The following is a 144,179-nucleotide window of genomic DNA, read 5'->3' as shown; positions in this document are numbered from 1 at the left end:
ATGCTGCTGTTTCCTGGGATCATCTCCCAAATAAACTACATGCCCTTGAGTCCTTATCTCAGGATGGGCTTCTTGGGGAACCCAATAAAGAGAGTTCACCATACCCTCCTCTGCTGTTTATTGTAGAGCTCCAGGCTCCTGCAAAATTCACTCCCTGTCAGAATCTCTGGGGATGCTCAGGAGGGAGTCACACATGCTCAAAAACAAGTCTAGTCAGCTACAGTGTTTATGGATTTTTCCTCCTTTTCTCCTGTTCTGGACACCCTCCCATCAACCAAGCATGCTGCTATTTCTGCTGATTATAACTATCTCAGTTGACTTCCATTTTATCCAAGAGTCATATCCACCTTGTATTACTGGGTACCAACTTTCCTGCCAGGCACTGCTGCCTCCTATCAGGCACCAAATAGGTGCCAGGTGCCAAAGCAGTTTGATGTTCAACAGTGATGTTCGGTAGAAGGGAATTCCTCCCAACCACACCGTGTTCCATCACGTGGATGAGATGCCAGAACAACATTGTTTGGGGGCCAAAAAGGTTTTCATTAAACAACCTCCTTGGGCTTCCCTGGTGGGGCAGTGGTGGAGAGTCCGCCTGCCAATGCAGGGGACACGGGTTCGTGCCCCGGTCCGGGAAGATCCCACATGCCGTGGAGTGGCTGGGCCCGTGAGCCAGGGCCGCTGAGCCTGTGCGTCCGGAGCCTGTGCTGTGCAACGGGAGAGGCCACTAACAGTGAGAGGCCTGTGTACTGCAAAACAAACAAACAACCTCCTTAGTTTTTACTTATAGCCATAGCCACATAAAACTCAGACATGGTAAGTCCATAAGGACTGGTCGTGAGAACTAATCTGAGTGACAGGTACACCACTCTTCTCAAAAATCACCCATCCAAACTCTAGCCAAATATAAGCCTTGTTTTGAGACTAACTTGTTTGATCGTTTCTTTCCTTTTTTTTTTTTTTTTTTTTGCGGTACGCGGGCCTCTCACCGTTGTGGCCTCTCCCATTGCGGAGCACAGGCTCCGGACGCACAGGCTCAGTGGCCATGGCTCACGGGCCCAGCCGCTCCACAGCATGTGGGATCTTCCCAGACCGGGGCACGAACCCATGTCCCCTGCATCGGCAGGCGGACTCTCAACCACTGCGCCACCAGGGAAGCCCCGTTTCTTTCCTTTTGATGCGTTATCTCCTGGGAGGTCCTTGGGCCCCTGGTGCAAAGATGATACATGCAACATGTACAAGGTGTCTTGGTATATGGGATTATTAACTAAAATACTATTGAATATTAGAGGACATCTACCCAGAACAATCAGTTCTTAGGTCTTCTTTCTGGCAATTGTAGAACAGGTTAGCCGTCCACTGAAAATACTACAAGATCATTTGTGTGAAAAAATGCATCTGGTTACTCTTGTGCTCCAAAACCATCAATGGCTCCCCATTACCCTTAAAATAAAATTTAGACTTCTTAACATGACCTACTGGCTGCTGTTGGCTCCTGCTTGCCAATCCCATCTCCTATCCCTTTTCCTTTTGCTCACCACATCCTAGTCTTATGACTTCCTTTCTGTTCTTCAGACACATCAAACTCTCCCCCAACTCAAGGCCTTTGCGTCTGTTGTGTCTTCTGCCTGGACTGCTCTTCCCATGGCTCTTCCTATGGCTGACTCCTTTTTCTTCAAATGTCAACTCAAATGTCATCTTCTCGGAGAGACTGCCCAGTTACCTGACCTAAATTAGAGACACACACACACACACACACTCCCCACCATTTGATAAAGTTGCTCTTTACCAAATCATTATATTAATTTTTTTCATAGAACTTGTCAGAATCTATGATTATCTTATTCATCGGTTTTCTGTCTCCTTTCACTGGAATGTAGGCTCCATGAGGACAGGCGCCTTGTTTGGTTTTTCACTCCTAAACACTCAGCAGCAACCACAGTGTACACAATATCCACCCAAAATGTTGATGAGTGAACGTACATAAACAAGGGCTTATTTTTCGTTTCTCAACAGCAGAAAGGCGCATACGTTTGATTCATCCAAAACTGATGGTATATCATGAAAGTATGAGTTGAAAAGCAGGGAGGCCAGCAAACATCCCTTATTTTCCCTCATTCAAAATATTTTAATGATTGTATCATAAGACATTTCCTAGTGATTCTGACTCTGTATGAGCATCAGTAACTGGCAGGAGAGGAGGAAAGCTTCATCAAACTCCCATAATTTAACCCATAACCAATTTCTGGTCCAGGCTAAAGTCTAAGGAAAGGTCAACAAAATTGGCAAACATTATTTCTAACCAACTTTTTCACATGATGGCAAAAATAAATATATAAAAGTTCATGGTAAGTACTCGGAAATTTTTTGGAATTAGTATTTAGCTTGAGTTAGATCTTTTGACTAATGCACCACTGTCCAATAGAAACGTAATGTGAGTCACATGTATAATTTTAAATTTTCTTGCAGCCACAATGAAAAAAATAAAAAGAAACAGTTGAAATTAATTTTAGTAATACATTTTATTAAACTTAATATTTCCAAAATAGTATCATTTCAATAGGTAATCAATATTTTTTAAAAAGATAAAGGAGATCTTTTACATTCCTTTTTTTCATACTAAGTCTTTGAAATCTGGTGTAAGTATAATTTTATACTTACAGCATATGTCAATTGGGATGATAAATTTGAATTGGAAATTACTGCTCTGTATTTAGATTTCAAAAATTTAGGCTTGAAAAAGCAGATTCATATACCCAAGGAATTCCAAACATACTTAAAAGTTTTTGCAATAATGGAGTCAAGTATCAGTTTTAAAATTTAACATGGGGATTTCCCTGGTGGCACTGTGGTTAAGAATCCTCCTGCCAATGCCCGGGACACAGGTTTGAGCCCTGGTCCAGGAAGATCCCACATGCTGTGGAGCAACTAAGCCCGTGCATCACAACTACTGAGCCTGTGCTCTATAGCCCATGCACCACAACTACTGAAGCCTGTGCACCTAGAGCCCGTGCTCCGCAACAAGACAAGCCACCGCAGTGAGAAGCCCACGCATCACAACAAAGAGTAGCGCCCGCTCACCACAACTAGAGAAAGCCTGCGCTCAGCAACGAAGACCCACAGCAGCCAGATAAATAAATAAATTTAGTTTTTAAAAAAACATAACATGGATATTAATGACTTTATGCTAAGTAAAAAAAAAAAGGCAAAAAAGGTCACATATTGTATGATTCTATTTATATGAAATGTCCAGAATAGGTAAATCCATAGAGACGGAACATAGCTTGGTGGTTGCCAGGGGCTGGGGGGAGGGGAGAGGGAGGAATAATTGCTTAATGGGGGTACAGGGTCTTCTTTTGGAGTGATAAAAATGTTTTGGAACTGGATAGAGGTGGTGGTTGCACAACACTGTGAATGTACCAAATGCCATGGAATTGTTCATTTTAAAATGTTTAATTTTTTTTTTTTTTTTTTTTTTTTCGGTACGCGGGCCTCTCACTGTTGTGGCCTCTCCCGTTGCAGAGCACAGGCTCTGGACGCGCAGGCTCAGCGGCCATGGCTCACGGGCCCAGCCGCTCTGCGGCATGTGGGATCCTCCCGGACCGGGGCACGAACCCGTGTCCCCTGCATCGGCAGGCGGACTCTCAACCACTTCGCCACCAGGGAAGCCCTAAATGTTTAATTTTATATTATGTGAATTTCATCTTGATTTTAAAAAATTGAAATTAATAAAATTTAATTAAAGTTACAACTTCAGTTCCTCCATCACACTAGCCTCAATCCAAGTGCTCAACAGCACTAGACTATGACGTTGTACAGCACGGGACCAAACTACTCTTATGCTGAGGCCAGGGCTTTTTAAATCATTTATTTCTGTGTTTACAGGACACAGCTTCCCAGCAGTTACCGAAAGCTTTCAAGGTGAGGTGTCCCAGTTTATTTAAGCACCACCTGGCAGCCACTGAAGTGTCACGTTTCTATTTCCCAAGAGCTAGCCATGAATCTGATTGCTACTGTTCCACGTGATTAGCACGTTTGGGGTGACAGATCGTTAGGTCCATCACATTTTTGGGCAAGATGTGATTCTTTAATAGTTTTTCTGAAGGGCGCCAGTCATCCAGAAGCTTGTGGTCTGTGATAATGGTTTCCAGCAGCCTTCCCCTCCAGGTAGCCAGAGGGGAGCAGGGGAGGAGTTGAGTCCAGGCACTGTGCTGGTCGTGACACACATGAAAAGAGCAGTTTAAATGATTAAGGGTGTAAAACCTTAAGAAACCCCGAGGATGATTCATAAGACTCTGGACGATCTGGTGAGCTCACCTGGCCCATCCCAAACGAATACGAACAACTTGCTCTTTTCTTTCAGCTCCCCAGAGAGAAAGATCCACAACCATTCCTGTTTTCTCACACACTGAATCATACCTCTCCGGTATCAAGAAGTGTTTCTCTAAGTCTTTCTTATCAAAACCTCTCCTCTTCGTTTATCTTTTAAACCTCCCAGCTAAGCCTGATTATCATTCAGTGATGGCTGTTCCCTGAATATCAGGACACTTTACCTGGAAATATCTCCTTAGCGTTTTCTCATTTCTGATGCTTCTACACCTTAATATGATTATTCAGTTTGTAGACTGCCTGGACTTTTTCTTCTCTGTCTTTCTAGCTGCCCATTGCTTTTTTTCTTCCCCCCCTCCCTCTTTTATCAGATTGGAGAGAAAAGTAAATCAGATTTTCACTGGTCAGTATTTTCTTGGCCAGTCCAGTAGTGGAAATGTATTCAAATTCTACCTTTCTAATACTGAAGTGAAAACTATCACCATGTATCTATACCTCTTATTTATTCATAACACAGACCGTGGGTATTTGCTGACAAAAGTAATATCTTTCATGGATCCCTCAGAAGAAATGACAAATATTCCCCAATGAGCTGCTGTCCTTTATACCTCTTTCAAGGTTAAACTTGGCTGTTTAAGACTGCAATGTCTTGCTCACAAAATTTTGACTGCAATTAATGGAAGTGTCCTATGGTTAGCATAAACCAAAAAAGAAAAACAGGGTGAGAGAGAAGGGAAAGCTACTGAAAGGATGCTGGGGGTATTTTGTGGCATCAAAAGAAGAGCTGAACAACTACAGTTGAGAAAAGGAAGAAACCAAGGGTGATTTCTGAGAATTCAGTAGCAGCTCATGAACTTTTTCTCCGGAGTACGGCCATCAGCATCACTTTGTTCCAGGTCTCCTCTTACCTCATTCCTTTTTATTTCCAATTTCAGATTCCTGGGAGAGAGCCCAGGGTGGGTCAGGAGAACTTTAGTAGACTTGATGCAAGAGAAAGATGAAACTAATGTTTAAGAGGAGTGACATTTGATTTGCTCAAATGAGATAAAATATGTAAGGCGAATTGTGTTTTCCGAAGATGGCCACAACTATATTTCCCATCACGCACACTCTTCTGCAATGTGACCTTGTCACTCCCTCATCAAGAGTTGTTCTAATCCCTCTCCTTGAATCTGGGTTGCCTTAATGGCTCACTTGAAATCAATGCAAAAAGACAATGGCAGTGACAAAAGTGACAATTCTCTTTGTGTCCCATTATTAGGGTTGACAGACAACATACAGGACACATGGTTAGCTTTGAATTGCAGATAGATGACAAATAATTTTCAGATAAACAATGAATATGTCCAAATGGGACATACTTGTACCAAACATTGTTGTTAATCTGAAATTCAAAGTTAACTGGGATTATTATGTTCTAATTCTGGCAGTCTTATCCAGTATCTATTCTCCCTTTCTCCCTTTTAGTAATAGTACCCACCCCCCACCCCGGGAGTTTTAGTCCAGATAGAGACCCTTTCCATGCCTCCCTTGCACTAGCAATGGTCATGGGACCAGTTCTTGTCAGTGAGTGGAAGTGAAGTGAGCCACTTCAGGAGCTTGCCCACTCAATTTCTCCCTCAGAAGGAAATTTCTAACTTGATTAAGCCCCTGTATTTGGGGGTCTGTTTGATGCAGTAGCTTATTCATGAAATAATAGAGTTGGGATCACAGCACTGGGTCTGAAAGGCCTTAAAGCTCCTGCCTACGATCTAGTCATTTGGAAACCCAACAAGATCCAGTTTCCATACATTCAGGGAGCCTGACTTGGAAGCTTTTATCTGGATTCCCATGAGGCCTGGCAGCCTTTTGTGATCTCTGCCTTCCTTATTTCCATTCATATGCTTATAGTAATAAGAGACCATCTGTTTCCTGACACCAAATCTACTAAAAAAATGTCTCCCCTTTGATTCTGCAGTTCTCATTTATATGTGTCCTTTCTGTCTTCTCTGCTAAATGTGGGCTCCATAAGGACCAGGATTATTATCTCTCCACTGCTGTTTCATCAGCACCTAATGTGGTACCTGACACGTAGGAGGTGCTCAATAGAAGATGGGTGGTTGGATGGAGAGATGGATGGATGGATGAAAAACTAGACTGTAGCTTATAGGAAGGAAGGCTTTATGGAATTTCTCTCTCAAGCTCTGAATTCCCTCTGTCTTGACATTCTCTGTGTCACTGTGACATTTACGTAGGTCACATTCCCTTTTTTATCTCTAGTTGTAGAGGCTTGCTTCAACAAAAGTGCTAAGTCAGGGAAATATGCCTTTAGGACCTTTCTTTTTAGTGTTTTCTATGATCTTACAACTTTCTTCCTAAGCACCCAGAGGCCTGATATTATGAACCTTCTCTTTAACATAATCAAAGATTCTTTTCCTCGGTTCCTCGAGAAAACAGAGACTGAGACAGGATTAAAGTGCTCACACCTTATTTAGGAGGTAAAACCCTACAGAGGTGAGGATGTGAAAAAAAAAAGAGAGAGAAAGGAGGTGAGGAAAGATGCAAAACAATGTGATGCACGTCCATGGTGGCCACTTATCCCAGTCATCCACGGCAGGATGCTGAGGTTTGTTTGCTTGGCAGACAGTCTTTTCCAGAGGGGTCAGAGGAAAAACCACAGCTAAGAGCGGGTCTGCAAAGGGTAGGAAGGGGACGGGTTGTATCTGCTCTGCTCTCTCCCATCTCCTACTTCCCAGGGGTCAAGACTCATCACTTGGGAAACTAACTTCCCTACACTTCCTGGTTGTGTAACCTGGCACCTTGAAGCCACCCAGGCTGGAAATTTTCCATGATATGGCACTGCATCAAAGCCAGAGGTAGAAAGACAACTCAATGTGGGTAGGAAGCTGATCAGGAGAGAAGAAAGAAGATGGTAGTTGAGGGAACCAGGAAAGGTTTATAAGGTGCAGTTCCCCTGCATGGCTCAGGTCTACTCATGCCCTTCCATAGGATAACATTAGGCCACCATTGTATCTGTAAGAGACACATTGTCCTTACCCTTTCCCAAAGAGGAGCGAAACAAAGTCAGTCAGATATAGAGCCTGTCTCAGGGAGGTGACAGTCACCAACTCCAGGAAGGCTGAGACTAGAAGATCAGTGACACAAGTTACAGTCTATGGTAGAAAGAATAATGCCCCACACCCCAAAAGATATCCACGTCCTAATCCCTGGAACCTGTCGATATGTTATGTTATATGGTAAAAGGGGTTTTGCATGTGATAAAGTTGAGGACTTGGAGAAGGAAAGCATAGCCTGGATTATCCAGGTGGGCCCAAACTAATCACATGAATCCCTAAAATCAGAGAACCTTTTCCTGCTGTGGTTAAAAAGAAACTTGACAACAGAAGAAGGGTCAGAGTGCTGCTATACTGCTGGCTTTGCAGTGGAGAAAGGGGCCACTAGCCAAGGAATATGGGCAGCCTCTCAGAGTTGGAAAAGGCAAGGAAACAGATTTTCTCCTAGAGCCTCAGAAAGGAAGACAGCCCTGATGACACTTGATTTTAGCTCAGTGAGACTCATGTTAGACTTCTGACCTAAACAACTGTAAGAAAATAAATTTGTGCTGTTCCACAAGCCACAAAGTTTGTGGTAATTTGTTACAGCAGCAGTAGGAAACTAATACACAGTCTCTACTGCTGTAGCTAGTTCTAGGGCCATAATTCATTTATCATCTCAACCCTCTACTACCCATCTGGATTTGCCTCATCTTCAGCTAGTATTTTTGTTGGTCAGGGTGATTTGACTGGTGGGGTGTCCAGACATTCATCCCCAAAGGGTGTGAGTGATTGTGTCCTTGCCAGGTCACAGTACTGTAACTGTCCACTAACAGTCACCCAAAGCATAGAAGTATCTAGTGATAACAGTAGTGAATCCTCTGGGTTCCAGACATTCTCTATCCTGCCCCTGTCAAGTACAGTTGAACCCTGAACCACAAGGGGGTTAATCCACATACAATTTATAGTTGGTTGTCTGTATCCGTGGTTCCTATGGACTGGATCAAGTAGTACTGTAGGATTTACTATTGAAAAATATCCGAGTATGAGAGGATCCTTGCAGTTCAAACTCATGTTGTTCAAGGGCCAACTGTAGCAGCAACCCTAGTAATTCCCCCTGGCAATCAGAACTGATTAACCCAGGTCATGTAGTAACTCCCTTCTCTGTCTGTTGGTTCAATGACATAGGAGCCCAAAGTGACTAAGTGCTGTCACAACGTGCAATTCAGTGGAACGCTCCCTCTGTCCCCCGGCTTAAGTGCTCCTCCAAAAATTAGAAACTCTTGCCCTAGAGAGCCCAGGGTTACAGGGATGAGAAGCACAGAATCAGCAAGTGGATCATTGGGTGTAATTTGAGAAAGGCATGGTCTCCATCCCTGTTACCATGGTCACTTTGTTCATGGGCCCATGTGCAAGCTATGAGCATTGGCCAATAAGACCCACTGAAGACAGAATTTCTTATTCTTTTTTTTTGTATAACCAGCATAACAATGCCTTACACATAGTAGTTAATCAATATTGTTGAATTTGAATTATTTATTCAACAAACATTTAGTGAGGACCTACAACGTGGTAGACAATGAGATAGGTTAAGACTGTCAGTTAAGGGGCTTCCCTGGTGGCGCAGCGGTTGGGAGTCTGCCGGCCAATGCAGGGGACATGGGTTCGGGCCCTGGTCTGGGAGGATCCCACATGCTGCGGAGCGACTGGGCCCGTGAGCCACAACCACTGAGCCTGCGCGTCTGGAGCCTGTGCTCCGCAACAAGAAAGGCTGTGATAGTGAGAGGCCCGCGCACTGCGATGAAGAGTGAGTCCCCACTCGCCACAACTAGAGAAAGCCCTCGCACAGAAACGAAGACCCAACACAGCCAAAAATAAATAAATAAATTAATTAATTAATTAAAAAAAAGAAAACAGTTTAAAAAAAAAAAAAAGACTGTCAGTTAAAAGTACCTGTCCTGTGTTGAAGCTCTTAGGACAAAACAACTATCCCTTTATATGCCCTCATCCTTTTAGCCCCGATGCAGGCTGCCCTGGGAAGGGCATGATCTCGGGAGAGGCTGACCCTGAAGGAGCTGACAGCTGGAGGCCATCTGCTGACCGCACTCCTCACAGCTGGGCGGCAAGTCCCTCCTTGAAGAGGGATCTGAATGGGACATCTCTGTGTCTACCAGAGTCCACCTCTTGCTCTGCTTGCAGCCCGTCTCCATGTACTCTCCTCCATGGCCCCGTGGGTCTCTCTTCTTTCTTTCTTCCTTTTTCTTTCTTCCTTCCTTTCTTTCTTTCTTCCTTTCTTTCTTTCTTTCTTTTTGGTTGCGTTGGGTCTTTGTTGCTGCGTGCAGGTTTTCTCTAGTTGCGGTGAGTGGGGGCTACTCTTTGTTGCGGTGCACGGGCTTCTCATTGCGGTGGCTTCTCTTGTTGTGGAGCACGGGCTCTAGGTGCGCGGGCTTCAATAGTTGTGGCTCGCGGGCTCTAGAGCGCAGGCTCAGTAGTTGTGGCGCATGGGCTTAGTTGCTCCATGGCATGTGGGATCTTCCTGGACCAGGGAACGAACCTGTGTCCCCTGCACTGGCAGGCGGATTCTTAACCACTGCACCACCAGGGAAGCCCGGTCTCTCTTCTTGAGGGAGAACTTGGAAGCAGGAATTAGTGGGCTGAGCCGCGGCCCCTGCTGCTGCAGTTGGTCCCCATTCTCTTCCTCCTCCACTACCGGGTCTGGATTCACCTCCATCTCAGCTACCACCACTGCTGGCTTTGATGTCTTAGCTGGTGATGTGACTCAGACCCTTATCACTGAGCTTAGCAGGCAGGAAGTTTATTAGAGAAGGTTCTCAGCATGACACCTGCGGGGCAAGTGAAGGAAGCAAGATGGGACAGAGAGAGAAGTTGTGACAATGTCACATCGAGATTCCAGCTGACCCCTCAGGGAGCTCTGAAGCTGGGCTTACCCTTCAGAGCTGTCTCCATCTGGGGCCAAGAGCACTGGGCCTTTTCTGCCTCTGCCTTGACCTCTCATTGGATGTGAGCTGCCCTGGGGAAGTGGCTGTGACACTGGGTAGGATGGCTTTCTTCTGCCGAGGGCGATTCCCACACAAGGCTGACAGCTGAGGGCTGGTAACAGGGGTGTGTCAGCTGTGACAAGTGCCCTTCAGTCCCGAAGGGGGACGGCTGGTGCCAACCACAATAGCCCCATCTGTATCCAGGACCCAACACTTGTCTCTCCCTGTCGTGGTCTCAAACTTGGCATCAGTCAGTGTTTCTCACTGACCCCTCTTTCCAGGATTTGTTACTGTAGTAAAATACACATAACAGAAAACTTAGCATCTTAACCATTTTTAAGCGTGCAGTTCAGTATCGTTAATTATATTCACAACATTGTGCAACCAATCCCCGGAATTTTTCATCTTGCAAGGCAAGCTCAATAGCCAGCCATTAAATAATTCCTCATTCCTCCTTCTCCCCAGAGCCTGGCAGCCACCATCTGGCTTTCTGTCTTTAGAAATGTGACCATTCTAGGTACCTTATATGTGTCTTTTTGAGACTGTCCTATTTCTCTTAGCATAATGTCCTCAAGATTCAACCATGTTGAAGCACATATCAAAATTTAGTTCCTTGGTAAGGCTGAATAATACTCCAGTGTGTGTATATACCACATTTGGTTTATCCATTCATCCGTCAATAGATACTTGTGTTGCTTCCACCTTTGGCTATTGTGAATAATACTGCTATGGATATGGATATACAGATATTTCTTCAAGATCTTGCTTTAAATTCTTTTGGATACAAAGCCAGATCTAAGATGTTTTTATCCAAGATGTTTTTAATCTTTCATTGGCTTAACTCCTTCCAAATCCGGACAGAGGTGAGGATGACCCACCCACTGTCTTCTTAGGGAGACAAAATCAGAGCACCTCCCAGGTTAGTTAATCACAAACAGGACTTTGAGAAACAGTCTCTATGATGAAAGAAAATAAGGTTAAGAGGTAGGCAGGGGGCCAGCTCATTACCGTGCTCAAGCTGATGAGGGTGTCTTTGTGATGATGAGGGGAAAGCAGGGGCTGACAAGGGAGAGGTAGATCCTAGGAGGGGAGGTTGGGTAGAGTTTTAAAAAATTTTGCCAAGAAATTAATAGTACATCATTTTGTTGGCCTGGTTGTTTTAGGCTAAGCAATACCTGAGATTTCAAACAGCAAGAATGAAAAGTACATTTTCTATGAATTTTAAAAACACCTTGGGCTTCTTGTCTAAGACCTATAAATTTGGACGAACACATACACTCAAAGTTTATTTCCTCTGTTTTCATTAAAGTTAAATTCAATATGCATGACTCAAGCCAAAAGTTAAAAGCAGCATCGGATGTCTTTTGAGGTTTCTTTACCCCAGGTAGCCAGCTGAAATAAGAAAGTGATAAAAGTAAACTTAAAATTCAGAACTCATTTTCTTAAGGAAATTCTCAACACTGCAATTCACCCACACAGAGCTGTGTGCAAGTGGATAATTGATACTGAATACATTAATGGCAAATCGTATGCATGTTTCCTAAAATAAACAGAACTGTACCATGGTGGTTAGGAAGGAGGCTTAAAAAATAAATAACAGTAAGAACTCCCTACCGCAAAAGATTCATTTTTTAAAAGCATTTTTAAAAAATTAATTTTATTTATTTATTTATTTTTGGCTGCATTGGGTCTTTGTTGTTTCGTGCGGGCTTTCTCTAGTTGTGGCGAGTGGGGGTTACTCTTCGTTGTGGTGCGTGGGTTTCTCATTGCAGTGGCTTCCCTTGTTGCAGAGCACGGGCTCTAGGCGTGTGGGCTTTGGTAGTTATGGCACAGACTGAATAGTTGTGGCTCGCAGGCTCTCGAGCGCAGGTTCAGTAGTTGTGGCGCATGGGCTTAGTTGCTCCACGGCAGGTGGGATCTTCCCCGACCAGGGCTCAAACCCATGTCCCCTGCATGGGCAGGCGGATTCTTAACTACTGTGCCACGAGGGAAGCCCAAAAAATTCATTTTTAATCATCATTTGAAATAATGCCAGTTGACTATGCTAGATACTCCCAAGAATGTGCTCTGAAAAGACCAATCAACCCTAAAAGTTATGTTGTTACAGTGCAATATTTAGTGAGCTGTAGGATAACTTAAAGTTGTTAGCTGTATCCTCTTGGGACATCCCCATCTTTATGAGAGCAGTTGTATGTGATACTGTACATGTTCTCGGTTTTGTACAATGATTCTATACCTTAAATGACTTCCCTGGTCATTTCAAGGAGAAAAAGAAATTGACAAAACAAAACAAAAATCCAACACATCTCTGATTTTCTCCATAGCTCTTCCTTTACTTGGCTGAAACACGGACAAATCTAAAACCCCTTTTCTCTTATTCCCTTTAGCAAAATGAGATTATCTGTAGTTTTCAAAAGAAGCTCACAAGCAAGATGAGATTATCTATAGTTTTCAAAAGAAGCTTCACTAGTAAACATAGAAAGTACCAAAAGCAAGAAAAGAAAAAAGCCGAGTTGAAAAATATAGGTTTCTGATTTTCTGATCCTTTAAAACTTGCTAGCTTACTGAGACAGCTGGCTCTGATCTGACCCCCTGATGAAACAATTTCCTTGCTTAATTTTTCCACTGTTTCTCCTCTGGCCTCTTCCTCTCTCCTATATTTGCACCCACCCAAAAGAAGGTCCCACTTACTCAAAACTTCAAAGAAAAAGTGAATAGAGGGTAATTGAGGTTAGTGGCCCGAACCTGTGTGAACAATGGACTTTCCACTCTCCTCTAGGTGGCTTTGACATAGAAAGACGTCCTATCCCTAAGAAATGGTCATAAATTCATTTCCTAGAGTAACAGTTTGTGATAATTCCTCATTTGGAATATCTATTACACAAGAATCTAATGAGCATCCTTAACCCAACTTTAATCCTGGAGACTTAATCTTAGCTTTAAAGTCAAATTCCATTTGTGTGGGAAAAAAAAGTAATTTTTATCATGGAAGTCACAGCTGTCATTGATATAAAATTGTATCCTTCACTTCTCACTGTCAAAACTTTCCACAGCTGAAACAAACTATCCTGACCTATCTGCAGACATCTCAAAGAAGGCCAGTTACCCTAATAACCTAAGTGTTAAATTAAGGGCAAGAACTTTCTGGAAGTGTTTCACTACATGTTGACATATATGACCATTATAGTGGGTGAGCTTAGGTCAACACACACTAACTTCTGTTTCTATGGTTAATTATAATAGAGATAAGGCAGAAGAGACTAATGAAAAGCTCTTTTGTGTATCATTTATTCATATTTGGATGCTCACCATGGCCACATCCAAGCCATCCTAGCCCACCTCCCCAGTATTTTAAAGATATCCAGGGAGCCTGTAAACTCAGTACATGATCCCAGAGTCAGGCAACCGACATTTTCTGAAAGTTTTCTTTGATGTTTAATTAAAACCCTCAGTGCAGTTAGCGAACAATTGATCACCACTGTGATGGTTAATTTTATGAGTCAACTTGACTGGGCTAAGAGATGCCCAGATAGCTGGTGAAACATTTCTGGGTGCGTCTATGAGGGTGTTTCTGGAAGAGATTAGCATTTGAATCAGTAGACTGATAAAGATGTTTGTCCTCACCAATGCAAGTAGGCATCACGCAATCCACTGAGGGCCTGAACAGAATAAAAAGGCAGAGCAAGTCTCTATTTGCTTTTTTCCACTTGAGCAGAGCAGCTAGGACATTGACCTTCTCCTTTTTTTTTTTTTCTTTTTTCCTTGGCCACACCGCGCAGCACCCCGACCAGGGATCAAACCCATGCCCCCTGCAGTGGAAGTGTGGAGTCTTAACCACAGGACCGCCAGGCAAGTCCTCATTCTCAGGCTTTTAGACCTGAGACTTAACGCCGGCAGCCCTCCCAAACCTCGGGCCTTTGGACTTGGACTGAATTACACCACCAGCTTTCCTGGTTTGCCAGCTTGCAGACAGCAGATCGTGGGAATTCTCAAGTCTCCATACTCATGTGAGCCAATTCCTATAATAAATCTTCATATCTCTGGTTAAATAATTCTATTCATTCACATTTTCCAAGATCTATTTACAAATTGTTTGACCACATTTTGTGATTTTCTGAACCATCTGCTAGTTTTGGCATCGTATACTGACTTATAATTAGAAAGCAGCAAAGTGAAAGGTGGCTAGTCCATCTCTTTGCTTCAGGTCCCCTGGACCAAGCCTAGTTTGCTTCAAAAGAAACAATGTCTGTCCTAGGCTCAGACCAGCTCCCTTTCATTTTACTCTTCCGCACCTGCCCCGGAACTACCTTATACGTACTATTCAGCAGCTCACCCACACCTGGAAACCCCTAATTTAGCCCAAGAATTTCCCTAGTCTCACCCAAAGTCCTGCAAATCTCATATAACCCCTTGAATTCACACAAGAGCAAAAGTTATCTTTCTGTAATGGCCCAGAATTCTTTCAAGGGACAGTAGAGAAAACAACAGACCTCAGAGGTGCCACCAAATTGGCCTCATATGACCCATATGGCCAATCTCAGTCAATTAAATTCTACAATTTGAGAGCGTTCCCTTGGATGTTGGCAATAAATTTTCAGGAAGGTTAAAACATACACATGTGTAATCCATTGTCATCATCAGTCATGACTTCAGTGGCATCAATCAATTTCTCGTATTGGTTACAGTGATGACCCAGCCAGTCCTTAGGAACTTTCAACCTGGGTTATGAGAAGGCCAGAGCTTGGGGTACTGCCTGTGGGGTGCTCACTTTGTCTTGCCAGAGCACAAAATCCTGGGGGTGTGGGGTGCCTGGAAGCAGAGGGAGGGGCACCAAAGGAAGAGGTAAGAATAGACAATCCAGATGAATCCCTCACAACTTTGCTTGTGCTTTGAGAATATGAGTTATGCAGATTCCAACAGAAAAGAAGCAAATGTGCTCTGTGGGGTCAGACTTTGTCTATAAAGAATGTTCATAAGGTAATAATGCCTTGGAGAATTTCCCATTGATAACAAGATTCAACAATTATATAGTGTTTATTTTGTGCGAGGCACTATTCTCATCTCTTTACATGAATTTATTTATTTAGTCATTACAACAGCTCCATAAGGTAAGCACTGTTGTTTTTTAAATCTTATTTCTGGTAAGCACTGTTTTTAAACTCCATTTTCAGATAAGAAAACTGAGGTTCAGAGAGGTCATGGCCTGGCCCTGGTCTATGGTCTCAAAGACTTAGAAATCTGATTTGGCAGCTCAGCAGGAGCAGGTCCGTATTTCAGAATAGGACTCCCATTCATTAAGATTACTACATCCAGTGTTCAAAGCCAGGGCGCCAAATTATTAATTCGTGATGAGAAAGGTAAACTCTCAAAGACCACGTTGCTGCGGTTTGCATAACAGCATTTTCCCTTTGTAGGCAGAGAAACCAAATTGCAATCAGAACACAGTTTAAGGAGCATATAATTAGAATGAAGAGAATTAGATAAATGAGCTAAAAGTTTAGTTTTTTTAGACACACTCTGCCCTTCTTGTCAGTGATTCTGTGATACTAGAAGTCCATGGCTGAGCCATATGAATAGGACTCAATATTTACCTCTGTGATGCTCCTTTTCCTATGCTTTCAAATAGACCAACTTCTCTTCTGATAGACAAAATTTTTTGAAATTGTGTTGAACCCCTGAATTCAAGCCTTGCTTTGTCTTAGGAGTGACTGTATTTCTCTATTCTGATACACTGTATATTTATTTCACAGATCTCTTTTGTGCCACCAAATAAGTCTTATCTATAAACATTATAAAGCCTAGCATAGTCATTGTACAAGGCAATTCCTCAGTAATGTTTGTTGAAAGAAAGAGAGTGAAGGAATGAATGTACATCTCAGTGAAAGTACATCTCAATGGCAGATGACTTTAAAATAGCTCTCCCATCACTGTGGAAAACAGTATGGCAGTTCCTCCAAAAATTAAAAATAGGATTACCATATGATCTGGCAATTCCACTTCTGGGTATATACTCAAAAGAATTCAAAGCAGGGACTCAGAGAGATATTTGTACACTCATGTTCATAGCAGCATTATTCACAATAGTCAAAAGGTGGAAGCCACACAAGCGTCTATAAAATGATGAACGGATAAACAAAATGTGGTGTATACATGCAATGGAATATTATTTGGTCTTAAAAAGGAAGGAGATTCTGACACATGCTACAACATAGATGAACCTTGAGGACATTATGCTAAGTGAAAGGAGCCAGTCACAAAAGGACATATACTGTATGATTCCACTTATATGAGTTACGTAGAATAGTCAAATTCATAGAGACAGAAGGGACAACAGTGGTTGTCAGGGGCTGAGGAGAGAAGGGAATGGGGAGTTAGTTTTTAATTGGTACAGAGTTTCAGTTTTGCAAGATGAAAAGGGTTCTATGGTTGGATGGTGGTGACGGTTGCACAACAATATGATGTACTTAATGCCTCTGAACTGTACACTTAAAAATGGTTAAAATGGGGCTTCCCTGGTGGCACAGTGGTTAAGAGTCCGCCTGCAGATGCAGGGGATGTGGGTTCATGCCCTGGTCCGGGAAGATCCCACATGCCGCGGAGCCGCTGAGCCTGCGCGTCCGGAGCCTGTGCTCTGCAACGGGAGAGGCCGCAACAGTGAGAGCCCCGCGTACCGAAAAAAAAAAAAAAGGTTAAAATGGTAAATTTTATGTTATACGAGTTTTACCACAACTGAAAAAAGTAGCTCTTCCATGCTAACTCATGACTTATGTTTTTAAACCTGATTTCTGTCTCCACAAAACCAATATATCTCAGCTCCTATATTTGTCCCCTTGCAGTGCAATGTTTTATCCTGTTAAATTTCATTCTGGTTGAGACTCCCTATTATACGATATCAGTGTATCAGTTATACCATAGAGCTGTCCAACACAAAACACATTTCAAAGTAAAACCACAAACAATATTGTCACTACTTGCCAATTAAAAGGACAGACTTCAATCAAGAAAATAAATATATTATTCGTGGTTGATAAACAAAGCAATTTGATATTGGGTGAACATCAACTTCAACAATCTTAACATACTTGTTTTTTAAGATCTGCAAGAAAGAAATGTACCAGCTGAGCACAGTTGAACAAAATCATTGTAGGATTAACAGTTTTCTGACCCACTTACTGAAAAAAGCTGAATCACTCAATTGAGACCCCAGGGAAATGCAGATTTATACCTTTGATGTATTGCTTGGTTTTTCTTCAATTAAATTCTGTAACCAGTTTTTGAGTCCTTACCATATTCTTTTCTTTTAATTGGGCGATTCCATATGCCTTCTTGAATATAAGCCTTTGCAAACTCTTGATTTTTGTAAATGCAAAGGTATAATAAAACATGCATACAGCTTTCTTCTATGCAATTATTTTCTAAACCCATCAGGGGGGACTGCTTCTCTCCCTAATCCTTTCCTTTATTAGATGGGGGGGTGAGTGAGTGGAGTGGGCTGTCAGGAAGAGAAGTCCAGTGCTCTTTGCTTGCAGATGGGAATTGGGGAAGATGGGGGAAATAGCCACTCCACCTGTAGTCACCCTGGCCCAGTAAAAGGGAATGCTTCCATTCCCGAAGGCATGGAGCCATGGTTAGCTGTTTTCTATCCCCAGGCCTTGACTTACGTTTTTCCAACCACAAAGAACAACCTTTCTCCTCCTGTCAAGTATTCTAGCCCTTCTCTTCCATTCAGTAGCTTCCTTTAAGAAGGTTTCTTCCAGATGAGGAAACTCTTTTCATTTTCAAGCCCAATGATACAGTTCCTGACCAATATCTCATCAACAACTCACTCTTAGAATTGTTATTTTTATACTGATTACATGCTTGTCTTATTTCTCTGTATAGGCCAGATGTCCTCAACCATAGACAAATCAAAGGGCCTATTTATGTGATTCTCTCTCTTTTTCTGGCTTTCTTGTTTCTGGCAATATCACCATCATTCTGTTGTCCAGGTTAGTAACCTCAGAGGCATGTCTGCATCCTCTTCTTTTTTCTCACTCCCACTCACTAATCTCTAATCAGTCTCCAAGACCTAGCAATTCTTTCTTTTCTTTTTGGCTGTGTTGGGTCTTCGTTACTGCACGCAGGCTTTCTCTAGTTGTGGCGAGCCGGGGTTACTCTTCGTTGTGGTGTGTGGGCTTCTCATTGCGGTGGCTTCTCTTGTTGCAGAGCATGGGCTCTAGGGTATGTGGGCTTCAGTAGTTGTGGCTCACAGGCTCTAGAGCACAGGCTCAGTAGTTATGGCACATGGGCTTAGTTGCTACGCGGCGTGTGGGATCATCCCGGACCAGGGCTCGAACCCGTATCCCCCTGCATTGGTAGGCGGATTCTTAACCACTGCGCAACCAGGAATGTCCCCTAGCAATTCTTTCTTTTCAGCCTCTCTGACATCTTTTCTCCATTTCCATCATCCCTTTCATCTAGACTCTTCCAGCAGCCTCATAACTGGCCTCCCTGATTCCCAGCTCCCACGGTGAGCTCATCCTCAACACCAGTGCCAGATGAACCTTCCTGAACTACAGCTTTATTCAGATGACTTCACGATTTTAAAATCTCCAGTGGCTCCACATTGTCTTTGGCTTAGCATTCAAGGCTACATAGGCGGGAAGACAAGAGGTTTTATAAGCAAACTGATCTCTGTTCAAATACCAGCTCTGACCTGTACTAGTTGCAGGACTTGGGGCAAGACCCTGACCCTCTCAGAACCGGTTTCCACATCTATAAAATATGGGTAATAATACTCATCTGGAAAGATTATTTTAAGTTTTAAGCAAGATAGTGTAAGCCAATCCTTTGGCCATCCATTGTAGGCACTCAATAAATGGCATTTTTCCTTCTTCTGCAAGCCAGTGCCAACCTATCTTTATCTTTACACCTTTATTCTCCCTCCTTGGCTGTTCTCCAAACACAATGTCCTGCCCCTGTGTCTTTGGAGAAGCTGTTCTCTCTACTTGCCTTGCCTTCCATCTTTGCCCATAAAATGCCCTATGTCCTTTAAGGGCCACAGTCATGAAGTGTTCCTTGATCAATTTTGTCAAATATTGTCAGAGACATGCCAAGGGGGGAGGTGAGAGTATGTTGCCACTGACATTGTTTAGAACTGCCAGCTTATAGTGATAATAAAAAGCACACAGACTTTTTTTTTTTTTTTTTTTTTTTTTTTTTTTTGCTGTACGCGGGCCTCTCACTGTTGTGGCCTCTCCCGTTGCGGAGCACAGGCTCCGGACGCACAGGCTCAGCGGCCATGGCTCACGGGCCCAGCCGCTCCGCGGCATATGGGATCCTCCCAGACCGGGGCACGAACCCGTATCCCCTGCATCGGCAGGCGGACTCTCAACCACTGCGCCACCAGGGAGGCCCAGCACACAGACTTTTAATTTTGTGCCACTCTATCTAATAATATCTCCCTTCTCAGAATTACAAAAAACACATAGCATAATTTATAAGGTATTTAATATACTGTTTAATATAATTCAATACTGGTTATAACTATAGTTTTTCTGTTCATGTTTTTTATTATTTATTAAATTGTAAACTTTTTGAGGGCAAGTATCATAACATATACATTTTTGTTTCCCCTACATAATATCCAGCACCACGGTTTCTATACAATTAATGTTCTAGATAAATGAAGAGGTTAATACCAACCATACAGACCAAGTTAATATGTAACCCATCTGGCATTCTGAGGTCAAGGTATTTTTTTTTAAACCTCTTGAGTGAGCATTGACTATGTGCTAGGCAATGTACTAAGTGCTTTACATACATCATTCATTATTAAAATGTATCAAGGTCCTACTCTATCCTAGGCACTGTGCTAGGCCTTAAGAACACATTAGTGAAAAAGATTATTTGCTTACATAATGCATGGTAGTCAGAGAGATTAACTAATTTACCCAGGGTTATTCAGCTAGTAACTGGGGGAGCCTCAACTTGAAACTGTGTTGCCCTAGAAACTGTGTTCTTATCCACTATATTTCCTCTGTTGTGAGCTATAGACAAGCCATAGGAGACTGGTGATTGCCCAGTTTGACCACACTCTCTTACACAGGCAATGGTGGAATTCTTTTTGAGGATAGGGATTTGTGTTTTCATAAATCCTAAATGGCTCACATAATGTTAATTCTAAACCCATACCAAATTCTGATGGTTACTTAATAAATACTTACTGGACAACTGCCTTGATAACTATACAATCCATTGGACTTCTTTATAACTTGGGAATTTAAAAAAATTAATTCACCCATAAAAATTTAACCATCAATAAGATCTTATTTCTCCCAGCCACTGTCAAGTATAAATTAAATTACCAATATTAACTGGTGCATTACTCCAACTATCTTCCCAAAACATTTAACATGCCCACATATACACCCCAGACACACACATAACTACAGTCTGCAGAGCATGCAATTGAACCTAGTCCTCTTATCACAGAAAGGCACCAAGAAGCCCACATAGGCTTTTATCAAGAGCAAGAAGGGTAGTTGTAACAATGATAACACAAACTATGAAAAATAGATTAAAGGCATTTTGCCTATCCACCAGCAAAATTTTCAGGTGTTCTGGCACTGGATGATACACTACTTCTACAATCAGTTTACTCTGAAATGGACAGAGAAATATAAAGGAAAAAAATGGGGGTGGGGGGAATTCACTTAAGAAACAGTGTTACTACGAGCAGTATCAGTAGGTATAAATCACTTGCCTGCCAACAGATTAAATCAGAGTGTGATGCAGGAAGAACAAGACAACAAATGTTTGGCAAATTCTTGAAATGAAATAAAACTAGACAATGTCTAAAAATAGCGTCAGATGACTGATATATGTACAAAACACATCAGTAGTGTGTTTAGAGCCAAGATCATTGAAAAGCAGGAAAATGTGAACACAAAATTAAATCACAAATCTTTCTAGATTTGGGCATTGGAAGAACCAAAAATAACCAACTCTTGAAGATAGAACAGTTGTTTTCTGATGAGTTTGAGCAGTGGAGACCACCAAATCACTAGAAGAGGGAGGGGGAAGTACGGAGAAATTTAATCAATGTTGGGAGCCATTCAGCCCAAAACATAAGGGTTTTGTTGCTTATTTGTTTGCCTGAGTGGTATAGCTCTATTATGGGCTGGTTTCCAGATGGGAATTCCTAAGAGCAACCAAAGGCACACTTGGGCTCACGTCACAGCCTCTCTTGTGTATAACCCACTTAAGTATTTCTCGGGCAACAAATCCCATGGTCAAATTGTAGAAGCCTATTGTTTGATTGATTGATTGATTGATTGATTGATTTTCTTGGTCACGCCTTGCAGCATGTGGGATCTTAGTTCCCAAACCAGGGATCAAACCCCTGCCCCCAGCAGTGGAAGCGCAGAGTCTTAACCACTGGACTGCCAGGGAAGTCCCAGAAGCCTATTGTTTTATTTTTTTTAATAAATTTAGTTATTTTTAAAATTTATTTATTTTTGGCGGTATTGGGTCTTCATTGCTGGGCACGGGCTTTCTCTAGTTGCAGCGAGCGGGGGCTACTCTTCCTTGTGGTGTGAAGGCTTCTCACTGCGGTGGCTTCTCTTGTTGCGGAGCACAGGCTCTAGGCCCACAGACTTCTGTAGTTGCGGCACATGGGCTCAGTAGTTGTGGCGCACAGGCTTAGTTGTTCCTCGTCATGTAGGATCTTCCCCGACCAGGGATCGAACCTGTGTCCCCTGCATTGGCAGAGGGATTCTTAACCACTGCACCACCAGGGAAGTCCAAGCCTATTGTTTTAGATCAGGGTTTCCCGACCTTGGCACTACTGGCATTTAGGGACAGATAATTCTTGTTGTGGGAGGCTGTGCTATGCATTGTAGAGTGTTTAGCAGCATCTCTGGCTTCTACCCATTAGATGCCAGTAGTAACCCCCATTCCCAGTTGTGAAAATCAAAAATGTCTCTAGATATTGCCCAATGTCCCCAGGGTGCAAAATCACCCCAACTTGAGAACCAATGGTTTAAGGGATGAAGAGATGATCATGCAGCCCAAACTTGCACCATACAGATGAGGAAACCAAAGCCCAAACACACTGAACGCCTTGCTCAAATATACACAGCTGGTTAATGGTGGATCTAATCCAGGAACCCCAGGTCATCACTGTCAGTAACTCCACTATAGGCCAACTTCAGTCATTTGCATACTACCGTCATGATTTTGCTATATCCAATGCCATTTATATTATTATTTACTATTTTTATTTGGGTTGATTTTTTAACTTAATCTATTTTAAAAGGAAACAGACAGGGACTTCCCTGGCAGTCCAGTGGTTAAGATTCCGTGCTTCCACTGCAGAGGGCATGGGTTCAATCCCTGGGGGAAACAGGCATATATAGGAAAAAAGTCAGACATAAAAGGTATGAAGGATCATGGTGTCAGAGGGAGAAATTTGTGCTCAGTTATTTTATGTATTTCTTACTTATTTATCAAGCACCCACACTGTGCCTACCATGTGCCAGGCACCATTTTAAGTGCTATACATACATGAAATCTTTTTTCTTTTTTTTTTTTTTTCTTTTCTGGCCGTGCCGTGGGGCATGTGGGATCTTAGTTACCCGACCAGGGATCAAACCTGTGCCCCCGGCATTGGGACCATGGAGTCTTAACCACTGGACCACCAGGGAAGTCCCCATACATGAAATCTTTTTATCTTAATAACAACCTAAGGGAAAAAGGGAAAAGGGAGTGTGGGGTGGGGTTAAGGCCCAGGAGAGGACCCTGGAGGGTGAAGGGAAAGGTGTGAGGGGCTGCCAAGGTGAGAACCTAGAGATGGGAGGGACTGGGAAGGAGTCCCAGGAGGGCGAGCTGGGGCCCTGTGATGAGTAGCAGAGAAATCACACTCTGACACCAGGCAGGGCAGGGCATCTGCTAAAGACTGATGCTACTGAGCATCAGCCACTGAAGTTAATGTTTTTCCCTTAAAAACCAGGTTGAGAATCACTGGAGGTACACACACCACATTCTGCAAACGTTAAGTCAGTTCATCTACAAATAAACATAAAAAGCTATTGGGTAATATTTTAGGAATTTTTGAGACTTTTTATGTTCCCAGGACTAGTTCATAAATAAATATAAAACTTTAAAAAACGCACACACACTTGTAATTGCTGAATGAAAATACCAAGTGTAAAACTGCTTTGTCACGTGTTTTGCCAGCTCCTCATATTTCTTCAACGCTTGACTTTTCAAAAACAAGTTTTCTGGAAAACATTTTGTCTTTTACACTTTCCAGTTTTCACAGATCAAGATGCTAATAGAAATAAACAACTTGAGGAAATTTAATGAGTGTTATCATGTTTGGAAATACCAAGATTTCTAAGAAAGAAAATTTCATGCTTTGTCCTTAGTGATGTGACAGCATTTATGTGGAAATCCATCCATGGTCTGTTAAGATGGGTCATACCTAAGATCACCAAAGTATCCAAGTACCCAAAGGAATACTGATGCAAATGTATTGTAAAGGAATACAAAAATGATAAAAATATGAAGCTTAGTAACTAAGAGCAAGCACTTTAGAGTTAGCATCAGAGTATCATGTCCTAGTATATACTGGTGTTATATACTAGCATTATAGGGTTATTGTGGGGATTAAATGAGATGTCATATAAAGGATTTAAGGAATGAAATGCTAAATATATTTTAGCCACTATTATTCTAGTATGAAGCAGAATAAAATAAATAATAAGTTTTTTAGATGTCTGAGGGTTTTCACATCTTTGCTTTGATGAGTTTTGAATCCTGGAACTAATTTCCATGTGGGGAGGTATTTGTTCATTCTTCTTAGCTTAAGCTTGACCTGTCTTGAATGGCTCTAAGTCAGCAGTTCTCAAAGTGTGGTTCATCAGCTCCTGAGGTCCCAAGACCCTTCCAGAGGGTCAGCAAAGTACTGGTAGATGTGTTATTCTTCACTACTACGTGCTCACAAGAAGAAAAAAAGCTACTTTGATTTGAGAATGTGCCTGACAAAGCAGTACTCTTAATAAATTCTGATCCTTGAGTACGTATCTTTTTAATACTCCATGTGATGAAACAGGAAGTATCCATAAAGCGCTTCTGCTGCATACCTAAGTACATTGCTGTATTGAGAGAAAACCCTTGCACCACCGTTTGAGTTAGGAGTTGAACTAGCCACATTTTTCATGGAACACCATTTTTGCTTGAATGAATGACAGACTATGGTATTCAGGTTTGGGTATTTGGCGATATTTTCTCAAAAATGTATGTAGCAAGACTGTCACTTTGGGGCTTCCCTGGGGGCGCAGTGGTTAAGAATCCGCCTGCCAATGCAGGGGACACGGGTTCGAGCCCAAGAATCAATCACACATGGGTAAAAGAGCCCTTCAAGTGGAAGAAAGATCAATGGATTTCCTTGATTTTTTTTTTTTTTTTTTTTGTGGTACGCGGGCCTCTCACCGCTGTGGCCTCTCCCGTTGCGGAGCACAGACTCCAGACGCGCAGGCTCAGCGGCCATGGCTCACGGGCCCAGCCGCTCTGCGGCATGTGGGATCCTCCCGGACTGGGGCACGAACCTGTGTCCCCTGCATCGGCAGGCGGACTCTCAACAACTGCGCCACCAGGGAAGCCCCCTTGATATGGTTTTTGATTCCACATTGTGACTAACCTTTCAAAAGCTATCACTTATTGAGTTTTGGTATGTCATTAAGGAAAAATACCCTCAACAATCAGAAAAGGCCATTAAAATATGCCTCCTCTTCCCAACCAAATCTTTGTGAGACCAGATTTTCTTCATATATTTCAACCAAAATGAAACATCACTACATTGAATGGAGAGGCAGATATAAAAATCCATTTTCTGCAATTAAGCCAACATTAAAGAGATTTGCAAAAATAAAAAATAATGTCACTCCTCTTGCTCATTTTTTTTTTGATTTGGGAATATATAGTTATTTTTCATTAGATACATTATGTTAACATGTAATGGGTTTATTATAAGTTTTTTAAATAAATAATTTTTTCAGTTTTAATTTTTAATGCAGTGTATATCTAAACCCCTATAAACTAAAGGTTTTTGAGATCTTTGATTTTTAAGAGTGAGAGATTCTGTGACCAAAAGTGTAAGAATCACTGTTATTAATAGTTCTCCAAACTTGGGCTGGTCTTCTTTGACTATTCACAGGAAGATAGTACTTAGGGCCACACCTGTAGTAGAAAATGATCACTTCTTAGTCAGGTTAGGCCCGGGAACACTGTGAGGATAGATCTTCAGAAATTAGAGCTCGCATTGTAATAGTTCATTCTTACAGTAACAGGCAAGTCTAATGGAGTAGGACCATTGAGTTTAAGGAAGGCAAGACAAAGACCTTTGGGGAAAGATAGGCTGCAAGTCTGCGTCAAGGAAGAATAAATAGCTGAAACAAACTTTTTTTATTTTTAGAGCCCCCAGGGTGAGGCAGGCAGTGTAAACATGGCAGACCTGTGTCTTTTACCACAAGAAGATCACATAAATCATGATCTTCCCGTGAGATTTTTTAAAATTTTATTTAATTATTTATTTTTGGCTGTGTTGGGTCTTCGTTGCTGCGCGTGGGCTTCCTCTAGTCGCGGTGAGCGGGGGCTACTCTTCGTTGCTCGGGCTTCTCATTGCGGTAGCTTCTCGTGGCGGAGCACAGGCTCTGGGCACGTGGGCTTCAGTAGTTGTGGCACATGGGCTCAGTAGTTGTGGCTCATGGACTCTAGAGTGCCGGCCCAGTAGTTGTGGTGCATGGGCTTAGTTGTTCCACAGCATGTGGGATCTTCCCGGACCAGGGCTTGAATCTGTGTCCCCTGCATTGGCAGGCGGATTCTTAACCACTGCGCCACGAGGGAAGTCCCTGTGAGCAGTTTTTTCCCTTTATTTGTCAACATAAACCCTTCCTTTCGGGGCTGCTGATCTCCAAGGCAGCTGGTCCCTTATATCCCTGAGTCGTCAGCATTAAGATGCTGGGTTTCTGAAGTCATCTCTTCTCCTATGGCTCTCTAGGGCTCCATCTCCTGACTGCTTAGCTCTCGCGGGGGCTCAGACCCAAAATCCGTGGCTGGAGGAATGTCCTCAGTCCCCTTGGAGACCACCGAAGACTGAGACCCATCGAACACAGAGAAACACCCCAGCCCAGAAGCTGGAGCGAGGCCAGGGGCCAGGCGGTGCCTGAGGTGAGAGCGAGGCTGGGGGCGGGGCCTTGTCCAAGGTGCGGGCGAGGCCACACCCCGAGGTGAGCGTGCTGGGGGCGGGGCCACACCCGAGGTGGACCTGAGGCCCGGGGCGTGGCTGCGCCGGGGAGCCGCCCGGACCGTTAGGGATGAGCCCAGTGTCTCCACAGGTGGCGCGCGCAGCGCAGGGCTTGAGGCCGCCGGCGCCTCCTGGGCGTCGCTGAGGAGACCCACGAACCGCTGAATCGCTCGCGGGCACAGCGAACAGGTGCCCCCGCGCGTCAGGAGCCGGCAAGGGGCGGGGAGAGGGGTCGCGGCAGGAAGCTCGAGGCGGGGTGTGGCCGGCCCGGTGAACTGAAGGAGCAGAGGCTGGCAGGAAGGTGCTGGCCGGGCCGTGCGGCGCGAGATGTGGAGCCGCCGTTGCCGCCGCCTCCGCTGCTGCTGCTGGGGCTGCCGCCAAGTCGAGAGACATGGAGCGCGGCTGCAGAGAGCGGCCGGCGGCAGCAGGAGCAGCAGCGAGCGTCGCAGCAACAGCGGAGCGCAGCCCGCCTCGTGAGCGCTGCCCGGCCGGCGGCAGCAGCCCCAGCAGCACCAACAGGGCGGATGAAAACCCGGCGGTCCCTCCTTGCAACATCCCTCCCGCTTCGTGTCCCCTCAGTCTTCCCTTCCTCAGCCTTTCCTTTGCCACCCATTCCTCCTCCCCAGCGCGCTATGAGCAGCTGAGCCCGGGGGCGGGGGAGGGGACACACGCGGCCGGCGCGCGGGAGGGGCGGGGCGAGGCGGCGGGGCCCCTGCCCACTGTGGCCTGGCGCGCGCGGGCCTCGTCCGCCTTGTGCCTGGGCCTGGCCGGCTGCGCTTCAGCACCCGCAGAGCCGAACAGCGCCTGCTGCACCTAGCTGCCCGCCGCGGTCGCCCTCATCTCCTTCCCCGGGGCCCCGCGGAGCTGGAACTGGCGTTAGAGGAGTGGCGCTGCTGGCGGCCGGGGAATGGCCGTCTGACCCCGGGGAGCATCCTCAGGACAGGCCCGGGCCTCTAGCCGAGGTGGCCGGACTGTAGCCGTCGCCGCCGCCCGCCCAGGATCCCGAGCTGCTGTCGGTGATCCGGCAGAAGGACCTGGTGTTGGCGGCCCTGGTGGGCAAGGCACTGCTCGAGAGGAACCAGGACATGAGCCGGCAGTACGAGCAGATGCACAAGGAGCTGACAGATAAGCTGGAGATGAGGACGTCCCTCCTGGGATGGGTGGAGGGCGGGGAAGGGACAGGCACCCGCCTGCCAGCCCATGGTAGCTTCGGGAGCCACTCAGCTACCTCACCCCACCTCATCCCTTCGTTGCTCATCCTGCGAAAACCGCCTGGAAAGGGGGTGGAATGGGGATTATGGATTATCAGACGAGGGCATTCATGGAACCCACCTAGCTTTCCCACCCTGCTCAGCAAACGGGCCCATGCAGGGCTCCAACCGCCGTGGGCCGTTCTATATAGGTACTATACACAGCATCTAAAGTAGAGCTTTCAGTATGGCTAATTTATACAGCACTGAGGTGATGCCTGCACACAGTAATTAGAAAGCCGGGAATATGCTCCAGGCTTAACACATGCTCCAGGTTTTCAGAGAAGTAGTTAATGGCTAATCAGGGTGTTAGCCTAAAGCTTTCCAGCTTTGGAGTTAAGGCCCCTTGTTTTAACTTCGCAGCAGCTAGGAAGGAAACAAGTGCCCCCAAAGGAGCTTTAGATAGCCTTCAAATAGTCAAGGATTAGGAGGTTTGGTTCCATTACAGAAATCAGGCCACCCTGGGCTCATCATGTGACCAATGGCTATGGATTTAATTTGGACCGCAGTTTTTATATGTATTTAAACAGTACTTTTCTGTTTCTGTTCTGGGTCTCACACATGCAATTGGATGGCCAAATGCAACCTATGAGAACCGTATAACTTTAACTGTTGTCCTTTTCTGCCTGTACATTTACTGTTGTTACTCAGTTTGGTTGCAACCAGTTCTTCTTATTCTTAGTTACAAGAGAATAATACAGTCCTGAATAAGGTCTGAAATTGACCCTAGTCTGGTCCCATATCACTGCTACTTGTCGAACGGTCAGAATGTAGGTTCAGAAACTTTTCTATAATAAGAAATGTGTCTGTAGTCCAATGACATATCAAATCAGGGAGAAAAAAGGAAACCAATGAGTGCCCTGGAGTTCACTTGAGTGCCTAGTTGTAGTTAACTAGGTTTGCCAGTTGATAAACTCCTGAGATACCTCTCTGAAAAGTGGTTTGTAAAACCTATAGGTAGACTGCCAAAAAACAACTCAATGAACTGAATTGTTGAATTTTCACTTGAGGTAGAGGCCTAGAAATAAAAGGGTGTCTTCTTTAAAAAAAAAAAAAAGATTTAATTACAGTCTCTATTAGAAGTACTACTGCATAGATGTATGCTTGTGATTTCAAATTCCTTCAGTTAAGGACTTGATTAAAGAGACAGCTTACTTGAAAGGAACATCATATCAGTCAGTTTGATTGGTGATAGATTTCAGGGTAATCCCCAGTGTTCAGTCACACACATCCTGGGTTCCATTTGGAAGCTTTATACATGTCCTCAACAAAGGAAAATGATCTTCAAATTCTATAACAAGAAAGGTTCTGTTGTAAAATAATAAGTTACATTTGACCTTTTGCTGTTGATTTGATAGACAATAATAAAATAGTTTAAAACTCTTATTCAACTTTTAGGGCTTCCCTGGTGGCACAGTGGTTAAGAATCCGCCTGCCAATGCAGGGGACAGGGGTTCAAGCCCCGGTCCGGGAAGATCCCACATGCCACGGAGCAGCTAAGCCCGTGAGCCACAACTGCTGAAGCCCGCGTGCCTAGAGCCCGTGCTCCGCAACAAAGAGAAGCCACTGCAATGAGGAGCCCGCGCACCGCACCGCAACGAAGGGTAGCTCCCTCTCGCCGCAACTAGAGAAAGCCCGCATGCAGCAACAAAGACCCAATGCAGCCATAAATAAATAAATTTAAAAAATACTATTAAAAAAAAATCTTCACTCTTCTCAGGTCAGCATATGAGCTCTAGTGTTAAAAGTTTATTTTTCATTTCTGGAGGTTGGTTGCACAACACTGTGAATGTACTGAACCAATAGTACACTTAAAAATGGTTAAAATGGTAAATTTTAGGTTATGTATACTTTACCACAATTTAAAAAGTAATGTTTTAAAAAGTTTATTTTTAAAAAGTGAATATTGATCATTAATCAATATTAATGATTGATGAGATGGTTCAGTTATACTATTTCTGCTAGGTATGTCTGAAAGTTATTAAAATTTTTTAGTTTTTTTAAAAAGTAAACTTAAAAATATCTTATAAAGGTATTGTCATTAGCTCCTTGTTAATTCTTTTAGTATTAATGAGAGTGACAAATCTGATTAACAGGGGACTATTTCATTTGATTCCTGCAAGTGAATTTTCCCTTGCAAATTATGCCTGCAAGTATGTTTTGTTTGTTTGTTTGTTTGTTTGTTTTGCGCGGTACGCAGGCCTCTCACTGCTGTGGCCTCTCCCGTTGCGGAGCACAGGCTCCGGATGCGCAGGCTCAGCGGCCATGGCTCGCGGGCCCAGCCGCTCTGCGGCATGCGGGATCTTCCTGGGCTGGGGCATGAACCCGCGTCCCCTGCATCGGCAGGTGGACTCTCGACCACTGCGCCACCAGGGAAGCCCTGCAAGTATGTTTTTCAAGCAGCCTTGATTTTAGAATGTCTGCTTGGACAAATTCTTTCTAAAATTTAATGCAGCCACTCTGCTAGATTTTCAGTTAAATTCAACATTTAGAAGTAGAGATCCAGCCCTTACTTTAGAAAGCATTTGTAATTTTCTACAAACTATTAGACAGTGGAGTCAAACACATTTTCTCATAGGTTAGTTTGAAAGATAAATACATGAGTGGACTTCGAGAGAATGTTGGTTTGACTGTTACATAATGAGATTGGTTTTAGTCCCATCTGCTTCGTTATGACTTCAAAATTGGCACCTTTCTAAGTTCAGGACCAACAAGTCATTTTCAAGATCTTTTCTACTTATTCATTGGCTAATATTGAATACCGCTCCAGTTCTGTACGCCAAACCTAAGCTTTTGTTTTGTCATTTAAAACATAAGGTACTTGATCTTACACTGCTCTCTCATTAAAGGCATACTCTTTAAAGTCTTTATTGGTTTAAAGATTAACATAGAAGTTCTTTAGTTATGTGTCTTCTAGGGTTAAAATGAAGATTCAATTAATTTGAGGGGCCGTAAGGTTTTGGTCATTTTTTCCACCCTTAAATTGACTATACTGTATTTTATTCATTCCCTGAATCAAATGTTCACATGCTTAAAGATCTAAACGCATTTTTAAAAATTTATTTCTTCTGCATACACAATTAGCCCTTTTGCTTTTAAAACATATCCAGCCAGGTCCTTAGTTTTTTTCCCCCAGAATATGAACGAAAACAGTAACTTGCATTTATACACTTTTTTCTTCAGAGATTATATATTTAGTTTTTAAAAATATGTTTTTAATATTCAGCATCCCCCTTTTTCCCATTCCAGCTGATAGTGAATTATCTCTTACTGCAAAGGTAGTCTTTTCCCTTAATTACATTTTCTTCTCCCTTCCCTAGGCCAATTCTCATGATTCTAGCACTATTTTTTTTTAAAGAGGCAAAACAAGTAAGGTGAAAATGATTACATAATGAGGTAGTAGATTTAGGTAAGCAAAGGCAGGGGTCCTTATTTGCACTTGGTGCTTGGTCCACTTAAAAAGTAGTATTTTTTCTTTGTATGTTTCAAGAACCATATACTAGACTTATGAGAATAGTATTGCTTTTTTGGTTCTTTGTAGAAATGTTTCTGTAACAACCAATTTTAGGTAGGCTAATGATACTAACTTTTGTTTTTATCAGAGTTTGAAATAAACTTTTTTTTTAGAATGGTTTTAGATTTACAGAAAAATTGGAAAAATGGTACAGAGTTTCCATATGCCCTGCCCCCAGTTTCTCTATCATTAACATCTTACATTAGCATGGTATACTTGCCATAATTAGTGAACCAATACTGATATGTTATTATTAACTAATGTCCTTAGTTTATTCAGATTTCTTAAACTTCGCCTAATGTCTTTTTCTGTTCCAGGATGCCACCTTACATTTAGTTTCTGGATCTTCTTAGTCTCTTATTTGCTGTAACAGTTTCTTAGATTTTCATTGTTTTTGATGACCTTGACAGTTTTGGTATTTTTTTCTTTTTTTATTGAGGTATAACTGACATACATTATTTTATTAGTTTCAGGTATAGATATTAACTTTAAAATACCATATAACCCTGAGAAACAAAGAATAGCATGGGCAGAGCCTGACCTCCACACTTGTTGATTTTCTGCCTAGAGTTTACTGGTTAATTTAGCACTTAATTGAAAATATAACTCTAGGAGGAAATTTTCTTTTCTCAAAATAGACAAAAGGCTAAATTCTGTATGTTCATTAAGTTTTGATTTTTTTTTCAAAGTATGGGGAAACCTGAATTGGGAAGTTTGTCACGTGCCCAAAGAAATGTAAGGACAGAATAGACTGATCAGCACCACCTGCCCTCAACCCTCCCCTCCCTCCCCTCCCTCCCCCCGCCCCAAGTGGATTAGACTGTTTTAGTTACTTTGGGCTATTCACCAACAGCTGTTTGCTGAATATTTTTAAGTCTCTCTGTTCTTTTAGAAGAGAAGCCTGATTTATCTGGCCTTTCAGTAACACTGATTACTGAGTTCTTGCTGTAGCCTTCTGCTTGATCTTTTCCATTTTGGAAAAACTCAATAAAAGCAAATGTCACAGTTTTAGGATTGCAATTAGCATTTGCTTCTGCATTTCATCTTTCTGAAGTTTGTACAGTGACTAAAACATTCTCATTTTTGGAAGTTCAGCAAAATGAGGGAAGCATAGATCAGAAAATTCTCATGCTGAGGAGTACAGGTCCCTCTCTTGTCATTCCTTTTTCCATGTGTTCCAAACTGAGGCCGTATAAAGTATAACTATAATGTGACTTTTTCAACAAATAGAGTGGCTGTATCCAAATTAGTTATTCCCTTGAAGTGGTCAACTTTGGAGGGCATACATTTATTTCAGTGAAAACTGTCTTTGCTAATGTGCTCAGAATTTTAATTTTGGATCACTGTTTTTCTTTTGGCACATTAGTCTGACTGCTGTGTCACAGTAAATTTTCATCTGGGGGGGTAAATTAAACTTTAAGAAGCATTCACAAGTCACTCAGATCAAATTAGGGGAATAAAATGTCAGGATGAAATAGAGTAATCTCTTTTTAAACACATCTCAGATGTGAAGTAATGGGACTGTTTTTCTTGTATAACTATATACTGCCCCCTAAGGCTTTCCAAAAGAGGCATTCCAAAAACATTTGAAGGGTGAGAACTTGGGTAGAATAAGAGCATGGTTTTCCAGGGTGAAAAGATGTCTGAGTACTCTGAAAGAGAAGATTAAAATGCTCGTCTTAGGTTGTTGAAACAATCTCAGTACTTGATATCAACCTTCAGTGCATCCGAATTTCCTGTAGAACCTAGATAGGTAAGTAGATAGATAGATAGATAGATGGATAGATAGAGAGATAGAGAGATAGGTAGATAGATGCATCCCTAGGCCTCATACCATTCTTAACTGTATCACAATCTTTGGAACTGGTGTTCAGGTAGATATATTTTAAAAAATTATACCAGAGATTTTCTGACAGCACCAAAAATTGAGGACCATTGCTTTACATTTCATATATATTTCATATACTCCCTGAGGTACAGTTGACTTTTTTGTACATACTATCCTTTGTAAGTAGGGGAACGTACTTGCTTCTGTAAAGAGGCATTTGTGTTCTCTCACAGAAGCAAAAAGATGTTCTCATTTCCTTCAATCCAAAAGAGTTCTTTTCTATTGAGCTGCTGCTTCAAACCATCTGTACTTTTCCTACATACCATTTGTCACACTGTACAACTTACTACTTCTATCAGTCCCACTCGAATGGAAACTCCATAAAGGCAAGGACCATGTCTGTTTTGCTATCACTATGACCCAGCACAGTGGCTAGCCCATAACAGGCACTCAATAAGAAAAGAAAAGATCAGAAATAAATATGCAAGGCTAGTAGGCCATGATTTAACAAAAATAGGCCTGAACCTGAACTTGCCTTAATGATTTTGAAATACAATGCTATATATAGCAACAAATATTTATTAAGTTGTTCTTTAGAGCACTGAACAGAGTCAAGTGACTGAGACACCAATCCCAGTTCTCCCATTTGGTAGTATAGACCTTGAGATTGTTACTAAAACTCTTCTGTTGCTTCATTTGTATTGAATAAGAAAAGGTGGTTAATCTGAAGGATCTCTGTAATTCTTTTTATCTCTGAAAATTCTGTGATTCTAAGTGGCTGGTATTATGCCAGGCATAATAGCTGACAGCAAAAGAAGCTTTCTTAAGGACTCATTGTAAGTTGTTTAAATGTATATTTCACCAACTAATAGATGACTTACTAAATTTCAAGTGAGTTCCTAAGTCTAGAACCCCTATGCCCAAGGACAAGAATAAACAGAATAACATTAAGTGTTTTCTGTAGGAATGGCATTCTCTGTGAAACCAGCCTTCCCTTCTCTGGAAGAAGGGAATATTTTTGCAGCTGTGAAGTGTGCAACTTTTCGTACGTGACGGTGTTTTGTTGTGCTGACGGACTAGGAAAAAGAAAAGTTTAGGAGAGTGTGAAAAGAGAAAAAAATGAAAGGCTCTGGAATTTTTAACAGTTTTTAAATCCTCTTCACTTATCACCCAGCAATTGGAACAAGAGAAACGTGAACTAAGACGATTTGAGAACCAAGAAGGGGAGTGGGAAGGACGTGAGGCAGAGCTGGAGAATGATGTGAAAGAGCTTCAGGATGAGTTGGAGGGGCAGCAAGTTCATCTACGGGAAGTAGATGGAGAACAAACACAGGCTGTCCAGGAATTAGCAGAACAGAACCAAAGGTTATTGGCTCAATTCAGCAGGGTGAGTTACAAGTTAAGAGTTTATGGAATAAAATAATAAAAGTTGAAACAGCTTTTGTGTAATGTCAACCATTTGTATGGTAAGAGTAGTTCTGATTTTTGTTGCCTTGGGTATTGATATCAACAAATGAAGTATTTTTCACCTGTAAGAATTTCAGCTGTGGTGATATAGGCGTCAGGAGAAAAGACCCTTTCCTGTCATTAGCCAGCTGTGAGACTTTGGCAATCACTTAACTTGGGAGTTTCCTCATTTTTAACATGTAAGAGTTTGCTTAATGATTTAATGTTCCTTATAGCGCTAAAAGTCTATGATTCTTTTACCTAGAGAAAATCTATTTCTGGTAAAGCTATGTTAATGCATTTAGTTCAAATGTTAAACGGTGCCATCTTTAAACTGAAAAGCTTGGGGGAATTTTCTAGAGCAAATTATTTTCATTGACATTACATTTGTGAATGTACATTTCATATTATTTAAATATGAAAGGAGGCATGTGTATCTGTGTTTAAAATTTGTTCTATTTCCATATTAAGTAAAAGTTCCTTTTTGTACCTTTATAAGGTGGTGTCATGGAAGTAATAATTAACCAAAATCAAGACTGTAAAATCATTGCAAAGAAGGTGTTTGAGGGGTGGATAGGTGGAGATCTAATTTAAATACAGAACATACCTTTTAACAAATGCAGGAATTTTGTTAATAATGCCCTGGTCTCTAAACCCACCTACTTTTGAAAATTAAGAGCTGGATTTATTATTGTACCTCAGTCTTTCTCATGTGCTGAAAATGAGTTCAGTTACCAGAGGAAAAAAAAGAACTTCTACTCTGATCTCATCCCTAAGCACTAACGTTCTCATGAGAGCACTGCCCTTGTCTACATGGTTAGTGTTTGGTGCTTAGGTCTCTGGGAAAGGCTTAGCTAGAGCAGCATATGAAGTTATTTCACTAGTTTGTGTCATAGTTTCTTCCCATGGGCACCCTGAGACTGGTCAAAACCTTCATACCTCACAAGGAAGTGCAAAGTAAATGCTACCACTAGAGAAAGGGAGAGGAAGAAGGAGAGGGACAGAGGAGAGGATGAACAAGGGGTCCTGGGGGAGATGGGGGAGGAGAGGGGGGAACCTAATAATTTGGAAAACAGCTAGTTGCAGGAACTATCAGAATGTATGCGAAGGTGAGACTTCAGGTGGTAGGTGGAGCTAAAGATCTTACCTGCAGGTTTCTCAGCTAGGGAATCAAATCACCATTTGATTGGCTAGAAAGGAGGAGCTGGACAGTTCTTCAAGAAGTCATTACAGGGCCAACTCAGTAGCCTTTCTGACTCAGTTCTAAAACCTTTCATGGACTTCCCTGGAGGTCCAGTGGTTAAGGCTCTGCGCTTCCACTGCAGGGGGCACGGGTTCGCTCCCTGGTCGGGGAACTAAGGTCCTGCATGCTGCGTGGCTTGGCCAAAAGAGTAAAGACAAAGACCTTTTTCAGCAACTGGGAAGGGAATCTCTATTCTCATAAGATTTTATAGGTTTTTGAATCTTCATTTATCATTCATGAAATATTAACCAAATAGGCCTGACCAGATTGATTTATTTGTTCAAAAACATTTATTTAATACTTACTCTGAACAAGTGTTTCTTATGGAGACATGAAAGCAATACAACAAACCAGAACAATTTAAGAGGAAATTATTCCTGGGAGCTAAGTTCATGTTACAAAATAATGTGAGCAGGGCTGCCCTGGTGGCGCAGTGGTTGGGAGTCCGCCTGCCGATGCAGGGGACACGGGTTCGTGCCCCGGTCCGGGAGGATCCCACGTGCCGCGGAGCGGCTGGGCCCGTGAGCCATGGCTGCTGAGCCTGCGTGTCCGGAACCTGTGCTCCGCAACTGGAGAGGCCACAGCAGTGAGAGGCCCGCATACCACAAAAATAATAATAATAATAATAATGTGAGCAGAAGCCAACTCAACTCTGCTTTCTGATCTGGTGAAACATAGGTGGCTGAGAGAGAGAAAAGGTGAAAGCAAATATTAGTGTGACATAGAGAGAGCACTCTGATCTCTTTACCACTCTGTGATGGAAGTAGTGGTATTTATCCTTTATTTGACAGTTGAGGAAACTGAGCATCAGAGGGGTTTTTTTTATAGTTTTTAAAAAATATTTTTATTGCAGTATAGTTGACTTACAATGTTATATTAGTTTCAGGTTTACAGAAAAGTGAATCAGTTATACATATATATATATACACACACACACTTATCCATTCTTTTCCAGATTCTTCTCCCATATAGGTTATTACAGAAAATTGAGTAGAGTTCCCTGTGCTATACAGTAGGTCCTTATTAGTCATCTATTTTATATATAGTAATGTATATATGTTACTCCCAACCCAATCTCCTAACTTATCACTTCCCCCCACGTTTCCTCTTTGGTAATCATAAGTTTGATTTCGAGATCTGTGAGTCTGATGCTGTTTTGTAAATAAGTTCATTTGCATCATTTTTCTAATCAGATTCCACATATAAGTGATATTTGTCTTTCTCTGTCTGACTTACTTAGTATCATAATCTCTAGGTCCATCTATGTAAGCATCAGAAGTTTAGTGACATTGCCCAAGGCTTTGCACTGGTTACAGGTTAACCACTGGTTTCAGGAGTGGTTTTTGTATATTTTCAAGGACAGGTAGTCAGAAACAAAAACCTCACATGTATTTCCATCTCACTGGCTTTTTAGTTGATATTTGCTGGAAGTTATTGTTTTGGTTGCCCCTTAACTTCAGAGTCACTGAGTAAAATGAATCCAAAGGTTTGGGGTCTACTTTTAGCAGTTTGCTATATCAAGGGTGTGCTGCAAAGTTGAGAAGGATTTGATGAGGGGCTCACTTCAGCTAGAAGAGAAAAGGGGCTTTTGCACATAGGAGCTCTCCTCTGTGAAGACAGCATTTCCAGCTTTTTCCAGTTGGGTACTCTGGCTAATTAGTAGGTTAAACACATTAGGGTGGTAATTGCTTGTTCATTCAGCATATGGGTGTTTTTATTGGTAGATTCATGTCTTGATTATTTGAGCCTGTTCTTAATTATTTATGCATAGAGAGCCATGCCTGATTCAGGAGCCTTCAGGTTGGTTCTGTTAGTTACAAGTGTATCATGTTCCGATTATCTTTTGCAAAAGAGGAGAGCCTGAGGTTCTAGCATATTAGGTCTAACTTTGTTGGGGGCGGGGCGGTTTGCAAGGCCCAAGATTCAGATGAATCACTGTGGGAGTAGATCTTCTTAATGCTGCTAGATTTGACTTAATACAATGGCAGTGGGCTTTTTTTTTTTTTTAATTGACATCTGGATTCCATTGGTCCCTGTAGGCAGCTTAACATATTGCATTGGAGTGATGAAAACAGAGTTAAATGAGCTGCCCCCGCGTGGTGTGAGGTGAGGCCTCTAAGTTTTGTACCTGCCAGATGGATTGCAGGTGGTAATAAGGTTAGAGTTTACTGGCACAGAAAAGAAAATTAGCTGCAAATTCTATACTCTTTTGTTACCTAAGCTTGCTGACCTATAGTTCTGGCCCCTGAATATTGTTACCTTGAAAAATAAAGTATCTGTATTCAGTGAGTAAACGTAGTCAGCAGAAAAGCCTGTAATGTTTTGACTCTGACAGCGTCTTCTTCATTGCTCTTCATTGGCGTCCAGGACAATGATCCAATGCTATCATACAATTTGTAGAACTGAAAAAGAACTTCTAGTCTAGCTGGACTAGACTAGAAAATGTTGATAAAATGTTTGCTTTTCACAGATAATGCAAATTTGATTGTGTTTTAAAAGCATTTGTCACACTTTGAAGAACCATTACCAAAAAACGTATCACGTGCTCTCATGAGATGAATGCCGTATTAAACGGATGAAAGACCATTGGTGCCTCAGGTTGTGCTGCCAGCTTATGTTGCTTTCTCCTTAACTAAGTAATATGATGCTGTTGTAACATGAGCTGCGTAAAAACTGGTAGCATTTGTAACTACTTCACCGGGTGAATTAAAAAATTTGTGTTCAGTACTTTAAAGTCAAAGCTAAATCCACAAATACATCAATACTGAGTAAAGCTACTGCTGTCATTGTCCTCCAATTTCAAATTGTTTTTAGAAGGCCTAATTATTTTTAATGAGTTTATCAATCTTAATACAGTTAAACTTATAAAGTATGCAATATTAATAAAAGATAACCTGTATCTGTTTACTGAGGCTTCTTATAAGGTTATATATGGAAAAGTATATGGGGTGGGAAAAACCCCACCTGACATAACTTGGAAAGCCGTAGTTTAGACCAGTGGTTCTCAAACTATGGTCTGAGGAGCCGTAGGTCTTCAAGAGGTGCCTCAGAGTAGTTACAAGGTAGTACAATTCAGTTATTTTCAGCAGATTCATAGAATTGTGCCACCATCACTGTGAACCAGTTTTAGAACATTTCCCTAGCCTGATCCCCCCCACCCCACCCCCGCCAACGGTTCCCTGATGACCTTTGCAGTCAGTTTTTACTCCCACCCCTACCCCCACCTTCAGCCCCAGGGCAACACTGATCTGCTTTTGATGTGTATTGATTTACCTTTCCTGGATATTTTGTATAAATAGAATCAGACAACAGGTGGTTTTTTGTGTGTCTGGCTTCTTTAGCATAATGTTTGTGAGATTCACGTACATCGTAGCACATATGAATAGTTCATTTTTATTGCTGAATAGTATTCCCTTGTGTGGATATAGTGTATTGTGTTTATCTGTTCACCGGTTGATGGACATTTGGATTATTTCCAGTTTTCGACTATTATGAATAGTGCTGCTACGCACATGAACTTGATTCATGTACAAGTCTTTGTGTGGACATTTGTTTCGTTTCTCTTGAGTGGAATTGCTGTCTGGTATGTCTCTGTGTAACTTTTTAAGAAACTGCCAAGCTGCTTTTCAAAGAACACTGTATCATTTTACATTTCCTCCAGCAATGTCTGAGAGTTCCAATTTCAACAAAAAGAGGACCCTTTTTTAATATTAAAAAAATACTATATACTCTCACATGATAATAAATGTCATTTTAGTATCTTCAGGTTAATAAAAAGAATAAAAATGACAGGGAATTAGTCATACTCCTAGAAGGGTTTATATTCTGTAATCACAACAGCATTTAATGACTTGATGTATTTAGTCTACACGCAGTGCTTTCTGTGCACTTTTATAGCAATTCCTTGTCCCCCAAGGATCATGGTTGGTAGCTACTGGTCCAGATGACTTGTTTAGAAATAAATGTAAGCTATCTTTTTATCCATCTTCTGTAAAATAGAGACCTACCTCATAAAATTGTTTAGAGGCTAAAGCATTTGGCCCATAATAGGTGCTCAATCAGTGACAGCTATTACTACTAGGGATCAGTGTGACTTAATATTGAGTATAGGCTTTGGAGCCATACAGGTGAAAATTCTAACTTTCCTGAACCAGGCTAAATTAATAACAGTCTCTTCTTAACTCTGCCTTGGAACAGAGACTGTATGGATTCTTGGAAACACCTCTTTCTATACTTATTCCTTGCTGACTTCAAAATGCTGTTTGTATCTATCCATTTCATTTGGTTTCATCTTTTTGGGTTTGGAAGCTTCTCCTCCCCACCCTCAAATTATCAAAGCTGCTTAGCAAAAGTTGTTCCTGTATTCTAAAGCTGTAGTTCTCATCCCTGATTGCAATAAGAATCACCTGGGTAGCTTTTGCACTGAATACTGATTCCTGGGTCCCATCCCCAGAGGTTCTCATTTAATTGCTCTGGGATGTGATCTGCATATCAGGATATTTCTTTAAAAAAGCAGGTGATTATAATATGTGGCCAAGGATGAGAATTACTATTCTAATATGAAACCAGGATTTGTGACAGCTGTTCTTGCCTACTTGAGTATCAGCAGCCAGTGTTATAAATATCTTAATTCCTTCATCAGTAAAGGCGTTAAGCAAAATAGAGTCTCTGGGATAGCCTGTCAGAATGACACCAAGCCACTGGAGGAACCTGTCAGGTAAGCCTTTCTTCCACCAGAGTGGCACAGTCAGTGTCTGAAAGGAGGTTCTGTGGAATGAAAGTGAAAACTTTAAGCCATGTTGAAGTCAGGGCATGTTTCATCCATCATCCCTCCTTGTAGGAGGCAATGTGGCATAGTGAGATGGATTCAGGTTTTGGCCTTAGATGAATCTGGGTTTATTTTGGTTCTGTTGATTACTAGTTGTGTTGCTTGAGATTCAGAGTTTGCAACTGCACATTTTTCTCATGTGGAAAAAAATAGGGATTATTAAAAACACAACCAGAATCATACTATACACCTTACAGGGTTGTTAGCATTGTGGACTATATAGTTCTTAGCATACTTCCTGGCTTAGTAAATAGCAGTTGTATTGGATATACTACTCCTACTCATGCTAAAGACTGTCATTGTCTCCAGTGCCAGTCACGATGCCCTAATGCTCAGAAGTTATAAAATTTGATGATATAGAAAACAGAAAATTTGATTTCTTTTTTTAAATCAGTTACTCATAAGTAAATAATTAACAGAGCTGTGGCATTATAAAATTAGTGCTCAGCAAGTAAGTGTTGCTACACACTATTTTAATGGCAATATCCCTTCATTTTTGTTTAATGAGATTCATGGTCAAAGTCATGCAGTGTCATACACCCCAGGGACAAAAATAGTAGCACCTCAGTATTTAGCAAGACATGCTTTAGTAGCTATAGCAAGTGTGATAAAAACAAAAGAATGGGCACGAGGGGACAGCTGTAAAGAATAGTCAGGCAAGAAGTCAACATCAGAAAAATCAAGAGTCAAAAATGTTAGGATACATAGACAAGCCAGAATCAGAACATATAAGACAAGTGCAGTTCATCATGTATTTTTTTCCTAGCTTTGTCTGCAGAGGTCCTAGAAGCAATGAAATACTAATAGTAATAAGTACCCCTAATGCACAGATTTTACTTCCTAAATAACACTCCCAACTAAAAGGAACCAGGACTCCTAGGAGAAATGACTAATTCTAAGTCTAGAGTAGGAACTTAACAGGCTGAGCCTGAGACATCATCTTGTGCTAGAAGCTAGAAACTCAAATAAAACCACAAAAAACCCTGAGTTACCAAAGCAATCTTGAGAAAAAAGAACAAAACTGGAGGTACCACCCTCCAAGACTTCAGACTATACTACAAAGCTACAGTAATCAAAACAGCATGATATTGGAACAAAAACAGATGCATAGATCAATGGAACAGAATAGAGAGCCTAGGAATAAACCCAGGCACCAATGGTCAATTAATCTACAACAAAGGAGGCAAGAATATACAATGGGAGAAAGTTTCTTCAATAAGTGGTGCTGGGGACTTCCCTGGTGGCACAGTGGTTAAGAATCCGCCTGCCAATGCAGGGGACACGGGTTCAATCCCTGTTCCGGGAAGATCCCACATGCCGCAGAGCAACTAAGCCTGTGCGCCAGAACTACTGACCCTGTGCTCTAGAGCCTGCAAGCCACAACAACTGAGCCCTTGTGCCACAACTACTGAAGCCCAAGAGCTTAGAGCCTGAGCTCTGCAACAAGAGAAGCCACCGCAATGAGAAGCATGCCCACCACAACGAAGAGTAGCCCCCGCTCGCCACAACTAGAGAAAGCCCATGTGCAGCAACAAAGACCCAATGCAGCCAAAAATAAATTAATAAATAAATTTAAAAATAAATAAGTGCTGCTGGGAAAACTGGACAGCTACATGTAAAACAGAGAGCTTAGAACATTTTCTCACAACATATACAAAAATAAACCCCAAATAGATAAAGACCTAAATGTAAGACCTAGAGCCATAAAATTCCTAGAAGAGAGCGTAGGCAAAACATTCTTTGACATAAATTGTGACAGTATATTTCAGGATCTGTCTCACAAGGCAAAAGAAACAAAAGCAAAAATAAACAAAGGGATCTAATTAAACTTAAAAGCTTCTGCACAGCAAAGGAAACCACTGACAAAATGAAAAGACAATCTACTGAACAGGAGAAAATATTTGCAAATGATATTGGGAACTTGTGCTTCCAGCCAAGCTAGAGTAACAGAGGCCAGATTACCTTCCTACTTAAAAAAACAGAAAGACTATATGAAACAATAGTTTTCAAGACACCAGGCATCAAGCAATGAAGGACAGTGGTCCCTGAAGGATGGCAAACAAAAGAGGTGAGCCCTGCAATTGACCCATTTTGCCTTGAGTTTCCAGGCTCTGGCATCAGGAGTAGGAAGTGAAGCAGAGCACAGTAGACTCCCTGAGTTGACACGGAGCTGTGAGTCTAGAGAGAACAGTGCAACTGCAGTTCATGGGACAGAGTATCAGAAAGAAGAGATACATGGAGAGAACTGCAGAGATCTACAGAAGTTCTCCCTTGAAAACTCAGCAGAGACTGACCAGCACAAGCATGTGAACAAACTAGTCAAGACTGGGAATTTGAAGAAATTAGAAGCAATGATGTCCAGTGCTCACACAGTGATAGGAACAGGCACTGTTACTACCAGTCAGACAGGAAAATTTCGTACTTCATTAGGCACTGGGTGGATTACTCAGGAAGGTCTTGGTTTCATAGTAGGAAATAATTAGCTTTAGATTGAGCACTGCTCTGGACCTGCCTGACAAATCTTAGAAGCAAGATTCAAAAGGATCAAACCATGTCCAAGTAACTTAACTGTTTCCCAGAACAAAGCTCAAAAAGAGTTACAGGGGGGGAAAAGCAGTTTTAGGAATTCAAATATATCCAACACCTTATTAGGTAAAATTTACAATGTCTGGCATCCAATCAAAGATTATCAGGATACAAAGAGACAAGAAAACATGATCCACAAGCAGAAAAATCAATCCATTGAAACTGACCCAAAGTTGACACACACTAGAATTAGCAGAGAAGAACATTAAGGGAGTGATTATAACTTGTATTCTGTATGTTCAGAAGTTACATAGAACTTGGAATATATAAAATAGATCCAAATAGAGCTTCTAGAAATGAAAACTACAATGTCTGAGATGAAAAATACACTGGCAGGATTAATTGCTGATTAGACATCGCAGGGGAAAAGATTAGGGAATTTGAAAACAGTAGTAGAAATTATCCACATTGAAACACAAAAAGAGCATCAGTTAGCTGTAGGACAACTTCCAGTGGCCTAATACATGTGCAATTGGATTCCCAAAAGAGAGGGGAGTATGGAAAAAAATATTTGAAGAAGTAATGGCTGAAAATTATCCAAACTTGCTGGAAAGTATAAACCCACAGATCTGAGAATCTTAAGTCTTTCTTCTTTATTTTTTTATCCAGCAGGTTCTTATTAGTCATCAGTTTTATACACATCAGTCTATACATGTCAATCCCAATTACCCAATTCATCACACCACCACCCGCAGCCTCCCACAGCTTTCCCCCCTTGGTGTCCATACGTTTGTTCTCTACATCTGTGTCTCAATTTCTGCCCTGCAAACCGGTTCATCTGTACCATTTTTCTAGGTTCCACATATATGCTTTAATACACGATATTTATTTTTCTCTTTCTGACGTACTTCACTCTGTATGACAGTCTCTAGATCCATCCACATCTCAACAAATGACCCAATTTCGTTCCTTTTTATGGCTGAGTAATATTCCATTGTATATATGTACCACATCTTCTTTATCCATTCATCTGTCGATGGGCATTTAGGTTGCTTCCGTGACCTGGCTATTGTAAATAGTGCTGCAATGAATATTGGGGTGCATGTATATTTTTGAATTGTGGTTTTCTCAGGGTATATGCCCAGTAGTGGGATTGCTGGATCATATGGTAATTCTATTTTTAGTTTTTTAAGGAACCTCCAACTGTTCTCCATAATGGCTGTATCAGTTTACATTGCCACCAACAGTGCAAGAGGGTTCCCTTTTCTCCACACCCTCTCCAGCATTTCTTGTTTGTAGATTTTCTGATGAAGCCCATTCTAACTGGTGTGAGGTGATACCTCACTGTAGTTTTGATTTGCATTTCTCTAATAATTAGCCATGTTGAGCAGCTTTTCATGTGCTTCTTGGCCATCTGTATGTCTTCTTTGGAGAAATGTCTATTTAGGTCTTCTGCCCATTTTTGGATTGGGTTGTTTGTTTTTTTAATATCGAGCTGCATGAGCTGTTTATATATTTTGGAGATTAATCCTTTGTCCGTTGAGTCATTTGCAAATATTTTCTCCTATTCTGAGGGTTGTCTTTTTGTCTTGTTTATGGTTTCCTTTGCTGTGTAAAAGCTTTGAAGTTTCATTAGGTCCCATTTGTTTATTTTTGGTTTTATTTCCATTACTCTAGGAGGTGGATCAAAAAAGATCTTGCTGTGATTTATGTCAAAAACTGTTCTTCTTATGTTTTCTTCTAAGAGTTTTGTAGTGTCCAGTCTTACATTTAGGTGTTGAATCCATTTTGAGTTTATTTTTGTGTATGGTGTTAGGGAGTGTTCTAATTTCATTCTTTCACATGTAGCTGTCCAGTTTTCCCAGCACCATTTATTGAAGAAACCGTCTTTTCTCCATTGTATGTCCTTGCCTCCTTTGTCATAGATTAGTTGACCATAGGTGCGTGGGTTTACCTCTGGGCTTTCTATCTTGTTCCATTGATCTGTGTTTCTGTTTTTGTGCCAGTACCATATTGTCTTGATTACTGTAGCTTTGTAGTATAGTCTGAAGTCAGGGAGTCTGATTCCTCCAGCTCCATTTTTTTCCCTCAAGACTGCTTTACTATTCGGGGTCTTTTGTGTTTCCATACAAATTTTTAAGATTTTTTTGTTCTAGTTCTGTAAAAAATGCCATTGGTAATTTGATAGGGATTTCATTGAATCTGTAGATTGCTTTGAGTAGTATGGACATTTAAACAGTATAATTCTTCCAATCCACAATTATGAAATATCTTTCTGTTTGTGTCTTCTTCAGTTTCTTTCATTAATGTCTTATAGTTTTCAATGTACAGGTTTCCACCTCCTTGGTTAAATTTACTCCTAGCTATTTTAGTCTTTTTTATGTAATTGTAAATGGGATTGTTTGTTAAATTTCTCTTTCTGATAATTCATTATTAGTGTATAGAAATGCAACAAATTTTTGTTTATTGATTTTATATCCTTCAATTTTACAGAACTAGTTTATTCTAATAGTTTTTTGGTGGAGTCTTTAGGGTTTTCTGTATATAATATCATGTCATCTGCAAATAGTGACAGTACAACTGCCTTCTTCCAGAGGAACCACTATCCAGACTTTTATGGTAATCATTCCTTTCTTTTGCTTTCTAGTGAGTTTTACTTGCTAAGTATGTATCTGTAAATAATACTGTTTTTTGGCCTGTTTTGGAATTTTGCATCAATGGAATCATACAGTGTGAATTATTTTGTCTCACTTCTTTTGCTTAATATTTTGTTTTTATAGTTCATCCATGTTGATATTTGTAGCTTAGGTAATTCATTTGCTTTGGTGTATTGTATTCCATTGTGTGAATATATAACTTACCTATTTTTCTGGTAATGGTTGTTTATAGGTTTTAGCTATTAACAAATCATGCTGTTATAAACAATCTTGGACATCTATTCTGATAGACCTGAACACACATTTCTGTAGGATATACACATAGGGAATTGCTAGGTACATAAAGCTTTGACAGCTTCTCTGATGATTATTCCTAAAGATAGATTCCTAGCAGTAAAATTAATGGATCAGAAGGTCTAAGCATGGAAGATGATTCAGGACTTCTATGAATTTACTCCATAATCAGCAGCATAGCCTTTATTCTAGTTTAATTTTTCTACAGTGTAAACTAGCTACACGTTGTTCAGTGTGGGAACAAACGATAGAATCAGTAAGCAATTTCCTTGTTTTTTTCTAAAGTTCATCTGGAAATGTATTTCTTTCATGCTGCCTAATACCTATTCATGTGGGTTTATAGAGTGATTATGGCTGATTGGCTGGAAAGCTTAGAAATGTTGAATCTCCTTGTATAGAAATATCAATTAAACATGATCAAATTAATAAATAAAGACATTGATTCAGTATGCTTTATTTAAAGATTCACTTTCCAGAACTTAAATTCTGTCAACTGAATGTTTTAAAATATGTGCTTCTATGTTGTTGTTTTCACTTTAGCAAATGTGAAATCTGTTTGTTCATTTACCTGTTTCATGTCCTTCCTTGAATGCAGGGCTGCATCCTAATCAATGCCTAAGATCTTGCCTTGCCTGTGGTGGATGTTCAGTAACTGTGTGTTGAAACAGTACTGGATTAGCACATTATTTGGAATTGTTGCCTTTTTGCCTTTTTGCTCTTCCTTAGTATGTTAGGTGTATTAATGAATGATCATTTTGACTTACACAGCACCTTCTTTTCCACCTAGGAGCTCTGAGGTGACAGGTTATTTGGATTCTTTTTGATTTGGAATAATTATTCTAACATTTAAATTAGGCTCTGTCTGGATGTGCCCGAATTTTCATTTCTATCTTTTTAAGCTTCCCTGCTCCCGAGAACTTTCAGGCTTATAAGACTGCAGTTAATTAATAACCTCCATCATTGCATCCCAGATAGACATGGGGGTTGACAGAAAGGAAGCAGAAACAAGTTTAAATAGAATAGCGCTTAGCAGTGAGATAACACTGTATACCTGAAATCCTTGGCAGACATTAATCAATTTTCCAACACACTGGAGAAGCAGGAAATGGGTTTTTATTATGTATTTAATGGCTGAGAAGGTGAGATATGTTTTTAATCTCTTAACTCTTCCTGAGAAGTGGACATTCACTTGGAAACAACTTACTTTGTTTAAAATCATGAAGACATTTTTCGCTGCCAGGCTTACATAATAAATTTCTATTTTTTTAATCTGAATTTTTTAAGAGACTCATCCCTTGACCTTTCATTTTTCTCAGAAGGAGGCAACTGAGTCAGCTTCAAAATTTATGGGTTTTATTTTCACGAAGCCAACACACTAGACAGTTTCCAGAAGCAGTAAGTGCCTCTTGCTCCCTCACCATCCTTGGAGAAACAAGAAAATAGAACAGACACCAACTCAGAACACAAAGTAACATCTAATTGCCCCTGAAGGGTGGTCTGGCCGTGGGTAGAGTTAGTTTGTCCCATGTGTTTGAAGCTTGAGGAGACAGAGGCCAGATTGCTTACACAAATTGCTTATGTTCACCCAGTTAGGAATGGAGTCCGGTGACAGGTTATCCCTGTCCCAATATTTTTTGGTAGTTAATCTTTTTTTTCATCGAGATACATGTTTAGTTTGCCCAGAGGGCTAGCTCTAACTATAATACAATACCTTTTCTCTTCTCGTCAAGAAAATATAGGGAGTGAACGTTTTGAGTTTGTTACATTGAAATTGTTTGAAGAAGTGAAATATTTATTAATACTTCATTACTTTATTAGTAATAACATGACTGCCAGCATATCTCACAACTGATCATGACCAAACAGTATGTTCATAGTTAAAGCTTTACATAAGATTTAATTAATTTTTTCCAAAATAGTAAATGGCCACTCTTATGTCTTTCAGTACATTTGATTTCTTAAACAAAAACAAAACGAACAAACAAAAAACCCAGCAGGCTCTGCCTCCCTGTCTGCTTATATCAAGTATAGTTCTTTTTATTTTTTATTTTTTTATTTTTTTTTTGCAGTACGTGGGCCTCTCACTGCTGTGGCCTCTCCCATTGCGGAGCACAGGCTCCGGACGCGCAGGCTCAGCGGCCATGGCTCACGGGCCCAGCCGCTCCGTGGCACGTGGGATCCCCCCGGACCGGGGCACGAACCCGTGTCCCCCGCATCAGCAGGCGGACTCCCAACCACTGCACCACCAGGGAAGCCCAGTTCTTTTTATTTTTTTCACTGTTGGTTTTCTTTAAGTCATGTTTTTGTCAACTGATTGCCTGTTGTGAGCCAAGCCCTTTCTGAATCCTGGAGAAGTGGCAGAAGGCGAGCCACCCTTTCCTCGAGGAGCCTACAGTCAAACACCTGTGATTGCTTTGAGGAAACATTTAACTTATTGTACTGGGAGAGTAACTTAACCTCTCCAACGTTCAGTTTCCTCATCTAAATAGTGGGTTCGTAATACCTGCCTAACAGGTATCATTATGAGGACTTCAGGGAATAATTCACGTGACAGCACTTAGCACTGGTGCCTGGTGCAGGGTAGGCACTCAAGGACTGTTCATTCAGTTTGCATCCATGCAAGACACTATCATTAGATAATTAAATTATGATATGAAGGCCATTTTAAAAATATGAATTGAGAGACAGAAGCAGGAACTGAGAGCTAGGGTTTATTAGGAAAGGCTCTGTGGAGGATGTAGGGTTTAAAGAGGCTCAGAACTTAGATGATGAAGCTGTAGGTATTATCAGGGTAAAGAATGGATCGCCTCTGATTTGGAGGAAGAGTTTGGGATCCACTACTTAAGTCTCACCAGCTTTTTCTCCCCACATAGAATCTGTATTGCTTCCCCAGTGACTTCACAGAAAATAATTCTGTACCCAGTGGTAAAACCCTATGGGGCTAATCCTTGTTAGCATTACTGCTATTTCCATGGCAACTATCAGATGATATATAATCTTAGTGAGGCAAGATGTGAGAAGTATTTTCATCAACAAGTGCCCAAATTTACTGGTAGAATGCCCCATGGGAGGTTACCTGATCACTTAGCTGCTGTCTCCAAAATCGAAACCCTGCTCTTCCACGTCTCTGTGTTTGAACATTTAGTGGGAGACATTTTTTGAGAAAAAAAGTCTTGGAGATAACCAATAAGGTAAATTTGAGAGGGGAAAAAGTCTTTATATCTCATTTATAGATATTTTTGTGACTATGGATAGAGTTTTGTGACTACTGATAAGTAATTAGGTACAAAGGTAAAATTGGCTTGACTCATCTTTTGTCAGTTTTACTCAAATGAAAGATTTAAAAATAAAATTCTTAATATTTAAAAATAAAAATTTTCCTGCTGAAAACTGAACTCATTCTGTAATACGGGGGATTTTATAGAATTTGTTTCATTCTCTGTGACATTTTAGGAATATGTTACAGACAACCGTAAGTTGAAAATGAGTGAATATATACATGTTTCCCCTGTATTCAACAAAGTTGTCTACTGTGTGCCTGGCATAGTTCTGAGTACTGGGCTTATAGTGACAAACGAAACAAAGGCCCTGCCCTTTTAGAACTGACATCAGGGGCAGAGAGAGAAGCAATAACTCAATTAACAAAGAGCTAAGTGTCAAGTGTGATAAGTGCTCTAGATTAAAATTAAACAGGGAGGTACTAGAGATTGACACATGTAGGGGTCGGGTGAACAAAGGAGGCCTCTCTGATGAGATGACATTTGGGAAGAGACCTGAGTGAGTGAGGGAACAGGCCTTGTGAATATCTAAGGGAAGAGTGTTCCAGGCAGCGGGATAGCAAATGCGTGGATGGTGATGAAGAGTGTGCTCGACAGGGCTGAGGACAGCAGGAAGGCCAGGATGAGTGGAACAGAGGGAACACAGTGGATAAAAGAGCAGATCAGAGGTGAGGGCAGGTGGGGGCAGGAATCTTGTACATTAGCTATCAAGGCTATAAGCCGTGATAAGGACTTTGTTATATTTTATTCTGAGTAAGGTGGAAAACTTCTGGATGGTTTAGAGCAGTGACACGGTATGTCTTGGGTTTTTAAAGGATTGCTCTGCTGCTTGGAGAGTAGGCTCTAGGAGGACAAGGCTGGAAGCAGGGAGACCACTTAGGTGGTGACTTACTGCAGTCAGTAGTCTAGGTGATCGATGATGCTGGCCGGACCTAGGGTGGGAGAGTGGGGACAGAGAGTAGCAGTAGGATGCTGGATGTTTCTTTTGCTCAATAAATACTCATAGTGCTTATTATATATGCCAGACACTGTTCTAACAACTTTATAAACATCAACTCATTCCTGCTCATAACAACCCTCTGAGGTAAACTTCAAAGGTACAGCCCACGGGATTTGTAGATGGATTGGATGTGGGTAGAAGAGGGAAAAGAAGGAGTCTGTGATAATTCCTTTGTGTGGGCCTAAAATTCCTAAGAATGGACTTGCCATCTCCTGAAAAAGGAAAGATGCAGGAGAAGCATGTTTGGGTGGAGGCCCAGAATCAGAAGTTTGGTTTTCATACGCGTTGAGTTTGAGATGCACAGCAGCTATCCAACTGGATGTGTTGAGTAGGCAGTTAGATAGAGGAGCCTGAAGTCAGGGAAGAGGTCAGGGCTGGAGATAAATTACAAAAGCGGTCTGAAAGCATTCAGGAAGAAGTGCCCACTGGAGGTCTGGTTGTTGCTGGTAAACCTTACCAGAGGTAGGTGGGAGGAGTCTTTTCCCGTGGGTGTGGTTGTAGAGTGGCATTTTCACTGGATTTGGATCAGATCTGCATTTGAATACTAGCTGCATCATTTACTAATTAAGTGACCTCAACCATGTGATTTAATCTCATTTAGCTTCACTTTCTTCATCTATAAAACGGGTTAACAGGACATATCCCATAGCATTGTTAAGATAAAATGAAATAACGTATGTTACCTACAGCAGTGCTTGGACATGGAAAGTGCTTAATAAATATTCATTATCTTCCTTTTCCTCAGATTTGGTTTGTTGCATTTGACCCATACTAACAAAACATGAGCTTCTCTTCCACGATAAAATAAATCTGAATTTAAAGCCTACTCCCACATATACTTTTGGGGGTGCCTACTTAATGACAAGCTCCAGAAAGGATTTCATTCAAATCTATTTCCTGTCAAACAGTAATGACCTTATAAAAGAAGGGACTTTTGTGAGGTTTATAGAAGGCACAGGGGAAGAAGTTGTGGGTTCTGAGTATTAAAATATTCCACACGCCAAAGCAGAGTGAAGGTATAGGTAGAAGCACCAAGCAGCAAATCCGAAGATCAGTCATGGGTAATTTACATGAAAGCATAAGTAAATCCACCTGAGTCACGGTGATGACCTATAGGAGAAAACAGTGCCCTTTCCTAGTGATGGGCTGTTTAAATCAAAGGGAATTATCTTATTAATTACCTGATGATCCTGCTGGAAATTTGCTAAAGGGACACTCCTGGAGTTAAACTTAATCCCTCTTCTATTTTCTACAATCTTAGCTTGAGAATCAGTACTCACTTAAGGTGCTCAGATTTTATCTCATACAAATGTTTACATTTATGCACCTACTATGTGCTGTGTACATTTTTAGGCAAATGATTCCTGTCCTTAGGACCTTCACAGTGTACAAGAGAAAACAGACATGTAAACAAACAGAACAGACTATGTGGTAAACAAACAAAATAGAGTATATGATACTCAAAATAGAGTATTACTACAGGACTGCAAATAATGTAGTCATTTTACCCTAGGAGATTGTAAAAACAGTATAGTGGTCACCTCTGAACTGGGCTGTTAAGGTTAAGAATTTATCAGGTAAAAATTTTCAGGGAAAGATATTCCAAAAAAGGAGCACACCATAAGCAAAATCATAGAGTCATGTTCAGGGAAAAAAGAAAAAGGCATAATAGTTTGTTTTTAAGGTGGTGGGAAGAAGAAAGTGACCACCAGTTTGGAAAGCAATTTTTCCTTAACCCTTCTTCAGCTCCAAACAGGAACATCTGAACTTTCTAACCTTCTTTTAAGGTCTAGATGAGTCCCCTGGTGAACTATATGACCAAGAGAAATTAAAAGCATTAAAAATACTATAATTTTCTTTCTTTGTTAGGATTAGACATGACAATTATTTTCTGAGGGAATCCTGAGTGTGTCCCTAGGACACCATTTGTCTTCCTGTGAAGGACTCCTAAGTGTTTACTTACCCCAGCCCATTCCCATCACTGACCTAAATTAAAATTTGTTAAGTAGAATGTCATTTCCCCCTTAGCCTTCCTCTTTGTTATGAAAAGGTTCTCAGTTTTCTTTTCCAAGTATCTCCGTGTAATCTTTTGAAAGCACAAACATTTTCTGGGAAGTCTGCAGTGTTCATGGTATTTTCAACCCTGAGGGAACAGGGAAGCCTGTTCCAAGACAGACATGTTCTTGCAGACAATGCAGTTCCTCAGCTTAGCTGGATAGTAATTCTTTTAGCTTGGCTCTAATTCCATGTCCACTCCCCTTTTTACCCCTTAGACCTTCCAAGGTTTCTCTATGATCACCACACCACATCCACGGATAAAAGAGAGTGCCTAGATTCTCTGCACCTCGGCCTCAGTGAGGGCTGTCATTCTCTCCAGTCAATCTCTATGCCAAATTTTCTGAGGCTCTTTAAGATCTGCCCTCTTTTACATTTAATCTCTAGACTTTCCATGCCAATGACTTGAACATCCGATCTTCAATCCAGTTGATCTTTGAGGCTATTAGAGCATTAATAGTGACAGAGACAACAATAGCAACAGACAGCTCACACATACAGTACTTACCAGATGCTCTTCTCAGCACTTTACATAGATTAATTTATTTCATCCTCACAACGGCCTTTTGGGGGTAGCTACCACTTTATCCTCATTTTACAAGTGAGGAAACTAAGGCACAAAGAGTCTCGCAGTTTTGCCTGAGGTTACACAGTGCTGTAACTGGTAGAGAAGAAAGACTGCTCTTTTCAGAGCTTGAGATTGGAAGACAGTTCTCCCACAAGAGTTTTATTTACCTCTGTATCCTCAATTAAAAGCATACAAAGCAAGTGTTCCATCCATGTTGGAGTTAGTGCAAAGTGCCAGGCCATCAAGTGTACACAGAGGATCGTGTCATTTGGGTTTAAAAAAAAAAGGAAAAAAAAAAAGACTAAGTGAATCAAAAGCTCTGACTGTGAATACAGTATATTGGCAATATCTGGGGCCTATTTTATTATATGAGTCCTCATAGGACATTTAAAAATAAAAGTTTAAAAATCTATTCTCTCTGACTTCTTCGGAAATATTTTTTTATTTAACTATTAGTAGGGATCTGGCACCGAATAATGGCCCTCCTCCAGAAACAAAAACGGATTAACATTTGTCCTTTTTTCTTTTTGAATTAAAAGCCTGTGCTGCCAGAGTTGCTGGTCTTTGATGCTGAGGGATTATGTTTGGGACAATCATTTAAAAGATGATAATAAAACTGTTATTGTGCTCTGACTTTAAAGTTAGTTCAAATGAAACAAAATTAGACATGGCCCCTAAGAGCAGCTTTTCACATATCCCACATAAGCAGGCATTCCCCGGGGCTTCCCTGGCGGCGCAGTGGTTAAGAACCTGCCTGCCAATGTAGTGGACATGGGTTCGAGCCCTGGTCCGGGAAGATCCCACATGCCACGGAGCAACTAAGCCCGTGCACCACTACTACTGAGCCTGCGCTCTAGAGCCGGCGAGCCACAACTACTGAGCACACGTGCCACAACTAATGAAGCCCATATGCCTAGAGCCTGTGCTCCGCAACAACAGAAGCCACCACAATGAGAAGCCCGTACACTGCAATCAAGAGTAGCCCCCACTCGCAGCAACCAGAGAAAACCCGCGCACAGCAATGAAGACCCGACACAGCCAAAAATAAATAAATAAATTTATTTTAAAAAAAAAGAAAAGGCAGGCATTCCCTTCCATGAGTAATAAACATTGTTAGTGACATCAGACTTTCCTCATTCCAGGGCATGAGTTTTTAGCATCCCTGAAAATCATCTAATATGTGGCTATTTGATTTTGTCTAAAAGAAGAAAAATAGTATTAAAATGGAAATAAACTGAAAATGGGAATCAAGTGCTAACCAGCCGTGTGATCTTAGGCAGGACCCTTACGTTCACTCAAGTCATATCACAGGCTTGTGTGGCAACGTGCTTGGGTCCCCACTTGTGTGCACAGTTGTGTGTATCCGTTTAGCACACGTGTTGGTTCACAGGTTCATTTATTCTGGTTTGTTCATCTGTGGTGCTCACCATACCCCACCAGCAGCTTTCTCACCCCTGGTCCCCTAGTTTTGGGGGCCCCTCTTCTCCATGCCCATCCTACTGACTCTGCTTAAGGAAATCTTACCTACCAAGATTCAGCCCAAATCCCATCTTCTGGGGAAGTCTTCTATAATCACACCAGCTTCCTTTAGCTGCTTTCACACAATTTTCAGTTCAAGGTCAACCAAACACTGCAGCCCAAGATTAACTGCATGTGCTGAAATCCTAATATATTTGTGGCTCCACGTGGCTCAGTCTGCCCAAGGCATTAAGCACAATTTAACTCTCAGCCTAGATTTCTCCCTGACAATCTGTGTTGGCTCGCTCTTCCACGTTTCTTTCAATCTGTTTTCTTGTTCTTATGTAAGTCTTTGTTCTGATTTTTTATTGTTGTTGTTTAATCTCTTTTTCTCTAGATCCAACTTTCTTATTCTCCATTGCCCCTTGTCTGTGGACTCAGTGCCAGGAATGGAACTGACAAAAGCAAAGTATCCTTAGAGGGAAGAAGAATGAAGCTGGGAGAGGAACTAAGCAAGCAAAATGTAATGTCTTTTCAGGATGCAGAGGTAAGAGATGTGAACACTTCGACATGAATAAACGTTGTCCTCCCACTGTGCTGAGATCATTGGGAGAAGCACCGAATTGGGTAAGAAATAGTTATTCACTTCCTCTAAGAAGTTATACAAAGTCTTAGCCTTGAAATATTCCAAAACATTTCATTGGTAGGGCCCAACAGTGTGTCTTCAGGTCGAAAAAAATCTAGTTCCACCTGCTCTCTAAAAACAGTGGTGACTGAGGTGTCCTTTAGGGTCCCCGAACCGTGAGATTTTAAATATTTGGTTGTTTAGTCCCAGTGCTGGGACACTGACACTATCAAATGGAAGGTGTTTTTTGGTTTGTTTTTTGCAAACAGTGTGTGGGGGTGGGGTGGGGGGGTAGTTCAAAGCAACATTTAAACGGAAAGACATTCTTTCTCAGAAGCAGGAGGAAAAAATGCGGTCCAGCAAGGGCTGCCCTCCTTATTTGCACATGCAAAGAAACTCGTGACAGGCTCACCACGCCCCACCTGCAGCCTGGCCCCCTAAGGCAGTGAGTAGGTACCCCCGAGATTCCCCGGCTTTGGAAACACGCTCACATACTTTCTTCATGGCAGGACATGCTCTCCTTGGCTAGCTGGGGCTTCTTTTTCTTCTTCCTCCTTTTCCAGGTGAGGCAGCCAGCACCTCTCAGGAAGCCCCTCAGAGATGGTAAAAATCCATGCTTCCGAGTGGAAAGAGCTCTACAGTCTCATAGTTTAGGTTTGAATTCACTGACTAGCTGTGTGATCTTAGGCAAGTCATGAAAGCTCTTTGAACCTCCGTCTCCTCACCTCTTAAAATGGCTAGAAAAAGTATCTGCCAGTTGTTTTAAGGGTTCAAAATAATACATGTGCAGTTCTTGGCACCTGGTAGGTACTAAATATCTAGGAGCTATTACTCCATCCAGGTGACGAAGTGAGGGGAGCCTAGCCATTCTTCTCGCCCTCACTTCTCCAGATGGGGTCCCCAAACCAGCAGCTTTAACGGTGAGCGCGTCAGGAAGGCAGACCTGCTGAGTCACGCTTGGCAGTGTAACCAGATCCCCGGGTTCGTTCCTCTGCACGTCAGCCTGTGAGAGGCTGTAGCCTCAGCTGTGCCAGGCCCTGGTGGGGCCCCCGCAGGACTGTATCCCAACTGGAACACAGCCTCCTCTTTAGCCCCCTCCGGACTCCAGCCACGTGAAACACTGGCATGTACTGCAGGCTTCATATTTAATCTTCGTGGGTCAGCTCATTTAATCTTCAAACAATCCTCGGAGGCAATGCTGTTCTCTCCATTTTCCAAATGAGAAAACTAACCCTACATGATGAAAAATCGCTTCCCTGTCGTCACCCAGCTCGTCTGTCACAGAGGCAGGTTGAAACCCAGGGTCATTTGAACCCAGAAGTGTAGCTGACAAAGAGCCTCTCCTTGACTAGACTCTTACTGGGCTTCTCTAAGCTCTCTTCCTGACTGGGCCTCAACCTCAGCCTATAAAAACTGCAGACTCTCAGCACGAATGATTTAGGGTCTCTGGGGGAGGCTAGGAGCCTAACTTCCTTAAGCGCCTTAAGTTAGCAAACCCAGATAAGTTTCATGTGGACCGAGCCCTCCACCTTCCTGCTTTTTGTACATTTAGCAGGAATTTCCATGTGTAAACCCCACCATTGCCCCTCCCTGCTCTCTCATTCTCCCTTTAAAATGCCCTCTGTACAAATGGAAGTTGAGGTCAGTTCATGCTGGGCCCTCTTTCCTACTGCAATAGCATATTACTGATTAATACTTGTCCTTAACACTTTAGTGTCTGTCTGTGTTTATCTGTGACACCTCTTTACCACTAGGTTATCTATCTAATGCTGATAAGATGGAGAATTCCCTGAAATCATTTCTCCATTCAGTCAACTTGATTAAAAGAACTCTGCTCCCAGAGTACTTGTCCAATAGGTGATCACAGGTTTGGACCCCGGGTCCAAACCTCTGTCTTTCCTCCGTCCTTCTGCTCTGACGCTTACACACATTAGTGAGGTCGATGGAGGGGAGAGGGCTGTTGCTGCAGGGCACCATGGAGGGCAGTATAAATACTGATCCAGATGTCCCAGAGATGCTCAACCAGTGCTTCAGCCCTGGACTTGTGCCCAGTTCCCCTGTGACTGCAAAGAGGTGAGCTGCAGCACAGCCCTGGCATCCCCAAGGCATCCCTGGGGAACTCTAAAGTCCCGGGTGGTGACAGACAGGAGCCATCTCTTAGATGACCACTGGGGACTCTAGGAGGGGATTGCTGGTGGAGAACGCTGGAGCCTGTTCTTTCAACATCACCCCCAATGATGTCCTGAAGGCGCCCCACCCAGGCGAATTACCTGGAATCCAGTCTCTTACTTACAGCCTCTCTAGGATTATTCTGGAATGACCTAACAATATCTGAAATCAGGGCTTGGAGGAGCACAGGCAGCTGTGGATGATAAGACCACAAGTTGCTACAGGGAGCATGAGGTGGGGGAGAATGGGAAGGGAGGGCTGGAGCCCTGAGGCCTGGGGACTGTCACAGGACCGCTGGGGAGGGCTCAGCCCTACGGGAATCTAGCCCCTGATGTCAAGAGACGAGCAGAGGAATGTGTGTTCAATTGCTTTGGGATAGCAAATTACTGTGAGAAAAAACAATCACTAGTATGTTATGAGGACATTTTGTTCCCATTCCCAAGGCAGGCTGAAGGAAGGTAGGCCCAGCCACATGGGGCTGGTGGCAAGACGTTAAGTGTGCCACAGATAAAACTGGTCAGGCATACTCATCACCATGCCAAGCCTGTCCATGCCCAGCGTGCACTTATAACCACACGCTGACCCCACTCCAGAGGAGCACAGTGCTAGGCGTCACCACACTAGTTACCGCGCCGGCCCACCAGAAATGCCAACTGTCTGCTGAAGGTGGGGAAAAAGCCAGATAAGGACCAGGTTAGACTTCCTTTTATCCTTTGGATTTTTTGCTCATATCTTGTTAAGGCCCTGCCCCTCATCCCCTGCCTTTTCTTCTCTTTTTTTTCTTTAATTTTAATTTTGCGGGTGGTTCTTTTGGAGCCCTCTGCAGCATTAGGGAACTTTGAACCCGCTCTAGTCTTCCTTTATTCCTTCTTCATCCTGGTGAACTCTGGAGAGCAGAAGGAGCTTTCAGAAACTCAAAGCATGTCGCGCTGCTACCTAAACTCACCGTTTTGTCACATTTAGAATCAACACCAAACTCCTCACCAAGGCCCCTGAGGCCTAATATGACCCACCACCTACTACTCTCTCTGCTCTGCACCCAGACACACTGGGCTGCCCCCCAGGGCCTCTGCATCTGCTGCTCCTTCTTCTGAAGCACCCTTGCCCATTCTCGTTGTGCACGTCTGGCTCAAATGCCTCTTCTGGAACAAGTCCTCCCTCCTGAGCCCCCAGCTCCGCACCCCCAGCAGTGCCTATCACATCACCCACCACAGCACTCACCACAGCACCCTCGTCACTCATCAATCACCCAGCACAGCACCCTCGTCACTCATCAATCACCCAGCACAGCACCCACGTCACTCATCAGTCACCCAGCACAGTACCCTCGTCCCTCATCAGTCACCCAGCACAGCACCCTCGTCACTCATCAATCACCCAGCACAGTACCCTCATCCCTCATCAGTCACCCAGCACAGCACCCTCGTCACTCATCAGTCACCCAGCACAGCACCCACGTCACTCATCAATCACCCAGCACAGTACCCTCATCCCTCATCAATCACCCAGCACAGCACCCTCGTCCCTCATCAGTCACCCATCACAGCACCCACGTCACTCATCAGTCACCCAGCACAGCACCCACGTCACTCATCAGTCACCCAGCACAGCACCCACGTCACTCACCATGGTCTCAGACACTCACCACCATCCCCCACTTGAGATGTGGGCCCCTTGATAATGGCAACTTGACCTGTTTTTTTGCACATTCCCCAAGGCCGAGACCAGTGCCTGGCCCAGAATTCGGGTGCAGTTGACAGTGGGGAGTGGAATTATTTCACCGAATGGGAGACCCTGGATGAGGGGCTGCTGGAGGCCACATCTCTGTGACTCGCATCCTTCAGGCAGTGTCCACTCTGCCGCCCCAGGGCCTCCCCACTTTGCAGCACAGTATCTGAGGGAGACGTGAGGTTGCTCCACTGCATGGCTTCTATTTTCATCCCTGCAGCTGCACTACTTAACAAGCAAGGTTAACAAGCTGAGGGCCACGTGATACAGCGGGCCACCAGCCAAGCACTTCCTTTCTCAAACCTCCTCCTTCCTAAGGCTTGAAGCAAGAAGTCAGGATGCTAGAACCCTGCCCGAGTTTGCCAAAGGATGTTTGTCAGTGTGGCTGGTGTGACAGCAATTCACTGGGGGTCTGAGTTTAACTTTACCTTTTCGTGAGCAACAAGCAGTAGAGGGCCTGCCTCCCCAGACCACTGGGGCAAGAATACCTGGGGAGCCCTTTCACAAGCCCCCCATGACTCCCCAGTACCCTGAAGGTGTGTGGCCCTGACTGCAGCAGATGGGCACTCTCTCCGTTAAAGCAGTTCCCTCAAGGGGGTCAAGTCTGCAATGCAGCAGATGCTGGGATGAGGGTCCCTGCCCATCTGGTCTGACCTGAAATGGGCAGCTGATGGCCACATCATCCCAGATCATGAGATTAGCAGTCCAGGTCCTAACAGCCAGTGGCTTATCTCTGACTGCCACCTGTGCTCATGGGACACCCATTCCTTGAAGAACTCAGACCTCAAGTGAGTGAGTATGTCCACCTTTCTCTGTAGGGAGAGTACTGCCCTCTGCATTGTAATAGCATGTTGCCCACCACCTCCCCTCCCCGCAAACATTCTGACTATAGAGCAGAGGGAGGAGTGGGCCTCACACACCAGAAAGCTGTGGTCCTTTGCTGATCTTTACATGAGCGGCTGTGAGGCGGCTGATTCGGGACCAACTGGGGTCACCGTGTCTGTGCCCCCCACGCATTTGGGTGGGCCGATGCACTGGGCAGGATCTTATGTAAACTCAAGTATGAGGAGGCACCTGACGTACTGAGACAGGGGAGCTGAGGTGTGAGCCTTCATTCTCCATTCTCTTTGTATGATATAGAACATTCGTGATGTCTCTGAGGTATATTTTCTTGTTCTTTCATGTTTCCAAAGTCCCTTTCCAAAATAACACCTCAGTGTTCTGTGTTTTGGACATTCAAAGGAAGAAAATCAGATGGCAGTGGCTTCATGATTGGGGTTTCATTCCATTCTCCCAGGAGCACTCCCGCCCTGGGTCTGTAGGCTGCAGCCATCAGCTGGGAGCGGGGGTGGGGAGGCGCGGAGCAGGAGGCCCCATATTGGGAGCAAGCACAGGCACCCCACCCCAGCAGGACTCCTAACATTCGTGCAGAGTCCCACAGCCTTTACGCGCCACAGCCAGAGAGAAGGGGGCCTGGCTGCCCAGCTGGGCGCCTGGACTGAAGACCAGCTCTCCACCCTCTGTCCTGGAACCCACTCAGCTCTCAGCTAATCCCCTTCGTCCTTGTCTGAAACAGGCAACTCCAGGCTTCTCACAGAAGTGTCTTCTGTGGGCACCCACCGAGGCTGAGTTCACAATAAGGATGGAAGGACAGAGCTGCCGGGCAGGGTGCAAGAATCACACATACCAGGTCTTTCAAAGCACATCATTTAAAGTTTTGGGCACTACAGGCCTGACAGGGACGATCTGGCTCCTGCAGTCCTGCAGGTCTAACTGCAGCGCTTCAGCTCCATCTTGGCCACTGCCGCTCTGTGCACCTCATCAGGGCCGTCGGCAAAGCGCAGGGCTCGAGCCCTGGTGAAGAACTGAGCCAGCGGGTAGTCGCTGCTTAGCCCTGCTGCTCCGAAGGCCTGGCAGACACAGGGCGGGAGGGGAGGAAGCCCTGGGTGAGCCCTCGTCTCTGAGCGCCCCAGGAACAAGTGCCTGCTCCTAAGATCTCAGAACGGCTCATAACAGCTGCCTTCCCAAGCTTGTCCCCTGACACCTGTGTGATAACGATGTTCTGGAAGACTTCAGGTGGGGCCGCACTTGCCATCCCAGGGATGCCAGACTCCCAGGTCTGCTCTGCTAGGTGACTTCTGCCATCAGGAAATCCCTCTGTTGGGGCCAGGGATTGAGATTTGGGAAGGAGGCATCCCTGCACGGTTAGGAGGCTGGGCCTGCTCAAAGAAGAACCTAGGTTCCCCAAATCTGAGCTCAGCTCCTTTCAAGCTGAGTGACCCTGGACAAGTCACTTCACTTTCCTCTGCTTCTGTTTCCACATATTCAAAATGAAGGTAGGAACAGAACCCCTCATAGGGTTGTTCTGAGGAGGAAAAGGAAAGTCACATGTGGTGAGTGCGACAAAGGGCGGCTCTTAGTTTACAGGAGGTTGGGCAGCTGAAGGAGAGGGAGTTTTGAATCTGTTGTAAATGATTCAGACGAATCAGCGACTCACCATCTGCGCTCACCTGAATAGCACGATTAGTCACTCGGCAGGCCATGGACGGGGCCACCATTTTAATCATGGCAATATCCAAAGCTGCGGCCTGCAAGGAAGAGGAGGTATGCTTAGGAGGGCAGACCTGAGGGCTGAACACTTGGAAGAACGATCAGTTTCACAGGGAGGAGTAGAAACAATAGCTCAGAACAGAGAGCTGAGGTCCCGCTGGACCACAGGCCTTGCCTGGTGTGTGGTCCCTGCCCAGCACTGACGGTGGGGGGGGACAGCGGGGTGACTAGGAGGGGACTCGGGATGTTGTGCGCTGTGGGTGGCTGTCTGGTCAAGGAAAGACTCAGGACGTCTTCCCAGCTGATGGGCAGCATCACCAGCACACACACAGGGCAGAGTGGTGAGTGGCTCGTGCCTCATTCAGGGTCACGGCCAGCTCTGTTTCCAAAGGGTAAGTGGAACAAGGCCAGCCAGGACTCTGGGGAGTTGAGCGGCAACCATCTGCCCTCAGTCTGGGATTTTAATTGAAGCCCCCGAGAGCCCTCACACCTGGCACTAGAGTGCCAAGAAACAGGGAACTTGAGCCTGGGTCAACCCACTGCTACCGAGGCCTCTCGGCTAAGGGGTGGAGGCCCCATGGAGAGATGGAGAAGGCAGGGGTCAGCATGGCATCGTACCTGGCTGTTAGAGGCCCTCAAAAAGAGCCATTTAAAGAATAAAGTCACACTTGAAAATAAAGCTTCTCCTCTGGTTAACTCCATGGCTTACTCTTAGTTTGCTGGATGCCCGGAAGTCCGGGTGGGGCCGTAGCTCAGGCTGGGGCCCTGGGGCCCTGTCAGGTCCACTGTCTTGAACCCAGAAGGTCACTGGGTCAGTAAGACAGAAAGTTCAGTCCTCTTTTATTGTACCTTTTCCATTTTTGAAAAGCTGCCCAAGTAGTCCCAAGGAGAGTTGAAGCAAACTTATTTATGTCAAGGAGCCAAGTGCTTTCTCCATGGTTTGCTGAGTGGGGAGGAAAGAGTCAGCATCTAGAGATTCCCGGGCCCGTGTCCCTCACTGCGACCTCAGGACCCGGCCTCTGTGAGGCCCCTCGGCCCCCTACCTTATTTCCCGCCACGTCCATGACATGGGCAGCTTTCAGCACCAGCAGCCGGGCCTGCTCGATCTCCACTCGGGACTGGGCAATGTCTGCCAGGACCGTGCCCTGCTCTACCAGGGGCTTCCCGAAGGACACACGGGACTTCGCCTGTGGACACAGGAGACAGGACGGGAGGCACGGGGCTGTGCCCTGCAGAGGAGGTGGGTGGAAGCACACAGGAGAGGGCTGGAGGGGAAGGGGGGCAGAAGCGGGACCGTGCAGCTCAGGTGCCACTTTGCCAGCTCTCCAGCCACTGGAAACTCCCAGGGAGAAGAGCCGGAAGCAGACAACGTTCGTGGGCACCGTGGAGCTAGTCAACGTGGTGGCTGCACAAATTACCTCCAGGAACCCCTGTACTTCAGCCATTCCGCTCCTTCTGGGCAGGCTCGGCTGCCAGGCAGGGACAGTGCTTGATCTGAGCTGCCTCTGGCCCAGGGCTATTCTGGGAACTAGGCAGTGACTGTGGGCACCTCACACAGGCAGGGGAGGGCGCCCTCTGACAGCAGGGCCTGCTTCACGTCCTGGGGTGCCCTCAGGAGCAAAGTCTGGGTGCCAGACCCCCCTCTTGGGCAACTGTTATTGCAGTGGGGATTCTACAGTCTTTAAAAGTTATAAGCAATCAGAAAAACTTATAAGGGACCTATCCCCCACCCCCCCCTTTTCTTTTTTAACTAAAAACAGTTAATGACAAATAATATTACTCATGGCAGAAAATGTATCCATTTTCAGACAAACAAAAAAAAGAAAAAACATAAACACCTGGTATTCCATCATCTAGTCACACTTAATATTTGGTGGACACTTTTTGGTATGCATAAACATACATATGCAGTTTTTACAAAAATATGGAGTCATACTCTTTATAATGCTTTGTAGCCTGGCTTTTTTTTTTTCATTAAGAGCATCTCTCTATATATCAAGAAATAGATTTCTACAGCATCATTTTGGAATTTCACTGCATGCCCATAACCAGGATTATCTGACCAGGCTCCAGTTGTCAGCCTTATAGGTTGTTTCCAATGTATTATAGTCATGGCTGTGGTGAACCTCCTAGTATTAAATCTAGTTACTCTCTTGAGACCAAGTCCTATGAGTGGAATGGCCACGTCAATACTATGGTACCTTCTAATAAGACTTCTGACACGTACAGTCAAACTGCTCTGCAGGATGGGACTGGAGACTATACCTGAGCTCTTAAGAAAGGAGCATTTTCTTTAAAAAAAAAAAACAAAAAAAACCCAAAACCAAAAAACTACTCAGTCTCAACTAAAAAGGTTGAATCTCAGGTTTGCTCAGTAATCTATGCACACCAGACCATCTCTGTTCTTTGGACAGTATTTTGTGAGATATTTTGGAGGCTCAAGGGTTTGCTTCATCTTTGTGAAATTGATATCACCAATCTGAATTACCATTGCCAGCAAGAGCTTTTGTGTGGGCCTGCAACCTTTGAGGGGGTCAAAGAAGAATCAAGTTTTGGATGTGCTTGGGGAGGAGGATGGCGCAGGGCTGAACGCTGGAACCCTAGGTTCTCCCTGGTATCTGATTTTTAAAGATGACCTGGTAGCAGGAATGGTCATCAGTAGACCATGACCCTGTGGACCTTGGAACCTTGCCCGCTGCTGCTACAGAGCCTGGCCTTTTCCTTCTGGTCACCTCAACAGAGTGAGGCCCATTCTGCTCTGAATTTGAAACTTTAGCAAAGTAGCAGATGCAAAGCAAAGACAGGGACACAGCTTCTTGTAAAGAATATCACCTTGCTTCACCTGCTAGGTCTGCTCTCAGAAAACAGTTAGGATTTGAAGTTTGATAGGAAAACAGATGGGTCGTTCTGGTACAGAAACAGTCGCAAAGGGAAGTACTCACTCGGGCCTTCATGAGCGCCAGCGCCCTCTCGGAGTACCCGATCAGCCGCATGCAGTGATGGATCCTGCCAGGACCCAGTCGGCCCTGGGCAATCTCGAAGCCCCTGCCAGGGCCCAGAACCATGTTCTCCTTGGGCACACACACCTGCTCAAACGGGACTTCGCTGTGGCCACCTGAAAGGCCCGAAGGGTACCCATGAGCCATCTGCCTACTTGTTTTCCTCAGATGTGTTTATCTCATCTGCTGGCAATGAGTTTATCTCATCGCCTGCCCTTTTGTAGCCTTCTAACTGGAACATGGTTGAACATGTTGAACAGGGAGGGAAGGAAGGAGTCTCTTAAAGATGGGAAATAAATCACTGATTTATAATATCAAATGGATAGTTTGGCATTCCTTTTATAAAACATGACTCTAACTTAAGCTGAATCTCCTTGGCGGTATGTGACTCTAATAACGTAGTGATCCTACAGAAACACCCAAGGCAGAACGTGAACACCATCAGCAGAGAGAAGGAGCCCCTGTGAGAGGACTTCCAGGCCTGGAGGTCGGCTGTCCACCCTGGGGTCTAGAAGAGAAGGTCTGGGGGGCACTTCCTGCCTCCTGCTCTGTCCTCTGTGGCCTCCTTACCTCACAGAGTCCGGCTTATCTTCTAAGGATGGAAGAGAAAAAAAATAAAGGGATAAATGCCTGTCTGAAATTTGCCTGCATGGTTGATACTCATGGATGGAGTTGAAATGCAGGAGCACATGGCCTTCCAAATGTCATCAGACCCTTACAGGTGTTACTTCCTGCAGTGGAAGTGCTGCCCAAAGCCTTTTCCCCAGGCCCAGACCCAGACCCACACAGAGAGGCGAGCTGCTCCTGGGGGGCCAACCTGGTGCGTCCTCCAGCCCATATACCGTCAGAGGCCGGATGATTTTTATCCCCGGGGTATCCATGGGAACCAAGAGCATGGACTGCTGCCGGTGGCGTGGGGCATGTGGGTCTGTTTTTCCCATAAACACGCAGAGTTGGCAGCGAGGATCCAGGATGCCTGCCAGGAGAAGAGAGAGACCCCATCATCCGACGCGAGGCCATCAGATCTCCTTACACACGCAGTCCTGGCCCAGGGAAGCCGAAGCCAGTGAAGAGAGGGCCCTTTAAGACTTCACATGATCAGACGAGGACGTGCAGGCCCTTGACCAGCAGTGAGAGCAATTGGTTTCTGTGCCAGTGAGGAAGGAATCCAACATCCTAAGAGCAGTTTTTTTTAAAGCACCAAGTCAAGTTGAAAATGTAGTTTGGAGACAAGAAGCTGAAAACTGCTACTTTATAACTGGCAGCCTGTTCTGCTTTTTTCCCACAGGCAGTGGAAACATGATGGCTTTGGGCACAGGCTTCAGAATCCTGCCAGCTTTGAACTCTGGGTTCCCTACTTGCTAGTTCCCTACTTGCAAGTACCTTAGGCAAGTGACTCTAGTCACTTCTCCATCCTAGTTTCCTTCTCTGTAACATGGGGATAATAACACGGACCTTCTGGGGAGGGGTGGGGACTCAGCACGTATGGAGAGCCCTGCAGAGTTAACGCCTGGTGAACAACAGGAGTATGACCAGCCCTTCTGCTGAGGCACACCTGACCTCACAGCACGGAGAAGCCATCAAGGAAGTGACCTCCTGCCTTTCGAAAGGGAGATGCCCACAGCAGAACCGAGAGAGAGGGGAGTGAAGCAGAGGTTCCTGGGAACTGTTATGTGGGGTCACCTGGTAACCCACGTAGAACCTCTGGTTCTCCCAGGGTTTGCTGCCTTTTCTGAGAACAGACACAGAATCTCCTTTGCATCAAATGGAAATGAAGCTAGTCCCTCCCACAGTTTCTCAGAAAACAGCCAGGCAGAGAAGACATGCTTATCAATGCAGACCCACATAAGTATGATTGAAAAATGAATTTCAGGCCAAATACCTGAGATCCACCACTTGTGACCATTTATGACATAAAAGCCATCCTCCTCTTGGATGGAAGACTCAATGTTGGTGGCATCTGAGGAGGCAACCTGAGCGACAGCACATTCTCATTAGAGCTGGTCCTGCAGTCCCTGATGGCAGAGCGCAGGTGGGGTCGGGCGAGGGTCTGGCCTGATGAGAAGGAGTACCTGTGGGTGACCCAAGCAAGGTACCTGGGGCTCAGTCATAGCAAAACAGGAGCGGGCCTTTCCCTCCAGCAGCGGAATCAGCCAGCGGGCCTTCTGCTCCTCGGTGCCGTATCGCACCAGAAGCTCCGTGTTCCCTGTGTCTGGAGCAGAACAGTTAAAGATCTGGAAAGGAGAAAAAGCAGAAAGGTGACTCCCATATCCATATTCAAAACTTCAAACACCCCAGAAGCATGCACCCGGGCTCCTTCCAAGTCACAGGCCCTCTGACACCCTCGTGAAAGTCCTTCCTCTCCCCAAGGAAATGCAAAGACCCACAACATTCTGAATATAGCAGCTCAGAGCCTCTGAAGCTCAACCACGGAGCTCCTTGGGGGAGAGAAAGGAGACTGGAGCTGGTGGGCTGGGGCCCATGGAAGCCAGCCAGGCTGTGCTCATCTGGGCCCTCGCTTCCCAAGTAGATGCCCACCCCAAGCTGCTTTCTTGCTGTGGCTCCAGCCACCTGCCCACAGTGTCCTCCCCCATAAGAAGTCTGAGTTTGCATCAGTGCTCCTGAGTCCAGTACAGCTGCAGGGAACCCCATCAGCCCAGGAGGGTGGCTGAACTTGTGTGGAGGACAAGGATTTCCTCCCACACTGAGAAAGACATTAAAGAAGGTACCTCGGGAGCGTACAGAGATGTGCCCATGACCTCACAAAAATGTGCGTACTCTACGTTGGTCAGCCCTGCTCCGTATTTTTTCTCGGGATCAGTCTCCACAGGTAGAAAAAGGTTCCAAAGTCCTTCGGCCTTGGCTTTCTCCTGTCACGGGAAAAAGAAGTCAGGGATCCACAGAGTGTGATTTCATTTATTTTGTCCCGCAGAAAATAACGAGGCCAGTCCAAACCACCGGGCTGGATACAAACCCTGCAGATCTGTGGGAGGAGAATATGAGGGTGCCTGGAGACAGCCCAGTCCTAACAGTGACCGTGGCAATCAGTTCACTTCCCCGGCGTCCACATCCCAGGCGCCCTACGTACACCACCTCCATCACTGTTAGCATCACTACTGTCGCCACGACGCAGCTTAGAACTCACTCCATGAGCACAAGAGAGTGATGGGTCCTTTAGTGAGCCTGCGGGGAACCAGCCTAGGGCAGTTGGCGGCAGCCTCAGGTGCTTTGATGAGGTGCCTAAGGACATCCCCTGATCCAGCTTCCTTTATGAGGCACAACTTTGTTCCTGGGAAAGTAACTCTGGGTTTCTGAACGTAGCTCCCAACATGGAAACTAGGAAGTCTAGCCTGGGGGTCAGGAGCCCAGGCCCTGAGTCACACTGCTTGGTTCAGACCCTGCCCCACCACACCTGCTGGGAGACCCTGGGCAAGATACCAGAGAGCTCCACGTGGCAGTTTCCTCATCCGTGAAACGGGATGTCACCACCCACGCTATCAGTCATGGCTACTGAGTGAGCAGTAGGAGTGGATGGTGACTAACTGACGGGAAAAAGGAACCGCGTGGGAAGGTTATCAGGAGCTCAGATTAGAGAAGGAGGCTCAGAAATGGACAGCAGCCCAGGCAGCACAGCTTAGGACAGACACTCTGCACTCCTGCTGTGCAGTGAGTGAGTGCCAGTTGTTTTCTCTCTTGAAAACACTGTTTACTCTCTCAGTTGCAGGAAGGGCCAGCCCGGCTGGCCTAGCTTGGCTCAACATGCCCACTTCCTGGCCGGGGGTGGGGGGGGCTGGGTTGGCACCTGGACTGACAGCTCTGCCAGACTGTGTCCAAAGGTGGGCGGGGAGGCCCCCAAATGAAACTGGGGTGCTGCTACCCAAAGAAAGGGGAAGGGTCTCTAGGCAGCCAACCAGTGCCCACAACACCCACCTCACTGGGTGGCTGGGGAGATGAAATGAGGTAACACACAGAATATAAAGTGCTGGACTGAGAAGCTGGGGGCTGTACTAAATATTAGTGATGATGGATATTCTTCGCACTGGGAGGTGACCAGCTGGCCGACTTTTCCATTACATTGGGCCTGGGCTCTAGGACATGTACTTCTAGAATCAGCACATACACTCGGCTCATTGCTGTGTTAAGCTAATTAGCTCAGAGTGCAGCAACCAAGGAGAAGAAGGACAGATTAACTGGAACAAATGAATCAAGAAGGGAAGGGAAAAGTAGGAAGGGAAGCAAGGGAGTTCTGAGAGGAGGAAGAATAAGGGAATAAATATAATCGTCTCCTTGTGGGAGGGGAAAAACCCCACAGATTTGAGCCCAGAAGATCTGGACTGAGTCCAGGTGCTATTATTTCTAGCTGTGTCCCTGGACAAATTCAATTCCTTATCTTTAAATTGAGGTTCTTAATGCTTACCTCACGGGATTTGTGAGATGCCGTGTAAAAGTCAAATACTTCTCATTTATGGGTAGTAATGACACTTTGGATAAAAGCCACGAGCCATAATTCCACCACACTCCCCAAAAATCTTAGTTGTCATTATGATTCCCATTTAGGTATGACCACAAGTAGAATGTACCCTCATCTAGGTTTTTCCTATGCCTTCATTTTAGAGACTAGAGATGTTTGCAACATGAGTGTGTGCTTTTCTGATGCTTTTGTGCACTCCACGGGTACGTCATATAGGCGAGGACTAAATGTGCAGGCCAGTAGGTGGGGGATAGGGCACAGATCGGAGCACAGATCGGTAAGCACCTTCCTGATGAAAATTTGGCAATATTTGTTGAACCTCAAAATGGCCTCATTCTTAGAGCAGTATTTTTACTTCAAATAAATGATGCTGTAGAAACAGTAAATGGACACAGAAGCATGTAAGAGCATTCAATGTACCTTCCTTGCACAGGATCCAAACCCCCCCCCCTTTTTTTAAGATTTTTTTTGATGTGGACCATTCTTAAAGTCTTTATTGAATTTGTTACAATATTGCTTCAGGTGTTTTTTTTTTATGTTTTGGCTTTTGGTCAGGAGGCATGTTGGATCCTAGCTCCCTGACCAGGGACTGAACTCACACCCCCTGCATTGGAAGGCAAAGTCTTAACCACTGGACTGCCAGGGAAGTCCCCCAACACCTTCTTATTCTGGGGTGCTCTCTCACTGTATAAATTTTGGTGGCATCAAGGCACGAGCATGGGACCTACACCTGACTGGCCAAAAATTCCCACCTCAATCTTGGAGTCCTGAGGAAGCATCCAGCAGAGACCTCCCGGTTGCTGCCCTAGTGACAGCCTTGGCCACGCTCCCTGCAGCCAGCCTTCCCTTGGCTTCTACTGTCTCCTTCAGGTGGCTCTTCAGCCTCCCTGTCCATGTTAGCAGCTAGCTGCTAACTCTCCTGCTTAAGTGACCCAGAGTGACCTAGACTGAGATCCCCACAGTGTCCTTCAGCCAGGGGCAGGGTAGACAAATTATGGTGTACCTGCAATGTGGTCCTCTCGGGGGTCCATCTCCAGGAACTGATGTGGGAAGGTGATACATCATCAAATAACATAAGCAAGTGGGAGATTCAAATGTATAAAACAATTTCATGACAATAGGAATAATAATAATATGTTATAGGAAGACAGAGCTGGGAGGCTAATAAACCAAACTGTTGACATTGATTAGCTCAGAGGGCAGAGAATTTTAGAGAACTCTTTCTATGTCATGAACTCTTTCTACTCTTGCCACGTTTGAGCTCTGGTTACTTTGCGATAGGTTTGTAACTAGGAAAAAAGAGATGACGCTATTTCTTTTTAAAGTAGGTGATGGTTGCATCACAGGCAGAATATGTGCTCCTGAAGACCTCAAATAACTTAAGAACTAACACAAGCCAAGACTAATCCTGAAAAAGAACAGCAGGAATTTCCGTTATCAGCTAAAGTGGTGTCACCGTGTGTCAAGAGCATAAACACAGTTTATACTGGCCCTTCAACTTTGATATTAGGGATTCTTTAAAGAGAGCCTTATTTAATTGATACAATTTATATCAGTTTGTTTCAAATTTACGTGATTCAGATATGCATAAAATGAGCCCACCGGCCTCAGAGTTATAAACCACAGACACGGCATTGCTTTGCCTGGCTGAGTATGAGGCTGAGACACGGTCACACAGAAAGAGCAATGAAGTGAAACTGAGTGATCTAGAGCTGGCTCTTTCTAATGATGGTGGAAAGCGGAAATCATCCAACTCGGCCCTCCCATCTCTTCGCTGACTGGGAGGGAACAGATGTGGCCGGCGTACGAGCTGAGGTTGGGCCTTGCTAATGAGGTCTCCCCACATCTCGAAACGCTGCTTTACCTTGAGATCTTCGACCAGTAGGGGAGGGGTCCACTTCTCGGCTGAGGCCTGGTGATGCTGCAGCTCTGGCTCAGCGGGGTACACATGCCGCTCCATAAACTGCTTCAGCTGCTGATACAGCTCCCTGACTGGTGGGGAAAGGCCTTCTGGAGAGAAGGCCAGAGCTCCCTTTGAGACATGAGCTGGGGAAGAGTCTGTCGAGGTGACATAACTCCTCATGCCTGGGGTCCTTGGCAGGGACTGTGGCCTGGCCCGTGTGTGGTGGGACCTTGTTAACGGTTTGGTGGCTGGCATCTCCTTGAAAACCCGGAACCCTTCTTTGACTGCAAAATCCCATGCCAGGTTAGACATAAATTCAGTCAGCTTTCCAGTTTGTTCCGCAGTAGCCGAGCTTGCATGCCCTAAGCAGAGGCAAAGAAAACCAGTGAATAACCCCCAAATAACCCTTAATAGTGATGCTAACACATGACAGTATTGTTCCATCAACCACTACTACCACTTGCTGAGCACTTGACCTGCACCAGATTCAGCGCTAAGTGCTTGACATGCATTATTATAGCTAATTGAATTCCTGGACCTACATGACTGTTTTAATCCCCACTTTACAGACAAGGATCCAGGTTTTAGGGAGGAGACGTGCCCAAGCTTACATCAGTGGGCTGGGAGCAGAAGTTGGACTCAGTTGGCCTGCTCCCTGCTCTTTATCTCTTCTTTTCCTAAAGAAACTAAATTAAATTGGGAATTCCCCATATCACTTCTGCTTTCACCTTGGGCTATAGGAAGCCCTGCCATGAAATTCATAATAATAGTGTCACAGGGGATTGGATTAATGGCTAGTTCCTGGGCACCATTTTGTCTAGATCAGCACTGTCATCAGCGTCACAGAAGTCACTCTAGTCATGCTCTGTTTTTTTCTTTGCTTAATACACACATCAAGACTTTTTTAAGAAAAGATTTTTGAAAAAAATTAAGATGTAGTGTACATACATCCTCTTTAGAAAGTGTACAGTTCTGTGAGCTTAGTCAGGCAACCACTGCCACCATCAACATCAGTACACATATTCCCATCATCCCCAAACTTCCACGGTGTCCCTCTGTACTCAAACCTTTCCCCTTGCCCCTGGGGAACAACACTGATCTATGTTCCTGTAGTTTGTCTTTTCCAGAATGTCATATGAATACATATGTCATATTCTTTTCAGTGTGGCTTCTTTCACTCAGTATATCTGGGATCCATCCATGTGTCTCCTTATACTGTGAATATTGCCTTTTTATAGTGGGATTTTTCAGTCAGCTCATCTGGATTATTTTTAGCATTTCCATGTTCTAAAGAGACTGTTTTCCTCATTTGCTTTGTATCAATAAATGGATCTTTGCAGAGGCCTATTTTACTTCTGGCTCCTGCCAATGGTCAAGTGCTAGTCCTCAAAAGAACTATTTCATGCAGCTTTGGTTTTAAAGATATTACGCTATTCCTTACAAATTGGGAACCAGATCCATCTGCTACACAGCAGGGAATGCAGCCCACTGGACCTCATCAAGTCTTTGCTTGGCACCTTCTGGGTACTGGGTATGGACCCAGGCCCTGGGGGGCCAGCTGGGAATCAGGTAACCCCCTTCCCTGAGTCACAGACTTACAGCGAGGGCCACTGAGCACGAGTGGGCTAGGCTACATTTTCCCCTCCTAACTCAGACTGTACAGGTCTCATAGAAGGGAAGGATATCCCCCCCTTAACATTCATTGTTATTCATAATGATTTTTTTTCTATTGTTTTCTTTGTTTCTATTTCATTTATTTCTGCTCTCATCTTTATGATTTCTTTCCTTCTACTAACTTTGGGTTTTGTTTGTTCTTCTTTCTCTAGTTCCTTTAGGTGTAAGGTTAGATTATTTGACAGTTTTCTTGTTTCTTGAGGTAGGATTTTATTGCTATAAACTTCCCTTAGAACTGCTTTTGTTGCATCCCATAGGTTTTGGATCGTCGTCTTTTCATCGTCATTTGTCTCTAGGTATTTTATTTCCCCTTTGATTTCTTCAGTGATCTCTTGGTTATTTAGTAATGTATTGTTTAGCCTCCATGTGTTTGTGTTTTTTATGTTCTTTTCCCTGTAATTTATTTCTAATCTCATAGCGTTGTGGTCGGAAAAGATGCGTGATATGATTTCAATTTTCTTAAATTTACCGAGGCTTGATTTGTGACCCAAGATGTGATCTATCCTGGAGAATGTTCCGTGTGCACTTGAGAAGAAAGTGTATTCTGCCACTTTTAGGTGGAATGTTCTATAAATATCAATTAAATATATCTGGTCTATTGTGTCATTTAAAGCTTGTGTTTCCTTATTAATTTTCTGTCTGGATGATCTGTCCATTGGTGTAAGTGAGGTGTTAAACTCCCCCACTATTATTGTGTTACTGTCAATTTCCTCTTTTATAGCTGTTAGCATTTGCCTTATGTATTGAGGTGCTCCTATGTTGGGTGCATATGTATTTATGATTGTTATAACTTCTTGGATTGATCCCTTGATCATTAGGTAGTGTCCTTCCTTGTTTCTTGTAACATTCTTTATTTTAAAGTCTATTTTGTCTGATATGAGTATTGCTACTCCAGCTTTCTTTTGATTTCCATTTGCATGGAATACCTTTTTTCCATCCCCTCACTTTCAGTCTGTATGTGTCCCTAGGTCTGAAGTGGGTCTCTTGTAGACAGCATATATATGGTCTTGTTTTTGTATCTATTCAGTGAGCCTGTGTCCTTTTTTTTTTTTCTTTTCTTTTTGTGGTACGCAGGCCTCTCACTGCTGTGGCTTCTCCTGTTGCGGAGCACAGGCTCCAGACGCACCGGCTCAGCAGCCATGGCTCATGGGCCCAGCCGCTCCGCAGCATGTGGGATCCTCCCGGACCGGGGCCCGAACCCATGTCCCCTGCATCGGCAGGCGGACTCTCAACCACTGCGCCACCAGGGAAGCCCCTGTGTCTTTTGGTTGGCACATTTAATCCATTCACATTTAAGGTAATTATCGAGACGTATGTTCCTATGACCATTCTCTTAATTGTTTTGGGTTTGTTTTTGTAGGTCCTTTTCTTCTCTTATGTTTCCCACTTAGAGAAGTTCCTTTAGCATTTGTTGTAGAGCTGGTTTGGTGGTGCTGAATTCTCTTAGCTTTTGCTTGTCTGTAAAGCTTTTGATTTCTCCATCGAATCTGAATGAGATACTTGCCAGGTAGAGTAACTTGGTTGTACGTTCTTCCCTTTCATCACTTTAAATATATTGTGTCACTCCCTTCTGGCTTGTAGAGTTTCTGCTGAGGAATCAGCGGCTAACCTAATGGGAGTTCCCTTGTGTGTTATTTGCCATTTTTCTCTTGTTGCTTTTAATAATTTTTCTTTGTCTTTAATTTTTGTCAATTTGATTACTATGTGTCCCAGCGTGTTTCTCCTTGGGTTTATCCTGCCTGGGACTCTCTGTGCTTCCTGGACTTGGGTGGCTATTTCCTTTCCCATGTTAGGGAGGTTTTGACTATAATCTCTTCAAATATTTTCTAGGGTCCTTTCTCTCTCTCTTCTCCTTCTGGGACCCCTATAATGTGAATGTTGGTGTTTAATGTTGTCCCAGAGGTCTCTTAGGCTGCCTTCATTTCTTTGCATTCTTTTTTCTTTATTCTGTTCCGTGACAGTGAATTCCACCGTTCCGTCTTCCAGGTCACTTATCTGTTCTTCTGCCTCAGTTTTTCTGCTATTGATCCCTTCTAGTGTATTTTTCATTTCAGTTATTGTATTGTTCATCTCTGTTTGTTTGTTCTTCAATTCTTCTAGGTGTTTGTTTTTTAATTCTTCTGGGTCTTTGTTGAACATTTCTCACATCTTCTCAATCATTGCCTCCATTGTTTTTCCGAGGTCCTGGATCATCTTCACTATCATTATTCTGAATTATTTTTCTGGAAGGTTGCTTATCTCCACTTCATTTAATTGTTTTTCTGGGGTTTTATCTTGTTCCTTCACCTGGTACATAGTCCTCTGCCTTTTCACTTTGTCTATCTTTCTGTGAATGTGGTTTTCATTCCACAGGCTGCAGGATTATAGTTCTTCTTGCTTCTGCTGTCTGCCCTCTCATGGATGAGGCTATCTAAGAGGCTTGTGCCAGCTTCTTGATGGGAGAGAGTAGTGGTGGGTAGAGCTGGGTGTTGCTCTAGTGGGAAGAGCTCAGTAAAACTTTAATCCTCTTGTCTGCTGATGGGTGGGGCTGAGTTCCCTCCCTGTTGGTTGTTTGGCCTGAGGTGACCCAGCACTAGCGCCTACAGGCACTTTGGTGGGGCTAAGGGCAGACTCAGGGAGGGCTCAGGCCAAAGAGTACTTCCCAGAACTTCTGCTGCCAGTGTCCTTGTCCCCGTGGTGAGCCACAGCCGCCCCCCCGCCTCTGCAGGAGACCCTCCAACCCTAGCAGGTAGGTCTGGTTCAGTCTCCTATGGGGTCATTGCTCCTTCCCCCTGGGTCCTGATGTGCACACTACTTTGTGTGTGCCATCCAAGAGTGCAGTCTCTGTTTCCCCCAGTCCTGTCGAAGTCCTGCAATCAAATCCCACTAGGCTTCGAAGTCTGACTCTCTGGGAATTCCTCCTTCCATTGCCAGACCCCCAGGTTGGGAAGCCTGACGTGGGGCTCAGAACCTTCACTCCAGTGGGTGGACTTCTGTGGTATAAGTGTTCTCCAGTTTGTGAGTCACCCACCCAACAGTTATGGGATTTGATTTTTTTGTGATTACGCCCCTCCTACCATCTCACTGCAGCTTCTCCTTTGTCTTTGGATGTGGGGTATCTTTTTTGGTGAGTTCCAATGTCTTCCTGTCGATGACTGTTCAGCAGTTAGTTGTGATTCTGGTGTTCTCACAAGAGGGAGTGAGCGCGTGTCCTTCTACTCCGCCATCTTGAACCAATCCTCGATTTTTTTTTTCTAACAGAGGGTACAAACTGTTTTCTTAATTTTCGTTTCCCTAGTAGGATCTCACTCTCAGAGTACTGCTTTGTCTCTTGGAAGGTCACTTGTTTGAGCTTGGGTTGATTTAAAACTATCACTTCCAATATATTTTCCCAAATGTAATCCCAGCAGAAAAGACCACATCCATGACTGACATCTTCCTAAATTGCAGCCACCAGCACTTTTTCCTTTCTAGAATTTCAGCAGCCATCTACAAGAAACCTAAACTTCAGTAACCACTTCTTAATGAAGGAAAGTGATACTTGGGGTCAGCTGGTACAGACTGTAAATCAGCCCCCAGGCTCTGGTCAATGTTGTCCCTCTGCCAACCTAAGGATGAGCCCAAATCTCCTGTGATGACATCACAGAGAGAATGCCTTTGAAACACACTGTTCTTCTCCAAAACCCCCTTTCCCAGGGTGATACCAAGTATCGCAACTGTTAAAAAAAAAAAAAAAAAAGACTTTAACAGTTAATTAAGAAGACAAATGCGCAGAAATAATACTTGTGTTCAAAGAGTTGAGTTTTTTGTTTCCCTAATCAAATGATTTTATCCTATTCTTTAAAAAAACTGACTTCACTGTTTTTACATAAGAAAACTAAGGCACTTCCTCAGTATGTCTGCTGGCCTTCCAGGTAGGAGGGAAGGGAGAGCACAATCAAGATCAGAGGAACAGAGGCCTGAAAGGACAGCACATCTGTTTTTCCATGTGGTGGCAAACACTGGCGTGTTTTGCCTCTGAGGCCAAGACAAGTTTGAGGCCAAGCCAGCGGCTCACAGGATCTTGGAAACTGTCAAAGGGCTTCCTGACAGGCAACTTGAGGACAATCTGGCGAAGTTTATTGGTGTAGAGATTCTAGAATGAATAATTCTGTTTTAAAAACTGAGATATAATTGACATAATGGGCAAAATCGATCCAGCTATCCCCAGCCACTGGAGCAGAACCCAGCGAGAACTTGGCTGCCCACTAGAAAATACCCACAGGCAATCAGGCCTGCACATCACTGTTTGGACTTAGCAGCCATTCTGTTTAATTAAATGTTTCTGGTTACCTTTCATTGTAAAACCATAACAAAAATTGGGAAATACTGGCTTAGAGCTGAGACTCTCCAAAAGAAGAGAAAATACCATTTCCAGGAATTACTGCTTATTGAGATCACGGAGGGTTAAACTAGAAATTCTCCAGATGCTGAATTTTCTCTGGAAAAATCACAACCTTCTATTGCCACTAACACCTGGCACAGCACCTGGCCTAGGAGAGGCTCTTGTGAGTAAATGGATGATCAATTCCCCTATTGCAACTGCCTTTCTCAGAAGATTCTGGCACCCTGGCTGAGAGCGACATGCTGCCAGAAAGCCTCGGGTATTGATGACCACGAAGCTAAGATATCCCCATAGTACTAGCAAACCCACTGCTGGGCTTCTTTCTACGTGCCTTTTAAGTTTTCATCTCAGAAAATTTCAAAGACAAACAAAACTAGACAGAAGAATATAATGAACCTAAAGGTTTCTACCACTCAGCCTCAACAATTATCAAAGCACGGCCAATCCTGTTTCACCCTCTGCCCTCCCCACCCCCACTGCCCTGGATTTTGCTAAAGTAAATCCCAAACACCACATCACTTTATTTATAAACATTTCATTTATGTCTAAAAACAAAGACTTAAGAACACCCACAACAATACCATTATCACACTTAAACAACAGTTAACTATGACGCCTTAATATCATCAACTCTCCAGTCAGAATTCATTTTTCACTGACTGTCTCAAATTTTTTTTTTCAGAAAAATTTCTTTTTTCAAACAGGGATCTGAATAAGGTCCAAATACTATTTTTGGCTAATGTATCTTTTAAGTCCCGTTCAATCTATAGGTTCCCTTTTCAACATCTTTTCCCCTTTTTTATCTGTTGAAGAAACTGAACTGTTTGCCCTGTGAAGTTTCCCAGAATCTGGATTTTTGTGAATGGCTCTGCCTCAACGGTGCTGTTGAATGTGCTCCGCTGAACCCTCTGTTCCCTGTAAGTTGGTGGTTGGCACTCGAGGCTTGGTCAGATCCAGGTTCGACTTTTGAGGACAGCATCAGGAGGTATGTAATGTCTGGCTGCCTCTCTCGATTTCAGCACCATTAATGCTTATTTTCCAGATGCATTCATGTAGTAGGGGTGGCAAATTGGTGACACGCTAATTCTATCATTGGGTCCAGGATGCTTCTCTAAAGAGAAACTTTCTCTCATCAATCATTTGGTTAGCCTGATATGTAATTTGTATGGGAAAGGCAGGATAAATGCTTGACTCTCTTCCCTTTATTTACCAGTTTTCAGAGTAATGGGTTGCTTTCCTGCCAACCTCCAAAGTCACCAGTGAGACACTGTCTCTTTGTTTTAGTATCACTCTTTACTCATGGATTTAAATATATTTGATGTGTTTCATCCATTTCAGCTATCATCATACTGGTGCTCAAAGTTTCCTGTCATTAGCAAGTGGGAGCCTATTCAAGTTGAATCCTGAGACCTTTAGATACGACCTTCTGAATCTTCAACAACCTCCTTGCTTTCTGGTACGGCAAGATGTTCCAGGTTCATCTTGTGGATATTCTGCCCTAGACCTGAAATCAGCCACTTTCTCCAAGGAGTCCTGGTTCCTTTCGGTGAGAATGGAATTTATAGATTATAATGTGGGTAATTAGGGGTAGTTAATGCTATTGGCTTAGTCACTACTTCTAGGTCTTTTGGTTAGATTCTAACTGCTTGCTTTCTACTTGCTTTCCTTCTACATAGGAAACAAACTTTAATCTGTCTTTCTACTTTCTTAAATAATTTAGGATATAAATTATTTCCATTTCTACCCTATAGAATTTAGAATTAAAACTAATAACATTGTGCCATCCTCGCATATATATATGAACACTCCATAGGTGACATATGTATATATCAAACCATCAGTTCTAAGTAGCCATACTTAACTTTTCTTCTCAAAAGTTCAAACTTAAAAGATACAGTCTAGAAAACACTGGTTAAATAAAGTATTTTACCATATATATATATATATTTTTTGCGGTACACGGGCCTCTCACTGTTGTGGCCTCTCCCATTGCGGAGCACAGGCTCCGGACGCGCAGGCTCAGCGGCCATGGCTCACTGGCCCAGCTGCTCCGCGGCATGTGGGACCTTCCCGGACCGGGGCACGAACCCGTGTCCCCTGCATCAGCAGGCGGACTCTCAACCACTGCACCACCAGGGAAGCCCTTTACCATATATTTAAAAGCACCGTCAAAGAAAATACGGTCATCTTTTCTTCTACAATCCTCTTACTGGGCAATTTGGCAACATCTACAAAATTGTTAAGTACACATTTTTAACCCAGAAATTCTAACCCTGGGAATTTATCCTTCACATATAGTCACATGTGTGTGAGAAAGGATGTCCACCAACCACTATTTGTGATTGCAAAAATCTGCAAACAATCCAAAGATACATCAATAGGGGAACTGGTTAAATACATTACAGTATATCCATACAATGGAATGTACTATAGAAATCAAAAAGAATGATGTAAGTCTGTACATATTCACATGGAAAGGTCTCAATGAAATATTGTTAAGTGGAAAAAAATAAGGAATTTGCCTTACATATAGTAATATCTAGTAACTATATAGTAAGTTATAGTTACATATATATGGTAATTATATATATATACACACACACAAATATTTCATAGAAATTCTTAAGCATACAAAATTTTTAAATCAAGGTACTGAAAACTACCTGTAAGATGATCACATTTTTATAAAACTTGGAGAGAGAGAGAGAGAGAGAGAGAGAGGGAGAGGTGACAGATACACAGAAAAACTGGGGGACCCATAATAGTAGTTTCATCTTTGAGGAATGGTGCTGAGAAGAATGGAAAATAATTTTATATTCTTCTATATGGTTGAATTCTTATCATGTATGTTTTTACTTTAAAAATTTTTGTGCCTTATTTTAATAACTTAAAAATTTTTAAATATTGATATTTAAAAATATATATATATGATATACACTTAATGACAAATGGTTGAATTAACTGAATCTTGTAATTCGGTCATGAGAGGGTTTCAGGGATAGAAGCCCCTTGGCTGTGACTCACACCCCGAGGCCAGCTCTCCCAGGCCCCCATTACCTGTGAGTGAGCGCTTGTAGACTCCCTGCAGGATTGCGGCAATGCGGAAAAAGGAGAAAGCCATGTAGAAGTTCCAGTTCTCAGTGGGATGGATCCCCATGTGAAGACAGTACATCCTGAAATACTCCTCTGCAGTAGGGATTCCCAGCTCAGTCAGATCACTGTCACTCAAACCTGAAGCGACAGACAGACCCAGGACTAGGCAAAAACTCCATGCTCCCCTGTGGCTCCAAGTATTTGAATTCTGAAAATCACTTCGTCCCTTGGAAATCAGCTTCACAACTAGTTCAAAGGGTTATAGCTCATCATTTCAAGATGTCTGGAATCCAGGCATGAAGCTGTTATTCACAATTTGGCTCTTAAAAGTTTCAGACTAAATTGGCAGTAAAGGAAGGAATGAGGGGCCTCCAATTCCATCTGGGCCACAGTTCAGGGTGGATGCATATTATTTTCTACCAGTCATTTGATTAAAAAATGGTATTCAAAGAAGATCTCGCCAAATTTTGAAAAAGATAACTGCAACAAATAAAAAATCTTACCTATTTCCTTCATTTGTAACATTTTGATGGATTAGAAGCATGTAATATGTTCTGTTCCAAGAATTTATCCTAGGAGTATAATTTATATACAGGCAAAGATATTACTACACAGATATTCACTGCCTTTTTTTGTGGAAGCACAGGGAAGGTAATATTTTATAAAAAAAAACAAAAACTGGAAACAAATATCCAAGTAGGAATCAAACCAAATGCCTTATTAAGTTAATTCTATAACAATGAAATCCTATACTGTCGTTAAAAATGATGCTGTAGAAGAAATACTCAATACCTGAATTTCACGCAGCCCCATCACAAACTGTTTCAGCATAGTTTGCCCAAAAGCTTTGAGAAGAGCGCTGGCTCCATCCCTCATTACCCCAGCGGCAGTTCCTACCTGGCTGAATGGGAAAGCTGGATGGCAGGTAGTGAGCCAGGCAGCTGTAGGCCACATCGGCAAGGGGGTCGCCTAAGGTAGAGAGTTCCCAGTCAAGGACGGCAAGCACCTCGGCCGTTTCCGGATGGAACAGCAGGTTGTCCAGCCTGCAGGAGCCACAGAAGGGATGGAGACAGCGCTAAGAAAACTGACTGCTAGGGTGTATTCTGTGCTGGGCGTCTTCTGACCCCTTCAGAAGCACTCCCCACCCCTCCCATGTGCCCGGGAGCCTGCATGGGCTGCATCCACCAGCTCCCTTGCCCTTTGGCTCAGCTGGGAGCAGCCAACGGGACACCAGCAGACAATGGGAAGGGGGCCTGCACATTAATTCCCAACCCCCCTCTCAGCAGATAGCTGAGGGACAGCTGTATTCCTCTCCTGAGGGCCATAGCTTTGGTCAGGTGGCCCTCGCCACATAGAGACCATGTCTGGGTTCTGGTAATTACTCCTTCCCGAGATGGTTTTAAAACAGGTCGCAATTTTTTGACACTCCTACCACAAAAGAAAGAGTCTAATCCTTCACCCCTGGAAGCAGCTCACTTCTAACAATTATAATACAGGTGGAAGTGGTGCTGAGTGACTCCTGAGACAGGGACAGAAAAGGTGATCAGCTCCCCGCTGGCCCTCTCCCCTCAGAACACACAACTTTGCAACCGTGAGCCACTAGGTAAGAAGTCCAGCTGGAAGCTGCCATACTGGGAAGACCAGGTGGGAAACCACTGAGACACAGAGAGAGGCTCAGGGAGCCCAGCTCTCCTCTGCCCTGGTGCAGGTGTGAGCGAGCCTTCAGGCGATTCCAGTCCCCCGCCTAAGACCCACCTCAGTGGCTCAAACAAGCCATCCTGTCCCAGACTGCAGACTCATGAGTAAGATCATTGCTGTCGCTGTTGACAGCCACGCAGCTTTGGAGTTGTCGTTACAACTGAAGCCCGTGCTTGTACCTTCAGACCCGGGGGGTGGTACTAACTCCTGCTGTTGCATAGGCCAGGCCCCCCATCACAGAGAATCATCTGGCCCCAAATGTCAATAGTGCCAAAGCTGAGAAACCCTGCCTTAAAAGCCACGCACAGGGAGAGCCCGTGTAGTGGATAATTGTCAACTGTAAACTGGGGCAAGACCAGCTGCTTAATTTCCCCTTCAAATACCCTTCCCATCAGTTTCCACAACTAAGTATCAGCCCTCCTCATGCCCAGTCGACCTGAAGTCCCCATGCACCACTGTGGTCTGCTGCTGCCTGGGAAGGTGGAGGGGCAGCCACTGGATAAGCCTCTCCATTGGCGGGATGGTGCTGGTTTCCGAGGCTCGATACTGCTTGATCCATGTTTGTACCTGGCGTGCAACATAGTCCCCTGAGGGAAAGAGGATTAGAACATGGTGTGCCAACTCAGCAACCTCCAGAGGTTTCGAAAATCAGCCAGTGCGATGAAACCCTTTGTAACGTCTGAGGCATCTTCTTCCCATGACTAGAGAATTTCCCACATGATGTTCCTGCCCCCTCAACCTGGAAGCCACTGCTGTTTTATCTTGGCTGGATCTGTGTGATCTGGGCATTGTTCCCAGCCACACAGCCTCCGAGCCTGATCCCTGGCCCTCTCAGATCCTATGAGCTTCCTAACAGCCTTTAATAAATCCCTTCTTGGCTAAAGGACAATGACTGGCTAAGAGCACAGGCTCTGGGGTGGATGGATGGTCTGGGTTTGGTTCCCAGCTCTGCCATTGTCTGTGTTATCTCAGGCAGGTTACTTTACCTTTCTATGCCTTTGTTTCCTCATTGATGAGATGGCCCTCACAGAGTTGTTGGGAGGACAACAAATATGTAAAGCCCCTGCAAATGTTCCTGGCATGTAGTAAGTACTACATGAGTATTTGCTATTATTCAGTTGTTTGCTACCAGAGTTACCACAGTTGAGGAACTTGCAAGTTATATCTGGGACCACAAACTGGAGGGAGTTCTGGAGTTGCCTGGCTCACAGTTAAGCTTTTCAACTAATTTAACCTCTCTAAGCCTCCACTGCTTCATCTGTACAATGAGTGTACTGCCACCTATATTCCCTAGGACCACTGTGAAGGCCAAATGAAGTCCATATATAATATGCCAGACACAGAAGGCTGCTCAGTGAATAATGACCATTATTACTGTCACTGTTATTAGTTGTCAATTGACAATTATTGTCATTATTAAAACAATTCATAATTAATAAGACGTCACACCACTAGCTCTAAGTCAAGCCCTCACCCCTCATCTGAGAGCAAAATGTTCCCCAGAAGCTTGAAGACAAGGATAGAGAGATTGGGCTCCTTCTGTGGAGTCTGCTGCACACTCAGCACCCAGACACCTGTCCTTCGGAGGATCCAGCAGGGCTGGATGAGAGGTGAGATCAAAATCCACAGGCATTTAACCCCAAACAATTCAAGCCTTTAGAACTAACTTCCAGTTTTCAGAATTATAGGAAGTAGAAGACAGCAGTAAATGAAATCATAAGGTAACAATCAAAACAAACCTATAATATACATACCTGGTCCCTTAAAAATTCATTAAAAAAAACAAACAGTGAGGGTACTGTTCTAGATTCCTCGATCATATCCCGATTTGGAAAACCAACCAAAAAAACTCACTTATAAAAGATGTAAGGGGGGTAATGAGGAAATCTGAATATGGACTGGGTTTTATATATTCTGGGAAAATGGTAAATTTCCTTGGATGTGATAATGGTGCTGGGAGATGTCCTTACTATTAGGAAATGTAGGAAATGCGTACTGAAGCTCTTAGGAGTCAAGCGCCAGGATCTCTACAACTTTGTCAATTGTGCAGATAGAAACAGAAGGAGCTATATAAAGGAATATGGCAAAAGTTAACCATTGTTAAAATCAGTCGTGGGCATATAGTTATTCATTGTACCATTTCACATTTCTAGAGTTTGAAAATTATCATAATAAATTGAATACAAAGGCCACCAGGAACTGAGTCTTTGCGGAAGGAGCCCCTCAGGAAAATCTCCTATATGGATTTAGGATGTCCCCCTGCCCCCCACGCACACACACCACCCCAGTGCTATACACACTCCCTTCTCGTGGGAAGCAGATGCAGCTGTCCCTGCGGCTCTGGCTCTGTTGGCCACTGGTCCCGAGCAGGCCTGCCAAGGCACTAACGCCCTTCCTCCCCAAAGCAGGCTGCCCTCTGGGATGAGAAAAGAGAATTATAGGTTCCCTGCAGGCCCTTGATGGAAAGGTTCTTTGCGATAACTAGACTGGACCTAAAGGATCTGGTCAAAAGTCCCTTTTGATCAGAAATCATGTTGCTGTGCTTTTTCTTTTCCTTACAAGTTTAAATTTGTTCTCTTCAACAAATCATATGTTCACATGGCTCGAAATTAAAGTGACAAAAAGGAGTGCAATAAAGATTTTCTCCCATCCCCCTGCCCAGCCACTCAGCCGTTATTCCCCAAAGGCAACCCATGTGACCAATTTCTTAGGCATCCTTTTGGAGATATCTTCACGTGTGCAAATAAACATTTAAATTTATTCAAATATACCAATTTTACACAAATGGTGTACTATCTATATATAGCCAATGCCCCACGCAGCAGCTGGGTTCCTGACATAACTTGAGAAGAAAAGGAAGATCTGATGCCCCTGTAAACTGGATCAGTGAATGTGAAATTTGAGGAAGCTGCTTTATGAGATAAGGCTCCAAATACAGCCTGCGGCCTAGGAGGCTGACACTGAGTCATACAGAATCACACCAGATTTCTGCTTTGTCTCTTTGTCAAACTAACACGCCAGTGGAAAGTGCATCAAAACAGTCTACTTTAAAAATAAAAGGCAGAGGATCCACTCAGCACATGGGAGAGGCCTCCTTAAGCTGCTCTCTCTCCACTGCGGCATGGGATGTCACATTGCCCATTGCTTCATGTGACAGAGGCTTTATCTCCATTCAAAACACTAGGACAGGTGCCATCTCCTTTGCTTTTCACATCGGCACTGTGAGGCGGGCAGGGCAGGGTTTTTTAAATTTTTTTTTTTTTTTTTACTGAACCTTTACTGTTGAGAAAACTGTAACAGAGTAATGGGACTTGCCCAAGGTCACCCCACAGATAAGCACCTGACTTCTGGTCTAGGGCTCTTTCCACTTTGAAACAATGGCTCAATATAGGCAACATCTATGGTCTTTGCCTGCTGACCCTTTTACTGGTAACTAGGGCTCCCAGATAAAATAGAGGATGCTCAGTTAAACTGGAATTTTGGATAAACAACAAATAAATTTTTACTGTAAATATTTTCCAATGACACCACCAAGATGGAGGGGAGCCCCACTAAGCTGGTAACTCTGGTCAACAGGTTAGTGCATGATATGGATCAGGCTGCGTATGGAGGGGGTGAAGAACTCCCTCAATTGGGGCTGTGAAGTCAGCAAGCCTGCTCTGTGGTAGCAAAGTTTCTCAAATGGTTAGTTTTGAGAACTCAGATCATGTGCCTATGGAATGACAGAATTTTAGGTAACTTGGTAGAAATGTGTCAGGAAGTTGATGTACTTTAGACACATACTGCAGCCTTTGATATGGTCCTAGAGAAAACAGGCACATTTTGGTTAAAAGCAGAGAAAGAACAAAATACAGCTTATTTGAGAGATTCTTTTTGACCATGGTCAACAATGCACACTGGTTGAGAGTCAGATAATCTTGAATGCTGCAGGGCAGACAAAGTGAAACTCTTTGGCTCATGCTAAAGTTTCTGCATGCAAAAGCATGAAGACAATGGTGATGGTGGCTATAAAAGTGTGTGCATTTGTCAACATTCGTAAAATGCTACATTTCAATACAACTGACTTCTAGAAAAAAGGAAAAGGGAAAACCTGACAATACCAAGTGCTTCCAAGGATGAGGACCAACTGGAACTCTCAGACATTTTTTTAAAAAAAGAAAGAAGAAAACAGAGACAAATTATACAAACAAATACCTTGGCATAATGGCATTTAAAAAATATATCCCTAAATATTTCCTCTAAATATTGTAAAAAATATTTAGAGGAAATGGTGAAAAATGGAGAAGAAAATATGTATCTTAAGTACTTTTGGCCAGTATCGAAAAAAAAAAAGATTTAAATGATACAGTGAGATAAAAGTTTCAGGGAAGAGAGATTCTGTAGTCGATGAAGGGATTTATCTCAGGACAAAACACCTAGGTAAGTGACACTTATACTAAAATGAAAGTGGATTTCCAAGTAGGAAGCTAACAAGCCCACCTCACATTTACCAGTGGTGCCTTAAAACCTGGGTACCATGGAAATCATGAAAGCAGAGGCACCAGTGAGGAAACATCAGCACAGAAGACAAGCGGCCCCGTGCTCACCGTGTTTCCCATAGTCTTCTAGGCCTGCGGCCTTGAGGTCCACACTGTGAATCTTGCACAAGACTCTGTTCATGGCAGTGTAGATGGCCCGCCTCTGGCTGGGCTCCAAGCCTGGCAGAGAGGGGTCTTTGTAGATGAGGCCCGGGCAGTACTCCATCAGATAGAAAGGGGTGCCGATGACCCTAGCAGGGACACAGACAGGGTGTTTCAGTGGCCCATGATGTGGCAGGCTGTTAGTCATGGCACTGCTCTGTCCTGTGTGTAAGCTTTGAGTGCTGGGTGGGAGTTCGGATCCAGAGTACTGGAAACTTCCTTTTTCCTTTGCACATAAGCACAGGGGTTAGAGGTACTCCCTCCCCAAACCAATCCACACACACACATCCCTGTCTACACTTCCTTGCCAGCATGCCTCTCTTCTCTTTGGTCCACTTGTAGAAGCCATCGGAATGGGATTAAGTGTGATAATACAGGAAAGCAGCACGTTGAGAGGGGGATTTGGAGTCAGAGAACCAGGCTTAAGTGCCACCTCTGCCCTTCCTAGCAGTGTGATCCTGAGAAACATATTAAAGCTCTCTGAGCTTTGTTTTTTTTAAATCTATAACTCTTCAAAGGATAGTTATAAGAATTAAGGGAACAAATACATAGGGAGTGCCTGGCATATGTTTCTGGCTTCAGTGAGAGCTGGATAAGTATCCCTTCTTGTTATTGATGTTATTTTCATCATTATCCAGTGGTATGAATGGCATATACAACACCCCAAAGTATTAAGGTGACACACCAAAATGTCATTAATCCATCTTTTTGTCACTACTAGAAATCAGTTTAGTACTCTGAAAAGTTGTTTTGAAAATTCTACTATTATAACTATTCATCCTGACTTGAACATGGCCTAGATATTAAATTATATTATTAAATTATTTTTAATTATCTTAAATGTAATATTGCTGTGGTTATGAAAGAAAATGTCTTTATTCTTAGAAGATGTATGCTGCCTGAAACTTATTTCAAAAGGTTCAGTGAATAATAATTTATATACATACATAAAAGATATACTTATTAACTTACAAAATAATTATATAATTATTTAATAAACTTATTAAATTATGTTATAAAACATTTTTAGAAAAATGTTATATATAATTAACTATTTCTATAAAATTATTTTATATAATACACCTATTCACATATATACACCTACACATACATACATATACATAGAAAGCAAATGTGGCAAAATGTTAACAAATGTTTTCATCTAGATGAAGTGTAAATGGGTGCCCACTGTACTATTTTTTCTTCTTTCAACTTCTGTGTATGTTTTGAAATTTTCATAATTAAAAAAATTGGGAAAAAAGAGACAGACTCAGAAAGCATATTATAAAGCAATTCAAAAACAGTTTAGAAAGCCCACAATAAAAAAAATTAATTAAAACAAGCAACATGAAGCTAGATGGACATATATTTTTTAAATGTTAGAAAAGATATTTCCTACCAATTCTCACGAAAGCAGGCATTTATCTTTCAGGATAACTTAAAGATCTGTGAACTTCTAGGGGAGGTTACTATAAAATCTCTTTTCTCTTCTACCCAAATTTTACTTGTCTTTACTCTAGGAAACTGGAATGTGAGTTAGCATAAGGACTTTTCTCTTCTGTAGCTTGAATACACAATAGAAAAAATAAATCTGAACATTACCTTGAATCCTCACAGAGGTCAAGAACTTTGGGGACGGGGACTCCAGCATTTGCAAGGGCTTTCATTATCCTGCCAGAACAAAGGAAAATGAGAGACACTGCTAAATGAGATGACTGGATATTCTTGAAATTATTTTTTGATTTAAAAATTTTACATGCAGAAGTTAAAATGGAATGCTAAAATTTAAAAATTTCAATTGACCCAAGAAGGCAAAAAGGCAAGGAGAACAAAAGACAAATGGGACAAAGATCAAACAGCAAAATTATAGACCTGAGTCAAACATACTGATAATTACACTAAATTTATTAGAGTAAACATTCCAATTAAAAGACAGAAGTTGTCCTACTGGGTTCAAAAGCAAGACTTAATATACTGTCTATAAGGGACATGCTTTAAATATAAAAACATAGATAGAAATAAATAAATAAAACAAAATATGAAAGGATGGAAAGGGAAGTTCCATGCAATTGGTAAGCATAAGAAAGCTGGTATAGCTATATCAATATTAGAAAAAGAGACCTTAAGGCAAAGAGGACTACCAGAGATAAAAAGGGACATTTCAAAACAATACAAGAGTTAATTCACCAGGAAGATATTACAATCATAAATGTGTATGTGCCTTAAACAACAAGGTCCTACTGTATAGCACAGGGAACTATATTCAATATCCTGTGATAAACCATTAGGGAAAAGAATATGAAAAAGAATATATATATATATATATAAAATACGGCATAAAAAAGAATATATATATTTATAACTGAGTCACTTTGCTGTATAGCAGAAATTAAAACACAACATTCAATCAACTATACTTCAGATTACAAAAGTAAATAAAAAATGTGTATGTGCCTAATAAAAGAGCTTCAAAAATACCTAAAGTAAAAATTATCAGAATGAAAGATAGAAACGGACAAACTCACAATCATAGCTGAGACTGCAAAATGCCTTTATCAGTAACTGACTTTATCAAAACTACACTAACTAGAAAAAGTCAGTAAGACACAGATCTGAACAACACTACCAGCCAACTTGACCTGATGGACATTCCTGTAACACTCACACAGACACTGCAGGATACACATTCTTTTAGAGTGCACACAGTATATTCACCAAGATATATCACGTACTGGTCTATAAAATAAGTCCTAATAAATTTCCAAGTATCAAAATCTTTTTTTAAAAAATAAATTTATTTATTTATTATTTTTGGCTGCATTGGGTCTTCGTTGCTACGTGCGGCTTTCTCTAGTTGTGGCGAGCGGGGGCTACTCTTCGTCGTGGTGCGCGGGCTTCTCACTGCAGTGGCTTCTCTTGTTGCAGAGCCAGGGCTCTGGTTGCACGGGCTCAGTAGTTGTGGCTCACGGGCTCTAGGAGCGCAGGCTCAGTTGTTGTGGTGCATGGGCTTAGCTGCTCCGTGGCATGTGGGATCTTCCCAGACCAGGGCTTGAACCCGTGTCTCTTGCATTAGGCAGGTGGATTCTTAACCACTGCACCGCCAGGGAAGCCCCAAGTATCAAAATCTTACAGAGTATTTCTAAGACCTAAATAGAATTAAACGAGAAATTGTTACTATGTGATAGCTAGAAAAAGCCCAAATATTTGGAAGTTAAACAACACACTTCCATATAAGTCATGGGTCAAAGAAGAAATCACAAGGGACATGAGAAAATATTTCAAACTGTAATAATAATAATAAAAACACATGTCAAAATTTGTGGGATGCATATGTGCTTACAAAGTAATTTATAACTTTGAAAGCTCATATTAGAAAAGAAGGAAGATGTTAAGTCAATGGCCTAAGGTTACACCTAAGAAGGTAAAAATACACCCACAGTAAGAAGATGGAAAGAAATAAAGCTCAGGGCAGAACTAAATGAAATAGAAAATAAACCACAGAAAAATTAACAAAACTAAACATTTGTTCTTTTAAATTATCAACACAATGATAAAGTCCTAGGTAGACTGATGAAAGAAAGAGAGATAAAATACTATCAATCCACAGCAGGAATGGTAAAGATGGGAAATCACTACAGATCCTACATACATTAAAAGGACAGTAAGGGAGGACTTCCCTGGTGGCGCAGTGGTTAAGAATCCGCCGGACAATGCAGGGGACATGGGTTCAAGCCCTGGTCCGGGAAGATCCCACATGCCGCGGAGCAACTAAACCCGTGCGCCACAACTACTGAGCCTCTGCTCTAGAGCCCGTGAGCCACAACTGTTGAGCCTGTGTGCCACAACTACCGAAGCCTGCGCACCCAGAGCCCACGCTCCGCAACAAGAGAAGCCACTGCAATAAGAAGCATGCGCACCGCAACGAAGAGTAGCTCCTGCTCGCCGCAACTAGAGAAAGCCCACGTGCAACAACGAAGACCCAACACAGCCAAAAATAAATTAAAAAAAAAACAGTAAGGGAATATTTTGAACAATAAATTCAACTGTTAACACGAAATGGACATATATACCTTTATATATTTTATAATATAATTTTATATATTTTAATAAATGTATAAATTCCTTGCAAATTACAATTTACCAAAACTAAGGCAAGACAAAATAAAATACCTGAATAACCCAATATTTATTACATCAAACCCATAATCAAAAAACTTTTCCTGTGGGATAGGGAGGGTGGGAGGGAGACGCAAGAGGGAAGAGATATGGGAGCATATGTATATGTATAACTGATTCATTTTGTTATAAAGCAGAAACTAACACACCATTGTTAAGCAATTATACTCCAATAAAAAAATTTTTTTAAAAATGACATACTATAAAAAAAAAAACTTTTCCTAAAAAACCTCCAGGCCTGATGGGTTTACCGATAAATTCTATGAAACATTAAGGAAGGAATTTTTTTAAATAGAAAAATAATTAGTCGGTCTTATCACCAATAACTGGCTCCTGCTTTTGGCTGCCTGCTGTCCTTTCCCCTTTTCATGTTCTGATAGTAATACCTAGACATTCCTTTGGGAAACAGCTCTCCCCCACTGTAGGTTCACATGGTTTGGGTGAGAGTGACTCAATCCTGATTCCAGGGTTGAGCACAAGACCCAGATTTGGCCAATCTGAATAATGCATCCTCCTCACCACAGAGATTGGTTCAGGAACAAAGCTGTGACCCATATTGGGCCAACGAGTCAATCTCAGGAGATATGCTGGAACGTTCACTGTGGTTATCAAGGAGAGAAGTGTTGAGAGATGGAGAGAGAGAATGAATGGGTCCTGGTGACATTATTTGGGGCCCTGGATCCAGCCATAACTGAAAGGTTTAGATAATGAAGCCAATACATTTTACCACTTCTCCTCCTTTCTTTTTTTTGAATACTTAAGTCAGGCTAGGTGGGTTTCTGTCACTTACAATTTGTACTAACAAACGCAAACATGACCAGGGTAAACATTTTGGTGTGTTCCTTTCCGATATTTTTGTTTCAATGTACAAGTCTTTACAAAAAACATAGTTAAGACATATACAAAAGACAGATACAAACAGCTCGTATCTGTTTTTGCTACATTAAAATTTTATTTTTGGCAGAGTCCCCTGGTGGTCCAGTGGTTAGGACTCGGCACTTTCACTGCCATGGCCTGGGTTCAGTCCCTGGTTGGAGAACTAAGATCCCCAAGGCACAATGGGCGGCCGAAAAGGAAAAAAAATTTATTATACACATTTTAATTTTATTATAGGCATCCTTTTATTGGCTGCAATAATAGCATAATCATTAAGACTGGGGTATGGAATCCTACCAGCCCTGGGTGTGAAGCCAGACTCCCATCACTCACATACTAGATGTGTGTCACTAGTCATGTTGCTTAACTTCTTTAAGCTTCACTGTCCTCATCTATAAAGTGGAGATCATAATAGGACCATATCAGGGAGTTGTGAGAATGGTTTGAATTAACAATATATTCAAAGCATTTATTTAGTGCCTGACACATACTAAACACTCAGTAAATGTTAGCTATTACTATTATGTTATTGTTCCAACAAGCAGAAATACCAAGGTTTGCATAATCATTACTCATTTATTGTACCTGTAGGTTTCCAATTTTTTTATTATAAACTACACTGCAGTGAGCATATTAATGCATAAAGCTTTTCTCCCTATTTAGAACTATTTTTTAAAAGAGAGATCCCCTATTGGAATTATTAGGTATAAAAGTATGACTACCCTGAGGTTTTTATAAATTATGTTATACTGTTTTCCCAAACAGTTTTCCAAATTTGATTTGGCGTTTTATAAGCAGATACCATACACATTTCATCTTCAAATGCACATTTTATTCCTTTACTAAAATGGAAATTCTGTGCATTCTTGGATTTTTCGATGTCCTTCTAACACTCCAGAATTCCTCAGTACGCTAGGAAGTTGGTGAGAGTTCACAAGCAGGATGCACAGAGACAGTGGGAGTTTTACATTTCAGGGTTTCTCTTCTACAAGCACACACTCACTATCACACGGGCACATTTATGAATGCTCACGAATAGCTACAGGTTTTTTCCTGAAGGCTTCATAACTGTCAGTCATCAGTCCCCGTAACACTTAGAGAAGTCAGATTCAAGAAACCAAAAAGTCAGAGGAGAGACAGTAAATGGTGAGAAAGAAGAGGCCAGGAGCCGAAATCACATTTTCCTTACTACTCTCTGCAACTTTCCTTCTGCAGAACATGATAGGCTGGAAGGAAGGAGGAAGAGGAAGAGAAAGCCGTCCAGGAGAGGAAGCCCCACTCTGGAGTCCAGTCATCGCACTGCCACTCACTGTCCAAGAGTCTGAAGCTAGTGTTTTTCAACCTACTATGTTTAAATTTTCCTATTCACAAGGCAAAAGATTTTATTTTGGATGGGTTGTAATACATTTATTGTTTTAAACATTTTATTATGAAAAATATCAAACATACATAAAATTAGAGGGATTCATATAAGGAACCCCAGGTTTCAATAACTATCAACTCACGGCCATGCCTCCTTGGGCTATGACCCCACTTAATAGAGGCTCAAAAAAAGTCTAGTCTCCTAGAGGTTTAGGTAGAGAAAAGAGAAAACAAGCTCCTGAATAAAATTAGGTGACATGTTCTTATCAGAAATAATTTTGGAGAGTCATACTTGTAATTTAAATGTCTCAAGGCACTTTAATGGAGTGCTGATTGGCCAGCTCAGGGGCTGGGCTGCGGAGGCCGGGGACGGCGAGCACGCCCCCAGCTCTGAGAATTTACCTGAACTCCCTCTCTATTGCATGCGCGGATGGGAGCAGTGTCCCTGGCGGCTTCTTCCTCAGAACCAGCTGATGTTTAGCCAGCCTGACGTAGTAGGTGGGATTTGACTGCCCGTGATCAAACTGAAGGAGTTCCAGTGGGCCTGCAAGTTTGAAAGCAAGGAAAACTCACACCAGCTCTGGAGGACAAATGCGGACAGACATTCTTTCTTTCTAACGAGTGCTGCATACGGATGCAGAGCGCCCTGATTTGGAATGCACTGTAAGGAAAGCAGCTCCTCCCGGGGTACCCGACGTGACTGCGTCCCAGGCACCACCACCCCCCACCTCCAGCTCGAGGCCAGAACATCACACTACGGTGCGGCAAAGGCCGCTGGATCTACACGACAGTTTTCACCTTGGGCAGGTGTCCAGCTTTGTCCTTCCTGCCAACTCCTGCTCCGTAAAGAAAAGGTTTTTAGTCCTGTTTGTAAAACACAAGCACAGTCATGGAAACCCGTCTTGCTAAATGGAATGCTTTAAGCCGAGGATGAAAAGTGCCCTCACTTGAAAAGTGTGCCCCTCACCCCATACTCGGCCACACCACGCCTGACAATGATGTGACAGCTGAAAGGAGCTATGCAGAGGCCTGCAGCTCGAGCCAAAGCTGCTTTCAGGAGATGCGTTTCCCACCCCAGCAGGCTAAACTCTGAGGCTGCCTTGCAGAAACAGCCTAATTAACCCTAGTCTTCACAATGAGATGAACTCTACACACAGATTCGCAGGAAATGGGAGTTTGCCTGACTTAGCTGGTCTCATCAGAAAGGGTCCCTCAGCTTTGCAGAGGCTCTAAGAACAATCCCATCACTGGAAAAAATCCTCATGCGAAGCTGCATACAGAGAGTACTTTCAAATGGTACAGATGAACCGGTTTGCAGGGCAGAAATAGAGACACAGATGTAGAGAACAAATGTATGGACACCAAGGGGGGAAAGTGGCAGGGGGTGGGGGGGCTGTGGTGGGATGAATTGGGAGATTGGGATGGACATATATACATGAATATGTATAAAATGGATGACTAATAAGAACCTGCTGTATAAAAAAATAAATTAAATTAAAAAAAACGTACTTTCAAGGATCAAACTTTATCACCAGGTAGAAATTTCTTCAAAAGTTCGTGCAACTATACTTTAATAAAATAAATTTAAAAAGAAAAAGGTCATGAGGCACCTGTTTTTCTGAGGGTGGAATGTGAAGAAGGAGCTAGAGGTTCCTCTGAAGAGACAGAGACAGCTTGTCACGTTTTAAATTCGTGCAACTTTTAAGTCACCTTCACAAAACAGGCTGTCATCTCAAAACACTCAAATACCCCTGGGCACATACTGCAAGTTCCTCTCCTCCGGGACAGCCCTTTGCAGGCGATTGCTGCCACACCACACTCTCACATGGAACAAGGGCCAAGTACACTTTGGGGATCCATAAAAAAGGAAGTCAGTGCTTTTTTTCCAAGCAAAACAGAGCAGCACTCGGGTCCACTGGGCTCACTGAGCGCACTGGCTATTTTCTTCACCACATGGCATCGTTGTCTCCAGCATATTCCGCTAAGAACTGAAAGTGTGAACCAGACTGAAAGCCTAGCCTTTACCAAAATGCAGAAGCTTAACTACCTGTGACTTGGGTCCCCAGTAAGTCTTTGAGGTGCTTCTCCAAGGAGTCCTTGGGAATTTCCATCGTCTTTCTCACCGGGCGAGTGTTTGGAACAGCCATTCTCAACGGAAAACCCAAAAGAGTTTCCAGTTCCTTTACTGCAGTCTCTGGGTCATGAACCTGGTTTCACAGAGAATATTGAACATGGACGCCCAGTCAACCCTGCCCCACCCTCCTGCCTGTTCTCTAAGAGGGTACTTTCTTAGAGGGAAATATAGAAGAAGTCAGTTCTCTGAGCAAGGACTTTGCAGCCAGGGGAGTCAGCTCATGAGAAAGCCTCAGAATGAGTTTCCTCCTCCCATTTAATTCCTAACCACATTAAGCTTTCTTATCTGCTGGGAAGAGTGCCGGTTAAGAGTGAATGATACTCCCTCGTGCCAGGAGGGCAGAATATTGTGCTTCAGTGTCCACTCTGTCCCTATGGGCCCATCAGCTAATAACGAAAACCCAAACGCAGAAAGCTGGACAGATACCCCCGCCGCCAACGTGGCTTCTCCTGCTTCAAAGCATGGGGTGGCCCGTGTGTCTGGTAGCTGCTGGGTCCCCACCCAGAGCAGCATCACCAGGCCAGCAGAACTGTCACCCGGAATGTCTTAAGCCTGCCATTCACCTCCCTGTATAACTCTTTTCTTGCTTCCTATTGAAAATACAAGTGAGCAGTCACCTAGATTTCATAATCAATAAAAAATAAAAAGACTATGGCAGCATGGGTGAAAACCACTAGAGGCACCTGCAACTACGAGTGTAAGAGGACTGCATAGACATGCTTACACTAGTGCCTGGGGCACAACAGGGGTTCGAAAAACAGTGACCTTTACCTTAATGGTGTGAATACCAAGGCTGGCAGCTGCTTTTAGATTCGGTCCAAGATCATCCAGAAAGATGGACTCAGAAGGCTGCCGGCCTAGCCGCTCCAAGCACAGCTTGTACATCCTGGCATCTGGCTTGCAGACACCTTCCAGGCAGGATTCCACAACCTGAGAGGGAGGGACAGGAAGGAGAGATGAATGTCCCTAAAAGTGGTGTTCCCACGTACACCCAGTATATTTTCTGAAAAGCAGAGCAGAAGGAAGGCAGTGGAGATTTGTTATAACAAGTACCTTAAGAGTGTCATGATATAAAATGATGCTGCTTTTTTAAGAGGAGTGATTTGGAAATACTGGGTTACAACCTGAGGGAAGACTCAGAAAACCAAAGCTCTGGTTCAGACACAGTGGGTGACCTTGTGCAAACAGCGAAGGTACTATGGGCTTCAGGTTCATCGTCAGGAAACCAGGAACACTAACAGCCATCTTACCTATCCTAACGGTAGCTGGGAAACAGTGAACTTCAATGTGTTCCAAAATGACACAGCAGTTTGCTAATGTGAGGTATTGTGAATGCACAGAACAGAAGAAAAGCTGCACGTTTCAGTTTTAGGGAAAGTATTTCACCATTTTCTCAGAAAGATGGCACTGTTTACTGTTATAAAAGAAATACGACTTTAATGTCCATATTTCAGAAGTTAAAAAACAAACAGCTGTACTCAGCCTAGACAGATAAATCCCACAGGAGGGCTAACACCAAAGAGATCGTCAGTGGCAAAGACATGGTTCCCTTTCACACAAAGAGCCTCCTGTATCCTGACAGCCTTGCTTCAACCTGTATCTGATCCAGAACTGGTGGGGTGCTGCTGAGGGTTCAGGAGAACCCTGAAACAGCTGTCTCAGTGTCAGGCTACCTCTGATCCAGCAACCCCAAGTCCTCTGACACTGTCCCCATGGCTTGATCTCCTGTGAGCAGGCCTAAAATGTCCATAGAGGCCTGTAACCAATACCCTCTGGTCTGCCCAAAGAATAGAACTAACTCCCTCAGTCACTCCTGAATCGACCCTCGCTCTCCAAGACCAAGGACAAACCTGAGGGCCCCTCCCTCTCCTCCAAACTCCCATTGTTCAAGGTTAGAGAAGAACTGCCTTTTCAGACAAATAAATGTTCTGAGTAAGTTACTGACTCTTCCTGGTCTCCTAAGGACCTGAATGAGCTAAAAGAAGACAAAGAAGCTCCTTCTAAAGAAAATGTCAACAGTGGGTAGCAGAGAAGCCAGGTGTTTCAGACACCAATAAAGGCATCATGGGATAGGAAAGCAGCACAGCTGTGCCAGATGACACAAGAGGAGAGGGGGAGCAAACCCTGGGGATCAGGGCCTAGTCTGACAAGCAGACACCTCCTCTCATAGGTGAGTACATTTGCAGAAGTGAAAAAATTCCTGAGATTTAAATTGGATAAGATCCCTGGACTTCTTGTGTTCTATTTTGCCAGATGAAAAATTTCTGAGGTTGTGTTTCACAACAATGTGAATATACCTAAAATTACTGTCCTGTATAATTAAAAATGGCTAGGATGGTAAATCTTTTTTTTTTCATTGTACTACATTAGCATTTTTTATTTACTTTTCTTAAAAAATAAATTTATTTATTTATTTATTTTTGGCTGTGTTGGGTCTTCGTTGCTGCACACGGGCGTTCTCTAGTTGCGGTGAGCAGGGGCTACTCTTCGTTGTGGTGCACGGACTTCTCATTGCAGTGGCTTCTCTTGTTGTGGAGCACGGGCTCTAGGTGCGCAGGCTTCAGTAGTTGTGGCGCGCAGGCTCAGTAGTGTGGCTCGTGGGCTCTAGAACGCAGGCTCAGTAGTTGTGGCACACTGGCTTAGTTGCTCCGTGGCATGTGGGATCTGCCTGGACCAGAACTCGAACCTGTGTCCCCCACACTGGCAGGCAGATTCTTAACCACTGTGCCACCAGGGAAGCCCCTAGGATGGTAAATCTTATATCGTGTGTTCTTTACAAAAAAAAAATAATAATAATGTAAAAGTTTTTACTTAAAAAACAAAGTAGATGGGGACTTCCCTGGTGGTCCAGTGGTTAAGAATCTGCCTCTCAATGCAGGGGACATGGATTTGATCCCTGGTCGGGGAACTAAGATCGCACATGCCACAGGGCAACTAAGCCTGTGTGCCACAACTAGAGAGCCCACGTGTGGCAGCTACTGAGTCCGTGCTCTCTGGAGTCCACGTGCCACAACTAGAGAGAAGCCCACGTGCCACAACTAAGACCCAACGCAGCCACAAAAACAAACAAAAAAAAAACATTACCCTTTGCTTACACCTGGACACAAGCAAAATTTCAGACATAAAACATCCATACTAAAAAAAAAAACCCAAAAACAAAGTAGATGAACAAAATTTAAAAGCCACATACACGTCAGAAGAAACAGATTTCTGTGACATTGAAAAGTTCAGGAGCAGCCTCCAGTGATGATGGGGATCACAGGAATGGTTCCATTAGCTTTACTTCTACCAAAATAATTTTTTCCTTATAGCTTTAGAGAACAAAAATGTAAACCCTTCTCTTGAGGAAACAGATTTTCAAAACTCCAGGTCTCCTGCAGACATAGAATGTGAAAATGGATCTGAAAAGCACACACCAGAGAGCCTGTGAAGCCTGAATAAACAAGTCCATTGTTTTAAAGAAGCTCACAAGTCCTTACATAGTTGAAGGGCCCAATATGAGCCTGGCCAACTGATTTTGTCCAGATGAAGATATATCCCCATAGCCACACTGGAGGGGAGGAATCTCTGAAAATAATTACAATGTATTGAATACTTACTTATCTGCCAGGCACTCTGTAAAGTGCTTTGCATGCATTATACTCTGGGATCCACACAGCTACCCTAAACAAAGAAAATTCCTACTCCTGAACTACAGGTGAGGAAACTGAGGTTCAGAGAATCAAAGCTACTGCTTATAGCAAGCTGCAAGACAGGATTCAAATCTGGCTGAGGTCCCTGAGCACCAGAAGGGGAGGATGCTTGGAGGAAGGCTGTGCTGTGGACAAGCGGGGAAACCAACAATTAAAGTGGGCAAGGAGCCAGGCAGCTGTGCAGAGGGAAGAGGGAGGAATGAGGAGGTGGGAGGTGAAAAGAGCATTAGGTTGGGTCATTAATTTCCCATATTTGTGCTCTGAATTTTCTGCCTGTCAATCCAACTAGATTTTACGTTCTAAAATAGCACTATCCAATAGGACTTTCTACAGTGATGGAAATGCTATACTGTCCTGTCCGACATAGTAGTCACTAGCCACATGTAGCGACTGACAACCTGAAATATGGCAAATGCATATTCCAAAGGTCAGGGCTTGTGTCTGTCACACTGAACACAGTATCCCCTCATGCCTAGCCAGTGCCCGGCACACAGTCACTGCTTAATGAGAATGTGTTTTCCAACCAAATGAAGTTTAAGCAAGTCAATAATTCAGTAATTCATATCTGTCCCAGGATAACGATATACTTTCTCTTAGGGAAATGGGGAGTCTTTCACAGAAGTAACCTCCTGGCACAGAAGACCACCTCCTGACTCAGAATCTTCTCAGGTACTTTCATAGTCTAGCCCTTCATGTGCCGTCCCATACGGTAGCCACTAGCCATATGTGATTATTTACATTTAAGTTGAAATGAAATAGAATTCCTCAGGGCCACTAGCCACATTTCAAGTGTTTAATAGCCATATGTGACTAGTAGCAACCATCTGGACATTTCCTTTACTGCAGTAGGTTTGTTTGCACAGCACTGGTCTAAGGATTAATGCCATAGAAATAGAGGGCAACGGGGTTGATCTTTGAAGAGAAAAGGTCGAAGGGCCCGTTAAGAGGTGAGGGCTGACGAAAGTGCATGTGTTATCTGATGACTAAGGTTCGACTCCAGAATGAAAGGGAGTCTCTAAAGCTGAGGTTTCAGTCAGTTATCAAAGCCCATAAATGACTGACCTTGCTAAGAGCTCAGTGATATTTTATAAGTCTTGTTTCCCACCTGTTATGTTTAATCAAGTGTGTGAATAAAAAACCCATTCACTCAAGACCTACTGAGAGGCAGCATTAATGCTGCATCCTGAAGCAAGGACACAGACTTGATTCGGATTATTCTGGATCACTGTGAGCTTACCACATCAAACTGGTTCCGGTCCAGGGGCAAAAAGCTCTTCCCATTGGGAAGATAAAAATTATTGCTCAAGACTGCAGTCTGAAGGCCTTTAGCCCGAATCTGAGTTATGGCCTCAGTCATCACTGGGAACTGCTTTGCCACTCGCTCACTGGTCAGCAGAGAGAAAAAGGAGTCCAGGGGCACGGAGGTCTTTGACTAAGAAGGGGGGAGGGGAGAGGAGAACCAGCCATCATTAAGAGTAAGAACAGCTTGTCACCAACACAGAAAAACACATATTCCTGGCTTCCTACCACTACCTGGTGTAGGACCCCGGGCCTTTGGCTTGCTGCCAAAAGGAATTCCCTCCCTCAGCCCTTGTGCAGAACTTTGTATATAAGGTTGTAAAAAGTGGCTTAGAATTAGAGTTACAGTGGTTAGAGAATGGAGCTATTTATATCAGTATTCCAGTTAAATGAGTTCTTAATTTCACTCACTCATTGTCAATTTTAAAAAGATTCAGAAGACCCTAAGAGGTACATTAAACTCTATATGTGTATTAAGCAGATGTAATTTAATTTTTAATGATCCAGAGACATTTGATGATTCTGCATTGCCTCAACTTCACCATTACGAACTGAATGTCAGTTTCTGATCAATTTTTGTGTTTTTTTTTTTTTTTTTTTTTTTTGCGGTATGTGGGCCTCTCACTGTTGTGGCCTCTCCCGTTGTGGAGCACAGGCTCCGGACGCGCAGACTCAACAGCCACGGCTCACGGGCCCAGCCGCTCCACGGCACGTGGGATCCTCCCAGACCGGGGCACGAACCCGTGTCCCCTGTATCGGCAGGCGGACTCTCAACCACTGCGCCACCAGGGAAGCCCAATTTTTGTGTTTTTAAATTCAATCTCTGTGGGTTTTGAAAACTCTTATTTTATCATGTTTCAAAATCTGCAAGGCCAAGTCTGCTATTCTGATACACACACACATTTTACAACAGCTTTATTGAAATACAATTCACACATCACCCAATTGACCCATTTAAACTGTAAAATTAAACACTTTTTAATATATTCACAAAGTTGTGCAACTATCAACACAATCTGTTTTAGAACATTTTCATCACCCTGAAAAGAAATCCCATACCCATTAGCAGTTGTTACCCATTCCCCCCCCGACACCCCAATACTCCCAGTCCTAGAAAATAACAACTCTATTTTCTGTTTCTATAGATTTACCTGTTCTAGACATTTCAAATAAGTGGAATCATACAATATGTGGTCTTTTGGGTTGGCTTCTTTCTGTCACTTAGCAGAATGTTTTCTATACATATATTTAAATATTTATTCATTTATTTAAAATTGAGGTAAAAACACATAACATCAAATTTACTATTTTAACCACTTTGGGTGACATTAAGTACATTCACTGTTATGTAACCAAAACCACCATCTATCCACAGAACTTTATTATATCTTAAATTATATTTTAGCAGGGTTATTGTGAAGGCACATGAGTTAATACAAATAAAGAGCTTAGAATGCAGAGCCTTTCCAGAGAAAGGTTCAATGTTATTACTGCATTAAACAAGCTTTCTGATCAAAGCCATTACACAACTCCAGCTTCAGATGAACAGTAACTGATGGAGAGGCTTAGTATGTAATAGTTTTACTTTTTCATTCATGTAGTTAAAATTGAGTACCTGGGGATGGAAGAAATAGCTCAAAATCTTATAACAGGTTATTAGGTTTTCCCTTCTTTATTTTTAGTTTAACCAACTTAATGGATAAGTGTTGCATCCACTATTCTAGGCAAAAAGAATATGGAAATTCAAGTATGTTTATCACTCACAATTTCAGAGCAAAGTCTCCCAAATTCTTGTAGAAAATCCTCTGTTGTTATCTCTGCTCTCATAAATTTCATCCAGGGCCCATTTTCGCCACCTGAGATCAAGGCCTTCAATATAGTTCCGGAAGGGATATGATTCTGTACCTCCCATTCTACCGGAAGTAAAACATATGGTAAGTCAAACTGTAATATAGGGACAAACAGCTGGGGTTTGGGGAGCAGGGGAAATACCATACAAGTTCCTGTGGCATCACTGTGGTGCCAAGTGGGTTCTACTGGGAATTCAGACAAATTCAGGAAATGGAAAATCTCAGCTTGGACCTCCAAGGGAACAGCAATAATCATCTGTGTAACTGAGGGGACACTGGTGCCAAGCATCAGGTCCGTACCACCACCTTGAGATGACTCTGGACACTGCAGTACGAATTTTCTTCCCTGATCTCTCATTGGCTGGTTCATATATATTAGGTCACTCACACAGTCCTGGCACATGGTAAGGAAGTGCATTAGGGAATAAAGCAGATTCTGACAGCACTCCAAAATGAGCCCTTCGTTTTGTAAACCGTAGTAATCCTTCAGAGCAGTGTAGCTGGCACACTGAAACATTCACCTGGGGGCGCTGTCTTTGAGAAATAAAGAACAAAATTCTGTCCATAAAGAGCTAAGGCAGTGGATGGATTATTATTGTGTATACTGGGAACACTGGGACAGGGGTTACTTTTTCTTGTACAAGGGTGTTTTCTCTTGGTATAATATACCTGCTATGGGGCAAAAATATATACAGCATTCATAATTATATCTAAGATATATCAATAATATACATTAGCACATATCTTTTGTTTAATGTAGTACCTGTGCATTGAAAATATTTCAGACAATATAGAAAGGTATAAAAAAGAAAGTTAAATGACAAAGCAATCCCATTCTTCAGAAATCACCAATGTGACCAATTCAGTATATCTTCTGAGAATAACAAGACTTTTAAAACTCAATCCAAATAATAATAATAATACATCTTTAATTTTAGAACTAAAGTTAGAGCATTTTTTAGGATCTTAGAGCTGGCAAGCATGCAAGGAAAGGGGCACTCTCATATGCTGTTGATGGGGGTGTAAACAAATACAACCTCTATGGAGTGCAACATTTTAAATACACATTTACATTTGATGTAGTAATTCTGCTTCCAGGAATTTCTCCCACAGATATATTTATAAAAGTAAGCAAAGATTATGTACACGGCTGTTGTGCAGAACTGCTCACAATAAAAACTAGAAACTTACATGCACGTTACTAAAGGGCTTGTTAAATCAACCATGGTACATCCATAGGATGGAATACCTCGTAGATGTTAAAATGTATAAACTAGGCCAAGGGTTGGCAAATTATGGCCTGGGGGCCAAATCTGTCTCCCATCTGTTTTTGTAAATAAAGTTTTATTGGAACACAACCACACCTACTTGTTTACTATTGTCTATGGCTGTTGCTGGCTCCAATAGTAAAGCCATACAGAGATTGTATGGCTTGTGAAGCCCATCTAGTGCCCTTGACAGAAAAAGTTTGCTAATCCCTTAACTAGACCTTTGCCTGCTGATGTGGAAAATTTGGCAAGATATTCTACTGGGTCAGAAAAAAGGAAAGGTGCATAACAGTGTGTATAGTATGACCCAATCTGTGTAGACACAGTTTACACACACACACTCACACACACTCATGTATATATAGGCAATTTTTGGAAGGATAAACAAACTTTTCACAATGATAACCAATGAAGCCTAGGACTGACCAGGGAGGGGTGGAGGTGACAGTAAGAAATTTGTCTTTGTATTTTTTTTTTTTTAGGTGTACTGTATTTATTTATTTATTTATTTATTGGGGTATAGTTGTTTTACAATGTTGTGTTCGTTTCTACTATACAGCACAGTGAAGGAGAGTTCCCAGTTTTGTTTTTTTTTTTTTTTTTTTTTTTGCGGTACGCGGGCCTCTCACTGTTGTGGCCTCTCCCGTTGCGGAGCACAGGCTCCGGACACGCAGGCTCAGCGGCCATGGCTCACGGGCCCAGCCGCTCCGTGGCATGTGGGATCTTCCCCGACCGGGGCACGAACCCGTGTCCCCTGCATCAGCAGGTGGACTCTCAACCACTGCGCCACCAGGGAAGCCCCCCAGTTTTTACTATACAGCAAAGTGAAGGAGAGTTCCCTGTGCTATACAGCATATCTTTGTATTTTTAAAAATATCCTTTCAGCACCAACTATTTAATAAATGAGGTTGGCATAACTGAGTTTCTGTATAGAAAAAATTTAATTAAATCCCTGTTTCTCACCATCACAAAAATGAATTCCCAACAGACTAAGTACCCAATTCAGAAAAAAAAAAACCTCTAAAAGTTAGAAAACAATATGCAACGTCTTTATGAACGTGAAGAAAAAAAAGACTTCCTTAGCCTAGTCTCATAACATGCAAGCCATAAAGAAAAACACAGATGATTTTGATGACATCAAAAATGAAAATTTTGGGGCTTCCCTGGTGGCACAGTGGTAGTCTGCCTGCTAATGCAGAGGACACGGGTTTGAGCCCTGGTCTGGGAGGATCCCACATGCCACGGAGCAACTAGGCCCATGAGCCACAACTACTGAGCCTGCGCGTCTGGAGCCTGTGCTCTGCAACAAGAGAGGCCACGATAGTGAGAGGCCCGCGCACCGCGATGAAGAGTGGCCCCCGCTTGCCACAACTAGAGAAAGCCTTTGCACAGAAACAAAGACCCAACACAGCAAAAATAAATTAATTAATTAATCAAACTCCAACCCCCAACATCTTCTTTAAAAAAAAAAAAAGGAAATTCTGGTATGGCAGAAACATTATAAATATAAAATAAAAACACAAGTCAATAATAACAACAACCACAAGACTTACTATGTGCTCCAAAGATTCCAGGCACTGCTGAATAACATACCATTTAAAAGTATGAGCAGGATTTGAAAAGGCAGAGGAGGCAGGGAAGGGTAGCTCTGATCAGAGAGAACAGAACTTGCAAAGGCACAGGAGTATAAACACATTTGACAAGTTTAAAGAGCATCAAGTAGTCCAAGGTAGCTGAAATGTGGGCGTACATAGGAAACGGTGTGACAAAAGGACATGAGAGCTGGTTGTGAGGCCCTGGAACCAGGCAAAGCTTCCGGTTTTAATCTAAGTGAAAAGATGCAGGCACTCAAGGATTTGAAGCAGGAGAGGGAAGGGATAAGATGTGTGTTTCAGACGGGCAGTTCCAGGCACTGTGTGCAAAACCCAGAAGGCCAGGGGTAGAGTTAGGAGTTAGGGGGCTGATGTGCCAGTGCAGGCAGGAGAATTTAGGAATCTAATTTGTGTAGAGGCAGTGGCAGCGGGAAGGAGTGAATAGGTTCTCAAGATATTCTGGAGAAAGCTGAGAAAACTCCTGCCAAGTGATCTTTATGTTCTCTGTAAAAGGAGACTTGGCTGTCTGCCAAGTATGAAGGTTTGGTCTGGGGAAGTATGATGGCTCCGGGGGGAGTTTGGTGAATGCAAGAGGAATATGAGTGGAGGAATAGACAGGCTGAGGGCTCAACTGCAGCTGGAGCTAAAAAAAAAAAAAAAAAAAAATAGCTCACCTAACGAGTTAGCAGAGCTGGGTAATTTTGCAACCAGGGGCACAGAAAACCTGAAGTTGGGTTGATTTAGCATAGAAAACTGCCCAATCAGCAACCACAGTAAGTCAAAAGAAGAGGGACAGCTGTTCAGTCCTTTTTCCTTCCTGCTGGCTAGAAGGGGAATGTGGGTAGAAAGTGAGGCAGCCAAGCCTGACCCATGCGGTGAAAGTGGAAATGAAGTGCGCTCACAGCAAAGCAACACAATGAAAAGAGCCCAGGGCGCTGACATCACAGAGCAACACACTGGCCCAGACCACATACCTGGACTTTCATGTGCAAAAGAAATCAACTTCAGTCTTGGTTCAGTCACTGTTTTGTTAGGCTTTCTAACACTTCAAGCCAAACAAATCACACTTAAGTCAGCTGAACTGAGTGGGTAAAAAGGTAACAACAGGAGGGGCTGAAAAAGGAAGGATCAGAGCCTAGAGGTTTGATCTGGTAGTAGCACGAGCAGGTTTAGAAGGGAGGTCGGTGGAAAAGGAAAGGCTATGATCAAAGCGGGGAGGGGGGGACAGAGAGGATTTCAGGATTCAGAAGTCGTAGTTAGATTCCACCAATAACATTAACAACAATAACAAGAGCAGCTCGTCATTTATTGAGAATTTCAGGTGAACCAAGCACGCACCCTGCTCATCAAGTGCTCTCCATGAATTATCTCATTTAACCCTCCTCCAACCCCAAAGAGGTGGGTACTATCATTAGCCGTAATTTAACAATGAGGAAACTAAGGCTCAGAGCAGTTAAATAATTTGCCCAAGATAGTCAGCCACTAACTGTTGCTTGGAATTTGACTCAAGAGCAAGCATAGTTCCCACTGGGACACACTGCCGTCTCCCCTCACCACACTCCTTTCCCCCACCCCTACCCACTGCAGTCTCCAAAGGTGAAGGAGAATGAAGAGCTCACCTGCAGCCACTCTCCCTGGAGAAGGAATGAGAACTCCGCCCATGTCAAAAATCACTGCTCTGTAGGTGCCGCCTCCAGAATGTGTCCATCGCCAGGCTTCCTGGTGCCTGCCCTGGCCATGTTTCACGAAGACCGCCCTCCAAGCCCGCTGGAGCTGTGCAGACTGCAAAAGCCGCCTCAGGCACATGTTGGAGCCGAGGCTGCGGAGAAGGCACAGGACATAGTTTGCCGTCGCTGCCTCCAAGCAGACCTCCACCCTGGTGCTCAGGGTGGCACCTGCACACCTCCTCTGACCTCCAACCAGCGCTTCAGACGCCACCAGAGCGGAACGCAGGATCTCCGCCCTCCCTGACCACTCCTTGCCTAAGTTCCTTGGCTCAGGAAAGGGCTCCACCGTTCTCCCAGCCGCCCAAGCTGGAAAACTGGATTCACCCCGACTTCCCTCCGTCCTCCAGCCAGACACCTCGGCTCCGGGTGCTGGGCGCGGCCCATCCTTCCTCCCGAAGCTCTCCGTCTACCTCTCTCCACTCTCACTGCGTGATCTCGACCACGGACCTCTGCGACGGCCCCCTAACTGGTCCCCCTGCCTCTTCTCAAACCTCATTCTTTCTTCACTCTTCAACCAGTTATCATTCAAGATTGCATATTTGATCATATCCTAACCCCACTTAAAACCTCCAACGGCCCCCCACTGTCCTCAAGATAAACTCTCAGTTCCTTAACCTGCCTGAAAAGGCCCTCTGAGTTCTGCCTCTCCCCTTCCGGCAGCAGCTCTCCCTCCTATTTCACCTTAACCTGGTGATCAGGACACTCAGGTCCACGGCCGCTTCCTCAAACACGTGATGCTCTCCTCCTGCTGCCAGGCCTTCGGGGGGCTGTAGTTTACCTGTAACTTCCTTCATGAAACCTCTTCTGGCTACCAGAAGAGACCAATGAGCAGGATGCCCTGTACCCACCTCCTCCTAGCACTCGCCATGCCACCACACCATCACCCCTCCTACAGAGCAGGGCGATGTCCTCCTGATTGTTCTCCATTGCCTCTTTTCTAAACTTACTTTCAAAAAGTTCGGGAAAAAAAACAAAATACACGTAACAGGTACACGTGTATATAGATATATAAACATGTGCAGACATAAATCAAATGTGGCAAAATGTTAATAATCAATCTTGGTGAAGGGTACACGATGAAGGGTTTATGAGAGATCACTGTACTATTCTTCAACTTTTTTGTACGTCTGAAATAAAAACCTGGGAAAAAACCAAAATAATTAAACCAAATTCTATTTGCAGTCAGCTCCACTTGAAAATCTGGAAGCTTCTCATGCGATGTCTATGGTTAAAAAGCTTACTAAGAAGCAAGTTAGAGCAAAACAGGTTGGTAAGACAGCTTGCCTGTTCATGGGAGTCACTTCAGTGCCACCATAAGGACTAAATAAACTCTGTAAGATTCTAAAGAAAGGATTCTTTTTAAAAAAAATATTTATTTATTTATTTGGCTGTGCTGCATGCGGGATCTTCGTTGCGATATGCAGAATTTTTAGCGCCAGCATGCGGGATCTAGTTCCCTGACCAGGGATCCAACACGGCCCCCTGTATTGGGAGCACAGAGTCTTAACCACTGGACCACCAGGGAAGTTCCTAAAGAAAGGATTCTTTTTTTTTTTTTTTAGAAGTATTCGTGACGCCATTCTTCATTAAGGTATCAAATAACTGTATCTGGCCAGACAGCCACCTAAAGAAAGGATTCTTAAGAAGCAAATGTTCAAGATGATATAATGTGCTTCTTATGTAATTGGAAATTTGCTGGATTGGGGCATGAATGCTGAAATGAAAAATGTGAAGACTGATTTGCATTTTGGGTTTTACCTACGTTCCTACACCATGGCCAAAGTTAGTGGTGGAAGGAGAACTTTATTTATAGGCTCCTAAAAGTGTCAACACATTCTCTGTGAGGGCTTAACAGAGATGAAAACTGTCTCTGGACCTAAAGGGCTGACTTTCATCCCCACTGAGGACACTGTCCGCCTCATAATCCTGCTAATGGGTAAGTGGGCAACGCTCCCACTACTACCTTGCTTCTTCCTTCCAACTAGAGATGATAGTTCTGTTCTAGCCACTTCCCAAAGCTCTCTTTGGAGCAGGTTAGTGCTGTGATTTCTCATACCTCCTGGTACCTCCGTGGTACATGCCCACTGACTGGAATGTCTTCACCTGTTTTATCTGCTGGTAAATTTACACTCTTTTTTACATCACAGCCTCAGCTTTACCTCCTCTAGAGGGGCTCGTCTTTCTTTTTCCTGGAAGATTCTGAAACTACTTTTTTTTTTTTTTCCACTCTCATTGCTTCTTCTCCATACCTTCACTAGGGCACTTATCCCATCACACAGTTCCTGTTTTCAACTCTATCTGCTCCTCTACGTATCAGCTCCTTAAGGAAAGGCCTACCTTACTTCATCTTTGTATATATCCATCCCCTAGGACCTAGCATGGTGTCTAGACACACAGCACATGCTCAGTAGAATCATGAGTTGGAAGGATGAATAAACTGGATGATTCAGAATATAGGGGATAACCTTCCTTGGTAGCACAGTGGTTAAGAATCTGCCTGCCGGGCTTTCCTGATGGCACAGTGGTTGAACGTCCGCCTGCCGATGCAGGGGACAGGGGTTCGTGCCCCGGTCTGGGAAGATCCCACATGCCGTGGATCGGCTGGGCCCGTGAGCCATGGCCGCTGAGGCTGCGCGTCCGGAGCCTGTGCTCGGCAACGGGAGAGGCCCCAACAGTGAGAGGCCCGCATACCGCAAAAAAAAAAAAAAGAATCCGCCTGCCAGTGCAGGGGACACGGGTTCAGCCCTGGTCCGGGAAGATCCCACATGGCGCAGAGCAACTAAGCCTGTGCGCCACAACTACTGAGCCCACGTACCACAACTACTGAAGCCCACGTGCCTAGAGCCCATGCTCCGCAAGAAGAGAAGCCACTGCAACGAGAAGCCCGTGCCCCGCAAAGAAGAGTAGCCCCCGCTCGCCGCAACTAGAGAAAGCCCGCGTGCAGCAACGAAGACCCAACGCAGCCAAAAATAAATAAATAAAATTTAAAGATTAAAAAAAAAGAAAATAGGAGAACACAGGGGGCAGGCATAGTGATTGGCAGCCACAAAGAAGTGTAACAAGCCCAATTTTCCCATCTCTAGAGAATAATTCTAGTTCTCTGGAACTGGCATTTTCCTCCTCTACCATAAAGAATATGTCTTCTGTCTCTCAGAATGAGGTCAGTATGACGATGCAGATTTGCTATCTAAATTATGCTTTCATAAATATGCACACACAGTGTATGTTTCCACATATTAAAGAGATAGTTTAGTAGAGATTGAGTGTTGGCTCTGGAATCAGATTGCCTGGGTTCAAAGTCTACCTCTGCCACTTGCTAAGTGTGAGATCCTGAGCAAGTGACTCTCTCTGAGCCTCAGGTTCCTCTTCCATTAAAATGGGAACAATTATACTACCTGTCTCATGAAGTTGCTGTTACGATTACATAAGATAAAGTATGTAAAGCACTCAAGCTAGTACCTGGCACATCATTAAATGTTATCTACTACTGTAATATACTATTAAAAAGTTCACATAAGGGACTTCCCTGGAGGTCCAGTGGTTAAGACTCCACACTTCCACTGCAGGGGGCACGGGTTTGATCCCTGGTTGGGGAACTATGATCCCACATGCCAAGTGGCGTGGCCAAAAATTTTTTTAAATAATAATAATTTTTAAAAACTTCATGAGGTCTCATATATTATATGCATATAGCAGGTGCAAATGGCATATGCAGTTTCACAAAAATCAGACGGTCAGTGGGGGCAATTTTGGCTCCAACGGGACATTTGGGAATGTCTGGAGACATTTTTGGTAGTCACCACTTGGGACATGCTACTGGTACCTAGTGGGTCAGGGCAGGGATGCTGCTAAATATCCTATAAAGCATAGGACATACACACACCCCAAAGAATTATCGAGTCCAATAATGTTAATAGTGCAGAGGTTGAGAAACACTGATATAAACAGTGTATACTGAAACTAATTCATAGGGTGCAGTCACAAGCTATAACTATCATTTGGTCACATTATATGCATATACAGTCCACACACCTACACGTTCACGACGTGCTGTGACACACCTTATATGTAATGGTAGCATATACCTAGAACAGCGTTCTGTCACATATGTGCCATATATGTATTGACTGTGGTTCTCCATGTCTACATGCTAAAGGCAGTCTGAGGTACTGGAAAGCATGCTGAATCTCAGAAAAACTGATGTAAATAGAGCCACAGGCTCTACTCATTTCATCACAGCTGTATAGGGATATTATCCCAATTTTACGCAAAATCTAACTCAAGGTCACAAAACAGATGAACAGGGTCTACTCAATAATAACAGGAACTGCGTGTTCATCTCATTCACCCCCAGATGCATCTCCAGCTCTGGGCACTTAACCAGCCCACCGCCCTACCTTAACAGAATCAGAAACCCTGCAATCTAGTCCCGACCCCCGATGGGTCCTCAGAAAAGCGTATTCACCTCTCTGAGCCTCAGCGCACCTGTCTGTAAAGCGTGGCTGACACAAAGCAACCCTGCCTACAGCTAGAGCGAGAGATCGAACAGGACAAAAAGAGGCCAGAACTCTCTGCAGGGCGCGGGTTCCGCGGACAATTCGGAGACCTCGCGGAGCCAAAGGCCCCTCGCCGTCAGATGAGCTGGGACGAGGGCGAGGTCTCTCAGATAGGCTAACTCGGGTCTGGGCGCACACCCACCGATTCCCCTACTGGGGGCCCAGCTTCCGGTATCCCAGTGACGTGCCACCTCCACGAACTCTTCAAGATCCCTTCCCGAAGGGCGCAGGCTCACCTCCCCGCAGACACGCCAGTCACGTGCCTGCCTCCGCACCCAATCAGAGGGCGCGCTGATCCGAGCATGCGTAACCTCACGGGTCAGGGACGGCGGCCGGGAGGCGGAAGTGGAGGGTGTTGTGGCACCCGGAGCTGCTGCTGCTGCTGCTGAGGCGGTTGCGGCGGAGCTGAGGCGCGGCGGCGGCGCTGCCCGCCCCAGGCCGCTCGGCTTCAAGGCTCGTCTCCCAGCCTCGCCTGAGCCCACCGGGGCTCGCGCCGAGCAGCGCCTGCCCTATGAGTGTGTCACTGGTTGTCATCCGCCTGGAGCTCGCAGAACACTCGCCGGTCCCCGCCGGCTTCGGCTTCAGCGCCGCTGGTGAGTCCGCGGCCTTGCCGCCTCCCGCGTAGCCTGCGCCTGGGCCCCGGGGGCTCGTCCTCCCAGAGTCCGGGTCCGAGGAGGGGCCGCGACGAGGGCTTTCGCCTCAGGAGGAAGCCGAGAGGTGGTTGGGATCCCTCTCATTCCCTCCATCCTTAGGAGGTCTTCCCAGATGTCACCTCTGGGAAGCCTTTCCCGGTCCCTCCTTCCTGGTGCCTCCCCATCGGGACTCTGTTTATATTTGGCGCGTCGCTCTCTCCGCCCTGGGTTGGGGCCGAGTTGTGCGAGTTGGTTTCGTCTGCGTTTTGTGAAGGCAGAGACGGAATCCCCAGCTCGCTGACGGCCCCTGGTTTAATTAAATCGTTCCTCTTTGAAAGCCTATTTATTTAAGCGCCCTGTAGCAATAGCTATACTTGTAATTAAAACGTGTACACTTCTGGTGTCCGAGCACTGTACTAAACACTTCGTGTGCACTGTTTCTAATTATCTTCATATAACTCTATTAGTTAGATGGGTGTATGACCCTTTTACAGAACTGGGAAGCTGAAGCCCAGGGATTAAGTGCCTTGCCCACGATCATCTGCCAGTGGCAATATGGGTATTCTACCTCGAAGAGCTGGACTTGAGAGTCTGAGCTCTTCATTCCCAGCCACACAGCCGCCTCCGTGGGGAATGCAGGTGTGGCTCCGCTCCTTGGACCTCCAACAATTACCTAACAACAACATTCGTTCAAGAAACAGTTTTTGGGGCCTCCCTGGTGGCGCAGTGGTTGAGAGTCCGCCTGCCGATGCAGGGGATACGGGTTCGTGCCCCGGTCTGGGAGAATCCCATATGCCGCGGAGCGGCTGGGCCCGTGAGCCATGGCCACTGAGCCTGTGCGTCCGGAGCCTGTGCTCCGCAACGGGAGAGGCCACAACAGTGAGAGGCCCGCGTACAGCAAAAAAAAAAAAAAAAAAAAAAAAAAAAAGAAACAGTTTTTGAATGTTCACTCTCTGTTGGAGCTTTAGTTGTGTGCGGAAAGGGATGTGGTCCTTGCTTTAATGGCACCAGCAGTTCAGTTCATGGAGACAGATTAAGTAAATAATTACAAAATAAATGTAGGGACTTCCCTGGTGGCGCAGTGGTTAAGAATCCGCCTGCCAGTGCAGGGGACACGGGTTCAAGCCCTGGTCGTTGAAGGCCCCACATGCCGCGGAGCAGCTAAGCCCGTGCGCCACAACTACTGAGCCTGCGCTCTAGAGCCCATGAGCCACAACTACTGAGCCTGCGCTCTGGAGCCTGTGCGCTTCAGCAAGAGAAGCCGCCGCGATGAGACGCCCGTGCACCGCAACGGAGAGCAGCCCCTGCTCGCCACAACTACAGAAAGCCCGCGCGCAGCAACGAAGACCCAGCACAGCCAAAAATAAATAAATAAATAAATAAATTTAAAAAAATAATAATGTAGAATTACAGCTGTGTCAAATGTGAAGGAAAGGAAAAAAGAGTTTGGAAAGCTATTACGAGAGTATGTGTTTGGTTTGGGGAAGGGGCCTGGGGCTGGTAGGGAGGTGTCATTGGAAACTTGCCTGAGTATGTGAGTTTTGAAGCTGCAAATTAAAGATTGAATGTGATTTAATAGGCTACTGGGTTCTGAAAGTCAACTGAATTGACATAGGCCACATATGCACTTCTACACGGGTCAGTCATTGACTCATTAATTTATTCAACAGACCTTTAAAGAGCTTCCAACGTGTGGTAGGCGTTGTAAGTGCAAGGGATGCAGTGATGGGCCAAACAGGCCTGATCTCTGCTCTGATAGAGCCTATGTTAAGGATATTCCAGGCGAGTTTCCAAATTCCTTTTGCAGTTTTGTGTGTTTCAGTGATTTAAGGCAATGATCATGGATTTCCAGGGCATGATAGCATAAGGGTGTCTAAGAAAACTACCCCCAAAAGTTTTTAAAAGTTTTGTTCATTAGCGGACTTGATGCCTTCATTTGGGGCTCAGCACACAGTTTCACTCTACAAATGTTACTAAAATGTCGGTTCATCTGAGCATAATCACTCTCAAAGCTTTTATCTCGTTCATTTGCTTTAAAGTGCATGGTTTTCACTAGAGCAGTCCTGCATTGCTGAGTTTATTGCACCGGGCATTAATTGACTGTCAGGCACTGCAGGAGCCCCAGAGGTGAGTGAGATGGCCACCTCAAAGGCATCTTACAGTCTTGGGGGAGGGCAGCAGAGAGAAGAGGAAAACCTATGGATGGATACATTGAGAGTAGAAAGGAGCTTGTTTTATTATCAGGTATTAATCATTCATGTGTTCTTTAGTCGGGGAAATGTCTGATGAGGAGATCAAAAAGAAGACACTAGCTTCAGCTGTAGCCTGTTTAGAAGGGAAATCACCAGGGGAGAAAGCAGCCATCATACATCAGCATCTTGGCCGTCGAGAAATGACAGATATGATCATTGAGACCATGAAGGCCAACCCAGGTATGCTTCCTAAAACCCTAGAAGACTATCTTTTGTAACGTAAACCCACGGTTGCCTGTTTTATACACGGTGTTCAATGAAACATACTTTTATCTTTTACTGCCTTTGTGCCTTACGTGAGGTCATTAGGCCGCATTTCAACTTCTCTAAATATTTCTCCTAAATCAATCCTAACAAGGTAGGTTGACAGCTCTGCTCAGTGAGGAGAGCTACTTACCACATAGGTCAGGGGCAGATCCTGTTGAATCCAGGTAAATGTGTTGTGACTCCCCCTGGTCTGCCAGCTCATTCCATCCAGGGGAATGGAAGTGTATTGCATCTCCAGCGTGGAGAACTGGTAGGTTTGGTTTTCGAACTTCACAGCCCTGAATGTTTATCCCACTTAGGAGCACACGATGGAAGACACCTGCCTTATTCTGGTACTTCTAAATGTAAAGGCCACTGTTGAGTCTCTGAGGGTGTTAATGACGTTTGGGGCGGGGGGCGGGCGAAGAGTACTTCCTAGCTGAGATGCCTCCACAGCTCTGCTGTTCTTGAATGTAGTTCTTAGTGCAGTACATTACAACTTCTCTTCCAGTTTATTATTCTACTCCAAGTTGTCATCTGATTAGAGTCCTTCAGCATATGTCCTCTCAGTTTATAATCCAATTTTTGGTTTGTGAAAGATGAGCTGAAAGCTACAGTGGAAGACAGGAAGTCTTCAGAAGCCTCCCCCACTGCACAGAGAAGTAAAGATCAAAGTAAAGAAGGCGTAAACACTGCTCCTGATTCTCCATCCAAACAGCTTCCAGACCAGATTTCGTTCTTCAGTGGAAACCCCTCCGTTGAAATAGTTCATGGTATTATGCATCTATACAAGACAAAGTAAGAAAATCCTTTTCTCTTTTGAGTTTGTCTGTTTTTTGGCACAGGGCAGAGAAAAATCTCTTGCCCTGAAGGGAAGTGGGTATTTTAAGCTTCAAAGGGATAGTACTTTCATATACTGTGTGTTAAAGAATTCTTAGATGTTTTATATATGGTTAAATCTCGTACATTGGGTCAAAGCTTCTTAGGAAAGAATTGTGTAGATTCACTTGAGAAAATACCTAGGAAAATATTCCCTGAGAAGGTAGGCATGCAGGTGATTGGGAAATTGAAAGGAAGGAAGATAAAAAAGAAAAGAAAAGAAAAATTCTGAATGATCCATAACATCACTGTAGACTCATGTTCCCACCAAGTCTTTACTAAAGAAGCTGCTAAGAAGTCACATAATGGGTTGCAATTTCATCATGTCATTTTACCCCTTTCTGTGGTCCAAGCAAGGCTTGCTGGAGGCCAAAGGAAAGGAAGGGTTTTGCTAGTCTACAAGCTGGGCCACCAGCTCCTTGGATAACTGGTAGCTGATCTCTTTAAAGGCTGTCCTTGTGCTAACTTGTCTGCTAGGTTCCCACTGGGAAGCGGAATACTCGGGTAGCCATTTTGGATCACAGCTGTTGAAGTGAGTTTGCAGCATTTCAAAAGCAAATTGCATTATGGGAGGTTTTTCTTTCCCCTCTATTCCAGCTATTCCAACCCAGCAACACTTTCTGTAATCTTCAGAGTCACATTCTCATGGTTCAGAATTGTCCTTCCTATATTTAGAGCTCTTTTCTCTTTGAGACCCTTTGAGAGAAGTCCGTAGTTTGAGTTGTGCTTCTACATTATCTAAGGATAGTTCTTACTAGAAAACTGAGAGCAAAACACAAACTGCAAATTTGCCTGATGGAGATTTATAACCATAACAAGCCTTTAACTGAAGATTAAAAATGTCAGTGCTGGGTATAATGTAGAACATTTCAAAGCTTACCTTAAACTCCATTGCAGGTATGTTTAAGGGATTCTGCATTTACCCATGTAGTGTGTATTTTCAGGTACAATAACAAGCTGTTTAACTTGACTTGTAAAGCATTACACTTTTTTTTCTGGGACATAAAGGTTGTGTAACTAGTGTTGTTTGCACTAACTATACCTCATCTATTCAAGACAGTCTAATTATTGTCTTATTAGTAAGATGACCTCCTTAAAAGAAGATGTGAGGCGCAGTGCCATGCTGTGTATTCTCACAGTCCCTGCGACAATGACCAGTCATGACCTCATGAAGTTTGTCGCCCCATTTAATGAAGTAATTGAACAAATGAAAATCATCAGAGACTCTACTCCAAATCAGTATATGGTGCTGATAAAGTTTAGTGCTCAGGTAAAAGTTAAGATACTAAAAGCCTCTTTGCCACAGAAACTGTGTTTTTGAAACTGTTTGATAGTAGCCGTGTGTGATTTACTGCATTTTGCACTTCAGAGTCTTGATATGTTCTAGAGTATTGTTGTCATTCTAGAAATATTTCTAAATTCATCAGCAGACATGCTGTTCTAATTCATACCTGCTATTTTTTATAAACCGGATTGAGTATGAAATCTAGGGTTGTGGGTGTTTGTTTATCCAGTAGTAATCATTCCAGTAGAACAAGAGTTCCCAAACTTTCTGAGGTTAATCCTGTATTATTATTTGCCTTTATAAAACTGTGCCCCTGCTTGGATCATCCTCTTTTTAGTAGATATTCTTTGGAACATTTTAGAAAATAAAATCAGTTAAAAAATTTTTTTTGGTGACAGGAGGGGTTTTGTGACACTCCTTGCATCGTTAAAGATGCTTTAGAGTTCCTTTTTTTTTTTTTAATGTATTTTATCTATTTATTTTTTTTTGGCACGTAAGGTGTAAGGTCTTCGTAGCTGCACACATGCTTTCTCTAGTTGTAGCAAACTGGGGCTACTCTTCTTTGTGGTGCGCGGGCTTCTCATTGCAGTGGCTTCTCTTGTTGCGGAGCACGGGCTTTAGGTGCGCAGGCTTCATTAGTTGTGGCACGTGGGCTCAGTAGTTGTGGCTCACGGGCTCTAGAGCGCAGGCTCAGTAGTTGTGGCACGTGGGCTTAGTTGCTCCTCGGCATGTGGGATCTTCCTGGACCAGGGCTTGAATCCGTGTCCCCTGCATTGGCAGGCGGATTCTTAACCACTGCACCACCAGGGAAGTCGCAAAAGATGCTTTAGAGTTCTAATTGGAAATCACTGCAGTAGAGAGACAAACACTGAAAGAATGGTGATATTTTCAGCTTTTAAAAGTATTTGCACGTTATAACAGAGTTTTTGACTTAGGAAGGTTTTGCCATCCAGTCCGTTTTACTTGTTGCATTAAGCATCATTTTGCATGTGCCTCAGTTCTAAAGATGTTAGAAAGATATTCTCTTGGTTTTTATTCTTAGGAGCATTCATGTTTCTATGTGAATATAAAAATGAGGTAAGCTTTAGGTATTATGCAGGTTATTAAAGGGCTGGCTACCTTATCCATAGGTTTCATTCAATTTGTTTTCATTTTATTTTTTTATAGCCTGTTACATTTTGACATTTCATTAGGGGTTGTTTTTTTTTCCAACTTTTTTTTTTTTTTTTTTGCGGTATGCGGGCCTCTCACTGTTGTGGCCTCTCCCGTTGCCGAGCACAGGCTCCGGACGCACAGGCTCAGTGGCCATGGCTCACGGGCCCAGCCGCTCCGCGGCATGTGGGATCTTCCCGGACCGGGGCACGAACCCGTGTCCCCTGCATCGGCAGGCAGACTCTCAACCACTGCGCCACCAGGGAAGCCCTCATTAGGTTTTGAAATGCAGCTCTGTCCAAGTTACTTCTTTCTCACCTCATTGATAAACAGTCTTCCTGAATTTGCCCCAGATAAACAGTTCCAACTTGCAGATTGGCAAAGAAATGAGTGTGCCTGTAGGATCACTTGCCATTGCCTCTGACCAATCACCAAGATTTGTGGGTAATAGGAAGCCCATGACACAAGGCCCATTTGTCATCTCCTCATTTCAAAAACGCAGAGTTGACAGCAGTAGCAGCCATTCATTGGCCGTGGGAACAGAATAAGAGTTCGGGGCTTCCCTGGCAGTCCAGTAGTTAAGCCTCCGCACTTCCACTGCAGGGGGTGCAGGTTCAATCCCTGGTTGGGGAACTAAGATCCCGCATGCCACATGGACACACACAAAAGAAAGAGAGTAATAAGAGTTGGATTATATTTGTACCTGTTCAGCAGGCCACCGAGAAAGAACCCTTAATGTGGAATTCCGTGTACAAGAGGGTACACAGTTGTTATCTTTAACCTTTACAAAGCACCACACATTTGAGAGAGACATTTAAAACGTGTTTCAACGGTTCTGTAAGCTTAGACTTCACAAGTTGACACTGAGAACCGAAAAGCACTTCACAGCTGCTTTCACGGACTGTCAGAAGACCTTCCAAGGTTGCTGAAGAACTTTCCAAATAGTGGGCAAGTGGTATTTTAAATCTTTTTGAATCTACTAATAAGGGTATTGATGATAACATGCAACCTTTATTGACCGCTTATTCTGTCCCATTCACTCTGCTAAGTGCTTGATGTGCATTAGCTGATGTAATCCTCACTACGGCCCTACTGTTGTTTTCCTAGTTTTACAAGTGAGGAAACTGACTATGGAGAGAGGTTAGTGATTTGACCAGGGTTATACAGCTAGAAATAAGTGACTGAGCTGGGATTTGAGCCCTCACTTTTAATCCCTAGGGTGTAGTCCTCTTCCAGCAGGAGTGGGATGAAAGTGTGGGGAAGGGAAGATATTCACTGTTTGCCAGAAAAATTGTGTAATGGCAGTATTTTACTTATAGCTTCTACCGAACAAGCAAGGGTGATAAGTAACACAGGGAAAGTCACAGAAAGAGACTGGGGAAAAATGTTTAAGAACATATTAGACTTTTTATTTAGTCTGAAGTGTATTAAGCCCACAGCACTAACTTGTCTAATAAACCCACAAACTTCCGTGTAGCACATGCGGCCCTTCACAGTCTGCAGATAGTGCTGTGGAAATCTTCTGCTACTGTTAATGGATTTTCTTTGTACTTCTGCATTGTCTCTCCACCTCTGTCTTTGGACCAAGTGCAGGTTGCTTAAGTTGACACATGTTTTCTGAGACTGTGATACAGCTTTCTGAGTGCTCTGTGAGGATAGAACCCTTGACCTTGGTATCGTGAGTTGTATTATTTATCTGTAATGCTAGATCTTAGGGTCTAAGGCTCATCCTATCAGGGATTTTCTAAGGCCTAAAATTACCCTCCTGGTATAAGACTTGAAGTTGTTAGATTAATATTGGGCCCTAATGAGAATAGACTCACTATCACCAACTCTTGAGTAACTTACTAGATGTCAAGCCTGTGCTACGTGCTTTTCGTGCATTAGCTCCTCGAGTCCTCTCAGTTATGCCATGAGGTAGGTGTCATTATTTTCATATTGTATAATTGAGGAAACAGACATGGGTGAGACACTTGCCCAAGGCTACATAGCTTGTAAGTGTCCAAGTTATGATTCAAACACAGGCAACCTGACTCCATGGCCTGGACAGGTAACTATATTCTTACTCCCTTCTTTTTCTCAGCATAGAATTTTATTAAGAACTAATAGGCCTTCTCTGTGTCTTTTATCATTTCCTGAATTTCTGTTGGCCTCATCTTTCTTTATGCTGGAGGTGTTAGATATGCCTACAGAGTTGTACTGCGCCCCTTAGGAAACTTAGTCTTTGGGTAAGGAATTTGTAATTCAGGATACAGGGAAGTAGAAGGGGATTCAGTTTTGTAGTTCCTTGGGACAAAAAAAGGACAGATAACCTCTCAATGGAGTATGTTGACTCATTTTCACTTAATATGCTTGGGCCAGCCCAGAAGATAGCTCTTTTGAAAAGTAGAAATGTGTTCTCAGGAGTAGAAATGCGATCACTGTGACAGTAAAGGAACCTTGATCATAATAGGTTTTTCTTTTTCTGAGTTTATGGTGAGAAAAGAACAGTAAAATCAAAGGACTAGAAAAAAACCAAAAGCTGGGTTTCTTGAAATTTGGGGCTCTAGGGCTTCCCTGCTGGCACGGTGGTTAAGAATCTGCCTGCCAGTACAGGGGACACGGGTTCAAACCCTGGTCCAGGAAGATCCCACATGCCGCGGAGCAACTAAGCCCGGCACCAGAACTACTGAAGCCCGCACACCTAGAGCCCATGCTCAGCAACAAGAGAAGCCACCGCAATGAGAAGCCCACGCACCGCAACAAAGAGCAGCCCCCGCTCGCCGCAACTAGAGAAAGCCTGTGCTCGGCAACGAAGACCCAACACAGCCAAAAATAAATAAATAAATTTAAAAACAAACAAACAAATAAATAATAATAATTTGGGGCTCTATACAGTGCAGGCAGGCATTTTAAACAAGAGTTGTTCTGTGTTTTTTGCCGTTAGCTTCAGTCTTTTGTGCATTTCAGTGCTGAGTTGAAGCAGGAACCACATGGATTTTGTTCCCTGCTCTTGTCCTTTGCATAGCACAGTGCCTGGCGTGTGCTTGGTACTCAGTAAATATTCCAGCCAGTGAAGCGACATTTCCAATACCAAGATTTTAAAGAAGATAACAATGTGTTCAAAAAGTATACTTCTTTGGTATAGATAATTCCCCCAAGAAAGAAATAGTTTATCTCATGTTGAGTAGATCTTGTCACATCCCCAGTATCACAAACCTTGTCACTTCCTCTGAGGAGGCTTGGGCACTTAGGGAGCATCTACAAAGCTGGAGGTCTTCGGCTGGGTCTGCTGTTCTCAGCAGCCACATCTGCAGCAGCTCCTGGTGGTGCCGGAGGCCCTGAAGAGCCAGCCGTGGCCCTCATTTCCCTCGGTGCGTGAGTCCACTTGCTCACTGTGCTGCTTACTGACCCAAAAGCCTTTCAAGACATATCTACTGCTCTTGAAAAATGGGAGAAGCCATTTGGGGCTGCTACTTCTTAGCGTTAAAGAGATTTATTGTCCAAGAACTGGCTTTTAACATTTTGAAGTTCAAATACACAGGTTGTTTCCTGAAGGAAAGCCTCCCCACCTCACCCCCCAAAAAGTCCCTGCAGGGCTTCCCTGGTGGCGCAGTGGTAGAGAGTCCGCCTGCCGGTGCAGGGGATACAAGTTCGTGCCCCGGTCCGGGAGGATCCCACATGCCACGGAGCGGCTGGGCCTGTGAGCCATGGCCGCTGGGCCTGCGCGTCCGGAGCCTGTGCTCCGCAACGGGAGAGGCCACGGCGGTGAGAGGCCCGCGTACCGGAAAAAAAAAAAAAAAAAAGTCCCTGCAAAATCTGTGTTCAGAATTGGTCATCCTTCCTTAGTGGCTTAGCTTACTTGGTCAGATTAAGAAAGCATAGGTAGGGCCTCCCTGGTGGCGCAGTGGTTGAGAGTCCGCCTGCCGATGCAGGGGATACGGGTTCGTGCCCCGGTCTGGGAGGATCCCATATGCCGCGGAGCGGCTGGGCCCGTGAGCCATGGCCGCTGGGCCTGCGCGTCCGGAGCCTGTGCTCCGCAACGGGGGAGGCCACAGCAGTGAGAGGCCCGCATACCGCAAAAAGAAGAAAAAAAAAGAAAGCATAGGTAATTAAGAATCCACACTTGAATTACATCATCAGAGTGCAGTGAAAAGCTGCTGAAAAGCTTAAAGTGGCTGTAAGGTTCAGACCCTATGAGAGGAGACAGCCAGGACTGGTTTTGCCTGGTACAGCTTGAATCTCGTCCTTGAGGTTGATAGTGCGGCATTTCCTTTTGCAGAACACCTTTCCTCTCTTTAGGCAGCTTGTCTACACTGGTGAGGCCAAAGCACACAACTTCCTATCTTTGGGCTAATGCCTGTGTGAGAGTGAAACCCAGATAAGCCTTGGCCTCTCAGCTGCCTCTAAAAATTGCTGAGTTTTAAAAGCTGGAATTGTCTCTGTTACTTTCTACTAAGGCTAGACTGGAAGATTTGATTTACTTGTGTCCATATTCACAAATGCACATGTGCCTTTGCAGCTTTACCTACAGGGGACTGTTTCCCCTGATTTTATCTGTCTTCCACTCCAAGGGAACAAGATTGTTAGTATTTTAAAGGCTGGTTCATCTTGGACCTCTTGACCTTGGCCAGAAGTTTTGCTTTTGGTGTTACACACTAGTTGCTTAAAACCTCCTGATAGGATGCTTATCTATCATGTATTAGTACTATTATTATTATTGGGTTTATTGAAAAGAAGGAATTGGCTTTTCACTCCATACCAGTTCCACTGGTCCTCTATTTTTTCTCACATAGATGCTGACATTTGTTTTAAAAAGCTCTTCTGTAGGGAATTCCGTCAGTCCAGTGGTTAAGACTCAGCACTTTCACTGCCAGGGGCCCGGGTTCAATCCCTGGGTGGGGAACTAAGATCCCACAGGCCATGTGGTGTGGCTGGGGAAAAAAAAAAAGCTCTTCTGTAACAATCATTGCTTATGATTTGGTTCCAAATAGGCTTGACTTCAGTGGCTGTGAAAGTGCTGACTAGAGGCAAAAAAAAAAAAGAAGAAAGAAAAAATATGATATCAAGGGAAACGCTGACCATTGTTGGTTGAATATGTATTAAAATTGTAGTAGCTGTCAGTTTATTGCACTTCAGTAGCTTCTGCTAGTTCCAGTAAGACTATCACGTATCAGGAAAAATTGTAGAGATGTAGGATATTGACCTGCAGGGTTCAGTTAGCCTGTGAACCTGCTGCTATAGATGTTACTTTTGGTGGTTGCTTTCTCTCCTAAGTATAACTTTTAAAAGCTGAAGAACAGAATAATTGAAGCCATGCATCTTGAATAGAAAGCACGTTTTCAGGATCTCTTAACTTTTTCCTTTTCCCCACTGGTTCACCTAGGCCGATGCAGATAGTTTTTACATGGCATGCAATGGCCGCCAGTTCAACTCAATAGAAGATGATGTTTGCCAGCTGGTCTATGTGGAGAGGGCTGAAGTACTGAAATCTGAAGATGTAAGTGTGAATAATTCTTATATTTGATATGAACATATCAGAATGGTATAAAGTTGAAAGTTAAGATATCTGCGGAAATGTCCAGAATAGGCCAGTCCATAGAGACAAAAAATAGATTAGTTGCCAGAGGCTGGGGGAGAGAAATGTGAGGAGTGACTGCTAACAAGAACAGTGTTTCTTTTGGGGGTGACAGAAATGTTCTAGAATTAGGTGGTGGTGTGATGGGTGCACAGCCTTGTGAATATACTAAAATCCGCTTTAAAATGGCAAATTTTATATATGTGAATTTTATCTCAAGTTTTAAAAATTGTCCAAAGTATTTTTTTAAAAAAAGGATATTATCTGTGTTGTTGAAATTGAGTATGTATCTATTCCAGATGGATGAAACATTGCCTAGAGTCTAAAAGAAATGTTTTTTTTTTGAAATATTAACCCTTAATCCTCATCCTGATTTTTGATTCTGTTTTGATAGCAATTTGTGATTCTCCTGATCTCCCACCCTCCGTGGGAAGCTTTCCTATAATACGTGCTGTTTGAATCATTTTATGAAGTAGTAGATCCGGCTTGGTTATGCTTTTAATATTTCCTTTCTTTTAAAGTAGCCCTAAAGGTCTTTTTACGTTGAATTCAGCTTGATAGGAATAAGTTCTGATTAGATTGTTCTGTCATTAGATGAGGTAAAATAAAATTGGCAAAGGATAAAAAGGGAAGACTTTCCCTTTTGCCAGTTGCTGGGCAAGGCCTCAGTTTTAGAAATTCCTTTCTCTAAATGAACACAGCTTCTTGAGAGATTTCCTGTAAATATCTTCTCTTCAGGGACTGTAGATTAATGTGACTTTTCTCAGTGTGTCCTTATTTGTACGCCTTACCTTTGCCTCAATAGTCCCACAGTTGGCAGGGCTTGGGTCAGACACCACTGTGTTAGAGGTGCCTTTCTTGACCACCTAGATTGTTACGCCCCCTATTTCACACCCTGTTCTTTCATAGCATTTATAACCATAGGTAATTATAGTTTTTAAATTTTGAATTTTGTATCTCTCTCTACTAGAGTCTAAGCTCTGTGAGGAGAGGGACAGACTTTGTTTTCTGGGACTTACTGAATCTGTTTTGGCTCACCATTGTCCCACACCTAGAACAGTGTCTGGCACACATAGCAGGGAATTAATAAGTATGTGCTAAATGAATAAATAAATAAAATCACTGTTGTTGATACTGTTATCACTTAATGGAAAGTGTCAAGTTTTAATTTACTCTGTGGAAAAATCGTTCAGATACACTCCTGTTCTCCTGCTTTTTATTCCTTTGTGTTCTAGTATAGTCATGGCCATTCAGAGTTAGAGCAAGGAGTCTGGTAAAAAGATTCTGGCAGCAGTCTCCCTTCCTAGAATGTCAGCTCTGTGAAGGCAGGCATCCTTTTCTGCTTTGTTCACCACTGTATCCATAGTGCCTAGCACGGTGCTGGGACTGTAGGAGGTGCTTAATTAATATTTGTTGCATGGATGAAAATCTTACCAATTTACTTTCACAAAGCAATAATATTGAGAACATCCTGCGAGGAGTCAAAAAGTAACAGGAAAACTGTTGCTTTAAAAGAAAAAAAAAATTAGAACCCGTGGATGACAAGTGAGGCTTATTCGAGGTGTTTCCCTGTAGGGGGCCAGCCTCCCTGTGATGGACCTAACGGAGCTGCCCAAGTGCACAGTGTGTCTGGAGCGCATGGACGAGTCCGTGAACGGCATTCTCACCACCTTATGTAACCACAGCTTCCACAGCCAGTGTCTGCAGCGCTGGGATGACACAACGTGAGTGCAGAAGGTCACCTCCACTACCCTGTCAAAGCTCATTATTACCCTTTCCCAGAATTAAGAACACCGCCCCCCAAAATGAATCACTCCAAGTATTTGACTTCATAAACCTGGGTACCACGATGGTGAAGAGGTCACATAGAAGGGCCTTCCATGTTTCTTCTTTGCTTTCCTCAGTTCACGTGAGGATCAGCATTCCTAGACCAAGTCCCTTTTAGTGCCAATTCTGAATCCTTACGGAATGTCCCAAAGCAGCATGCATTGTTCTTTCCTTCAAAGAGCCAGAAAGTGAGGGGGTGCGGGGGAAGTTTAGCTTTGAGGCTCTCATGCTAAAATGGCATCCAGGTCTAAAATCTTGTTTATCACCTGCACTTTATGTCTACTCTTTACTTTGGCTGTCTTATCAAAGAGTGCTGGGCCTACAGCAATCTGACGTTTTGGATTTATCATGTTGTTGATGGCTCGGTGGCCAGTAGTAACAGTAGTCACTAAGTATGAGGCACACACACACCTATGTTCTCCTGTTTCCCAGTGCAACAGAGGCCCTATTTGTAGGGTGGCATTGTGCAGACAAAGAACTGAGGTGTAACCTGTACCTTTTTTTTCCAGTCAGAGGTTGCTGCTCCCTTTGCAAACTGCATTATGGGTCTTAGCTAGAAAGGCCTCGTGGCCTTCAGACACCGGCCTCGTGGGTTTCCCAGTACAGAGAGGAAGGTGCAGAATCAAATAATCACACAAATAAGTGTGAAATTACAGCCACTGCAAGTGTTACAGAGGAGCAGCGTTGCAGCACTGTGACTAGAGAATAGGGCCCTGACACAGCCAGGGCTGTCTGAGGGGCAGCCTCTCAGGGAGGATGCACAGGACTTAGCCAGCTGAACAGTGGAACCGGCGAGAAGGCAGTGTCGGGGAGGGGGTGTGCACGGGAAGGGGGAAATCATGTTCCAAAGCCCGGGAATAAGGAGGGGCGAAAGTCCACAGGAGTCTCAGTTCTCTGCCCCCACGTGGTCAGCTTTACAGAGCAGGGACCCTGTCTGGCTGTTCTCTGCTGTGCCGCTCACACTTAGCAGACACTTAGCAGGAGACGTGGTGCGTAGGAGGAGCTCAGTAAATATCTTTGAGCAAATAAACAGACCCTGGCTTTTCTGTGGCTAGTTTACCTGGAGAAGAATCTTGCCCTGGTTCTGTAGAGTCCTTGGTCAATTCTGGGGTATCATTTGAGGGTTCCTCAGAGAATTGTCCAGGTTTGAATTTGCCTTGAATAAAGCCACGCTGAGATGTTTCTGTTCCATAAAGTGTCTGTCTGTATCTTGTGTCCATCTGCTACACCATTTAAGTTCTGGATGCTTCTTTGTTTCCTGCCACTCCAATTTTACTTTCCGTACAAGTTAATTTTTGTAAAACCATAGCATTTTCAGGTTGGAAGTTTCCTCAGGGACCATCTTGTCCAACCTCCTCATTTTATAGAGGAGGAGACAGAGGCCCAGAGGTGAAAATTAGCGTGCTCGAAGTGTCATGACAGAGAACGAATGCCAGAACTGGGTCCAGAATTCAACCCACCGGGCAGCTGTCCTCAAAACCATACAGTGCCTTCAGCAAGTGGGTTTTGAGCCTCTCTATGTGCACAGTACAGTGCTATGTGCTGAGGGGGAGAGAAACAAACACAGACCCTCCTCAGGAACATTGATCTGCTAAGGGAGAGTCACACATACATGTATGCATACAGTTCGAGGTAGAGATGAGAGAGAGCCAGCTGCCCCGCTGGGGTGGTCTGGAAGGGCTGCTTACAGAAGGCGGTATTGGTACCAGGTCACGAAGGGTGGTTTTTTTGTCAGGGAAGGACATTCTGAGAGGATTTCCCCAAATACCTCCTCAGGAAAATAAGATTACAACTCAAAATTATTTTTGAAGGGAAGGCAGAAAGAATTGAATGAACTGTTATTTTTTAATAGATGAGATGGTATACCATAGAGTGCTAATTGTATAGTACAGATAAGTTTATTTTTATAATTTTCCCCCCTTTTTCCTTTTTATTCTCAGGATCATACATTTCGGAAAGATCATTTTGGCACAGCGTAGAAAATTAGATTTCAGAATTCGTTTGCTGTTTTCTTATCCCACCACTACCACAGCTGCACAAAGACTGAAGTGATGACACAGAGCTAGTTCCTACGTTTGACAAGACTGCTTGTGGCGTCCTAGCTGCCACTTTTTAAAAAAAATTTATTTATTTATTTATTTATTATTTATTTTTGGCTGCATTGGGTCTTCGTTGCTGTGCGCAGGCTTTCTCTAGTTGTGGCAAGTGGGGGCTACTCTTCGTTGTGGTGCGCGGGCTTCTCATTGCAGTGGCTTCTCTTGTTGCAGAGCACGGGCTCTAGGCGCGTGGGCTTCAGTAGTTGTGGCACAGGGGCTTCAGTAGTTGTGGCTTGTGGGCTCTAGAGTGCAGGCTCAGTAGTTGTGGTGCATGGGCTTAGTTGCTCTGCAGCATGTGCGATCTTCCCCGGCCAGGGCTCGAACCCGTGTCCCTTGCATTGGCAGGTGGATTCTTAACCACTGGGCCACCCGGGAAGTCCCTAGCTGCCAATTTTTTTACTTCTTCAAGATTGTCCTGTCTTCTCTTTTGGTACTAAAGAAAGAGACAGACTAAATCCTTTAGCTTTCTCTTGGGAAACATAGTCCTTATCTGTGATAAGAACTTAGTGTTCTTCCTGCTTATTTCCATTTCTTGGTTTTATCTATTCAGTAGGGTAACAAACTGATACTAGTTATATCTTGAGCATTCTTTCTTCTTGGTGCCAGTTCACTTAGCCTCAACTATCACCTACTTTCTATCATTTTTGCCCATTGGACACAAATATTCGTGACTGGTACTTAGCATTACTTTGTCTTGAGTATAAGGGTTAATGGATTTTTTCAATTTTTTTTCATTTTTATTGAAGTATAATTGACAATCAAAAATTGTATATATTTAAGGTGTACAACTAGATGACCCGATATACATCAACACTGTAAAATGCTCACCACAGCCAAGCAAGTCAGCATATCTATCCATCACTTCACACCTTTACTGTTTTACCTTTTTGTGTTTACTTTTCTTTTTTTTTTGTCGTGAGAACAATGAAGCTCCACCCTCTTAGTAAATTTCAAGAACACAGTACAGTATTGTCAGTTATAGTCAACATTGATGTATACCAGTTCTCTAGAACTTACTCATCTTGCATAACTGAAAGTTTGTACCTCTTGACCAACATCTCCCTGTTTCCCCCTTTTCCCAGCCCCTGGTAGCCACCTTTCTACTCTGTGTATCTATGAGTTTGGCTTCTGTGCCATTTTTATTGGCTTTTTGTAAATTGAAACTTTAGTACTCAACCAAGCACTGGTATCTTTTTCCAGATGAAATTCATTGTATGATAAAATGTTGTATGTGTTTCATGAAGTACATTAACTTTTTTTTTTTTTTTAGTGAAATTTACTACAGAATTTAGTTTCAACTCTTAGGAGCAACCTTGAGAGGACAGGGTACATTTTGGATGATTTAAAACTTTGAGAAGTGGGGATAAGGTAGATTGAACTAAAAATACATTGTGGGTAGCCAGACATGAAACAAAATTAACAACTAGTCTCAAGTCTCTAATTCTAACCTATAAATATTTAGCTCTTTGATTACCTAAGCTTTAGACAGAAGAGTGGAGAAAGATATGAGGCAGATCAAGATTTTTCCCTTATCCTCAGCTTTATCAAGATTTTGTGGGACTTACCTGGTAGCGCAGTGGTTAAGAATACGCCTGCCAATGCAGGGGACACGGGTTTGAGCCCTGGTCTGGGAAGATCCCACATGCCGCGGAGCAACTAAGCCCGTGTGCCACAACTACTGAAGCCCCTGTGCCTAGAGCCCATGCTCCGCAACAAGAGAAGCCACCTCAATGAGAAGCCCGTGTACTGCAACAAAGAGTAGCCCCCACTTGTAGCAACTAGAGAAAGGCCTCATGCAGCAATGAAGACCCAATGCAGCCAAAAATTAATTAATTAAAAAAAAAGATTTTGTGGTTTTTTTTTTTCATTTCGTTTGAGAGTAGCTTGAAAGCATTTGTCTTTTGAATGATATCCTTAATTACGATAAACTTAAAACTATTATATGAGAGAAGGAGGATATACAATTGCATTTTTGACTTTTGGGTTCTGTGACAGTTGTCTTTTATATTTAATCTGTATTATTATTTTTTTGGTGTCCTTTATAGGTGCCCTGTTTGCCGATATTGTCAAACACCAGAGCCAGTAGAAGAAAATAAGTGTTTCGAGTGTGGCGTTCAGGAAGTAAGTAACGAGTGGTGGGGAAGAGTAATGCTCGCGGCTTTAATTGTCTGGGGTTTTCTTCTGCCCAGTGTCGCGTAAATTCTTTTCAATTCTTTTTGAGACTGATTTTTTTTTTTTCTTTTTGTCCAGGGTCAGGCAAAAAATATAAATACACAAACTATTACTCCTACACAAAATACTTTATGGTTTCATTCTTTGGCCTTTGAAAACGCCTAGACTTCTGTTGATAAATTGTGATTATTTTTTCTTGCTATTTGCATAGAGTTCCATAGAATCCAGAGTGAAAAACTAATTGACCCCTAAAAGCATCCTTGCTTGTTGGGTTTTAAACATATTTATTCAAAACTCCTGTAGAAACAACTCTAAACCTCATCCTGTGTCAGGCTCTCCCCTTTCCACCCCAGTGGACCAGGTCATGTGTTTTTATGTAACTAATTAAGATCTTACCTCCTTCTCGGCAGAACCTGTGGATTTGTTTAATATGTGGCCACATAGGATGTGGACGGTATGTGAGTCGACATGCCTATAAGCACTTCGAGGAGACCCAGCACACATATGCCATGCAGCTCACCAACCATCGAGTCTGGGACTATGCTGGAGGTGAACACCACTCCCATTTTCTAATTTGGATTCATTCTTTCTGAAAACGTCTCCGTCAGAACCTCTCCCCTTGCTCTCACAGCTTGAAATCTTCCTGACATCTGTGGCAAACTCCAATTCTCATGGTGCCCCATAGGGCACTATTTCCTATGAATGTCCTGCATTGCACAGGATAAAGAGAGTTAATACTTACACTCTGCCCTCTCACTTTTTTTTTTTTCATTCAAATGATTTAACCCACTTTTTTTTTTTTTTTTTTTTTTTTTTTTTTTTCTTTTTGTGGTACGCGGGCCTCTCACTGTTGTGGCCTCTCCCGTTGCGGAGCACAGGCTCCGGACGCGCAGGCCCAGCGGCCATGGCTCACGGGCCCAGCCGCTCTGCGGCATATGGGATCCTCCCAGACCGGGGCACGAACCCGTATCCCCTGCATCGGCAGGCGGACTCTCAACCACTGCGCCACCAGGGAGGCCCGATTTAACCCACTTTTAAAGAAATATTGCAAGGCATTTAATTTGGATCTGTAAAAACAAAATTTTGTCAAAGTTAAAGGCGTATGGAGACCCTTTTCATTCTGAAGAAACATGCTTTAGTTGACTCATTCTTTTCTTTAGATAATTATGTCCATCGACTGGTCGCAAGTAAAACAGATGGAAAGATAGTACAGTATGAATGTGAGGGTGATACTTGCCAGGAGGAGAAAATAGATGCCTTACAGTTAGAGGTAAGATATTTTATTAATAATTACTGAATACCTCCATCTACTGCTTTTTACTACTCTAACTTGAAAGGTTGTTTGGGCTTTTAATTTTGCCATACGCCCTGCATGTTAGCTTTTGTTTTAAAGATCTGTATTGCTCTGAAGGATTATAAAAATATTTTTATTCCATCTGATTTTCTTCTTTGAAAATCTAAGTTTCACTGAGCCTTGTTACCTTCAGTGTCATGTTCCTGGTTGTCTCAAGTTCAGTATTAGTGTTGTCCTCTATAGCTGTGATAAAGGTGGAAGTTAAGAATCTTCCTGTTGGGGGGGATTCCCTGGTGGTCCAGTGGTTAGGACTCCATGCTTCCACTGCAGGGGGCACGGGTTCGATCCCTCGTCGGGGAAATAAGATCCCACATGCTGCACGGTGTGGCCAAAAAATAAAAAATATTCTTGAAAAAAAGTTATAAAAAAAAAAATCTTCCTGTTGGCATCACAATAGCAGTTGGAAATTGAGCAAACTTGGTCAGGATAAGTTAACCCCAATAGCATCTTTCCATGCTGAGAAGCTTTTTCTAATATATTGGGCTGGCTTTTATGAATTGGACCCTTACATAGATAAAGCCATTTTTAGGGTATTCATATAATTGAGGAAGCAATAAAATTACCACAGTCTTATTTTTCTCATAGCAGTAAACCCCATCTACTATAAAAGTGATGTGTAAGTTTTATATTAAGGAAGGAAAAGTTTAACATGAGTCCTATTTTATAAATTTCAAAATGATTACTTTAAAAACAAATACCTTAACCTTGGGAGGAAGTGGACATTTGAAAACTTGCTTATCTCTAGACTTTTAAGGTCAGTGGAATGGCCTAAAATAGAGCTGATGTTACCATTAATAAATCGTATTGATGTAAAAAAATTCAAATCTTTTTTAAAAAAATATTTATATATTTATTTTTATTTTTGGCTGCATCGGGTCTCAGTTGTGGCATGCAGGATCTTTCGTTGCGGCGCGAGGGCTTCTCTCCAGTTGTGGTGCTTGGGCTCCAGAGTGCGCGGGCTCAGTAGTTGCAGCACTTGTGGGTTTAGTTGCCCCGCGGCATGTGGGATCTTAGTTCCCTGACCAGGCATCGAACCCGCGTCCCCTGCATTGGGAGGCGGATTCTTAACCACTGGACCACCAGGGAAGTTCCCCCCCAAAATTCAGATTTTTAATGTTAAGTTTTTAGTAACTCTTCCAAATTAAGTATGTTCATTCAGTGAATACTTATTGAGGGTTGCCATCTGTTAGCCACTCTTCCATGTGCTGGGAACTCAGCATTAAATAGACTCCCTGCCCTCATGGAGCATACATTCTAGTGACACACACACATACATTCTTCCAGTTGTCCTTTCTTTCTGTTGCTCTTTCATGCTCTTCTCTGGCCTGCAAACATGATCAGATCCCTTCCAGTCTTCTGGAAATGTCTTTCCAGAATGCAGATGTGGTCTTGCCACTCCTTGGCTCTTACTTCTCGATGTCATACCCCAGAGCCTTCCATAGGCCCCATCTCTCCATACCCTACACCCCAGCCTCATTGGTCTCACTTCATCTCTGAAGCAATTCTAAACATCTGCAGCTCACATCTTGTTAGTTCTCTGGAATCTGTCTCCTCCTCCTGTCTGTCTGTCAAGAGTCCCCTCAAATCTCACCTTCTCTCAGAAGTCCTACCGGATCCTACTGTCATAAGCCACCTATCCTTTCTCTGTAGTTACACAGCACTGTTCATTCATTCATGCACTCAGGCAGCAAACATTTCTTGACATCCAGAATGTGCCAGGCACTGGGGGTACAAAAATAAAGATATAATCCTTGCTTTCAGAGAGTTCAGTCCAGTCAAGGAGAGAGGCAGGCAAACCGGTGATTAAGTGCTAATGTCATAAGTGCTGTTAATGATAGGCACAGTGTTGTGGGAGCCAAGAGAGGCAATTAACCCAGGGCTGGGAGTGACAGGGACAGCTTCCTGGAGGGGGCAGATGGATGAGCTGATCTGAGTTACACTTTGATTTAAAACCATGTAGTTCTTCTTGAAGTCAGCTTAAACAGAAACCTAAGCGTTTTTTAAATTGTACGTTTCTCTGTTTGTCCCTATAGATTGTAAGCCCCCAGAGGACCAAAGTGTAATTGTCATCTCTGTGTTCCCCTAGTTTATTGAGGAGAGTGGAACCAAGGTGTAATATACATTCTGTATGTTCCTCTTAATCTTCTGCAGGTCATTAAAAGTCAGGTTTTAATTGAATTTCAGAGACTGACAACTGTGACTTATGTTTTGGTGTTCATTCTCTGTTTTTGTAGTATTCATATTTACTAACAAGCCAGCTGGAGTCTCAACGAATCTACTGGGAAAACAAGATAGTTCGGATAGAGAAGGACACAGCAGAGGAAGTAAGTTTCTGGTCTGGTGACTGCTGAAATGCCACATGCCAGGACAGCCTGATGTTGGGGGGGAGAAGGAAAGGGAAAAAGGGATCTCAGAGTTTGCCTTCTCAGTCTCATCTGTAGGTAGAGAACTGGTTTACCTCTAAAAAGAAACCTTTGTTACATGTCAGTTAAATCTCAACAAAGCTGGGGGCTAGTAAGGGGTAGGAAAAAGAAAAGATTTGGAATCAGCTGGTTCACCCCAGTAACCTAACTCTACATCAAGTTTCCAGGGAGAGGTAGTAAACACCTGACTTGTCATTATGCTAGAGACTTAGTCCCAGAAGGTCATATCAGGGAACAAGAAATTGTAGACCACAGTGAGAATGAAGTTAGTCAAAAAGAGGAAAAGGAAGAGACAGAAATACGCTATTGCAAACGTAATCAACTAAGCATAATTTAAAAGGAGAAGGGAAGCAGACATATATTCTCACCTAGGATTAGTAAATCAAGAAGATTTTATTGCGTGCTGAGCCCTACACACAATTTTATTTTGTACTGAGCCCTATACTATACTAAGTTAAGGAAGAAATGAAATACTTGCTACATACCTGAAACAAAAGAAACCTTGGGCTTAAAGCCTTGGTATTTTGGGGCTGGGATGTTGTTTGTTTGTTAACTTCAATCAGGTTTTCTAGTTCCTTGTGTAATTCCATTTAAAAAATAGAAGTATGTGCATGAGGGTTTGTACTTTCAGTCAGCCAGCTGGTTTGTCAACTTGGGAACAGCTGCTTTGGGGAGCTGAATATGGGCTCCTGAGGCAATAAGATTGTGCTTTGAAACTGAAGGGAATAAAATTAGGCAGAGAGGCTGAAGTGGTCACCATGGCACCTTATTGGTCTAGGGCAGTAGTCTTGAAAATTTAACAAAATAATGCTTTAAAGAAAAGGCCATTCACTACTCGGATGGATAGAAGAGAAAAGTGATGTGATTTTGGTGGAAACCCGGCCCAGAGTGGCCCAGAGCTCCACCTGCTTGGTGTGCCCTTTGGCTCCAGCATGTACAAGGAATCCTGAGGGTTCCAGACCAGGGACTTCGAAAACCAGTGAGCGCCTGAGTGTTCGTGTATAACTAGGGCTCTGGGAACCATTATCAGGACCTAGAGACAATGTTCGTAATTCAGTGATTCCCTTAGTATTAAGTAAAGGCTTTTAAATTTTTTTAAATGATTATTTTTAAAGTGATTATTTTAATAACTTTGCGAATCCTCACCAGCAACTGCACCCTCAGATGGGGGGACTGCAGAGTCGGGTTTGGGGCTCACCTCAGTGGTAGCTGGTGTTATCGTGGAGCTTAGCAGGCAGGGCCAAGCTTTCACTTTATGCCAGGCCCATGGGCCCAAGTTTCTGAGTATGCCTACAAATGAGGAGAAATCAGGTTTTTTCATTAAGGCTTAACACCAGCTTTAAAATGATCTTTGGTGAAAAGTTCATGATGAAATTCTTACAGGAACCTTCTAAGCAATGGAAGTGCCTTTCCAGAGGGGCTTCAGGTCACTTGACCTACTGTTCTGAATAGGGCTTGATTGGAGTCCATGTGGGAAGGAGGTGCATCTGATGGCACTCACAAGGCAGAGCAGAGGTCGCTGCCACTTGGTGTCAAGTTTGGGGCTCGCAGGGATGAGCACTGGCAACTCCATGCAGCCTTACTAGTGGGTTTTTCTACGGGCTTTACCAGCGTGACCACCTAAAGTGCTTTGTGCAGACCCTTGCGAGCTAAGCTCAGGATTCTCTCTGCCGTTTAAGATTCTTTAGGATTAACTGCATTACCTCACACATGCCCATGGAAAGCAAGTCAAGGGGCAGGGAAGCTAAAAATGTGAAACTTGTGTCTACTTTTAGGTAGGGATAAGATAGAGGCAAGGGCAGCCCTAAATAAAAAGCTCAAAAAGGATATTTTGTTTTCTAGTAAAAAATGTCACTTATCCGTAAGTTAGTCGGTGATGCAAGCCTTTTGTTCCTGCTGCTGTCCTTTTGACCAGTCCTCTGTCCGTTGGCACCTCCAGCAGTAGAGCACATGCAGGGAGAAACAGTAACCGTGCATTTCACTGGCAGAGATTCTTGGTCATGGGCCTCATAAAAAGGTAATGTGGGGGAGGAGCAGAGCTGCAGATTGAAATTCACTGTGGACTTCAATTCTAATACTATTCCAGTCCCCCGAAGCCTTAGGTAGTACAATTGCTGTAGTATGTGAGCAGAGTCTGTTCTGGAAAATGAAGCTCATACCCACTTGAAGGTTCATAGTTTTAGTGGGGCCATGTATAAGAGCATAGAGTAGGCCATCAGTACAGGTGCATTCCCCTAAATATACCTCTTTTCTTTTTAAACCTCCAGCTCCATATGGAAATTGCTCTTTCTCCAGGTGTGGATTGTGAACTGAGTTTGGTGGCCACAACTGGCATTTTTATTAGACAGCATAGGGTAGATGTCAGAGTGTATCACATTTAGTATTGTTTTGTGAAACTTTTGTATCGGGTGTGTGTGTGTGTGTGTGTGCGTGTGTGCGTGCGCGTGTGTGCACGCGCTAAGTATTTCTTACTGAGGGCTAATGGTCAGAAGTGCTTTTAAAACCACTAATTCAGGACTTCCCTGGTGGCGCAGTAGTTAAGAACCCGCCTGCCAATGCTGGGGACACGGGTTCAAGCCCTGGTCCAAGAAGATCCCACATACTGCGGAGCAACTAAGCTTGTGCACCACAACTGCTGAGCCTGCGCTCTAGAGCCTGCAAGCCACAACTGCTGAGCCTGTGTGCCACAACTACTGAAGCCTGCGTTCCTAGAGCCCATGCTCTGCAACAAGAGAAGCCACCGCAATGAGAAGCCCACGCACCGCAACGAAGAGTAGCCCCCGCTCGCCGCAACTAGAGAAAGCCCGCACACAGCAATGAAGACCCAGTGCAGCCAAAAATAAAAATAAATAAAAAATAAATAAATTAAAAAAAAAAAACACTAATTTAAGCCATTGTAATATTTGTTTCTAGCAATATTAGAAACATTTTTGAGGTTACTAGATATTTTTCATCTTGATTTAAATGTGTTTAGCTTATTGTCTTTAGTGACCAAAACAGACAGTTTGGTTCCTTTTGATGGTCATTTCTGTCCTTTCCAATTTCCCTAAACTGATAGGAGTCAGTTTAAGAGAAAATGTCAGAAGGATCTAGTGGTCTTATTTTAAAACAATATTGAGGAGAAAATTAATACCAAATAGAATGAGAGCAATTTGAAAGCTATTTTTCTTTTTTTTGCGGTATGTGGGCCTCTCACTTTTGTGGCCTCTCCCGTTGCGGAGCACAGGCTCCGGATGCGCAGGCTCAACGGCCATGGCTCACGGGCCCAGCCGCTCCGCGGCATGTGGGATCTTCCTGGACCGGGGCACGAACTCGCGTCCCCTGCATCGGCAGGCGGACTCTCAACCACTGCGCCACCAGGGAAGTCCTGAAAGCTATTTTTATTTTTATGACAGAGGAACTTTTAGAAATCTCTCTTTAATTGCATGTTCCTCCAACTTAATGATGTTGGCTCTAAAGTTAATTTCTACAAAACAGTTAATTTCTTATTTTAAAAAAGAGGGAGCAGTGCTGTTAGAGACCTGCTAGGCGAGCCGTAGCAAATGTTTAAAAAGAAAGCGTTAAAAGTAGTGGCCCTTTTTCTGGCGTGATGGATGTTGCATGCATCATGGATCTCTGCTAAGAGTTTAAATCTTGCCAAGAGGTCAGTTTTCCTTTGTTATAGAGCTTTGGCCTCCCATATAGTGCAGAGAGACTTTTAGAACTTGGCTTTGGACCCAGACTTGGGGGTCCAATCTTGGACCCATGTCACTCGAGCTGGGTGACCTTGGAGTGTATTGCCTCACCTTTCTCTAAGCCTCAGTTTCTGTAAAAAGTTTACATACCTAAGTCATAGGCTTGTTATAAAGAATAAATGAGATACTGCCTATAAAACACCTAGCCAGGGCCTGGGCCATAGGATTTAAATTCTCAGTCACTTCTGTTCCTATTATTATTACCTCATGATCCACCTGTCTTCCCGTGTCTTTAGAGAAGTGGAGTTGAGGTGTTTCCCAAGTCTGTAGATCTTAACACCTGTGTGAATCCAGTGTCTACATAACTAGACTTCCACAGACTCCTTGCTAGGATTGCTGCCATCTGACACATAATACACCAGAATTTTTAATTTCTCTTAAGTTTTTAAGACAATGTAATTTGAATTCTCTGTATAGATTGCCTTTATATACACTCAAAATAAGAACTGCTTATGTTGCATATGGCTTCATAGTACATGAGAAAATTAATAGTGAATTTGGATGGAAAAAAGCACCAAACAGAATCACCTGTTACAAGTAACTTCAGATTATTTGGATAATACAATTGTCATTTAAAAGCATGGATTTGAACTGCACAGATCCACTTATATGTGGATTGTTTTCAGTGGATACCTGCTACAGTACTGCAGGATCTGCAAATGGTTGAATCCACAGATGCAGAACCATGGATACGGAGGGCCAACAATAAAGTTATACTCAGATTTTCAACTTCAAGGAGGGTCGAGACCCCACATTGTTCAAGGGTCAAGTGTAACTTTTATTTTATTATTTATTTATTTTTTTTTTAATTTTTTTTTGCGGTACGCGGGCCTCTCACTGTTGTGGCCTCTCCCGTTGCGGAGCGCAGGCTCCGGACGCACAGGCTTCAGCGGCCATGGCTCACGGGCCTAGCCGCTTCGCGGCATGTGGGATCCTCCCGGACCGGGGCACGAACCCGTGTCCCCTGCATCGGCAGGCGGACTCTCAACCACTGCGCCACCAGGGAAGCCCCCTCAAGTGTAACTTTTAGAATATGATCTCAAGAGTTAAAAAACAGTGGTCAGTTAAGAATTGGAGATTCTGCCCTCCTACACTGTTGATGGGAATCTAAATTGGTGCAGTCACTATGGAAGACAGTATGGAGGTTCCTTAAAAAAACTAAAAACAGAACTGCCATATGATCCTGCAATCCCACTCCCTGGCATATATTCAGAAAAGACAAAAACTAATTTGAAAAGAAAAATGCACCCCAGTGCATAGCAGCACTGTTTACAACAGCTAAGACATGGAAGAAACCTAAATGTCCATCCACAGATAAATGGGTAAAGAAGATGTGGTATATATATGCAATGGAATATTACTCAGCCATAAAAAAAGAATGAAATAATGCCATTTGCAGCAACATGGATGGACCTAGAGATTATCAAACTAAATGAAGTAAGTCAGACAGAAAGACAAATATTATATGATACCACTTATATCCAAATCTAAAAACTAATACAAATGAATCTATTTACAAAACAGAAACAGACTCACAGACATAGAAAACAAACTTATGTTTACCAAAGGGGAAAGGAAGGGCAGTATGAAATTAACATACTACTATATATGAAATAGAAAGCAACAAGGATTTACTGTATAACACGGAATAATACTTGATGTCTTGTAATAACCTATAATGGAAATAATCTGAAATATATATATATGAATCACTTTGCTGTACACCTGAAACTAACACAATATTACACAATATCATCAGCTACACTTCAAGTTAAAAAAAAAGAATGGGAGGTTCTGGTCTGGCCTCTGATAAATCATCTCATGCTCTACAGCCTGCAGCTCTTTCTTTACCTTCTGGCAGTTTCACTCAACATTCAGTAGCTCTTGACCCTCTTCACCCTGGTTTAGAGAAATGGTAAGAAAAAAAGGATTTCTCAAAATTTTTATTCCTGTTGCAGAAATTCTTTCAGATAATGGTCTCACCTTTTCCAAGTTTGGTTTGTCAAAGTTAAAGACAGGTAATTGGAAAAAAAAAATTGTGACATTAGCCCCAAAGGCCACACAGCTTTGTCTTTGTGAAGTGAAACTGATCTCTGTTTGCTCTTTCAGATTAACAACATGAAGACCAAATTTAAAGAAACAATTGAGAAATGTGATAATTTGGAGCACAGACTAAATGATCTCCTGAAAGAAAAGCAGTCTGTGGAAAGAAAGTAGGTATAACTGGCCTGTTCTTTTCATTAGCTTTTTTATTCTAACAGGTTCCATAAACATAATCTCCTTTATACCCTTGGACACACTCTCATTGTCAAGTGTGTATCACCAAGTTTTCGGGGCTCTCCCCATATATGGAGCAAACCTACTGTGACTTCCTGTTTACTAAAAAATTCAGTGTTTCATGCCAGATGGATGCCATGTGGAATGCAGGACTCTCTCCTGATGTCTGTGCTCATGCTACATGCAAGTATCTTCCATTCTGGCCTGTAGAAAGCAACTTCCTTGTGCCCAGAGCGTCTCTGAGCCATGGTGGCTGAGAAATGGCAGTTAGGAAAGAGATTTACGTTTAAGCTGAAGATGGCATATGTTCTGGCCTTGGTCGGGAACTACAGGCCAAAGATGTTGAATAAGGAGCAAAAACTCATCAACAACATGGCAAGAACAGACTCTACTACTGTTCTTTGGAAAGATAATTGCTACTGATTGAAAGTACCTTTCTAGTTTAAGTTATACTCACAAAAATAATTGGATTTTTTTACTCCAGACAAATGGATAAAAAATAAATTTAAGGGGGATAATTGTCCCTTAAGATGTTTTGTGTTTTTTTTTTTTAATCTTGGGATAAATTTAGTTTTACAAAAAGGTTGCAAAGATAGTGCAAAGAATTCCCGTATACCTTTCACCTGTTTTCCCTCATTGCAAATAGTTGAATATTTTTAGTCATTTGTGTGGGGGGATTGGGGGGTAAAATCTATGTAATGTAGATTCTGCCGGTTTAAGTATGCAGCTCACAGTGTTGTGCAGCTATGACCACTGTATGGTTCCAGAATTTTTCATCACCCCAAAAGAAACTCTTCAGCAAAGGTGTTTTTTAACTGCTGTGAAAACAACACTACATTAATAGAAATACAAATCAAAAATTCTCCTATACATTCAGCACCCTAACAAATTGAACTGTTCCAAAGAATTTAAAAGTTAAAACTGGAAGTTTTCTTTCACCCCCAAATCCTGCTATCTAGAGGTAACCATTATTAATGGTACCAGTGAATATTTGTTGTTCTAGGTCTTTTGCTGTACCTGTGTAAACCTCTCATATACATCTTTTTTCTACAAAACTTGAATAATTATTATTATTCTATTGGTAATTATTATTATTCTATTGGTATTCTATTTGGTAAAATATTCTGTCTTGGAGTTTTTTTTTTTTTTTTTTTTTTTTTTTTTTTTTTGTACTGGCACATCTAGATCTATTCTGATCTTTGTAACATCATATGAAGGTCCCATAATAATTTTAACCAGTTCCCCTTGAAGGACATATAAGTTGTTTCAAGTCTCACACTACTGTGAACAATGTTGCAATAAGCATCTTTCTGCATTTGTCATTTAGTGCAGTCCTGAGTATATTTACTTTATAGGATAAATTCCTGGAAGTAGAATAGCTATGTGAAAGGCCAGGTGAAAGTTTGATTTTCATAGATGGTGTCAAGTTGACTTCCAAGGAGTTTGTGCCAGTTCACACTCTAGTACCAGCATGTGGAAGTACCCCCTTTTCCCACATCTGAGCTCTTTGGCATTCTGATACGTAAAAATGGTATCTCAAGTGGTGTTTTGTCATTCTTGTGAGTAAGATTGAGCATCAGTAAGGCACTCCCTATTCTTGAAAACTCTTCTCCAGCAAATGCAGTGAGACCAGAGTACTTGACTCTTTAAGAATGTCACTTTTCTTCATAACTTCTTTATCACAGCTGTCATCTCTTAAGCCACCCATGTAAACAAAACAGAGAAGCAGTAGAAATTTTACCACGAATCACAGAATAGTTTCTGCTATTGAAAATTTTCTGATCCTTTAAAAAAAAAAAAAATTGTCCTGAGGCTACACTTGAGTTAACTAGAGCAAGATTCTTGTTTTAGGTAGCTGTTGCAATGGCAGCAAACCAGTCCCCCTGGCCATGGGAGGGAGGGGTCTGCCCTAAATGGCTTCTGAGGTCATGGCTCCTCTGTTCAATCCCAGAGCAGAAAGGGGACTGTGTCAGCAAATGCAAAACGCGCTTTGTCTTCCTTTGTTTTGTAAAAGGTGCACTCAGCTAAACACGAAAGTGGCCAAACTCACCACAGAGCTCAAAGAGGAGCAGGAAATGAACAAGTGTTTGCGAGCCAACCAAGTCCTCCTGCAGAACAAGCTGAAGGAAGAGGAGAGGGTGTTAAAGGAGACCTGCGACCAGAAGGACCTGCAGATCACTGAGATCCAGGAGCAGCTGCGAGATGTCATGTTCTACCTGGAGACGCAGCAGAAGATCAGCCACCTGCCCGCTGAGACCCGGCAGGAAATCCAGGAGGGACAGATCAACATTGCCATGGCCTCGGCCTCAAGCCCCCCGTCTTCGGGTGGCAGCGGGAAGCTGTCCTCCAGGAAGGGCCGCAGCAAGAGGGGCAAGTGACCTTCAGAGAAACACATGTCCCTGAGGCTGTTTTCCCTGGCACAGCAAGGGTGTGCTGGGGCCTTCAGCTAAATGTGAGGGTGGACCCTGAATAAGTATAAGTGAGGATCAAGCCGCAGTTGTTTGGATCTTTCATTTGCTAGCGTGTGGTGTAACGAACGTTAGAGGGCTGACAGCTAGTAGAGCTGAGGGAAACGGGCAGTGTTTTCAAAGGTGGCTGCTTTTTTCAACCATAATAGTTCACTGACCTCAGACGTTCTAATGACCATTTTGCCTTCCTACTTGATAGATGCCCCAACTCTGCTGTGCATTTTTCTGTTGTATTTATTGAGTTGGTGTATTAGACGTTCAGTTCTGGAGTCACTTTAAGAGGTCAAATTTTTTTGTGTCCCCTCAAAGGTAACTATCCTTAGAGCACCAAACCTGCCTGAGGTCATCGCAGCTGCTTGAGAGAGAGGTTCTCCACGGCCACTGAGGATTTATGAAAATTCCCTAGCATTAGCATTGGCATCCCTCCCTGCCTCCAGGGAATTGAATAATTGGTCAAATGTTACATGAAAAGAGGCTGGGTCTGTAAACCTGGCACTGGCTTGTCACCAGCAGCCATCTCCTCTTGCTCCAGGCCTAGCCAGGAAAAACAAACAGCCCCGAGCAGACTGAGTGGACCCAGTGTAGGAAAAATGGTGATGTCCCCACTTTGTTTATTTTTGATGCCTCCACAGCTCATTATGTACCTCAGAGAAGGAGGCTAAATGTTTGCTCTGAGACTCAAATCTCAGAATGGATTTCCTAGCATCCAGCAAGAATAAGCAGGCAGATTTATCATCCATGTGAAAAGGCAGAGTGAGGCCTCTGCCTGGCTGGCTGTGTTTTGCTGGGATCAGTATTTTCTGAGTGTTTTTTACAAGAGATGGGGCTGCGTGTTCAGGTTGCGGCTAAAGGGAGCTTGGGCAGATTTTCAATTATGCCTTCAAGGTATATCCAAAAGGCTGCTGCTAAATCCAAAAATTAGAATTTTAACAGAGGCCCCTTTAAAACAGTCATGTAATGCTTGTGTGGGCCAACAGAGGGACTTTGTACTTTTTCTAGAAACAGAAATGTCAAAATAAAATTCGTAATGTGTGGTAATTAAGCAAAATTAAAGTAAGACCCGTGTTGGAATTTTGCTTCCAAAAGACGTAGCTGGGTAGGTTAACAAGACATAGTGTTAAATGATGGGGTTTTCTTTCCTGTGTTTATAATTAGCCAAGGTTTTCAAATGATCACACTTCAGAATTGGTTCTTAGCCTACGATTAGGCCTTATCCTCTTTGACCTAAACATTTTGCACGTTATTTGTTCGCACACCAACTGTCTCGCTAATCACCATCCACTTCTGTGGGATGTGCCGCAGCATTTCCCAAAGAACCTTCCCTGTAACTTTGCAACATGAATGTACTCAGACATTCTCAATTTTTTCTTAGGGCAAACCAACTCCATAAGTCCCCCTTGCACTTATATATACATATATCCTAAAGCAAGAGTGGGAATGGGAAGCTAACTTAATTCTCTTTCCTATAGAGATTCTATTTTATTTAAAATCTATTTTTACACTAGTTAGAATCCTGCTTTTTTTGGCCAAGTACTTGTCTTGCATGTCTGACCTTGCAGAAGCTGGGGTGGATCGCAGCATACTAATTAAGAGAATTAGAAGTAGTTGACAAAGCTTGCTTGCTCATTTCTCTGTGATCACCTCCAACAAGCAGCCGTACCACCAGCTGGGAGAACAGAGATTTTCAGTATAGGTGGGATAAATGCTCTGAAAGTCTGTGCCTAGAGGAATGAGCAAATAGGCAAATGTTTCCAAACTACTTGAAGGTTTGAAAAAATGTTCCAGAAAAAAGTCTTGTCAAGCTATGTAAAGAAAATGTTTTATTAAACCGGTCAACGAGTTATGTTTGAATTTGACAAAATTACATAAGGTAGAAGCTGTTAGTGTTTCCTACAGGATGGAAATGAACCACTTAACGTATCCATACTACCTTGAACAAGGAAATTGCATTAAAATAACCAACTCTGAAATGATTCTGCCACGTGTGAAATCTGTGTCTCTCTGGTTGATATTTGCTTGGGAGCTTGTACCTGAATAATCTAAGAAAAAGTAGCTGAACCAGATACAGAATAGGGAAAATTCTCTGAATTTGGAAGCTTGGGTTAGGAGAAGACCCAGGCATACAATTCTTTCTCAAACTAAAAGCAGTCAATTTCTACACCTGAGACTTTTTTCCAGGCCCTACACCGAGCTGAGGTTGTTTTATTTTTGGAAACTGTCATAAATGTGACTTGTTAAGGATCCACCATGTAAGAAAAAGCACTGAAGCAACTCTCCGCTCCCTGCTTGCGCAGTGAAGTTGTCCTCATCAGAAGGGCTGAGAAAGTGATTTAAACAGTCAGCCAGTAGAATATGGAGAACTTGGCAAATCAGAAATGAACAACCTTCTGTCATCACTTGGAAACCCCTCTCCTAGCGCAGTCGGGATACACAAGCTACAAATACTATCCATAAGATTTGGCTGCTCTGCATGATGCCACGTTGCTTGGGCTGGTGGCAGATTTTAGTTTGTTGTGATAAAGTCCATGGACTTATCTAAAAATGGAAAGTCACTTCTAAAACATTTGAGGAAAGCTATTCTGTTTTCTCCAGGATAAAGCTGATTTATGTCGTGGTCATTCTGCTGTGTTACTTCTTGGCAGTAGAAGGGAAATCTTTCAGGAATTTCTTAAGACCCAGCTCCTGCTCTTCAATGGTGCTGGGGGACACCTCAACTACCCAGAGACCTGGCCAACACCTGAAGCAAGTTTA

The 144,179-nt window shown here is 43.3% G+C and overlaps 2 protein-coding genes across 7 annotated transcripts; one reads left to right on the top strand and one right to left on the bottom strand.

The window, feature by feature from the left end:
- Positions 1-60,343: 60,343 nt before the first annotated feature.
- On the bottom strand, positions 60,344-111,311 carry ACAD10 (acyl-CoA dehydrogenase family member 10). 5 transcript variants are annotated; one of them, XM_082640158.1, is made up of 21 exons: positions 111,217-111,311; positions 106,411-106,610; positions 101,846-101,994; positions 100,020-100,214; positions 95,862-96,020; positions 95,004-95,163; positions 93,359-93,500; positions 88,145-88,213; positions 86,450-86,631; positions 82,300-82,450; positions 81,063-81,208; positions 80,130-80,303; positions 70,997-71,397; positions 67,391-67,531; positions 66,758-66,895; positions 66,544-66,634; positions 65,479-65,637; positions 64,605-64,777; positions 62,706-62,849; positions 61,610-61,700; positions 60,344-61,022 (listed from the first exon to the last, which is right to left on the bottom strand). In XM_082640158.1, the coding sequence occupies exons 2-21, from the start codon at positions 106,595-106,597 to the stop codon at positions 60,934-60,936; spliced, it is 3,141 nt and encodes a 1,046-aa protein (XP_082496284.1). In that variant the 5' UTR covers positions 106,598-106,610; positions 111,217-111,311; the 3' UTR covers positions 60,344-60,933. The 5 variants fall into 5 exon arrangements, 3 of the variants coding, with proteins under 3 accessions (XP_082496284.1, XP_082496283.1, XP_082496285.1); XM_082640157.1 differs by having other exon boundaries at positions 61,623-61,700; XR_014295673.1 differs by having other exon boundaries at positions 60,964-61,022; positions 61,623-61,700; positions 64,605-64,748.
- Positions 111,312-111,402: 91 nt separating this feature from the next.
- On the top strand, positions 111,403-143,595 carry BRAP (BRCA1 associated protein). Of its 2 annotated transcripts, XM_082641233.1 has the most exons (12): positions 111,403-111,667; positions 113,977-114,138; positions 114,804-115,002; positions 116,164-116,353; positions 122,886-122,999; positions 124,653-124,801; positions 129,046-129,121; positions 129,583-129,721; positions 130,333-130,442; positions 132,761-132,850; positions 138,793-138,896; positions 140,975-143,595. In XM_082641233.1, the coding sequence occupies exons 1-12, from the start codon at positions 111,586-111,588 to the stop codon at positions 141,336-141,338; spliced, it is 1,779 nt and encodes a 592-aa protein (XP_082497359.1). In that variant the 5' UTR covers positions 111,403-111,585; the 3' UTR covers positions 141,339-143,595. The 2 variants fall into 2 exon arrangements, with proteins under 2 accessions (XP_082497359.1, XP_082497360.1); XM_082641234.1 differs by lacking the exons at positions 138,793-138,896; positions 140,975-143,595 and adding an exon at positions 135,217-135,375.
- Positions 143,596-144,179: the final 584 nt, after the last annotated feature.

Source organism: Mesoplodon mirus (genome assembly GCF_964341445.2).
Source record: "Mesoplodon mirus genome assembly, chromosome: 13".
Lineage (NCBI taxonomy): Eukaryota > Metazoa > Chordata > Mammalia > Artiodactyla > Ziphiidae > Mesoplodon > Mesoplodon mirus.
This window is presented reverse-complemented; position numbering and strand designations above follow the sequence as displayed.

Coding starts and splice junctions, on each gene's coding strand:
- ACAD10 (XM_082640157.1), bottom strand. CDS start 106,597: ATGTGCCTGAGGCGGCTTTTGCAGTCTGCACAGCTCCAGCGGGCTTGG. Junction 67,532..70,996: donor TACTGGTCGAAGATCTCAAG/GTAAAGCAGCGT, acceptor TTCCCGTGACAG/GAGAAAGCCAAGGCCGAAGG. Junction 66,635..66,757: donor TTGCTATGACTGAGCCCCAG/GTACCTTGCTTG, acceptor GCTGTCGCTCAG/GTTGCCTCCTCAGATGCCAC.
- BRAP (XM_082641233.1), top strand. CDS start 111,586: ATGAGTGTGTCACTGGTTGTCATCCGCCTGGAGCTCGCAGAACACTCG. Junction 111,668..113,976: donor CTTCGGCTTCAGCGCCGCTG/GTGAGTCCGCGG, acceptor TGTGTTCTTTAG/TCGGGGAAATGTCTGATGAG. Junction 138,897..140,974: donor AAGCAGTCTGTGGAAAGAAA/GTAGGTATAACT, acceptor GTTTTGTAAAAG/GTGCACTCAGCTAAACACGA.